This window comes from Bactrocera tryoni, chromosome 1 (assembly GCF_016617805.1).
Source record: "Bactrocera tryoni isolate S06 chromosome 1, CSIRO_BtryS06_freeze2, whole genome shotgun sequence".
In the NCBI taxonomy this organism is placed as follows: Eukaryota; Metazoa; Arthropoda; class Insecta; order Diptera; family Tephritidae; genus Bactrocera; species Bactrocera tryoni.
In genome coordinates, this window is record NC_052499.1 from 40,727,015 (window position 1) to 40,840,988 (window position 113,974).

Genomic DNA, 113,974 nt, shown 5'->3' on the forward strand with positions numbered 1-113,974 from the left:
TTACGGGTAACTTCATATCAACGGAAATGATATTTAGCTCCGGTTTTGACAGCAGCTCTGGTCAATATCAATATAAGCAATCTTTCCTTGATCAAAGTACATCACGAAATGCTGATTCATGTCTTTTGGCCACAACAGTGATTCCCTTGAGACCCTTGAGTAGCGCGGGATCCCCGATTTGGAATAATTATTTTCCGCAGTCCACAAGATTTTGTCGGCCTTTAAAATTAGAATACATGAGTGAAACTAAGGAAGTGATAACAAGAGAAGCTGATGACTTAAATAAACAAATTCAAGAACTTGAAAACTTACCTGTTGAAATCGAAGCTGGTAAGATAATCGAAATAACGTTCAGAGTGTTTTTAACTGTTATAGATGGAAAAGTTTTGAATGTTTTAACCGATATAAAATCAAATCAAAAATGTCCAATATGCCATGGAACCCAAACTGACTTTGTTAAAGTCACAGATTATAACAGCGTAAAATTCCATCCTATCGATGGAAATCTAAAATACGGAATTAGTCCACTGCACTCCTGGATTAGATTTTTTGAGTTCGTACTACATTTAGGATACAAGATGGAAGTAAAGAAATGGCAAATTAGATCGGAAGAAGATAAAGATGCAATTAAGACAAGAAAAGAGTATATCCGGAATGAGTTGTGGAAAGATCTAAGTCTTCATGTTGATGTTCCGAAAGCAGGTGGTTGTGGTTTCACAAATGACGGCAACACATCGCGAAGAGCATTTACGGAATATGATAAATTTTCGAAAATTTTAGGAGTAGTCACTGAATTAATATTTCGAATGAGAATAATATTAATATGTTTATCTTTTCAATTTTCCCTAAATTTGGATAAATTTGAAGAGTATTGCTTTCAAACTGGTCAATTTTATCAAAGCAAGTACCCCTGGTTGCCAATGACTCCCACAGTACATAAAGTTATAGTTCACTCAAAGCAAATAATGCAGAATACACCACTTCCTGTTGGTTACATCGGAGAGGATGCAGCTGAGCCACGAAACAAAATATATAAAAGCGACAGACTGCACCATGCACGTAAGACTAGCCGCATTGATAATCTTTTCGATGTATTTCATAGAGCTCTTGACACATCGGATCCATTAATTTCATCTCTTCGCTTAAATACACGTGTGCGCCAAAGGAAGCGTTTAACGCTGCCACTAGAAGTAAAGGAATTATTGTATTGTGAGGATATCGGTGAAACATGTGCGACTGAGAATTTAGAAAATATGGATGACGACGAGGGCGACGAGGACGATTATCCAGAAGAACTTGAACAGGAAAATACATTTTTGGATAATGAATTGTATTTAAATTAAAGAGTTTAATAAAATTTTAATATTTTCGTAAATACGTGTGTAAATTATATTTTCAATTTCTAGAAACAACATGTTTACTCGTAAGTATCGTATATTTTCTCATTTAGAACTAAAAAAAATAAAAACTCAGAAAGAAAAGAAACACAAATTTTATGTAAACATTTTTTTTTAATTTTAATTCTTAATGTTGATAATTAAAAAAAAAATTAATTATTTTATACAAAAACACTTAAATTATACTGCATTTTCAAATTCCAGTTAAAAATTCCGTTATTTTAAGTTTTAATAGTTTTGGCCAAGAAAAGTAATGTTTCCGACCATAGTGCACTGTTGGAGAGCTACACTATCATAAGATATATCAAATTTCCAGAAGAGTCAGGGATCCATTCTAAAACTCCAATAATGTAACCCAAAATGTGAAAAGTATCAAAAAGTTTTCTTAAATCGCGTGCGCTGCGAATGCTATTGATTATAGAAAAAATAATATACCACACATTTGCAGATCATATAATTATCTAGAAAAACATCCCAACAGCATATGTCTAACTATTATTGTTTTGTCGCAATAAGTGTTTTTACAAGAAGCGTTCAAAGTAAACAGGACTTTTCAAATCTAGCGCCCCCTGGTGGCGCCATCTATATGTCGACTAGTGTGTTAAAATCTATTCATGGAAATGGGATTGAACATCTCCAAAACATCGATTTATCGCATTTTGACCGAACATTTGGGCTTACGAAAGGTGTGTGCACGGTTGCACAAATTGACTGACGACCAAAACTTGCTCTCATCGATCGACGCTTGATCGATTTGACCAAAAATCACATTTTAACCATTAACCACCCCACCACTCCCTGTATTCACCTGATATGGCACCGTGCGACTTCTTCTTTTTCGGAAAAATGCATTTTCCCATGAAAGGAAAGCATTATGCAGACGTAGAGGCCATTCAGAAGCCTTGCACCGGCATACTGGCGGCCATACCGGCCAACGAGCTAAAGCACTCGTTCGACATGTTTTTTGACCATGCAAAAAGCTGTATTGAAGCAGAAGGAGACTATTTTGAATAAAATTAATTGATTTTGCCGTAAAAAAAAATTGTACTGTTTGTATAATAATCAAAATATATATAAATGCCATCGCCATAAAAGGTACTTTATTTATAGGGTGCGTGAAAAGCCGAATATAAATAAGGCCAATAAATTGTTGCACTGTGCAATGCAGAAGTCAATTTCCGCATACCCTAAATTACAAATTTTATTATTATAACTATGATCATTTGAAATATTTGTTAAGCAATTTCTAAAATTAACCATAGAATGTTAAATCTCTGAAAGTCGCTATCTCCGTGAATTTAGAGATTTGAAAATTCTACCACATTCACATTTCATAAACTAACAAAGGAAGAATAACAATAATTCCTACACAGTTTTATATTATTTCTGCTGCAGATGTGCATATTTATATACAAGTATATAGTATGTGTAATACTGTGTGCCACGGCGTATACGTACTAAATCAATCGATACAAAAAAAATAGTAAAGCACATACAGGTACGAGCACGTCAGGAGAGAAGGAAGCGACTTTGAAGACAATGGAGATTTTGTGAAAATGTATTGCTATTATTCTTATATTTTGACATATGTACATATGTTAGATTGATCGTCTTAACGTACTCTTAAATAAAAGGTTACCCGCCTATAAGCGAGAACAATGGGATATAATGTGAATATACGAAAATCCTATAAAGCCTTCTTATTTTATTTTCTTTTCAACATAAAATTTAGGCTTATAAGAGGCACTTAGTAGGAAGTTAGTAGACATCATGACTGTGCCAAATAAAATATCTAAAAGAGTAAGTGACACTGATTTGGGCGAGAAAAAATTATTGAGAAATGCCAACAAGTATGCGTTATAAATAACTTCACTTAGGAACTGAGTGCAAATGCAAGGTAAAGAAAATAAAACTCAGCAATGACACAGAGCTTTTTACAACGTATAGAAGTTTAAAAATAATAAATTTTTCAGTGACAAATGATTTTAAAGAAACATTTTTTACCCAATGAAAATAGATATGTATATAAAAGTTGTTGCTATATTATATTGTAATACGTGGTGGTAGTAGGTCGTCAGGGAAACTTGGGTTATAGGCATATACGTAAATATGTACATACATATATAGGTAGAGTGGCTATCTGATGACACACATAAGCCTCTAAGGGACCAATTGTGCCACCGTGACTAATATTACTTCACACGATTGTCTTCTCTCTGAACCACCCTGTACTTCTGATAATGTTTATCAATACAAAAAGATTTACATTCGTCAAGCAATCCCCGTACGATAATTGCACAGAAGATGTACTGTATTCTGCTCCTCTTCTACCTCTGTCATATTCTACAATTCATTATATGGTGTTCCTAGTCGGTTGACATGTCTGCCAATTAGACATTGATCTGTTAGCCTCTCTAGAGTTTTTTTGTAATCCTTTTGATTTTTAATAATGGATATGAGCGGCATGTCAGGGATTGGCCGAGACTCAATTACATTTTTAAAATGTTTGTCGACTAACTATCTACAAGAAAGTAGAGGCATATAAATTCTCTCCTTTCCAGAGTATAATTATAGTTGTTGGTAGTGCCTGCTCTGGCTAGCTCATCTGCTTCACAGTTGCCAAAGATCCACTATGCACCTGATTATTGTGGAATAGGTTATTAGATAAACTAAGAGATCAATGAGTTTTTCACTATCTTTGACGAAATTTCAGGAAACAAAGCCGCACATATACATAAATATATTCCTTCTTGTGAGCACTCCTGATCTGAATAATAAAACTTTCCTTCAGATCTCCGCTTGAAAAAACTGCAGTAGTCTGGTAGACGGAGAGTGATTTTAGTATATAAACTATCTAAAAAGATCCCACCTCTCACTCAATCATTTAACAACTACCCACCCGTATAGATTGGTATCCCTACATTCCTGTCAACCTTGCGCCTTTCCCAATTTTTGACGGAAAGGGAAGGCAATATTGCGAACCAAAAAGTTCAATGTTTTTTTCGTAAATCCGTGGTTTTGAGTAGAAACTGGAGTATCTTATCTTGGCAGCAAATGTAAAATGGCGTTTACTGCCGGACTTGGTGTTTTTCTAAGAGCTCCACTGATGCATATACTAGCTGATCTTTGAGTTGCCGCGTATTCCTTCTCTATTATTGATCATCATACTAATAGACCTTAGGTCATAATCGACCTAACAACTATTATGTAGAACCAATGAGTTACCCTAGGCTTTAATACCAATTTGGCGCCCACCATCCTTTTGCGCATGTAAAATGCTGTAGCTGATTTTTACTTTACGATTGGTTTCCATGAAAGTCTCTTGTGTTTTATTATTAGCCCATAATGGCGGCGCAATTTCTTGAATCTATTGTTTCCTAGCGAACAATACTAGCTCTGTCTTGCTAGTATTAACGTTCAGTCCGCACGATACGGCTCATCTAATAATATCATTTAATACGAGTATTACCTGCAAAAGATTAGCGAGAATATTTGACAATTTACTTTTAACAAAACTCGCCACCTTATCTGCGTAGGCCACAACATGTATCCCTTCTTTTCAAGATCTAACAACAATTTATTCTTTGCGGAAATAATACGCCTCCTTGAGGTGGACCTCTTTGGATAGATGTGCACATCGTTGAAATTATTGATCTTCACATGAGCATCTGTTCAAATAATGTGATGAAGGGTTCAGATATGCCCAACTCTTTAAGAGCGTTTTCTATATTTTGGACAGCCATAAGAATGTATTAATTTACCTCCCAAGATTTTTCAATCTCTGCTATCACTGAGCTTAGTGCTGTTTCTGTGAATTTTCCGTTGGAAAACGTATGCAGCGAAATTGCTAGTTTTCTGGGTCTAAAATTTCTGCACTGGTTGCAGTACAATTGTGGTCTGGACCTTGAGAGTATCCAATGTTATGCACCGATTGTGCTGTTATTTTCCTAAGTCGAGAAGCATCCGCGGTGTTATCGATATCACTACACAAATATTTCCAAAAATTTCTTTTTGCTTTTTTACCTCTTTTTCGAATAATTTTGAGATATTCTTACAATTATCCTAATTCTCTGGTTATCTCCGAGGTACAGTATTGACTCGGATCTCGATCCTGTTGCAGCGAACAAAGGCACACACCTCTATGCAGCAAAACCTCACGGCAACAAACACAAGTAATTTTCGACGTCGAGAACTGCAATCACAACAGAAAGCCGAACGATTTTCTACTTGACTTGCACTCCTGCTCTCTGAGAGCATTCATCAGCAACTCGGTATAAGGGAACTGTAGGACGGCATTTCAAGCTCCTTACATACAGTTCCAAATGAAACCATTGGTTTTCGATAAAGGTAAAAGAACAGCCAGTTCGATGAGGAGTGCCGTGTTACAATAACTGTCTACATCGCACCGTTACAATCAACCACAAGATGAGTGGGACGGAATAGGTACAGAGAGCTGAAGAAGGAAGCGAGAGGGATTTGCTGATAAAAAAGAGACAGGCCGAAATGCATGAGTACGAAAAGCTTGACAAGCTGACAAGTAACTCTTCTAGAGTCGATTTTAAATCCACCTTCGACAGCACAAAAGAACTGCCTGTATACCGCTATTTCTCAACATGGTATCCCCGCAAATCTAAAACGGCAATGTAAACTGACATTGGGCAATACCAAAAGCTCCTTCAGGATCGGGAAGGACCTTTCTAATTAATCTTCTATAAGAGTGTACAGCTGCTGGCGTACGCCGATGATATTGATATCATTGGCCTTAATACCCGCGCCGTTAGTTCTGCTTTCTCTAGACTGGATAAGGAAGCAAAGCGAATGGATCTGGCAGTGAACAAGTGCAAGACGAAATATCTCCTGTCATCAAACAAACAATCGTCGCACTCGCGACTTGGCTCCACATCACTGTTGACAGTCATAACTACGAAATCGTAGACACTCGTAATTTCGCTAATTATTAATATGGAATTATTTTGATTATTAAATAATTGTAAATGAGGAATACAAGGTCTGTCGCAAAAGAAACAGAACTTTTTAAATATAACTGTTTCTGGTGGCGCCACCTATTGGTGAGTATATGAAATAAAAAGTTTGATCTCTTGTTGACATTTCGTAAAAAATTTAAGACAATTGGATAACTACAATCAATGTTATCGATCAAAAAGTGAATGCAGCTTTTGGTCATCGGTCGTAAAATGCAAAGAACAAATATTAAATTTTGTTTTAAACTTGGGAAAATGACGAAAAAAGTTTATGGTGATCAGTGCCTATCCCGTAGTAATGTGCGTGAGTGGTTTAAGCGATTTCAAGAAGGTCGTGAGGACCTCTGTGACGATCAGAAGTCGGTCGTCTTCAGAAGTCAAAAATAAAGACAATTCTGATTTGTTTTTACGATTCCGAGGGTATTGTACACTGAGAGTTCGTCACACCTGGCCAAACCATTAATGCTGTGTTTTACCTTGGTGTTATGAAGCGTCTTTTTTCACGCATTCGTCGTGCTCGACCACAATACCGTGAGGCATTTGCACGATAATGCGCCGTGTCATCGGTCGACGCTTGTCACTGATTTTTTGACAAAAAACTCCATATTAACCATTAATCACTCACCCTACTCACCTGATCTGGCACCCTGTGATTTTTACCTATTTGGAAAACTTCATTTGCCCATGAAAGGACACTGGTTTCAGGACATTTCAGCTACCCAAAAGGCGACGACCTCAAGAGCATTCCGAAAAATGACCTTCAACACTCATTTGAAATGCTAATTGACCGGGCTAAATGCTATATCGAAGCACAAGGAAACTGTTTTGAATAAAAAGATATAACTTTTGAAAAATATTAATTTTTTGTTATTTTTTTTAACAGTCCTGTTTCTTTCTGTGAATTAAAAATCGTGCTGGAATTATTTTCTGAAAAATTATACAAAATAATACAAAACTTAGTTTCGAAAATACTTGTTCTCCAACGTTACAATAGTTTATTATGCACTTATTGAAATGTCATTCTCGGAGGAGAAAAGTGGCAATGCGAATTATGCTTTTATTTTCATAAAAGTCTACAAACTACAAAAACAGCCTTACCAATACAAATGACCACATACATTAGTGACTAACTCATTCTCAAGTGCAAGGGCTAGCATAAGCTAATGTTTAAAAGGCAATTACGAGCATGATGTGCGTTTTCTAGAACAGGTATCTCTAAAATTTGTTTTGCTTCTTATGGTTGCATTTTGTATTTCATCGGAGAGACATGACGTATGAGTAACACTCTGCATAAACCATGTGAATTCACCACACCGCCCGCCACGACCTTTATGTTGATTGATCGTTATTGAATCGTCATCAATTCTGCATACATACGAGTAAATAGTAAAGTAAATACATTTTACATTGTAATCACGGACTTATTTCCAGTGGCAAGTCCCTTGAGGAAATGTTACTACCCAGTTAAATAATTGTTTCTAGTATAACGTACACAAAAATTAATATCTACCCCTTAAGTAAACTGTGCTGCTTTCTTAAATACACTATAAATTACTAAAGACAGTCAATCAATTTCAATTTTCCGTTTTAAGAAAAAATTTATTGTTTCATGTAAAAAATCAGTATTTCGATGCAATGAAGTATAGTAGAAAAATCCGGTTATTGGTGCTAGTAAGGGTTGCGAATTTTTTTATTCAACCATCTGTGTTTTTTTAATTCTTAATTATATGCTTGAGACAGATTTTTTTTAATTCTTATCTTCAAATCGCGTATTAGCGATTTCAAATAAAACAACTTATGTAATTCAAGTGTTTATTCGGATATTTTTAAATGCCTTATTTGTAACCTTACGGGTAGCTTTACAAATATTATTTTACTATTGACTTCACATTGACATCAATTTGTTAAAGTTATTCTTCTTAAAAAGAATATAAAATTTTGAATAACTGTAATAATTTGTATAAAACAAAAAATAGTATACAATAGTTCCCTCCTGAAGAGTCATTTGTCAACGCTTTAAACCAAATTTTGTGCTCATCTCCATTTCTACCGACTATTATTATTTATTTATTTCTTTTTTTTTTGTCTTGTACTGTTCGGCCCTTCTTTATTAAACACTTTCCCATCTGTCTATGTTAGCATTCTAGAAATACAACGATTCCGCCAGCTTCGACAAATATAATTACTTTACAGTTTCTTAAAAGATTTTATATTTTTTACCGTAGCTTCAAGCACATTACATATTAACGTTTCATGTATCACCTAAAACTAATCGATATACTTGTAAATATAGGGTAATATGGGATAACTTGAGTAAAAATTAAGATACCTTGTTCAACCGACACGTATCAATTGGCACAAAAGTAAAGACAAGTTCGGAGATAGACGTAATCGGACTATTGTCTCGCCCACAAAAGCAAATTAAAGTAAAACCTTTAAAGTGTCATAAATAAGCCGTAAATTAAGATACATAATAAAATTTCAATACACTGAGTCACATAAATGCGCATCTGTGGTTTGAACATTTTATAAAAGTTGGCGTTGTCGCCCCTCCCTAATAAGTTTAATGTTCAAATCTTCAGAACAAATAAAGCTAAATACAGCACTTGAAATTGCACCGGAATTTTTTAAACTCTTCTTACGATAGTGTGAACTTTTCAGTATACAAATCAAGAATCAAAATATATCAGGATATAATTTTGCACTAATAGTGTCTTTGAAGTGTGCCACCTCATGACCAGAAATTGCTCAAATCGAACCAAAACTGTTGGATCCCCTGAGTACTGAATATGTTCAGCCAGTGCTTTTAGTTCACTTTATACTGGAAACACCGGTTAATGGGACACATACTTGATATTTGGAGAGAATCCTTTTCAGTGCGTGGGTTTGTTAAAAATGGTTTGAATCAGGTCAATAACATATACCTAATATAATGTTGTCGGGTGACTTTATACAGCATATATCGCCCAATATGTGAGTTATCTTAATAAAATAAGGAGAGCTTATTTTTCTAGCAACGGTGCCTCTTTGTGCTTACAATGAACTAAATAGGGAGAACACATTCCCTAGACCAACACTAATAAACCTTATGCACCTGAAGGCATTTATCTGGCTTCAATCCTTGGAAGTTGCAAGAGCATAAAATGTTCAGTTACTCTCGAGCGTACTCCTTATTTATTATCATGAAAACAAACAACAAATAAATGTTAAGGCATTCTGGTGCAAGTGTTTCAATTGCGCTGCATAAGCAGCGCTACTTTGCTTCTTGACCCAGTTTTCAACTTTAAATAAATTCCACTTAAGTGGTTTGCGAGCTTATAATTACATTTTGGTGTGCAACATTATTTTAATAACAAGTATCAACAATCTGCTTATTTGTTTAGGCAAGAATTTTAAAGCAAAAATAGATAATTTCCAGTGAATTCAATATTCGAAACAAAATGTTGAACGGCATCATAGTTTCCATACGCACTCCTTTGGAGTTGAATTTGAAACACGTTTTTGCGTTATCGTGGCAGGTTGGTACTGGTTTTTGCATTTGGAAAATTTCAATCGTTGTAAGTCTGTCGATTGCAACAAGAGAGATTTGTGGAGCAGCAACTTTAACAAATTTAGTCAATCTAACAATTTGGCTACCTTACGCCCCTTACAGTCCTTGCGATATTCCATTTATGATGCAGTTTGCGCTAGTTTGTCCGCTACATCACACACCCATTTGCAATTTGCATTACTATTTTTGTAAAAAAAAAATAAATCTAGATATCAGGAATTTTTCGCCAACAGTATATATCTATCTACTATGTTTTTGTTTGTAATTTATTGACATCGTATATCAAGATTTATATAAATATGCCCTCCTCTTGCTACAACATTTTACCACAAATTCAAACTTTGAATGTTTTTGGAAACAAATATCCAACAACCGCAATAAATTCTGAGTATGCGGAACAGCTAAATAGTTAATATATGCAGATTCGATGTAACAAAATACAAATCGCTTTCGGGCAATTTAAACACATTTGTACAAAATATTAGCATGTATTTTCACATATACGGTACATTGCAACCTTGATAAGATTAAATTTAACGAAAGTAACTGATTAGCAAAAATTGTATACCGAAATCGTTCTCTTTTTCCACAAAATGTTACATTATTTTATACTTTTCATTATCCATTTTAAATTTCTGTTAATTGTTTTCAAAAAGAGCAGTGACATTATTGACCAATTTGGTAATTTTAACAAATGTGTTATTACAGTTATATACGATAAGTCTAAAAGCACAATTAAAAATTATACTAGTTTTTAGAAGTATTGAAGTAAAGGGGTGTGGGGTCAAATCACTCCCAAAAGTCAGGATAGTTTGTGTTAATTAATATGTTGGTATCGTAATATCCTTTGGCTACACCCAAGTAAGTCCAACTATCTATTTCTTCTAAATCTATAAATCCTACAAAGTATAATAGTTTTGTTCATCTAACGGTTGTTTGAATCACCTAAAAGTAATAGATATTGGTTTATATATAAATATATGTAGAGTCGAAATCCGTGGACTGTCTATCCGTGCGTCTATCAGCCGGGCAAGCTTTAATTTGAGTAAAAATTAAAGTACCTTGATGCAACTTGGTGCAGATGTTTCTTGGCATTGTGGAAATAGATGAAATCGAATGTTAATTCCACCCAAGAGGGCGATAAATCAATAAATAAATCCGTCAGAAACATTAAGATCTACACCTGAGATCGGTAAGAAAAGATGTGGACCAAACTCTTATAGCTGACTTTTTACCGAAAATATCGGTCAATTTATAGGATATATGATTGAAATTCGGAAAGAATGCTCATTATAGTGCGTCTGTATGTCAAATATGGGTTGAGTCGGGTCAATACTTCCCCATATACATAATATAAGCATTTTTGAACTTCCGGGTAACTTTATACCGCATACATATATCAGCCGACATGTGAGTTATCTCAATGAAAATGAGAGAACGTATTTTAGTGATAACGGTGTGTCTTTGTGCTTGAAGTGGACAAAATTGGGCAACAATTTTATTATATACATATATATTTCGAAATGATTAGTGGTTATATGTGAGGTACCTTAATAAAAGCCAGGATACATTTTTAGTATGTTTCATTTTAATAGTATATGGTATTAGCGAAAATAGATAAAATCGGGTAAATATAATAATTTTCGTTTTTGTAACAAAGCTTTCGTCGAATATGTTGGTCAGTGTATGGTATCAGTTAAACATAGTATATATATTTTTAAAATTGCTTGTATTTCGATCATCTGGTTGACGTTTAACACCTTAAAGTATTTTCCAGGCATTGATTGCATCAAGTTGAAAGGGTATAAAATGTTCGGTTGAACCCGAACTTAGCCCTTCTATACTTGTTAAACTTGTGGTCAACTTTACTCCATATATATTGTTGATGGTAAGTATTGGCATTAATAAAACTCAGAGAGCTTCCAATAAATAAAATGGGGTCAATACTAACCGCTTAACAAAATTGACCGAGCGCCTAATATGTACAAGTAGGTTGCCTTTTATATTTCGGGATTTGACAGCAATAGTGTTGCAATCTGGCAAATCACAACTTTATCATAAAGCTTGACACTTTTAAAGTTATTCATATTCAGAATATTTTGACATACGAATGCTATTTGTATTGTTTATAGTAACTTAAAATATTCATCTCGGCCAAGAAATGTAATGAAATATTTTTTGCAACGATGTCGATGAACTCAGCAGTGATGCTCCATCAAAGACCAGTGTTTATTGATCGTATGGTGAACTCAATTTCAAATTACTGCTAGACGAACTTCGGGATGGTTGTCCAAAATCAGTTGTTCTTGCAAATACTATTGATACTGTGCGCAAACTTATATTGAAAGGTCGTCATATGCCTATCGTGAGATTGAGACAACTATGGGTATGTATGTTAGTCCCCCCGTATTATACATCCAATATTGCATAATATTTACCTGTAAAAGAAGTGTTCACGTTGGATCTAACACTATTTCAATAGTTGAAAAAAATACTCGTGTCGATTGGTCGAGATAAATGTTATCAAAATACGGCGCAAAATGAGTGATATTTTTGAGAGACTAAGTGAACAAGCTTCCTTAAAATAATTAAATTATGAAAGTAATTGGCTTAAACCTTGGACCAATCCTCAATAAGGCAAATTCCGACACTCTGGTTGACTTTTTGCTCATCAACTAAATAAATTGAATTGTGCCTTTTCGATTGAGTTTGTGTCAGATATGTCTTACTCAAGGGGGATTTTAATAAAACTTTCGCTGACGGGAATAAAGTAGAGTTACGAAATAAATTTGGTCTAATATCTGTAATAAAAGTTAATAAGATAAAATTGTGTTTGTAGTCGAGTCACGATTTCGTTAAACAAGGTATGTAGAATTTGTTCGCAACATTTTTAAAATAAAATTGCACTGTGTGCACTTTGGAGTTAGTCTCAAAATTTTCAGTTTCATGCCCGAATCAAGACAAGTCTACGTTTTTTCAAAAAAAATGTTTCGATTGCATTTTTAGGAATATTTTGCGTCTTTTGAGCGTTCACAAAGATAAATAATGATGCCAGCCTGATTTGGGAAATGTATAGCAGTGAGTTTCAAACCGCCAAGAGAGCAACAGTGGTAACGAATTACTGCAATATAAAAATATTGTTTGGTAGACAACCAATTATATCTTAGTTTTTTCTTGTTATTTTTCTCCTAAAGAATCAAACACTTTCCTTTCATCCTCCAATCACTTTCTAGTAATACGCGTATTCCACCAGCTTCGAATAATAAATGTTTTTTACAATTTCTTTGTTATATTCTTACCACAACTTTTCTTATTCAATTTACTTTTGTACCCAAATAAATTCTTAGGAAGTCTTGTTTATGTGTTGTGATTCCACCAACGCATAAGCATAGTTTCTTAACTTCTTGTCCAAGTTTTCTACTTTCATGCAAACTTAAAATAAATTCCACTTAAGTGGTTTGCGAAAACATTCTTATATATTTTCGGTGTGCAAAAATGTTTTCGTAAGCAGATTCTGGTCTGGAAGCTAGTTTAGGAAAGAATTTTGAAAGCAAGAACAGACGATTTAATTTAATAATTGGCATAAGTTGCTTGTCAGCTACCTGGGTAAAAAATAATAAGACTTTGTTCATAAAAAATTCTTAATTTGTTCTTAAAAACCGATGTCACCATGTATCACCGATATGCTGAAAAACTTCGGTTTGATACGGATTGTGGATAAACGTTCATCCACCGTGGTGAATATTAGGACTCAGCGACGGAGTTTCTCTTCCACCACGAATCCCACACCGAACTTGCGCTCCTTTATTTGGCCACTGTAGTAAATACCACAAGGACCTACTCGTCTCAGTTCGTGTTCCGTCCATCGCATTTCTTGGACGGCGGTGATGTCAGCTTTCACCCTAACGAGGACATCAACCAGCTGGGCAGCGGCACCTTCCCAATTAAAGGACCGGCCATTCCAGGTGCATGCCCTTAAATCGAAATCCTTGACGCGTTTGCAGTGGTCATCATCAAATGGGGATTTCTCATCCTATGATGTTGTGTTTTTTTCTTTGAGGAGGGATGATTCGCCTTCTCACTGTAGCTCGCCTTCATACAAATGTTTTTTGACTGACCAGAGGGTAGTTGGTCTAAGACCGGACGTCGTGAGCTGCTAAAGCCATATGTAAAAGAATACTTTCAGTCACTTCCAATTGAATGGCGTTCAGATAACTTTCAGTACTTGCGTGAACTTCTGCACATTGCTCCATCCATCTACAATAACTTTTATAAATCGAAGAAAAATATGAAATTTTAAAATGCACCACTTTAGTAGTAGATTTAACGAAGTTAAATTAAAGATATGTTTGCTAATTCATATCATCTTACTTATTGGCAACGATGTTCACCATATTCACTTAGGAATATTACCTAAATGTCAATTGTATCAGCACATCAATAAAGGCAGCACGTTTGATTAAAGTTGTAGAAGAATATAAGTTACTCAAACTATAAAGCAATCAAACTAGACAATCAACCAGACAATCGGAATCTAAGTAATTTTATATATACATATGCTATATATAACTTATATACTATAAAATCATTATTCATAGTTTATGAGAGTTGTTAACTATTATCGTGCCACATACTAAAACAAGTAAGGCAGGACTAAGTTCGGAAACATTTTATACTGTTGCAATTTGCAGGAATCAAAGCCAGGGAAATACTTTAAGGTGTAAAACCAATCGCATAGAGTAACGACGGCCGAATGTTCGAAAATCCTGGTAACAGTTTTATGGGCGCAAGATCCAGTTTTCCCTAAAATATATGTATTTTAGGCACAAAGATATACTGTTCTGTAATTTCCATTGAAATAACTCTAATACTCGTAATGACTGGTATAACCAGTCATCTCGGGTGTAAAATTAAATGTCTTCGGTGTTTTTAGTCAATGGCTTATTGAGCTTTTAGTAGGCTTTACCGCCGCATGGGCAATGGGCAGTATTATCATCCAATTTCATCTATTTTCACACCGTCGATGGGGGTTCTTGCATTATTTGACCTAGGCGAATTCGGTTGCTGTAGCTTTATTGGCTTAGAAGATAAGTACATTTAAAATATTGGAGAGCGCGACCACGCCCAATTTGTCAAAGTTTTTGGCTCACCGGTGCTTCATGATACTGCAATACACTGCGTCAAATTACAGTTCTGTTTCTTAATTTAGTTCTTAGCTATGGCACTTTTTAGGTTTGCGGTTAATGGAATTTTGCGGCCGTGGAAGTAATCCGATTACGCGCATCTATGAGCTGATGAGTGTACCAAGTTTAATTACGATATTTTAATTTTTGTTCAAGTTACAACTTGCACGGACGGACCGACAGACAGTCAACCGTATTTCAACTTTTCTCGTCATCCTGATCATTTATATATATACATAGATATGTCTATCTCACTTCGATTTACGTACAACCGATAGGTGAACAAAACTATTATGCTCTGTAAAAACAGGTATAGAGTATAAAAAGCTAATTGAAACTAAGGCCAATATTATACGTTAAGGGGGTATTTTGAAAAATTCGATTTTTTTTTTTCATATATTTAATGTTTAGACCCTTAAGAACATATCCTCCAAAGGATTTTTAAAAGTTAAAATTATTTTAAGAGCTACAGTTACTTTAGTGACGCAGTACCTAGCCCGGTTCGGCCGCATCGAATCTTTTTAACGCGTTTTTCTCGAAACTACTTTTTTCCACACGGTACCGGCATTATCTCAAGTTCTATATTACCGATTTACTTGAAATTTTGTGTGAATCCTCTCCATATAATCCTTTATCCTTCCTACCAGCATCGTGTCAAAATTTTTGTTTTTAATATTTTAAAAAAATTCAGGAATTTCAAAAAAAACGTAAAAAATGACTTTTATTTTCAGTCAGTCGCCATTTTTCAAAAAAAACTTTTTTAGGGACTATAACAGGATCCTTACTGATTAAGAATTTCTTTTGATTTTTTTTTTCATACCACCAGGAGAGTCAGGATCAATGTCACCAGGATGCGCCATTTTTTTTATACCCTGAACAGGGTATATTAAGTTTGTCGCGAAGTTTGTAAAACCCAGAAGGAATCGCCGGAGACCCTATAAAGTATACATATAAATGATCAGTATGTCGAGCTGAGTCGATTTAGCCATGTCCGTCTGTCTGTCCGTCTGTATATATACGAACTAGTGCCTCAGTTTTTAAGATATCGTTTTGAAATTTTGCAAATGTCATTTTCTCTTCAAGAAGCTGCTCAATTGTCGGAACGGCCGATATCGGACCATATCGGACCACTATAATATATAGCTGCCATACAAACTGAACGATCGGAATCAAATGCTTGTATGGAAAACTTTCACATTTGACAGGATATATTCACGAAATTTGGTATGTGTTATTTTCAAAGACAACAATGTAATCTCCGGAAAAATTGTTCAGATCGGTTAACTATAGCATATAGCTGCCATACAAACTGAACGATCGGAATTAAGTTCTTGTATGGACAACTTTCACATTTGACAAGATATATTCACGAAATTTGGTATATATGTTTTCCTAAAGCAACATGTAATCTCCGAAGAAATTGATCAGATCGGTTGACTATAGCATATAGCTTCCATACAAACTGAACACATAGTTACTAACAGAAATGCACCTGTGAAGGGTATTTAGCTTCGGGGCAACCGAAGCTAACGTTTTTTCTTGTTTATACCTGTCTCTCTCCCCTCTATAATTATATTAATTTTTAATATTTTTTTGTAAAATTTTTTTTCTGTATTCTTAAGATATCAATAAAAAACACCATAAAAAAACGGATAGTAAAAATATTAATTGCACAATTTATGGCAACACACAAAGAACACTTATTTCATTGAGGTGAGTAATACAAACTTGCTTATTACTGTTTTACATATATGTATTATGTTGTTATTAAATAGCTTTCTGTGTTTCCAAAAGGTTACGAAACATATGTACATAAATGATTGGTTAATAAATATCAACAAAAAGATTTCCCTCGCATCAGTCTTACCATTAATAATAACAATCTTAAAAGAACTACTGCCCACTCGGCGACTATACCATAAAATGCTTGACATGAGAAGCATAGCTATAAATGGAGGATGGAGAAGGAGTTTATTGCCGTGAAATCAATTATGCATTGGTCATCAGAAATACAAATATCCAAAAGGAAAATTGCAATCAAAACACAAGCAAAACGATATTCGACCGGAAACCCTTGATCTCTTCACTGATGGTATTATAAGATTTTAATAAGGTATATCTAGCGGTTACGATTGCATATCGCGTGACTACAAGGTTACCATGGCGTGCATATTTTCAACTCAATCCTTTACTAGAAACTACTTTATGGCTTTGAGGGCCGAATAATTCATAATAATATAATTTAAATAGGATAATTGAATTGAATTGAATAGAATTATGATTTGTTAAACAACATATTTTTAATTTATAAGTAGGTTGCTATATATATTTTTGGCCTAATAATGTAAATAGGCATATTTATCAACGAAAATGTTTTTTTTTTGTTTTTTTTTTTCTTAATTTTTGTTTTTTTGTCGATTGCTGTTTTGTTTCGGGCTCATACGCATAGATCCATGATTCGTCACCTGTGACGATCTTATAAACGTCTTTTGAAGCACCGCGATCGTATTTTTTCAGCATTTCTTTACATCAATCCACACGAGCCTTTTTTTGAGCGATTGTCAAATTGTGCGGGATCCAACGAGAACAAACCTTTTTTACGGCCAGGTGTTCATGCAATATCGAATGTATGCTGGTGGGAGAAATGCATAGGCATGCCTCTATCTGAAGGTATGTTACATGACGGTCTTGCATTATCAGTTCACGTATAGCATCGATGTTTTCTGGCACAACGGCTGTTTTTTGACGACCTTCACGGAATTCGACTTTGAGCGAGCGTCGGCCACGATTGAATTCGTTGTACCAGTTTTTCACAGTGCTATAGGATGGTGCTTCATAGCCATACAAAGAGTTTAGTTCATCGATGCACTCTTGTCACTTGATAATCCACGTCGAAAGTTGTGAAAAATGATCTCACGAAAATGTTCACTAGTTAATTTCATTTTTTGGCCGAGATGAATTTTTTAATTCCCTGTAAATAAAACAATTCACGATTAAATGAAAAACGTTCTGAATGATGTTATGCTAAAAAATGTCAAACTTTCCAGTGGAAATTTCAGATTGCACCTGGCAACACTTAGTGTTGCCCTAGGCCAGAATATATATAGCAGCCCTCGTAACAACGTATGTTATTCAATACACAGGAATGAGCAACTATTAACACTTTCCCTTTGTATAAACTCAATTTTATACGACCGAATAGTATTTTCATAAGTTTTTAGTAGCAAAAATAGAACGTTGTATCCTATAAAATGCTATTTATAGAAAATATTTTATCCTAAATATAGAATAATCATAATTTTATTGTATTTAATGACGAAGAAATGCAATTTCTACCTTCTGAAAAGTAAATACAACAATTTTTCCAGGATATCTGCATGCTACTGTTTAATTATAAGCTTTGTTTTCATTTACCAAAAATTTTACAGGAGTAATATTTAATTTTAGGTACTTGTGAATATTATTTCTCTCGTACTGTTTTCAAATATTCCTCTCCCTACAGATACATACCACTCTACTGGCGAAAAACTGGAACAAAGCGTAATTTTTTCATGCCGAAATATTAAAGCACAAGCCGGTAACAAAGCTTCTCCCAGAATGTCTCGAAAAAAAACACTTTGCAGGGTGTTCAGCTTAACTCGGCTAGAAATTGTCCGAAAATAAAAAACCAAAAAAAAAAATTAGTCAAATTATAACAAACGTATTTTGACTACTTTTTTTTAATTTAAAAATTTTTGACGGCCATTTAAAGTGAAAACCGCTATTTTGCACTAAAAAAAATCCGCAATTTTTAGGATGGACAATACCCTTAAAATGTGTGCAAAGTTTGAAAGGAATAGGTCAACCAGTTTTGAAATGACAGTGAACACGGACTTCGACAAAGTAGTTTTGACAAAACGCGTCTAAATTTATAAACTAAAAACGTGACGAAAAAAAATTACCCTATAAATATGCTCAATAATGTAAAAAAGGTCCGAATACATTCACTCAATCCATATTTAAGAAATGAATTCGAAAAAAAATCATTTTTTTACAATGAAAACCTTACTCCTTTTAAATCATAGTCCATATTAAATTTGCTGTAGTCGTCATCAAAAGGGGATTCTCTCATCCGAGCACGTCAACTCAAGCTCATTTCAAATACATTCCGATTGAATGAAAACACTCCAGCTCTGAGAGTATTCGATGGAGTACCCTCCGGAGGATGCAGAGGAAGAGTAGGACCTCTTCCTAGAAAGACCAGGTGGAAAAAGACCTGACTACACTTAGAATCTGGCGCCAAAGAACTGCCGCGCTGTTGTAAAACCGGGTATAACCGCGGAAGCGGTGTCTACGCAAGTATAGAAAAAGAAGAAAAAATGTATGAAGAAGTGCTAAATAAACTTTTTCTTTGCAAGTTTGATGGCCCTCAAATAGTCCATTCTTAAATAATAGCCTTAATTTTGCCCCTGCGGGTGCAGATTATGAACTAAAACTACACATATGAAACTTTAAAGGAATTCGGGTCTCCTGGAAAATAGATGGAAGAAACTAGTTGTTCCTTGAGGAGGCCAGAGTCTTCAACATGCTCAAAACTAGCCAGCGCAAAGACTGGAGCAAAGTTTGGTCTATATGCAAGGGCTGACAATAACTCTCGCCAAGCCAAGCTCTTGAAAGCAACAATACCAGCGACAGACGAAAATTGTGTCCAGAAAATGGTTACAAAGCAGGGAGGAGAAAGAGATGTCAAAGGTGAGGCAACCAGTTGTACATCTGACAAAGAATGCGAGGTATTCGAAGAAGTGTCGAGCTGCCTACTGAAGAGTGCAGCTGCGATGTTCTTCTTCTTCTTTATTGGCTTAGACACCGCTTACACTATTATAGCCGAGTTAACAACAGCGCGCCAGTCGTTTCTTCTTTCGCTACGTGGCGCCAATTGGATTTCCAAGCGAAGCCAGGTCCTTCTCCACCTGTTCTTTCCAACGGAGTGGAGGTCTTCATCTGCTTCTGCTTCCCCCGGCGGGTATGGCGTCGAATACTTTCAGAGCTGGAGTGTTTTCGTCCATTCGGACAACATGACCTAGCCAGCGTAGCCGCTGTTTTTTAATTCCCTGAACTGTGTCAATGTCGTCATATACCTCATACAGCTCATTGTTGCATCGAATGCGATATTCGCCGTGGCCAACGCGCAAAGGACCATAAATATTTCGTAGATTTTTTCTCTCGAAAACTCGCAACGTTACTCATCAGTTGTTGTTATTGTCCAAGCCTCTGCGCCATATATCAAAACGGGAATAATGAATGACTTATAGAGTTTGGTTTTTGTTCGTCGAGAGAGGACTTTACTTCTCAATTACCTACTCAGTCCGAAGTAGCACCTGCTGGCAATAGTTATGCTGCGTTGGACTTCGAGGCTGACGTTGTTATTGGCGTTGATGCTGATGATGTTCAAAGATAGACGAAATTATCTACAAACTTCGTAGTTATGACTGTCAACAGTGATGTGGGAGCCAAGTCGCGAGTGCGACGACTGTTTGTTTGATGACAGGAGATATTCCGTCTTGCCCCCGTTCACTGCCAGACCCATTTGCTTTGCTTCCTTGTCCAGTCTGGAGAAAGCAGAACTAATAGCGCGGGTGTTGAGGTCGATGATATCATATACAATATACAATACTGCTGCGATCACCAAACAATAAAAAGCTTACGTAGGAGCTCAAGAAGTCCATTTAGTACGCAAAAGTGGTTCTAACCAATATGAAGATTGAGCCACCAGCAGCGGCAGCTAAAAGGCAGAGGTCAGCTGAAGAGGCTAAGCCGTCAGCCAAAAGTCCAAAGACAAAGGGTTAATCACCCGCTAAATCGTTTCCTGATGTGACCCAGAACTACATTATAATTTCTGACTGAAGGGGGAGATGTCGAACGAAAAATTTCTAGATTCAGAACTGCGTTAACAATCCAGGCACTGGAATGTAGCAATAAAGCAATCTGAGTCCTCCAACGTCATGCACAGATTCTGGCTGGTACCAGGTCCAAATCATAATGATTGCATGTGACAAGAGATCGGTCCAACTGTATAAAGCCGCTATAACCAAAGTTGGGGAAATACCACAAAGCTAGTTTGATAGCGGTCGACAAGAAGAATTTTCCATCCAGACCAAGGGTAAGTATATGAATCCTGGCTACACTAACGCAGCCAGTCACATATTGCAGCTCACTGCACATACAACTTTTTGTATTGACTAACTTCATCGGGAGAACAAGGATGTTCAGAGAGAACTTAATAGAGTGAAGGGCTTTAAGTCTCAGTGGCTTCATAATGGACCTCCACATCCGAGAGTAGTTCTGCACAAATTTAAATTGCCCCCTTGGGAAACGCATAATATAAAAACGGAGGAATATTTGTCAATAAATAAGTAACGATACTAATGAACTTGCCCAAAACTGGCCTACCAATTAAAATGGCTAGCAAGAAATGGTCGTTATAACACAATTCCGTACACAACTTGTATTGCTTGGAACAAACATGTCAGATTCACTTATATGGTTGCTTCTTACGTATTACGTATGCGGTGGCATGGCGTATGAGTAACATTATGTTTATTAACTCAGCAACTCCTTTATATAAACTAATCACAATTGTATTAGATATTATTGTATAAAGAAATCGCTAAATGAAATTATTCATTCTAGTGACGCCTTTGTTTAATCCAAACAAATACTCCTCTGATTTACTCCCACAATTTACATAAAGTAATAGAGGAGTAATGCAGAGGAATATCAACCGCCCCAACTTCACTCAACAGGCGAAAGAGAAGACGAAGCACTTCCAAGCAAATGTTTGCCGCGTTTTTAAAACGAAAGTGTGCTAAGTAAAAACCTTTATATTTTTTTTTCTTGAAAGAATTAGAACAATTATGCGAACAATTAAAAAGTGAAAATGAAAAGCTTAAAGAACAAAATAATCGCCCACTTGTACCTAATTATCGTCAATCACAATACGAAACTGATGAAGAAGAGTTAGCTCTGGAAGCAGACTAGATTTTAAAGAAAACTAAAAGGTCTAATAAAAATCGAAGCTTCACCAGAAGTGATCTTAAAAAAAATACTTTTTCATAGAACGGTGAAAACCACACAGCTAAAAATTAAAAACCGAAGTATGAACCGCGGCCTCCACCTATTATGATGTCAAATATCTCTAATTATAAAGAACTAAATAGCTTAAATAAAGATAATACCAAAAATTCATTTCTATTAAAACTATTAAATAACGACATTCATAAACAAGCGTTACATCAAGTGATTACTATAGATCATTGACAAAAATGTTGCCTGCGTCGGGAGCTTCATGATATTTTTTGAAGATAAACAAGCGCGCCCAATAAAGGTTATGATTAAAAATCTCAACCATTCGTGTACCATTAGTGATATTATCGCTGATTTATGAGCGTCGTAAATAAGCTCAAGAGGAAAACACGATCACCTTTAAGCCTGTTTTTAGCTACTTTTGATTCTAATGAAAATATCAAGAAAATATATGAAATAAAGAACAATCTTCACACCGTTGTTCTCATCGAGCCTATTAGGAATTCTAAACTTATTCCACAATGTAAAAATTGCTAAGCATTTGGACACACCAAGAACTTCTGTGGCAAAATGTCAAACTGCGCTAAATGCGGTGGTAAGCACAAAATCATCGAGTGCTGTAACTGTGGCGAAAGCCATCCGGCAAACTACAGAGGATGCATTGTTGCCAAGGGGCTTCAAAGCATTCGCAACAAAGCCTTGAAAAAAACAAGTTTCCATAAATTTGCCTAGTATATCAAATAATCCCCCCAATCATATACAGACGAGTAAGCTCACTTTTTCTGAAGTACTGAAAAGCAACTCAAACGTGGTGAACGAAAAAAAACACAAAGATGACTGAAGACCTACTAACTCAAATCCTTGAGATGTTAAATAAACAAGAAAAATTCAATATCGATCTGGGCAGCTGTTTAGATAACCTCGAAAAAAATAAAGCGAAATCTAAGCCATGAATGATGCTCTCCAAGTTATGACATGGAATGCAAATGGACTATTAAAGCACCAAGAAAATCTTCATCCGCTCTAGTAATTCTACAAAAGGAGGCACTGCTGTTATTGTTACAAACAGCATTAAACCTTATGAGGATAGAAAAATCAGTACGCACAATATTCAAACCATAACTAATACTAACTTGTCAATTACTGCAATATATTGCCCGCCGAGATACAAAATCATCGTTGAAGAATATAAAGAACTTATCAATATGCACCCACACAAATTTATTATGGGAGGCGACTTTAACGCTAAACATGTTAACTGGGGATCGCGCCTAACGACAGCTAAAGGGCGAGACTTATTCCAGGCAGCTCAAGAAACCGGGTGTGAGTTTGTATCGACCGGAACACCAACTTACTGGCCAACGGACACCAACAAAATAACAGATGTATAAGACTTCTACATAACCAAGAAGATATCTCAAAATTTCATAGGAATAGAAGGAGGGTTAGATCTAAGCTCTGATCACTCCCCATTATATATAACTCTAAGTGAAACAGTCGGTAAAAGAGATCTTAGTCTGAAGCTACTATAAAGCTAAAATAAAGTGTCCGAAAATCACAACAATTGAACAACTAGAGTTAGAAGTTCACACATTTACGAAAGGAATTCAACAAGCAGCTTGGGATAATACTCCGGAGATAAAGCGGAACACCTAGCTGAAGCTTTTCCTCCAAACGAGGATAGTGAAATCGGGTTCCTCAGTAGTATTCAACAGGATCATGCTAGAATCCCAGCAATCACCATTTCTGAACTTAAAAATAAAACTAAAAAGCTTAAAGTTAAGAAAGCAGCTGGCTTCGATTTAATTACAGCTAAAGTTTTAATGCAGGCACCATACAAATGTTTACGAAAGTTCACCTGTCTTTTGAATACAGCAATCCGTCTGATAAATTTTCAAAACCTTTGGAAAGTTGCCGAAGTTGTTATGGTTCCTAAGCCAGGAAAGGATCCTCACATAGTCTCGTTATATAGACCAACTTCACTACTTGTACAAATCTAAAAACTTTTTTAAAAAATAATTTATCTAAGACTAAAATCTATAATCGGCGAAAAGCAGTTAATCCCATCGCATCAGTTCGATTTTAGAAACAAGCATTCAACAATAGAACAAATTGACAGAATAACATCAGAAATAGAAGAATCTCTGGAGGAGGGAAATTTATTTCATTTCATCTTATAATATATGTACTCACAGCACTCACAGTATCTAACGAATAGGTGTTAAAAGTACAAGCTATATTCCTTTATCTTCAGTTAACAATTATTTAAAAAGGAGCTTTGATATGTAACTACCTATCAAGCTTAAGTTAAGTTAAATTTAAGTACAGCACCGGAGAGTAATGTGAGTCTTATTAAGCAAATATTTATATATCAGTAAATATCATTTATATCTATAAAGAAGAGAGTGAAAATAAAAAAAAAAATGTAACTCGTAGTTAGAAAACTCTACTCGTCCTTCTTTCTTTCTAATTAATAAATGAGCAGCTAACAAAATTTTTCAATAACATTACCGAAATACCTCCTTATTTAATGTAATAATGCCCTTACGATGAGAAAGCGCGCAATATCGTCCTAATAGCAAAACGCAATTTCTATGAAATATAAATAACAATTGTTTGCCTCGGGCAATGAAGCTTACCACTAAAATATTAGCGACAGTAGGGAGAGATATTACGTAAAAAATGTTCAAAAGGATACAATTAGCAATAATTTCAATCATTATAAAACATACTGGGAAGTCTTCTAAGAATAATATGCTAATATAATTTCTTACTCTACCTGGAGCTTATATTTCAATCAATTACATAATTATTTATTGTTAAAAGTGTTTATTAAAAATTCACATTTTAGTATTTCTCTTATACACATATGTTAGCACATTTTTGTGTTCAAATCTTTTCATAAAAATGCGAGCTTAAAATATAGGAGACTTAAGCCCGGAGTTTTAAGGGGTTACATACGTCCAGCAGCACCAAAAATGCTAAAAGAAAAACTGTTTTCATAAAGGATGACAATAGAAATAAATATAAAGAAATTTTATACAGTGTTTATTGGTACTTAAAGTTTATAAAAAAATGTATTTTAATTTTTCTTTACAAAAATTAGTACATAAAATATCACGTGACCCAAAGTACAATGAATAAAAAGTTGCTCCTCGGTCTGCATCATTTATCCTTGAAATGTTGATGGATTTGTAAAAATAAAAAAAAATTCTTGTAAAATGAAGTTGTAGTTATAGTCTGTTGAGCCGAATTTTTTAATTTCGAAAAATTTTTCAATTTACGGAATTTAGAAAAAAGTATGCGTTTTACGTTATAAATAAACTATTTAATTATGTTTATAAAATTTTTTAATAAAAATATCAAAAATCCGGCTGGACTGACTATAGAGAAAACATTTTCGAATATTTAAAAAAAAATCGCATCAAAAAATGTTAAAAACTGTATGAGTTATCATGCAGACCGTTTAAAGACGGCGCACTAAGCCTAGCTAGCCTAGAGCGCACAAGTTCTCAAAGCTGTATCTCCGAGACTATTTTTCGGATCAACTTGAAAATTTAGGACAATATTCTAGAGGTGTTGTAGAATTTAATAAGACAATAAAAAAAATCGATTTTTTGAAACCCGTAAACCTCTGTAACCCCTTAAGTTCAGTGATGAAACAAGTACTTTAAGATGTGTTTAAGAGGCTTAACCAGTGTGACACTTTCAAAAAATTTTTTTTTTTTGCTTTTTCGATAGTTTATATATTCAAAAATATCCTGCGAAATCGGCAAGGTCGTACCTTGAATAGTTTTTGAATGGCAGCGTTCTAAACAGCGTCCGCTCAGAGGTGCAAGCATATATAAGTGAAATTTTAAACGCGTTCTTCTCGAAACGATATTTTTCAAAATTGCTGACATCACAACTCAACGAGAAATTGACCGATCGAATAGTTGAATACATTTGCTATACAATGGACTACGATCTTTTTGATTGGTTGAAAACTGTCAATTTGGCATTAAAAAAAATTGCCATTTTTTTCGTAAAAAAAACGATTTTTTTTTTTTTTCAAAATTACACCATTTTCTTAATTTTAGATATTTTTCAAAGATCGTAGTTCATTGTATAGACAATATATTTAAGTTTAATAAATTTTTTTAAATTTTTTTAATTATTTTATTTCAGCTACTCATTCGACCGGAATCATGCCAGCAGAATCATGCCAGCAGTTGAGGCACTTTTTTTTGACACTTCCGCAGACAGCACATAACTCCGTTATTTTTCAATATTTTTGTAAAAAAAAACAAAATTTTAATGTAGCTAAAAATATACTTTATTACATCCATAGAACGTCGAAACATTCAATCTAGTACTTTCTTTTAAAAAATTCACGAAAATTTTCGAAATCAATGTTTTGCAATATATCAATTTGTAAGACACTTATCTGAATACCACAGAAGTTTCAGCATCATCATTGTCCTATGTAACTGGAAAAGCACCGTTAGATCAACTTTTGTGTTAATTGGGTCTTTTGCCTCACGTATGCAGTTTCAACTAAAGAGTACTACTTTTAGTTGCTTCGATATAGCTGAAATATATCGTTAATTTTCTGCTGTATTCTGCGTCTCTTGGCGTTGTGTCTCTTTATCTGAAACAAATGATTATTTTTTTGTCCTTTTTGTATGAGGTTGCATCGAAAGCCTGAACCGCAAGTCAGTGTGGAACTTTAATCTGAATTAAACAGTCATGTACCCTTCCCCTCTATACCACCGTCATTATCGGGAGGATGTGTGGGCAATGCTCATACGTTTGCGATAGTCTGAATGCATTCTGTTACAAGTTGCATTTATTTGACCCCACCTCTGTTGGTCTCTAATTCTGTCCCGTGCAATGTTTAGTATGCACTTGTTTGGTCCGCGTTCTAATAGTTCGTTTGGTTTTGAAGTTCTCTTCTTTGCTGCCGCACTCAGGCTTTTTGGGTTTCTATGTTTTTGGCAACTTTTTCGCATACCCCATTACACTTATCTTTTGATTCAATTATTTGGTATACCAGATTTTCAGGTATTGGGTCCATACAGAATACACCCTTGAATTATCGCTTTTCTTGCTCGTATTGAGGACAATGGAATTTTTTACGTTCTCATCACCGCAAATACCGCTTATGATGACATATCATTTTCATGTTTGAAAAGTTTTAAATATACTTTCAAACAGGCATGCCCTGTAATAATTTGAGTAATAAAAATCGCCACTTTCAATGTGTCACTTTCAATACGAGTACAATATTTGTGATTATCACACTGTTATTCGATGTTTGAGCTCAAATTTTCCTACATTTCTCTGTTAATCTTGAAAATCAAGCACTTTATTTGAGTAGGACGTTCTTTAAAGCAGAGTTTCTACATTATGAATGACGATTTGACTGTACAATTTTAATAACTTTTACAAAAACTATTTTTTGCTCCATCTGAAGATTTGTAATTTTTCGAGTGGTGACTCTTTCGTAGTTAGTATAGCGTTTTTAGCCATTCTTTACAAAGTAGTTAGAAGACTTTTCTCTGTCTGTCTAGTTTGAAATTAGTTTCCTAATGCGCCAATATCATCAAATGGTATGCTTTTGGTTATGCTTATAGTAGATAAATATCTCACACACTTCTTAACGAATCGATTTGTTTTTGCAGTCGTTGTTGATGGCTATCCCGGATTTACCCATTAATTTCTCTGTTTAGAATACTTACAATAAATCTATTTTTCATCGCCAGTGACAATTAGTTGCAAAACTGATTTTCTTTTCTGCTTTTGAAGCAAAATTTCTCAGGATTGTTTCGGTTTTCGCTTTTCATCGCTTTTAAATGGTCTAAAATTTTTTGTTGTGCAACATTTAACATGGCTCCCATTTGCTTTTAAATCAAAGTGTCAGCTTCATCCAATATACTCCTTCTTCTTTACTAGCGTAGACACTGCTTACGCAGTTATAGCCGAGCTACCAACAGCGCGGCAGTCGTTTCTTCTTTTCGCTACGTGGCGTCAATTAAAGATTCCAAGCGAAGCTAGGTCCTTCTCCATCTGGTCCATCCAACGGAGTGGCGGTCTTCCTCTTCCTTTGGTTCCCCCGGAGAGTACTACGTCGAATACTTTCAGAGCTGAAGTATCTTGGTCCATTCGGACAACATGACCTAGCCAGCGTAGCCACAATCTTTTAATTCACTGAACTATGGCAATGTTGTCGTATTCTCATACAGCTCATTGTTCAATCGGATGCAGTCTTCGCCGTAACCAATGCGCAAAGGACCATAAATCTTCCGCAAAACCTTCGAAAACTCGTTACATCGACTCATCAGATGTTGTCATCGTCCATGCCTCTGCCCAATATAGCAGTGACTTATAGTATACAGTTTAGTTTTTGTTTGTCGAGAGGGGACTTTACTTCTGTTCAGTGCGAAGTAGCACCTATTGGCAAGAGTTATTATGCGTTGGATTTCGAGGCTGACATTGTTGCTGCTGTTAATGCTGGTTCCAAGATAGGCGAAATTATCTACAACTTGGAATTTTGACTGTCAACAGTGACATGAGTGCCAAGTCGTAAGTTCGACAACTGTTTGTTTGATGGCAGGAGATATTTCGTCTTGCCCCCGTTCACTGCCAGACCCATTTGCTTTGCTTCCTTGTCCAGTCTGGAGAAAGCAGAACTACCGGCGCGGTTGTTAAGGCCAATGATATCAATATCATCGGCATACGCCAGCAGCTGTACACTCCTATAGAAGATTGTATCATCGCTATTCAACTCTGCAGCTCGAATTATTTTCTCCAGCAGCAGATTGAAGAAGTCGCACGATAGGGATTGGAAACCTTGTTTGGTATCGAACGGCTCGGAGAGATCCTTCCTGGTCCAGACGGAGCTTTCGGTATTGCTCAACGTCAGTTTACACAGCCATAAAGGCAGCTCCATTTCGTGCTGTCGAAAGCAGCTTTTAAATCGACGAAGAGGCCGTGTGTGTCGATTGATTTGGCGTATGGTGAATATCTGGTCGGTTGTTGATTTTCCAAGTCTAAAGCAACACTGATAAGGTCCAATCAGTTTGTTGATGGTCGGCTTTAATCTTTCACACAGTACGCTCGATAGAACCTTATACGCGATATTTAGGAGACTTATTCCACGGTAGTTGGCGCAGATTGTGGGATCTCCCTTTTTGTGGATTGAGCATAGCACACTTAAATTCCAATCGTTGGGCATGCTTTCGTCCGACCATATTTTACAAAGAAGCTGATGCATGCTCCTTATCAGTCAATCAGTCTTGGCTGCAACAAGGTAGTGGTTCGAGTCGATGTTAGGACCTCGGAGCATTTATCACAATATGATCGATCTGGCTGGAGGCTTTTCAATGCAGCCAGTTAATTTGATGAAGGGAAATCAGCGATATGTTGAAGAACTTCGCTTTAATACGGATTGCTAGACGTTCATCCACCAGGCCAGGACTCGGCAACGGACTCTTGCTCCCACCAATATACTACTATGAGCAAAAAATAGTAAGGCATTGTTGATAATTTTAAAACTCCTTATTTATTCTTCTACGTCGTGCCCCTCAAAGTAATCCGCCTTGGCCCTAATACACTTCAGCCAACGTTTTTCTCAATCCTTGGAACAGTATAAAAGTCAATTTTCGGAATAGCCTTCAATGCGCGTAGCGATTCACATTTAATGTCTTCATTTGACCCAAAGCGGATTCCCCGGAGCGGTCTTTTGAGTTAGCTGAATAGCTGGAAATCACATAGAACTAAATCCGGTGAATACGGTGCTTGCGAAACGTTACTGGTTCAAAATTTGTCGAAAAACTTACGAAGAATCAATGCGGAATCAACTCGGAGTGCACCACACCTCGATAATCAAAGAAAACGCTCAACATAACATTGATTTTTGACCTGCTTTGACGTGGTTTTTTCAGCTTCGGCTAACCTTTGCCACGATATCGCGTCAGCATAGATCCAGAACTCATCGCCTGTAATAATACGTTTCATGACACCCTGGTAGTCGGAAAGCACTGTTTCACAGACTTTAACGCGACGCTGTGCTTTCACTTTTCTTAGGCCCAAATTATCTTTCTAAATGGTGCCCAATTATTATTCCGATATTCCAACGACACCAGAAAAATCTCTGACTTTTAATCGTCGATTCTCAAACACCAATTCCTTTATTTTATTCAGTTGATGAGGCAATACTTTCCCAAACTCCCATATACTACATATAACGATTTTTGTTATATACAAAAAAATTACTTCGAAATACTTATGTATACCTGAGCAATGTAAAAACAAGTAAGGAAGGGCTAAGTTCGGATGTCACCGAACATTTTATACTCTCGCTTGATAAAGTGATAATCGTGATTTCATTATCCGTCTTTTACATATTTTTCAAATACCGTATTTGTGTAAAGTTTTATTCCGCTATCATCATTGGTTCCTAATGTATATACTCGTATTATACAGAAAAGGCATCAGATGGAATTCAAAATAGCGTTATATTGGAAGAAGGCATGGTTGTGAACCGATTTCACCCATATTTCGTACATGTCATCAGGGTGTTAGGAAAATATTATTTACCGAATTTCATTGAAATCGGTGGAGTAGTTCCTGAGATATGGTTTTTGGTCCATAAGTGGGCGGCGCCACGCCCATTTTCAATTTTTAAAAAAAGCCTGGGTGCAGCTTCTTTCTGCAATTTCTTCCGTAAAATTTAGTGTTTCTGACGTTTTTTGTTAGTCGGTTAACGCACTTTTAGTGATTTTCAACATAACCTTTGTATGGGAGGTGGGCGTGGTTATTATCCGATTTCTTCCTTTTTTTGAACTGTATATGGAAATGCCTGAAGGAAACGACTCTATAGAGTTTGGTTGACATAGCTATAGTAGTTTCCGAGATATGTACGAAAAACTCTGTAGGGGGCGGGGCCACGCCCACTTTTCTAAAAAAATTACGTCCAAATATGCCCCTCTCTAATCCAATCCTTTGTGCCAAATTTCACTGTAATTTCTTTATTTATGGCTTAGTTATGACACTTTATAGGTTTTCGGTTTTCGGTTTTCGCCATTTTGTGGGCGTGGCAGTAGACCGACTTTTCCATCTTCGAACTTAACCTTCTTATGGAGCCAAGAAATACGTGTACCAAGTTTCATCATGATATCTCAATTTTTACTCAAGTTACAGCTTGCACGGACGGACGGACGAACAGACGGACGAACAGACAGACATCCGGATTTCAACTCTACTCGTCACCTTGATCACTTTGGTATATATAACCCTATATCTGACTCTTTTAATTTTAGGACTTACAAACAACCGTTAAGTGAATAAAACTATAATACTCTCCTTAGCAACTTTGTTGCGAGAGTATAAAAATGTCATGTTGCCAGAGGGCTGAGGAAAATTTACCTGCTTTATGGAAATTTCAACAAGATAACGATCAAAAGTCCAGCACAAACTATAACGCTATAAAACATCTCTTGGGTGATGTTAAAAAGCCGTAAGTACCAAAAATATTCCAAATATGGATGTTCTTGTTGATGAAATTAGGACAACATGGCAGGCAACACTGTCAGAATCTTATAACGCCAATTCGCAATTAATGTGAACCATGTTAAACTAAAGGGGTTAAGCAACAAAATACTAATTGAAAGGAAACAAATTTTTGTAATATCATTATTTTTTGCTGATAAAATATTTTCGTTTCTAATTAGTTGTCGCTCTCAAATCGCTGATTGTATATGTTTTTGTTTAAATTTCCATAACGGAAGGGAATTTTAAGCAAAATTTTTACTATAAAAGTTTAAGTTTAACATAAGTTTCAATAAAATGAGTGAAACACATAAAAAATACGAGATTTTTTGGAAAATAACATCATTTACTTGAAAATAAGTGGCGTTTCTAATTAGTTGTCAACAGCTGTATATGCGTTTTATTTCTGCTACTTTTTCAAATCAATATGATACAAATTACAAGTTAAAAAAGAAACAAAAATTTCTTTGGTACTACGAGTATGATCTACGAGAGTAAGATACCAAGTATTGTTTTAATTCATCTCTCAACTCAACAATCATCCTCTTTTCACAACGTCACCGTCCTCCTGGTCAAGATCTTCGGGCGGGCTTAGCCATCGTGCATTTTTAGGAAATAATGCAGTATTACAGTGGCTTTTACTATCTTCTCGCCAGAAGGAGGCTCACGTTTAAACGGTCAAAACGGAATAATTGGCGATTATAAAGAAGATCTGATTTTTGTTTACTATACTTGCCCAACGCATTGGTTGTGGCATACCTTTAAGTTACGTTCGCCGCTTCATTCGCATACTTATCCGTCTTTGAAGTACAAATAGCCATTCTGACGCGGCCTTTACATTTTTACCTAACTTACGTTAATACTAACTTCTACTATTCCGGTTAAAGCAGGCTGCAATAAGTGAGCAATTCAGCATGTACACCTACATACATATACTATGCGATATATTGTATAGTACACAATGGAGATATAAATGCGGAAATTACATAAAACCACCTGTTGCAGAATATTGTTTACGAAACTACAAACACAACATAGACAAAGCATACAGCGCTGACATAGCTCCTGAGAGCAAAGAGAGAATGAGATTATTGTGTTAAGAGAATCGATAAAACAATGAGTTTTACGAATGAGCTGAAATTGAGTACTTTATTCTGAGTACAACATTGGGTGAGTAGATGTACATTCCACAGCTGCTCCCAACTGAAAATTGGTTTGGCGCAGAAAGAGAAATGAGTAAATTTGATTTAGTGAATATGTGGGTACTAACGGAAAGAGAAACACAATGGAAAGAAATTCTAATGTGATACTCACATACAGACGAAGTAATAAGAGCAACCAAAGCGAACCTAGAAATCCATGAATAAAACAACCAAAAGTATTTTATTTTTAATTTTTTTCGACAAACATTTGTTAGAGACTTTGGAAAATGCAAATACTGATAACCAATCAAATGTACTTACAATATTTTACGGCGATTTTTGTTCCTTTGAGCCCGACACAACCGGTTCGAAAAAACAAAAATAGTTATATGAAAATTTACTTACTACAAAGAAAAGGAAACACTTCCTCATAACAACAGCTTGAGGCCCCCATGCCTTATGGCCTTCGTTGAATATTTTACGTTGACTTGCTGATTAGGTGATCATTTGAAATATTATTTTTTCTTACCGAAGTTGAACTGAACAATCTTTGTCTCATCAGTGCTTCGGATCTTGTGTCAAACTTGCAGAGGTTCGTCTACAAACTTTCTAGTGGCCGGTTTAAGAGCACACTTTTCAGTGAAGGTACTTATCTTGGACTATGTGAATTTTGATTAGCAGAGATCTACCTTATTATTACCTTAAAATTGACATTTGCATTTGCAATTCATTTATTATATGCCTGGAAGTCGTAAATGAACACCTTTTAAAAATTCTTGTGAAGAGCTCATCCTGCTTATTGAAAGCTTGTTGGTGTCTTCTCCTCTTTTCAACTTCCAGTGACGAATTTTTGCAGAATGTGATAAGAATTTTACGTACCAAATTTGATTGAAATCGGTCAGACCCATGGTCCAATTTTGATACCGGCTCCATTAAAGCTTTGTCATACCTACTCCCAATTAAAACTCACTGTCTCTGGCGTCTTCAGTTATGGATTTATCGCACTTTTAGTAGTTTTAACCGTACCCTTATAAAGGGGTGGGAGGTTACGGTCCGGCTTCATTAATTTTCACACTGTCAGTAGTTGTATTCACAGAATATATCTTGAGCGAATTTGTTAATTTTGGCTTGAACAGTTGAGAACATTCCATCTACGAACTCCGCCTTACCTTTTAGCCAAGAAACATTTGTATCAAGTTTAATCAAGATATCTTAATTTTTACTCAAGTTACAGTTTGTACGGACGGACATACAAGCAGTCACCCGGATTTCAGCGCTGCTTGCCATCCTGATCTATATACATATATACACGTTATATAGGAAGTGGGCGCGATTATCATGAGATTTTATCCATTTTCACACTGTCGGTATGGTTCTTATAAGATTTATCTAGGGCAAAATTGGTTATCAATTTTTTAGCTTTACTAACACTTGGTTCAATATTCCTTATAAGGGTATAAAAAGAAGTCAAAGAGTCGAAAAGTAATTACATTTTTATTAAAAATTAACTCAGAGAAACACTTACTTATTAGTAAGACATAAATATATTTCAAATTATACAGAACCTACAAATCGTGTCAAGAGGATTCTGAGGGTGTAATGGTCTTTGCTGGCTTCTTTTAAAAATATATGAGTATCGAAGATAGAAGAAAACCACCTCCCTCATTTACATCCAGTATGAATGTGAGGAATATAAAACTAAAGAAAATGGTCACTTAAGAATGACTGAAGAATGTGACTAGGATTATTTGAATAGCCAATTCGCATTAGCAAAAATTTGCTGGATAATCTTATAACAGTTTGACCAATATTTCCCATAAAAAGGAATAAAATTGTGGATATGTTCTGAAAACTGCGTCGAATTCATTTCCGAAAGCGAAAATTAGTCTTCAAAAGAACCCCAACCCAAAAGTGGTTGTCTTATTAAAAACTATCTTCATCAATATTTATTAAAAATAAAAGTAATCAACGAAAACTTTCTAAATTCAAAATTTGCTTTGAATTTCCTTTTTATAATATTTTCATGATATTCAAAATCATTTAAACATCGACGACACCGTATGCATTAATTTATAAATACTCAATTTTTATTCAACTGTTTGCATTGCGAGAAAGCTCAAGAGGATAAAGGTTAGTGAATGTGTTTATGATGCCTATAGAAAAGAGTAATAGAAAATTCTGGCCACTCAGCAAACCACTTTCATTTTCCTACACCAATACCAGCGCATTTTCATAAATTTGCTACTTTTTTAAAGTACTTTTTCTACTACGATTTGCATTTAGTAGCAGATTTAGTACGTTGACTCCAACGCCGGCAGAAGCAATATTTTCACATTCGCCACGGTGTGCCAAAGTCAGAAGCGATTCGATGGCGACGATTCAGTACGTCGGGATAACTTTAGCGCAGCGGTTGTGAAGAAGGTAGGCGGAGGAAAAGCAATCCGTTAGTTAAAGGAATTCTCAAATGCGGTAGACTAAAGTATTATTTTGAAGGGAGTGAAGAGCTTGTGCTTCTGCCAAGAGAAATAACATAATTATTTAAGGCATGTGTTGAAAATAAAAAAAATTATTTTTTTCACACCTGTGAATGATAAAATTTTAAAGAATAATAAAAATTATCGTTAAACAACAATTATTTAAAAAGCGAAAATTTATAGCAGTGTTAAATATAAACCAAAAATAATTTGAAGAAAGTAAGTTTGTGTATTTTTGGTGAAGAATTAATTTGTTTATCGACGCCGGAAATTGAAGCTGCTAATATTGAAGAAGTGAATTGTTGTTTATAAGCTGATGGTTTTGCTACTTTTTGAGCAGAAGTGTTTATATTTAAACAAGTATTTGCAAGTTGGAAGTATTAAAACACATATAAAAAATATATTTAGATAATCAATATAAATGTTAAAAATTTAAAAAAATTAAACAAAAAAAAAACAAAAAGGTAAAATAAATAAAGATTCAGTGTTGTGAGTGCAAATAAACCGAAGTAATAACAAAATATTGAAAAATTGTTATGCAAAAATGAAAATAACTTACAGCCAATGTATTGAGCAGTTCACCTGTGACCCGAATTCGAATCGTAATTTCATAAAACCTAAAAATATTTAAATAATTTAAGAAATAAAAATAATAAATATAAAATTGTTCTTCAACTACTTAAATCGGAATCAAAACTAATAAAAAAGCTCAGCACTCAGTGTAAAAATTTCCGTCTTCACGGCAGCGTACGATTGCCAAGGTTAAGTGCTGTGAAGTGGAGCTCTCAGAGGCTTAAGGAAAATATGCAGCAGTGTCGGTATGTTTCTCACTACACAAATGCTATAAAGTGTTGTTGTGTTTGATTAAAAAAAGAATTAATATCTTCGAGGTGTTAATAAGGTTGCGTGTGAAAGCTGCTGTAATTTACTGTTAGTGAATTCATAATTTATGCACAAAACCAAGGAGTGCGAAAAGTTGAACTTTTTATTGACGTCAAGTAACAATCTGCAATCAGCCAATGTAATAAAGTGAACAAATCTCATGCTTAACCCCTTTCATACATAATTTGCATAATAATGTCTGCGGAATGTTTTTTATCGCGACTTCAAAAGCTGTTTGTAAAAGTTTTGCCTTCTGGAGTGTTGGCTGTTTTTCGCACATACTAGAATATAGAATAACAGTAAATAAAACACCTAAAAAGTGAGTGCATTAAAAGAGCGAAAATATTGTATTGTTTTTTTTTATTTGAAATATATTAATACTTGTACGTCATAGGTGCGTTAAAAGCTGAGAAATTTTGAAAAAGAAATTTAGAAAAATTAATAAAATTTAAGAAAACCATTAATTATTTCAGAACACATATCTCACAACAGTATTTTATGTGTGACTAGCCGAAGAGTTATTACTTTTGAAAACTGTATTGAAATTTACCGTCAACTTTGAAATATAAATAATTACTATTTAAATCCAATGATTTATTGAGTAATCGAAAAAAATAATAAAAAAAATTGTTTTACATTTTATTTAGTAATTTGCACACTGAGTGGAAGTTCATAAAAAAATAATAATAATATCAATTTTTGATTTATCTGCCATTCTTGTATACAAGTATAATAAAACTGAGTCACAGGAAAAAGTTTGTGTTAGCAAAAAATTAAAAAAGTTTATACTGAATTTTTCTGGGAATAGTAATTAAATAGTTTAAGATTTCCGGTTATTACACTTTGATTTTCAGTAATAAAAAAAATTTAACATCAGCCGTAGCAACAGATAGAAAAATATTTTTAACCAAACAACGACCGAACGTAATAAATTTTTTTCCAAGAAATTTAATTATTCAAGGAAAGCATGAAAACTGCAAATGTGTTTGAATTTAAAGCAACACCTCGAGTTTCAGTGATAGAAGATCCGTGTCAATCAGAGACAGCAGTTATTAGGAAAAGTGTCAAAGTGCTTCTGTAGTAAGGTGTGAAAAGTCTTATGAGAATATTATTTTAAGATTAATTCGCAACCACTGGCGCTTTGTGTTTCAAAAAGAACAAATGAACAAAGAAGGAAAACCATAGGCTGGAAATAATAATTCATGGTTTCTTACTCTTCACAAACTTTAAGAGCAAAATGATTAGCGTTTACATGGCATAACTGATTTTTATAAAGGTGTCTCCCAAGTTATACAATAGTTTACAGAACTGTAAATAAGTATCGAACTATAACTATTCAAACCCTCAGATACCAGAAATATGGACACCACAACCTATGGCTGGCTTTAATGTATCGGTCAATGTGTGAGATACATAATTGAAACTAGTAGAGAACTCTTTCCCGATAATAGTGTGTCTGAATGTTAAAAATGCTTCCACCAACGGCCACTGGATAAACCTTCAAAGCTGGAGTGTTCTCTTCCATCCGCACAACATGCCCTAGCCCGCGCCATCGCTGTCTCTTAATTCGCTGAACTGTGTCATTATCGCCGTATATCTCGTACATCTCATCGTTAAATCGACTGCGGTACTTGCCATTGCCTATGCTAAGGCCAACTCATCAGATGATTTCGTTGTCCATGCCTCCGCACTATATAGCAGGACGGGAATGATGAAGGACTTGTAGAGTTTGGTCATATAATCGAGTCAATACTATATCTATATATTTTCAAACTTCCGGTTTCCCTTACACATTATATGTAGTCAATATCATTCCGATCTTCTGGCTGACGGTTTGCACATAAACTCAATATATTTAATTTAGCCACTTCGGTTAAATTTAGGTCAGATATATTATATTTGGCCATGATTTTAAGATCATTTTTCGTTACCTGTTTCAATATATGTATGTAGAGTTTCCTTGCTGCTGCTGAAATTAAGAATATGATGGATTTAAGGTATGGTAAGTAGGTAACAAACGCCACGTTCTAAAAGTTACTTAAATTTGTTTTTTTTTTCAAAATCTTTTTCCTACATTCATTAACCAAAAAATGTAGTGAATGTGTGCACAAATTTTAAAGTGATCAATTCAACCAAAGAAAACACCGTTTCGAAAAAAGGCGTGACGTGTTAACAGAGGCGCTCGTATCTCCGAAAATATTGCCTAATGAAATTCAAATTATATAAATATACCAATATTTGAAGAAACAATCGGTTGTTTGTAAATTCTTACTAAACACAATAGAGAATCATAATGAACACAAATTATCTAAAAATTAAATACTGCACAATCAAAAATAATTACCGACAACATTGCCAGACGTTTGTGGTCTTACACAAACATTCTTCCAGTATTTTATACAAATAAATAAAGAAAGATTTATGAGAAGAGAAGTGTTTATTTGCTAGAGATTAATTAAAAAACAATTAATAATAAACAGAGAACTGAAATCTCAACGGTTTTGGAAAATATTCAAGCAAAAAATGTGTGAAATCACGGCTGCACGAATTCAATATAAAATAAATATTTGTTTTGCATAATTTGAAAATATTTCCAAATCGATTGATGTAAGCGAAAGCATTTCAATATACTATATGCCGGTATGGCTTTCTGTAGCTTGTTTACCTGCTGATAACGCCAGCGCTACACACTGAAGATAAGGAGATTATGTTTCAAAGGCATTTTTCGAAATTATGAAGAAGTTTTTAATCAAATACTCATCTTTCCTAAAGTTAGTTTAATATTTGCCTTCCAAAAAATACAATTTATAAAAATATTCTACATATAAGGCTTGATTTGATCATGTTTCGGGTCCCATTTAACATTTCATTTTAATACATCATTCTATGTTCTCTTCTACTTGGTGTGTACAAGTGTGCTTAGTCAATAAGCTCTGCGGCAGCTTTTCTGTTGACCGGATGCCGACAACTTAAGTATTTCAAGTATACTTGGATGTCTGCTAATGTGTTTGCCACTCTGCCTCTGTTTATTTGTGTACTGAGCTTTTCTATTGCAATAAGGAAACTCATAAATCTACTTAATATCACTTTCATAACTCAAACAATAGCCGATATATCTTTTACTTTTTGGGCGCATTTATTGTGAGCTTTCTTTTCGCTTATCCGCATTAACGCAGAAATTACATTCCTGTACTATTATATTATGACAACCAGGTTTGTATTTAGTATAGTTTATAAAGGAACTGTGAAAGTGTAACGTATTTGAAGTGTTCAAAAAGAGGAAGTATTTACTATATTTCATTTAAATCCTCTAACTAAAACGCAATATATCCTCTGCTCCACATAGATCAATATTTTCGCATATATAAACATACTGTAGCAAATAATAAAAATGTAGTTGTACTTGTTATACATTCGTCATAGGTACGTATATGAAATTTTCGTTGATAATCTGCGCTAATGTACCGTTAATAGGAGTCACTTTCTATATAATTTGTTTTCTGTCTCCTCAAAACCGTTTAATTTGACTGATGTTTTGTATTAGTTTTTGTGATAGTTCGGTTTCGTTAATGCGCTGTGATTTATTCATAAGTCTTCAGATTCGAAAAACAGATGTTCAGATAAGATATGTTCGAAGTAGCTTATCAATAAAAACGTGGTTCTTTTTTGGGACAGACAAGTTTATCCTGTAAAAATGAAGTTAAGTGCAAAATAGCAGACAAGATACGAAATAATATGAATGTACGAGGTTTTTGAAGTAAGAAAAAAACATAATTTTATAAATAAATAAAATTAGCATGAATCCCTTCTCAAGGCCAACAGACTGTTTCCGTACTTGACGTGAACATTAGTACGGAACATGAGTACGAACTTGAACAGTCTATAACGACAAACAATATGAAAGGTGACAACCGATACTGTCACTTCGTGGTGACGCTGTCAAAAGTTCGCTTTGACATGTTTGTCAAATAGGAAGTCATTTTCTATCACCAGTTGACACATCAACAAATTGATTGAACAAATGTCGGTCTGCAACTCAATTAAACGAGCACACATATAAGTGTGAGTTGCTTTTAATGTATGTGTATATTGCTTACGCTTTTTATATAATCGTGAACAATATGGTTGATGCAAACCAACACTATAATGTATACATCCATTGACCAAATGCTCACTTGTGAATAATCAACATGATAATTATAATAACTTCAGTATCGCTAATTTTTAAATAAATTATTGTTATTTATTGCAGCAACTTGACTTCAATTAATTTCCTGTCGTAAATAACAATTCCTTCTTGCTGTCCGCTTCCTAGAAAGTACACGACATGTAATTGCTACAAGTTTATTGCCACGGATTTATAATGGCAGATAGCTTTCTTGCCACCACAGACCACACCACGATTGTTGCTTATTTTGAGAATGCCAATGTTTGGCGTACTTTTTTTTAATTTTTTTTTTTTTGCGTATTCTTTTTATCAAGCTTTTTCTGACTTCGCGGAATATCTTCATTTTCATTTTCTTCCACTTTAATCACCGTCATAATAGCTTACATAAACATAAGACTATGGAAAGTAGATTTCATTTTCTATAGTTTTTGTTTTGAGGCAGAACCCTTTTTATGCTTCACGAATTCCATTTAATTTATTTGCGTACACGTTCGGCGAATTGTTTCCGCTCAAACGGCTCGTGGCAAATATTTGTCAAATCCGAAGGATTATTTCAAAGGCATTCAATACACTAGAATATATGTATGTACATATGAACTGCAGAGTATTATACTTTTACTTTTTCTAATTGACTACTAAAAAGTCCAAAACTTTAGTTAAAATTAGTGAACTCCGGTTTGGCTATCACTTCTTTGGCTATTTCGATTCGTTGATCTCTCTAATTCTATGAAATATCGACACGAAAGCGAAACCCAAGTTGAAGGTATGTAAGATTATCTCCACAAAAGTTCTTCACTACCCGCCATGATAAAAAACTCCATAAATCATTCAGGAATGTTGAAAGACTCAGAATTACCTGAAGGTTGTTCCAAAGATTGTTCATATCGATATAAATATTCACTCCATTCACGAAATTTAGAACAGGCGAGTCGAAATATAGTATTTGAAATGTCGAACAACATAGAAAACTCCAACGGCTGACTAACTCAGTTACAACAACGCATATTCGATTTTATTTTGTTACTTTTGATATAAAAGATTTACTGAATTTACCTTAGTTGCGGCTTCGACCTCAATCAGTCTTTTTCCCAAGCCTTCAGTCATATTTTTATTTATTACCCGTTGCTTTGTTCAGTGACATACAAGTAGTCCAAGATAGTTAGTACAGAAAAAAAAAACATCTCAAATACGAATCTTCTAGAAAAAACACTTATTCGCATAAATAAAAGCACACAATGTCCGCCCTCAAATACGAACATATATACACCATTTTATAGGCTCTTTCTTCGCTTATCAAATGTCCGCCCTACATGCTCTTCTGGGCTGTCGCTGAATTTTCAAGTGCAATGTTGACAAGCCGTTGAATTGGTTGATGGTACAGCAACGAGTAATTTGAAAGCATAACAAAGTGATATGGAACTGGATACGGAGTAGGTGGCAATTTCATGCCACTTCTCACTATTTGCCCATGGATCTATTAAATCTTCATCACTCATATATACCCATAGCCTTGGATTAAAAATATAGCTGGCAACTTCAACTTATTATAATTTGGAATCACCAAACCGATAATGTTTGTGTCAAGCTAAATTTTCTAGTGGGCGAGTTGTGCTTAAATATTTCAATAGACAAAAGTAAATAAAGTAGATTGTCGAACAATGGTCTACAATACTCAATTGAGCTTGATTCAATTTGTCTCGTATCCGCCAAAGACGTCAACTCAGCATATACTTTTGCTTTTGCTGGTCCAAATTATTGTCATAGTTTTGTCCCTATTTCAGAAATCAATTAAGTAATGCCTATATTGGGGTACGATTGTACTAAATGTATATATGCATATATAGTATACATATGTTCCCTTGTATGTAAAATATATGTAATACTCAGAAATGCATAAACTTGGTTTCATAACCTTAAGGAATGGTTTTGTGTAAATATTTTACTATAAAGTAGAGAAGAAGAAACAGTTTGGAAATATTTCAAATCACTGAAGACTAAAATATTAAACTCAAATTAATGTGAACAAAAAGTAAAATACTAAACCAAAACCAAGCAAGATAATTTAACAAGGGACCAAATAACATGCTAACTAACCAAGTAAAATTACACAATTCTTCTTTCTGCTGTTACGAAAAGCAATAACGGATGTTACTCAGACTCTATTATCATTGAGTGATGTCCAAGTGAGCTTGAAAATTGATGTAATTGCTGTATTAATAATAGGTTGGCTGTCATAATTGTTACACTGATACATAATATGTATAATATTCGAGTTTCATAGGTCATTTTAAGCTGTATATAAAATATATTTAATAATAGTTTTGTTCTCCTAAGGGTTGTTTGTAACACCTAACACTAATTTAGATATACATTATATGGAGTTATATATTTATGCATGATCAGGGTGACGAGACACGTTGAATTCCAAATGACTGATTCTGTGTCCGCCTGACCTTGCAAGTGATAACTTGAGTAAACATTGAGATATCGTGATTTAACGTTGTTCACATGCTCCTTGGTACCCTAAGGGGGTTAGTATTTCCGAATGGTACAATCGGACGGTTGTCACGCCCACACAATGTCGCTTTTATAGAATCTTAGCTCAGCTCCAAAACAGTTCCGTAACGGGGGGATTTAGTTTCGAACAGTAATCATAGGAAATCGTTAATGCTCTAGTTAATGATTGTACATAGTTTATTGCTCATAATTGCGCAAAAGCAATGTTTACGTACGGAGAGCTACTAATAAAGACATAACTTCTCTGAATTATATATATTTTAAGATAAATGATTCTACATTAATATAATACAAGACAAAAATCAATGAAAAATAAATTTCACAAAATAATAATAATCATTCTCCTCGAGTTTGTTCTTACTTCGAGGTAAAATTTTTATTTTCGTCTTAGTAGAAAATGATCTCCCGACGCTAGTTGTGTTTACCGGAAGTGTGGCTAGAACTGTAAGAAATAGTTTCATAGCGTGAAAATACGTTCCGTCACAACACTCCAACGGTTTCAAAACTTCAGTTGAACAGTCGACAGCCGATATTTTTGCACACCATAGACTGTATTCAGCCTTCATCGCGGACGATGACATCTTATCTTAGAAGAATGGTGCTACCTTGTCCACCTTATCCGATTTACTTTATTCAGCAAATCCTGGAAGAAGTAGTTGAAAATTTGATAGTGCAGACTCATTTTCGAGAAATATTTCTGTCAAATTCGATACTAAAACGTAAATGCATGGAAAAAAATTGCGATTCTGACGTAAGCTTCACTAGATGACGTTTGCGATTGGAATGGTTTTTCTGTCCGGAAACAATTCTTGAAGTTTGAAGATCAGTGCCGAAAAGTTTTTCGGCATATCGCGTTGCGGATCAAAAATTTACACGAAAAAATCATCAGCAGTTTTTCGAATTCGCTAAAGAGAGAATATTATCTCTTTTTTGCGAGTAATAAATTATTCGGTGAAACTTCTAATTGTGTTGTGCTAAATTTTCTAGTGGGTATTGTTATTCCTAAATATTTCAATGGCAAAAAGTGGGTAAAGTGAATTATCAGACAATGGTCTACAATAGTCAATTGAGCTTGATTAAATTTCTCTCGTCTCCATTATAGCACTGTCAGCTCGGCATTTACCTTTTCTGGTTTCAAATTTTTAACAGAATTATGTCCCTAATGAGTGTTCAATTTAGTAATACTTACATTGTGAGATGTATATAATATATATTTTACATTTCACTGTAAGCCCATATCTCAGGATCTTTTCGGACAATTTCAACCAAATTTGGTACTTAGCATTATCCCGATATTTCTAGTTTTCATATAATAATCTTCGTTATTTTAGCAGACTTTATGTTACATACAATATGTCGGCCAGAGTGTGTGTTGTCCCGATAGGGGGTAGTCTTGTCTTAAACCTCGTTTGGTATCGAACGGCTCGGATTTCCGATCCTGACGGAGCTTTTGGTGTTGCTCAACGTCAGTTTAAACAGCCGTATTAGCTTTGCGGTAATACCAAGTTCAGACAAAGCAGCATAGAGACAGTTCCTTTTCGTGCTGTCGAAGATTGTGGATTGGGTAGAAGACAATTAAATTCCAATCGCTGGGCATAATTTTGTCCGACTTTATTCTATAAAGAAGCTGATATATGCTTTCCCCCAATAATTTCAATATGCTTCGATCATTAGCCACTAGATCACCACCTTGTAACCTACTAGAATATGCTCCGGTCTTGAAACCGTCTTTTAGTCACCGCATCTTTTCGTCATTTTCGATCATTACCACTATCAGCCAGTTTCTCAAGGTCTTCAAACTTATACAATTTGCCTCTTCCTTGTTTTTTTCTGCATATATATCTTACTTCCCTCTTCAACTCCCGGTATCTATCCCACTCCTCGTGCCGTGGTCGGTCGCAACATTGCGAGGTAAATGTTCGCTTTCTCTCCACTACCACACGACAGTCCTCATGGTACCAGCTTTTCTTTCAACCTTTACAATGCGCCTACAGTTTGAATTGCCGTTCAAAAATTCTCTTATACCGAGTTGCTGATTAATGCTATCAGGAAGCAGGAGAACAAGTCGAGTAGAAAACCATTTCCCTTTCGGTAGTGATATTAGCTTCTCAACGTCGTACCTTCCCTGAGTTTGTTAATGGGCACGTATAGAAGCGAGCGCGTATCTTCGCTACAACAAGAGTTTGCCAACACCTGAAGAATTTCCTTGGCTTTGGAAGAATCCAAGTTGTAAGATTATGAAACATTCGGTTACTCCCGAACACTTCCTTACTTGTTATATTTTTTAACTTGAAACTATTACTAGATGTTTTTCGTTTTCAGGCTGCCAATGCCTAGTTTTTCTGTCGTTATTTACTTAGATATATTGCGTCCAGTGCCACAAGAATTATGATTTTTTAACCTTTATATACTTTATGTTCTCTTTGGTACATATGCTTTTTTATGGGCCCGCCCATTTTTGGAGTAACTGATGATCTTCATAATAACCTGAGAACCACGTCCAGAGTGTTCGACCGAAATTATTCTCTCAATAAATGGCATAATTTTATGCGTCACAATTTTAACCGGAAAGTGGGAAAGTCTATAAAGTTAATTTTCCATGCTAATAGCTGAAGTATTTTCATGTTACGAACACTCACATTCATATGCGGAGAAACCAGGATAAACCTGAGTTGTGTTAGTGCACACTTCCAACTTATACATATATAGTGATGGCTGAAATATATCCGTTATTACCAATTGTTGTGTAAAGTCATGTGACACTTTACACTTATGCAAACTAACTGCTCCTAAGCCACTAATCCTCTTAGAGTTGTCACCACTTGAAAGGATAAACTAGGAGATAGTAATTGACAGCGGTTGTTGTCACATTTAATGATATTTGCTCATCTTTATGTATGCTCTACACATATTGTATAAACATACACAAGCACGTAAAGCACTGCTATATAATGTCCGTATTAAACAGTGAGTCATCAGTAATACAAAGTCGTTCAATACAATTATTTACATGTCACTATATTTAATTAAAACATGAACCCTTAATTATTAGCTTTCGCGAGTGAATCGAAGGCATCAGCTCCAATTTAATCCTCTCGGATAAATAAACGCAAATACTTAGACAGTGAATATATCTTAACGGGTAAGTTTTAATGTTGTTTGAGAACCATAATAGGCGTCTTTCTCTGAATTTCATGGTAATTTTTGCGTTATGAATTCTTTTTATGTACAACTATAATCTCCCACTTTAATTACAACAAACTACATATCAGTTTAAATTTTACAAATTAGGAAATAGCAACAACAAGTCAGTAAATAAATGTTTAATTGAGTTGTCAGGCCTCATGTTTTTTTATTGTCTTGCCGTTTAGAAACTTGTAATACGTTTAGTGTGATTCTCAACGACATGAAATACAATATTCGTTTTCCAATGATGTACTTTACAAATTAAAAATGGGTAAATTATTTCGATTTAAACTCAACTGATTCGCGTTTAAGAATATTAAAGAAATTTAGAAAGCGTCTCACCTTTATAACAGTTTGTCCTTGGATTTACAATTGCTAAATACAGACCGGTAAAAACCCTAGCCTCCATATATGATTGCTAATATACGAATTTCAAACTTCGGTTTGAATTTATGGCATATATATGTATCTGTCAATAAATAAGAGATCTCAGCAATATAAAGTGAACGTAAAATATGGGATATACCACAGCTTGGTTATTAAAATATGAGAAATTGGTCCACGGATTAACTCAAATTCCATATACTATATTTAATAATGTTCGTTACTAGATCATACTATATGCCGCATAAGTAGGACGGATCATAAAATAGCTAGGCAATCAGTCTAGATCTTTCCCTAGCCCCAATATATGCAACATAATAGTTTCTATGCACTTTGACTTTAGATCAATAACATTTCGCACACCCAATATTTAGTTAAAAGACCAAGTAAGTCTACGACCACAAAGTTCATAAGATGCCAAATGCGATTGTAAACCATTTGATTGCTTTGGATAATGTCTCTCGAACTCTTACGCACCTTTTTCTATTATACATATACAACATCTGAAAGTATCGCCGCCTTCCAGCAAGAGTATAAAATGTTTGGCTACACCCGAACTTAGTCCTTCCTTACTTTTCATAATTATTGTGTTATCAGTCGATAAATTAGATTAGACGGAAACTGTGTATTTTTTAATCAAAACTATTTATCAGCAATTCACTTTTTGTTTAACCATTGCCGGAGAGCAAAACGAAAACACAAAGTTAAGATGTTTCAAGCACAATTGAAAACGAATCGCAAATATGCGTCAAGTTGGAACTAGTATTAAGATACTAATACTCTTGACTTCAACACAAAAAATCCTACAAGAAAAATCCTAGTTTGTAAACTTTTACTCACATTTTCGGTTTTTGCAAACCAAAATTAGTAAGAAACAGCGTCTAACATTACAGTCGTCAATTGACTGCAAAGGAGTGTAATCAAAAGGGAAAATAGACACGAAGGCGCATCGTACTTATTTGAACTATACTGTACTTTCAGCCATACCATACACTTTAAACGATATTCGGCAGCTTTTCATTTGAAGAAAAGTAAAAGAAGGTCATTAGTAAAAGAGATACCTGAGTCTTCACGTTTGTTCATTCTCCACTTTTTAATTATACTCTATTTGCGCAAAGTTTAACTGAAAATAAAGGTAAATTGCAAATCTCAATCTCAATGCAGGTGTTTTGCTCTAGCACTGACATATAACAGCACGAGCCCACCTTGACGAAATAAAAGTTGATCTAAATGCATCTAAGATCTGCCATTTAAGGGTAACAGTATTATTTACGTGAAATAGCCATATACAATTTTGAATCCACCGTTTTTTGCACAAAGTTAAAATATCCAATTCTGCAAGCGTGCTCTGGTAGTAATTATAATTATAAAACAATTGAACACGAGAAAGCAAATATTATTCCATAAACACACAACCTTTACTTAATGAGAATATGTTTGAAGTGTGCATACTCGTGAACGCTCGAATCGCACACTCTCGGTGGAATTGAACAGGCCGCCAACACAAAGCATAATGCGTAAACAATGCAGTCGCGATAGACTTCCAAATGCAATCAAAAAGTTTTGAACAAAACAAGTCTTTGCCAATATCAATCGATGAAAGAATTTTGCAAAAGTTGGGGAGAATGGAGTTGCATTGGTGGGATGTAGTCGGCAAAGACTATGAAACTATAGTTGGACACCAGACAATCGTAAATGATAAGCATTTATCTAGCAGAACAAACTGGCTCTAATGGAATATTTATATCAACGGAACTGATATACGACAAGACAAGGCAATGCTGAGACAAGCTCTACATATCAGCAGATACACTGCGTACACCAAAACGGTAGACCCATATATCTCACAGAAGTGTCACAGTAGCGGTTCTGATGGGACTAGAAAGAAAATGAAAGAATCTGTTATATAGAAGATTTAAATAAAAAGTTGAGTTGGTATTTGTTGTAAAGACACCCATGTAAATCTTTCTAAACATAGTATGTCGGCTGGTCCACATATGTATTACCTTCATAAATCATGCGATTTTCAGGAGTTTTATTTGAACTCGAAGGTATTACTAGACATATATGTATAAATAGACATTACCATATTTGACATCGTTCATTGCGTAGTCTTACTTCGTGGTATAACTTGAAATATTGCGCACACTGCACTTGGTAATTGGAATACTTTTCTTTTGTGATACTTTTGTTTGTAATACCCCTGTACCTTGAAAGCTTTTATTAGGTGTAAATCGTGACTCTGCAAATAGAAGCCTTGCTAATATTTTTGTCATACTGGAAATTTGAGCCGATATTTTCCACTCTAAAATCGGCGTTGTAGATCGGCTGATAAACAGTTCTCAAAAACTGATAAACAGTTCGTGTAAATACATGACTGAATCGACTCAGCTTCTCATTCCGATTATTAGTAAGTGAGCATTTCTAAAAGTCCCAAAATTAATGCAAGATTTAAAATTACCGCTATTTACTATATCCCACAAGATATATTCCGATACGATCTTGGTGGTTTCGCCTCGGGCCTACGACGAGTTATAATGTAAACCAAAAGTTTCCTTCAATAAATTAAATATCCTCACTCTATGGTATATAGCGCAGTCTTGGTGAAACCAAGGGTCGTCCACAAAAACGTTCTCAAACTCAATCCCAAAAAAAAATTATAATTCATGGCCATAATGACCCGCTTTATTTTTGAAGAAATATGGAGCAATGATTCCCTTTTACCATACATCACGTCAAACAGTGACTTTTTAAAAACGTAACGACGTTTCAAAGATGACTTAGTTACTGTTTGTTGCTTTACTTTTGCTTTATTTACGTTTTCGAACACATCGGGCGGTAAAACAATGGTTTTGAACTCAACCATTTAAACTGGACATGTGAATGGTTCCTCTTTGACTTACGTTTGGTGTCGTTTTGTTGCGACATCATTCACAGAGTGACATGATAGCCCGTCAAGTTGAAACCACTAACCGTCAAAACATTTTTCAAGCAAATGAAGTACACAAACTTTTTCTTTTAATCGTAATGTTTTCTTATGTCTTTGGTCATGCTATGGTTCTGTGCTTTACAGAATTCAACACTCTTCTTGGAATTCTGTTATTGAACGATCCTTGCTAGCCAAATATGCAACAAAGCTGTACTACTGTTTTCAAAATATGGCGTGACATTTCAATTCTTTGCTAGAGTTGTTCTAAATTGAGCTTGCCAAGATATATCTAACCAACTCAGTCGGATATTAATGTCAAAGCTATGCAAACACATGTGCAATATTATTAATCATTTGTTAATTGTTGGTAAATAAATTATTAAATTTTAGTGTCGTTAAGTAATTTACTAATTGCTTTGTGCAGTGAGGCGTTACTACAACGAAAACTATATTTTATAAATGCACAAATAAATAGCTGATTATAATGCGGCTTGATTGCCTTGACGACGGCTGATTCATTGCTTCCATTGTCTATAATTAGTTTTTCAACCACTTTAGCGGGTGTTAAATGGTATTTGAGTCTTTTGACTTTGAGAGTTTACTGAAAAGTAATTTAATAAAACTTAATTGCACTGGTTTGTCGGTGGTTCTTAATAAATAAATAGTATATAATAATTCTGAACAATTATTATCCTGTTAAAAATTATAAATATGGAAACTAATTTTAGATAAATTTTCTTTCCACAACCGCTGATAAATTCTCAGAGCCAAATTGTATGAAACTATATTCAAATAATTAGTAAGAATGTGTTTCGCGCGCTTCGCTCAACTTATGATCAACATAATCGGCCTACTGAGCAGTGGGGTAGCGTGCCTTGTCGGGGCCCCGTATAAAATTTTTTTTGGAGGCCCTTATATGAAGTAAAAATTATTATTCATATTTCAATCAAGGCTTAAAAATTATAAGACCATGGTTATGTTATTCTAACGTTTTAAACAAAAGTTCACAAAAGAAAAAAAATATTGTGAAAAGAAATATTTATTTATCACATATGTAATTTACCCATTTTACAAATAAAAATCGAATTTTAAATATTCACTCTCCTTGCCTTTTTTCGGCAAACTGATTTATTAAATCATTTATGGCTGTTGATGATTTTAGTTTTTCTAAAGTTTCTGCCTCTATGGACAATAGGGAGATGTCTGACAGCCGTTCTTGTCCCATCGAAGTTCTTAAGTAATTTTTTATTAGTTTTAATTTTGAAAAACTTCTTTCAGCCGTTGCGGTTGTGACTGGAAGGGTCAAGAATAAAACGCATGCTGTGATTACCTCGGGAAAACTGGATGCAAGACTATTGAATTTTACTAGCAATAATTCAAGGAGTTCTTTAATGGAATACATTTTTTTAATTTCAGAATTTAAGCATGTTTTTAGAGCCTTTAATTGGACACAAAGATTAAGTGAGATGTCTTTATTGTATTTAACAGACAGTTTTCCGGAAGCGTTTAATATCTCTTCGCTTGAAGAAGATAGGAGTTTCTCCGGTTGTAATATTTCGAATATACTACTCAGGTTGCAAAGGTTCTCAAATCTTTCTTTAGTTTGAGAAATTAATATATCTAAACAGCAATAGTATACATTGACCTTGAAATGGGATTCCGGGTCGGAAATTCTCTCATCTTGTGATAACTCATAAAAAAAACGCTTCGTTATCTTTCGCCTACTGTTTTGTAACAGTTGTTACCCCCCACTCTTTTGCTAAATCTTTGGATTAATTTAGCAAACTATTAAATTAATTCTGATTTCTTAATTGGCACAGTCAATTTATTACTTAATAAAATACTAGATTTCTGTAAGTCATTATTTTCATGCTGTAGAGCTTTAGAAACAGGATTAATAATTTCAAATAGTGAAGAAAAAAATGTAACGAGCACTAAGAAATCAAAACTCTCTAAAATATTAATTATACTTTTACATTCTTCACGTTCACCTTTTTTGTTTGAAATTAAATTTAGTTGGTACAAAGTTTTCATGATTCCTAGAAGATCATCTGGTAGGACATACCTTTTTAAGGGTAATCAAATATTTTTCAGAAGAATCGTCACTTAGCATAGCCCAGCGTTTTATACTATTGCCAAAAAAAAGTATATATTTTTTCTAAATTATCGAAAAAAGTCGATACTTCACGAACATGTCTCGCAGCATCGTTCAAAACCAAGTTTAAAGCGTGCGCAGCACAATGAACATAATCGGCATTTGGAGCATGCTCTTTTATTTGGGTTTGTAATCCTCCATACACACCCGACATAACATTTGCTCCATCGTATCCCTGTCCTTTACATTTAGTCGAATCAATTCCATATTCTTTAGTCAAATTTAAAATGACAGTTTTCAGACCTGCTGAGGACTCACAGATTTTTATTTCTTTAGGCACATTATCATCATTTTTTGTAACCGAGATATATCGAAAAATTACAGATAGTTGGTCAATTTTTGACAAGTCTTGTTTTGTATCCAGAATTATTGTCAGAAATGGAGCTTTTTTAATTTCTGATATAATATTGTTCCTAACGGTGGTACCAAGCAAACTAATAATTTCGTTTTGAATCGTAAGGCTTAAATATTTTATTTCACCTTCCGGTTTTAGTAGACGTTCTTTTAAAGTTGCATCATAGTTAGATAGCAGACGTAAAATTGCCATAAAATTGCCAGAATCAGAATCATGCCCCCTCAAAGGTAGATGACAAGATACTAAAGTAATTATAACATTAATTATACGATGCAGTACATCTCTCCAGAATGTAATTTTACTATCGATTTCACTTTTCAATAGAGTATCGATGGTATTTCCTTGCAACCAATTATTATAAGAGAGTGAGGCACTAATATGCTGCTGTGACTTTTCATGGTCAAGAATAGTTTGTGTGAAATTGCTTCTAACCGAAACACCGTTAACCCAAGCAGAGGAGTACGATTTGTTTTGACGATCTGCTAATAACCAACAGAAGTGACAACGTCTGATAGTGTTTAACGTGGGATCCTGCTGTCGACAGCTTAACTGCACGGTGCTCAAAAGCACAACGGATCAATACAACGCGTCGATCAGCGCCCTGAAAACTGGGTAACGATTTTCAGTACCAATCGGCAGTGTGGCATGGACACACTAACCACCTTGGTAGGGCTCGAGGCCCATCTAAAACCTCTGCCGTCCTTTGGGTCCGGCACCCGGTTGCAATGCAATCCCACATTCGACTGACAAAGTCAGTTCTTAACCCGATTTGGGTTTTAACCACAGCCACCACGAATCTCCACAAAGGGCCAAACCCAATGAGCAGACTTGAGCGAACTCCAGGGGCTACTGCTCCCCGTGGTACCAGGTTAAAGTCTTTGGTATTGACCTTGTAGCCGAAGCTACGACCAGTTGAGCTTCCATACAGCTCTGGACTGGTGGCCAGGATCTTAGTCGCCTCTTACGACAGGCATGCTTTACCGCGGGTATATTCGGTTTCCCCTCGAACCCAGAGGGGTCCCCCCGTACCCGCAGGGGGAACCAACAGAAGTGACAGTACGGTTTGTTTAAAACGTTAGAATAACATAACCATGGTCTTATAATTTTTACGCCTGCCTGATTGAAATATAAATAATAATAAGCCGAAAAAGGCCGGTTATTTTCTGAAACTTTTGGAAATGGTCCTTGTGATTTAAATGGACCCAATTTAAAAATTATTTTTCGTTCGCGTTCAGTTAAATTGTCACCAAAATTTCCTCTATCTTATGAAATTATATTACAATCTGCAGATATATCAGAATCGTTGACTTGGGGTTCCTCGATTTCTGGATGGACATCCGATAAAGTATGTGCTTGGCTTTCTTCTATTTCCGGATGGATATGTGACGAAGAACATGCTTCAGAAGAATCTAAAAATAAACGAGTAATTGTTAACAAATAAATACGAATGCTTTGATACTAAGCTAAAAAGAGTTATATATAAATAAATAAATAACGCTACTAAGGGTCACAGTTAGAGAGTGTTCAGTTCAGACGCACACAAACTCTATGCGGATTGTGCTCGTACCTATTAGTAGATACAAAATCACCTGCAGCCCGTCCGTGCATTACTATACACCTGCGTGCTATTTAAACGCAGCGCGTAGTGTAGTGGCCATGGCCATACAAAACGAGAACCCGAAAGCGAGTCTGCACATCTGAAGTTCTCAACACGCAATTAACGATACGATACGGCCTGATAGGCAAACAAAAAAACAAATCGATCCTATAGATAAGTTAGAATTTTCTTTTTGTTTTTAATCAAGGGACGGGACCCTAAAAACAGTATAATTGTGAAAATCGAGGGGGGAGACAACTTTTTGTGACGGACAAATGGACAGACCGAAATTAAAAGATTTCCTTGTTTATCACTACGGGCCTCTAATAAATGGGTTGGGTAGTACTTACCTTTCCAATCTAAATCAGTCACAGTATCTTGTCTCTGAAAAAATAAATAAATTTTGGGCACTTTTGTGATAACCTCGTCCCTTTTCTGTTTAAGTTTTCTTTTCTCAGCGCCGCTGGGATAATCTCTTTTCCTTTCACTCATTTCTTTTACAAATCGCTACTAATACTGCTAAACCAGAAGAACAATATTGTTTGTAATGAATTACAATGTAATGCACATTTATATAAAGCGCGTAAATAAACAGTGCACTGCACTCCGTGGTTTAACATCCAATGCAAAGCACAACAACGTACACGTGCATCGCGATATCGATGAAGGACTCCCGGGGATTCTCCGCTGAGTGAAGTCAGTAAAACGGGGAAGTCCCGCAGCCCGCCATAACGATGTAGAGTGTTGCCAACTTTTGAACGCACGCTTAAGGCGGTAAAAAAAAGGAATTGCTTTATAGTATTTTGTCATTTGTAAAATAAAATAAATTAGAAAATTTTTATTCTTTTTCCTTACACACTTTGGGGGCCCCCGTGGCCCGGGGGGGGGCGTATAATTGATACGGCAAATACGGCGGTAGCTACGCCCCTGCTACTGAGTGTAGTATTCGCAACACCATCACCCATCTTGAGACCCAGGATTCACTACTGGATAATATTCGACCGAATAGACCACGTCCAGTATGCAGTGAAGAAAATATACAAGTATATCTAAAAAAATCGAATTAAAATTGTTTATTTGTAGACTTTCTACAAAATTAAAAACTCTTATCTTAACAGCGAGTTTCTATCTTATTTAATTCAGCAATTATTATCATTAATTTCAAAGGAATATATAATAGGATTAAATTAGAAATTACTCAATTCCCCGAATTCTTTGTCTCGCTTATGTAGAATCGCAAAATTTATGACAGATGACGCTATACTATTTATAGTGTGTTTATTTAAGTTGTGTATTAGTAGATTTGCACACAAGTTTGAGGCAAAACAGCTAAACCTTTTTTGTTTAGACATTCATATTTTTATTGCCTTTCCATTGCACGCACAAAAATGTATATATGTATGTGTTTACAAATATACAAATATAGCGTTCCAAGCGTCTCTATAATTACTTTTATTTACAATTGTACTTTATGCCGACACCTGGAAGTTGCTTCCAATTTCGTTTCGTACAATGCTTACAATGTAATTATTGTAGCAAATATGTATGCATATATGTATATGGTGTATGTGTGTGTAGTACTGAGGAGCTTGTAGAAATGTATGTACAGTAGAAACTCGATTAACCGGACTAATTGTTGTCGATAGGCATTCGGATTACCGAAAATCCGAATAATCGAATGTATGAAGAAAAACAAATAGTTATCAACGAAAATCAATGTTTATTAAGAAATGAACACTTACTTATGTATGTATGTACATATTTTCTTAGATTACATTACATACATAATACTAAACTGCAGCATTAATCATGAAATAAAATATTTAGGTACGTATGTACGAACAATTTGTTTACAGTATGTATGTATTTAGTAATTTGCATTTGGTAATCATGAAATAAGTAGGTAGGTAATAAGTTTAATTTGGTTTAAAATATTTGGTAATTGTTATGTGACTTTTTTTCTTCATTGCTGCTATACAAGTATCACGAATTCGTTTCAGTTGTAGTAAACTCACAGTATCACTCTTTGTTTGTTTTTCAAACCACTTGAGACCTGTTTCCAGGGCATGAAATGCTACATCATGAGATGGTCCTGTATCATTTTCCACGTCTATTGTTTCATCTTCTTGCATTTCCTGATGTTCATTTATCTGCAAAATGTTTTCTACGATTTCGTCATCAGACATAATCTGAAAGCCTTGATCATTACTGTCACAAGTGACCCACTCTTTCATATCATCATCATCACAATCCTGACATATTTGTAGCTTTGACATTACCTCATTCATATCCTGCAAAATAGAATCATCCGTATTGGTTATTGAATTATCACGATTATGTACTCTATTCCAAGCCTTGCTTAAAGTCTTCCTTTCAATCAAATCCCATGCATCTACAACCATGTAACAACACTCCTTTAAATTCATGTCCTTAAAAAATGATAAAACGACTTCTACATTATCTTTTTCAACAGATAACAACCTACGTAGAAGTTGTTTTCTATAAAGTCGTTTCAATGTTTCAATAACACTTTGGTCCATTGGTTGTAGCAAAGATGTCACATTAGGAGGCAAAATATTTTCCCTCTCTAACAATTCAGCTGAAGGATGGGTTGGAGCATTATCCAGTAAAAGTAGCACATTTCCTTGTTTGCCAATTTCGTTTTGTCTTCTTTTTACTTTAGGGATAAAAGTGTTGCCATACCAGTCAATAAATATTTCAGAGTTCATACATGCGCTTTGTTGATTTTTATAAATTAAGGGTACCCTGATATTTTTAAAACATCTGGGTTTCTTTGATTTTCCTATGAGGAGCAAAGGTATTTTGTGGGTCCCGGCAGCATTAGCGCAAACTAATATTGTTACTCGCTCTTTGCATGTTTTATATCCTGGAGCTGAATTCTCTCGCCTAGAAGCTAAAGATTTTAAAGGTAACGACTTTCAGCTTAATCCGGTTTCATCAGCATTATAAACAAAATCCAAGTCATAGCTATTTCCATTCAAATTCTTCTTAAAATTATCTTTAAAAGAGTTTGCTGCATCTACATTAGCTGACATTTTTTCACCTTGCATTTCCAATTCACGAATTCCATAACGTGATTTAAATCAGTAGAACCATCCATTACTTGCCACAAATGATTCATCGCCGCCTAATTTTTTATTTAACTGTAATGCTTTTTCACAGAGCAAAGGTCCAGATATCGGTTGCCCAGTTGATCGTTTTTGTAAAAACCAACAATACAGAGCTTCTTCTAAAAGTTCATGTTTCGGTCTCTTCATCATTTTCCGATTTGTACTCCCGTCTTCACTATCTAATTTGCAGGTGTAGAACAAAATTGAATCGGTATTCTTCTTAATATCACTTATCGCCGATGTATGTACATACCTACACCATACTTTTCAGCTAACTTACGGCCGGCTTCTCCTTTTTTTAGTGAATCATTGATATTTTTTTTGTCTTTAGGCGATATAAATTGGTCGCGGTTGGTAGTCCGGATAATCGCGAATCCGTATAACTGAGGGCCGGATAAACGAGTTTCTACTGTACATACATATAAGTATACAAGGAGACTCGGTTAAAAGTAGAATAATTGACAATATTTATTTAAAAAAAATCCAAAGAATTGTGATTAAATGATGTCATTTCTCAGGTTATAAAATACATTGGGATAAAAAAGCGCCTTGAAATTGTAATTAAATTCCGCGAATAAATGAAAAATTAAAAAAATATTTTTTTCTAATTTGGTAGGACTGTCCTTAATTACTATGCCAAATATCGGCGTGGTATCTCAACCAGTTTGTTTACAGCAGCTTTTTACGTCGGTACACCTCAGTAGTGCGTTGCGATTTTTACAATCGATAAAAATATCAAAGAAAGAATATATCTCAGCTTTTGTATTTCCAAACCAAATTTCGTGTGCGGAAGCGGTGCGAGTGTTGAAAAAGTTTGTGTTCGACTCGTCCCGATATGGCTGAATTTTTTCAAAAAGTGTACCATAAACAGGTTGGTTTGAACATGCTTGATCGTGCAAATTCCGATCCCATATTCATGGAGACCATCATATTCTGTAAAAAAGCAGCCATATGCACTCGAGTACACATATTTGATGACGGGTCCTTGAAAAGTCATATATAGTCCGATTTCCGCAATTTTCGAACGAAAGGTGAATTACTTTGAGGGCATTATTTTTGAAATTTTTATTCTGATAATTTCTTAGATGTTTGATTATCACACAATAAAGTGTATGGAATTTAGAATTGTATTCTATGGGAAGTAGATCCATTTTACGGTGTATAATAGGAATGTTGGGTAACCTTACGCACTAAATTTTGTTGAAATCGGTCAAGCAGTTACTAAGATATGTACATATATGATTTCACCTAAATGTGGTGCCGAAATTTAATAATTGTGTTGCGTTTATTCAGCGAGTTATACCACTTTTAGTAGTCTTTAACATAACCTTTATATGGAGAATGGGCGTGATTATTATTTGATTTTACCCATTTTCCCAGTATATGAAAAAGTGCTAAACGGACTTGTCAGCAAAACTAGTTTTTGCAACTTATCGGTTTGGAAGATATGTACAAATATCACTTATGCGCGTTTCTAAAAAAAATTGGCCCGCAGGTTTCTCTCATTACTGCGATCCTAGGTACCAATAACAGTTTTGTATCTTATTTTAGTGCTTAGTTATGGCACTTTATATGCTTTCACTTACGGTAATTTTTATTCATGACAATGAACCGAAAACACCTGTGCGAATTTTGATCCTAATATCTCAATTTTTACTAAATCTATAGCTTGCATGAACCGACAAATGACCGTACGGACAGACAGATAATAACTCGAATTCAAACTCATCTCTTCATTCAGATCATTTTTATATACCATATTAAAACTCCATATCTGTCTCGATTAGTTTAAAGTGATTCATACAATCTTTAGGTGAAGAAAACTATTATAATCTGCAGCAAGATGTTGCAAGAGTATTAAAATCAATGTTTGCCTATATGTCCTTTAAGCAATCGTAAACTATGCATTTGATCATGTGGCTCATTCTTCTCCGAACATAAAGCCACAACGACTTTGCAAAGGAACCAGATTTTTAGTGACGAACAATGTCATCGAGGCAATGATTTCAACTATGCCATTCGCATTCAAACGTTTGCTCCCGATATTACACGCTTTTGCAATTACTATCAGCAAAGCACAAGGACAATCGTTGTATGTGAGTGGATTAAATTTAGAGAATTCATGCTAATCTCATGGGCAACTTTACAGTATGTGGTCTGTTCACTCGTTGGAAAGCATTCTGATTTATTCGTATACGCCCCAGATACAAAAACAAGAAATACACCTCCTTTCAATGTCACTATTTTTCGAAATTAACGAAATCAATTATTCTAAATGAATTCAATATTTGTATAATGTCTGTCTTTAAAATTTATTTTAGTTGATGGCGTAGCAACACGGATAGGGTACAGCTAGTATTCATATAAAAAGAAGTAAAAATGATAACTTCGGTTACACCGAAGCTATAATAGCCCTCATACTCACAAAAGATTCCTTACAAGAACTAGATTTTGCTCGGTCAGATTATAGCTATTTGACACAGTCAGATCACTGTCGGGACAATTTATTCGGAGGTTGTACCGTAGTTTTGAACAATATTGCATTTCAAATTTCATTAATAGATTTTGTTAAAAATGCGAATCTCATGACCTAAGAGGGAAAAGTACACCATTCAAATTTCAACTAGTGAAAAATTAAACATTTTTAATTGTCTCAAATAAAAAGTTAAACAAAAACTTAAACTTAAATCTTTAAAGCTATGCAATGGATTTTGATGCGTCATTTTAATGGATGGAGTGATTGAAGAGGAAGGTTTATATGTATAAAGAGATCCATTAAATAATGGAGAAATACTGTTATTTTTGAGTTTTCTAATGTGATGTCGTAAATAATTAAATTTTTTCCCGCTTACTTTTCAAACACAGGCCTGAACCCTACGAGATTTATTAAAATATGTAATCTACTAAATATTGTACAATGTGAAAAGTTCTACAGAAAACACAATGACATTTACTTTTTACGACAAATTATGGCTAATTTTCGAAGCGATTTTAACCAATACAGCATTAATCATTAACCAGTTAAATACCTTAAATACATTGTTGATTTAATATAGATCTATATGGCCCTTTACAGCATCTGATTTAAATGAATATATTCGAAGATATTACATATTTAAAAATTGCGGGATGTAGTGTGTGCGGCGGTACCGTCCGGCCGGGACGACGGGAGCGTACCGTAAATAGCGCATCGGAGGCCGTGGTTCTCCCTATAGCACTTTGTATTTAGCAGCTATCGGACACGTTTATTATCGAAGCTTTCTAGCGGGGAATATTTAAACGGAAACGATGAAATATATGCGTACTATTTCAAACTGATCCTTCTTCTTCTTCTTTACTTACTTTACTGTTAACAACAGCGCGCCAGTCGTCTCTTCTTTTCACTACTTGGCGCCAATTGGATAGTCCAAGCGAAGCCAGGTCCTTCTCCACTTGGTCCTTCCAACGTAGTAGAGGTCTTCCTCTGCTTCCCTCGGCGGGTACTGCGTCGAATACTTTCAGAGCTGGAGTGTCTGCGTCCATTAGGACAACATGTCCTAGCCAGCGCAGCCGCTGTCTTTTAATTTGCTGAACTATGTCAATGTCGAAAGCTCTCGAAAGCTCACAACGTCGACTCATCAGTTGTTGTCATCGGCCTGGACCATATAGCAGGACGGGAATTATGAGTGACTTATAGAGTTTGAACTGATCCTACAATTGCTAAATATTTAGAATAGTAGAATAGAACTTTAACCAGATACACAGTGCATTGGTTTGTAACTGGCTCAGTAATCAGTCGATGAATATTATACCACGTGCATCCCAAAAGACTGATGTCATAACCTTGCCAGCCGACTTTTTCGTCCTTCCACGCTTGAAGACCGATTCAACATGTGCACTAAAATGTCTGGCGATTGGACTCTAGTGTGAAATGATAATGCCGTAATTCCATTGTCACACACACCGACAGCAAATCTCTTTTCAACGATTGATTTCCCAAATTCAACAAAGCAATGCTTCAATAACTCTCGAAATGCTTTATGATCCATTTTTTTTTGTAAACTAACACAAGTTACTTAACAAAAATACAAAATCTCATTAACCAATAGTTATAATCTAACTACTTAATAGAAATCATATAGATGGTAGTAGTAGTATTATCTATGGGTCGTGGACGGGTCCTCTAGTATTATAGCATTTGAATTTTTTCTTAGAAGATCATGAAACGTGGTTCGTTTTAGTCTGCGCTTGCTACTTCTAGTCTCTCCTAGTTGTCATGAATTCAAAACCTTGCGGCATGTTTCGATGCCGTTTCGCGAATAACTCCCGAACCATATTTATGTGAAGATGACGATGTAGATCTGAATTGCACATGTACCACGAGACATTTAATCATTACACCGCTTCGATGTATAACGGATCAGCGCATCGCCATAGTTGGATTCCGTATGTCCAAATCGGTTTTAACGTTTGATTGTAAACTAGGATTATATTTAATGTTGTTAAGGGCGATTTCTTACCAGTTTCTTTGCATCCAGCGTCATACCAAGATATTTCGCCGTGGTGGAGTACGGTATTACATCTATCCAAATATGTAAAGGGATATACATATGTATAGTATGTAGCACTTTAGTTAGTGTAGTTTATATTTAAAGTAATGTACCATTTTTTGTACCTATTCTACAATGTGATTGATTGAAGATTGCATTCTGTTCTACGCTTCATTTTTGCCGTTCGTAATGATGCAGGTATCATCTGCAAATGTGACAGTTTGGCGACATAGTCATGTGGCTCGTAAACAAACTGTATAAGAATAGTCCCAGGACACTTTCTTGGGGTACTCCTGCTTCTATTGGCTGTAATGTAGTATATGATTGTCCCTGCTATATTCTGAAGTAACAGTTGCTCAGGTAAAAGGCAACTAGGCAACTAACTGTGGAAAGAGAAGTCTTAATTTATGAAGTAAGCCATCGTGCCATGCTCTATCGAACGCCTGGGATACGTCAAGAAAAACATCTGTGCAAACGTACTTCGATCGCATTTTCTATTATGCTTTTTATACTCTCGCAACAAGGTTGCTAAGGAGAGTATTATAACGGTTGTTTGTAAGTCCTAAATCTAAAAGAGTCAGATATAGAGTTATATACACCAAAGTGATCAGGGTGACGAGTAGAGTTGAAATCCGGATGTCTGTCTGTCCGTCCGTCCGTCCGTGCAAGCTGTAACTTGAGTAAAAATTGAGATATCATGATAAAACTTGGTACACGTATTTCTTGGCTCCATAAGAAGGTTAAGTTCGAAGATGGGCAAAATCGGCACACTGCCACGCCCACAAAATGGCGAAAACCGAAAACCTATAAAGTGTCATAACTAAGCCATAAATAAAGATATTAAAGTGAAATTTGGCACAAAGGTTCGCATTAGAGAGGGGCATATTTGGACGTAATTTTTTTGGAAAAGTGGGCGTGACCCCGCCACCTACTAAGTTTTTTGTACATATCTCGGAAACTACTATAGCTATGCCAATCAAACTCTATAGCGTCGTTTCCTTCAGGCATTTCCAGGCTTTTTTTATAAATTGAAAACGGGCGTGACGTCGCCCACTTATGGACAAAAAACCATATCTCAGGAACTACTAGACCGATTTCAATAAAATTCGGTATATAATATTTTCTTAACACCCTGATGACATGTACGAAATATGGGTGAAATTGGTTCACAACCACGCCTTCTTGCAATATAACGCTATTTTGAATTCCATCTGATGCCTTCTCTGTATAATATATACATTAGGAACCAATGATGATAGCGGAATAAAACTTTACACAAATACGGTATTTGAAAAATATGTAAATGACGGATAATGAAATCTCGATTATCACTTTATCATGCGAGAGTATAAAATGTTCGGTGACACCCGAACTTAGCCCTTCCTTACTTGTTATTTGATGAACTTGATCGAGTGTGGAATGTTGAGATCTAAATAAAAAATGACATAAACCCCTTTTTAAGTAGCTTGGACAAAATAGGCAACAGTGAGATTGGACGAGGCCTCACATGCGCTTTTCCCAGGTTTTAATACCATTATAATTACAGATACCTTCCGTGACAATAGGACGTATCTGAGATTTAAGCAAGCATTTATTTCAATTTAACCTTTGCTAATGCTTTTCGCTTTAGACTCTTAAATATAGTACATCAGCAGTCACCAAGTCGAAGTCAAGAGCGTTTTTTGGTTTAAATCTAAATATTTAATGATATTTTTCACTTATTTGTTGCTGGTGTTATTGCGATGCTTCCAGCTGCGGTAAAGTACCATGGAACACAAAAGGTTAGTTTCTTTGAAAAAACTTCCGCTTTTTATACGTCGGTTTTGGCCCTGTATCCGTTTGGCTTTATGAAGAATGTTGGCTTCCTAATATTTTTTACAGCTACAAAGGGAATATTCTGTATATTTGTTTGGAGTTAATTTTCCAATAGAATTAGAAATATTTTGATTTGTTAATTTATTTATTTTGGTGCTGAGAAGCTTAGCTAAATTGTTTAGTTCTGTTTTATGTTAAGTAAATCGCGTGATTTGCCATTTTTTGCGTAGTTTTCTCTTTTTCTTTTAAATCCAATCCATATTCCATGGTAATGAAGGCCTTGTATATTTGTCAAGTGTTGAAAAAGTCGTTCAGATCAGGTAATTTTCTTATGTCGGAAAGGCAGCTAGTCGGCTTGCCAGTAGACATGAAGTCGAATCCAGTGGCCATAGCTGCTTTAAGGAGCTCTCCCTCATTCGGTGACGTAACTCTTGAACACCAGATAATTGTAAATAATTTTATTGGCTTTAGTAGTCTAGACCAAAGGGTGGACCTACTTCAAAGATGTGTTAACTAATTATATGTGTTTCACATGCTTTAAAAAACAAGCGCGAAAAAGGTGGTAATCTAAAAGATTTGGTAACATCTTGCAAGAGTACACGCAATTAGTTAAGAAATGAACAAATTACCTGTACAGCTTTATAGCCACAAAATATGTATAATAGATATCTATGTATATATTGTATATATGTATAAATAGATTATTCCTGTCACATGCTAAACTTTGCAATCTTTTCATTTTATGCTTTCAGCGCAAAACTTAAAAGTCAACAGACGCCCAAAGAGCATAAAAGATTTTAAATAATTCCATAAGCCGCGTACAAATTTTACAAGTATGAGCGCGAGTGTGTTGAGGTAAAAGGTGATGCACACAAAAATAGCTAATACCAAGACATAAATACACCAGAAACCAGAAAGGTACAACGCAACAACAACAAATATAAAGCAAAGCAAAGTGTGATTGTGTAAATCATGTCCAACGGAAAGGCGACAAAATAAAATCTAAAAGGAAAATTCATCATAATACACGCGCCCACTTAAAAAGCAGAAAGCCAAATGTTAAACAAATAAACAGGGATTCACGTATACGTACATATGCGGGAATTTCTACGGCACTAAAATGCTTGACTCACACACGCCACCAACGACGACAGTGAGTGATTTTGAGAGCATAGAGCCCTACAAGGTCGACACTTCTAATGAATTCGGGAGCAGTGGTGGTGGGGGCGGTAGAGGAGAGTTAGACGTCATCATCGCTAGTGAAACTAGTCGAGCTGCTTTCGGCGGTTTGGCGGAAAACCTACAAGATAATTATTCCCAACTTATCGGTACAACATCGGCCATTGATTGGTGCAATCAATCACTGCTACTCTATGGCATAAATAACTGTAGTATGAATATTTACAGTGGAATTAACGATACAATGGTGTAAGTAGAAAATACACCAAAATCAGGTTATAATTATTTCAGTTTCGAAAATCATAGACAAAATTAGAATTTTTAACCGTTGAATTATTCATGATCAGATTGTAACCAAAAGTTTCATTACTCTAACTCTTTTGTTAATAGATGATATTTGAAGTTTTTATCACGCAGAGTATGAAAATATAAGTACCGTAAAGGGCTTCCAAATACAAAAAAAAACATATTATTGTACCTAAAACGAAAGATCTAAAGATCTTGCATCAATTTGAATTTGTCAGCTAAAACTTTGTCATAGATACAATCCATCATTCCATTTTAAGTGATTTTCCGAGGTTTCAGTTTGCTTCTTCCTCAACTTTAAAAACGTTTTATTAACCATTTAATTATTTTCCATACATATTCCTTCAATTGTGGTTAGAGCGTAGGACCATAATAAAAGTGTTGAAACTTCTCTGATTATTTAGGATAAATTACACATGTCACACAGTAAGAGAGTCTTTCAAGTCGGCATCGACTATACGTCGCAAAGAAGTTTTCGGCCGTCTACAATTGCGATAGATATTTCGTTGTTTTTTCAGTAGTAGAGTATAGTAAGATCCACCAACAGATAAAATTAATCGTAAACACGAGTTTGAAAAAGACCATACAAGAAAATCGCACCGGATAAGAAAACTGTTTTTACGCCGAGAATTAAAAATACTAAGTTTGGTGTTTAAAAGCGCTTTGTTTATGCGGTTGACAATGTCTTCAGCGGAACCTCTTCTTCTTCTTTTTCTTCTTCTTCTTCTTGTTCTTTACTGACGTAGACACCGACCGGTTATATCCGAGTTAACATCAGCGCGCCAGTTGTTTCTTATTTTCACTATTTGGCGCCAATTGAAGGTACGAAGTACATCCAGGACATTTTCCACCTGATCTCTCCAACGCAAAACCATTCTCTCGAACACTCCTAACATCGACTCATCAGATGATGTCATTGTCCATGCCTCCGCACCATAAAGCAGGACGGGGATAATGAAGCAATCTCCAGTAGCGATAATAATTACTCGTCTAAAGGTCCACTTGTCCGTATAACAGCTATTACATTTTCTAAGTGGCTCCTTTGTTAAGCCTTGTATTCACGGTTACATCAACCAACCAGACAAATATAGTTTAATTGTTAAAGTACCAGATATTTAAGGTGCTTCACCTCGTCTTACACTGTGCTCATCTGTTCGGTCTCCGCAATGTTTTTAAAAGTATGGCAAATCAAATTGCATATGCAAATTGCTTGACGGCTAAAGAAGCATAAGCAGAAAACCAAAATGACAGCTGAATAGGAATGTTTGATTGCAGCTTCGAGAAATTAGTAGTAGCTCTGAATTATTCAAAAATAAATGCTATTATTGCCTATTTTGTCTTTCATGCAACTTCTGTCACCAATTCAATTTTCAATGCTAGTCAAGAATTGTCAATGATGGAACAATGCAAATTTTTAGCACAATTCTGCAGTAAGAAAATTAGAAATTGCTGGTGTTAAAGTGAAATTTAAGGTAAAACTGCGTTTAAAGCATTACATAAAACAAGGGGTGCTGAAGTGAAGTAAAATGCAAACATATTTCTTTTTGAAACACCACTCGCATGCTGCACGAAGGTACCTATGTATACATATGTTACTGCTTCTGCACGTTAAAATTAGCTCAAGTGTACTATACTCTCGTTCTCAGACTTGTTTGTGACATGTGGTGACGAGGTGGCTGGTCTTGATTCCCGTAGCGACACATTAAACACGCCCTGCTACTCTTAATTGCAACATTTGCTCAAAGCTGTGGGGCATATAAGCCTAGAGCTCTTATGACAATATTTATTACACTCTTATCGCCAAAAAGTCTAAACTTTAAATTACCTTTATATTCTGATATGCAGATGAACTTAATTTCAATAAATAATAACAGCATACAACTCTGCATAAACGTAGCTGCGTGTACATGAGTATGATAGACGTGTAATTAAACCTGAGTTGCATAAATTTTAAGAGAGTCTGCAATAATTTCGCTTGCTGATTAATTTTAAGTTATGACCTTATAGATGTTAACCGTCATTTTATCAGCAGACCAAGCTGTTGCAATTGCGCTGCAAAGAATAGCGGTAAAGCAATTCGTGGAAGCAACATTCAGTAGTGCAGTAATATGTGTACCCGGTTGTATATATTTGCAACAACTAGGCGTAATTACCTAAAACGTTCAGGTATAACCGAACATTTCATACTCTTGCAACTTCCAAGGGTTAAAGCCGGGATAATACCTTCGGGTGCATCCGTTTTGTTAATGGGGTAAATATATAATATAAGCAAAAATATGCACCGTTATAAGAAAAACACGCTCTATCAATTAAATTAAGATAACTCAAATATTGACCGACATATGCAGTATAAAGTCACCCGGAAGTTCGAAAATCTTTATGGTAGGTATATAGGGGCTATTGAAAGTATTGATCCGATGCAACCCATTTGTAGATCACAAACATACTATTATCAGGAAAGGATTATATCTGAATTTCAGTTTATATCTCACACATTGGCCGATATTTTCGGTAAAAAGTCAACTATAAGCAATGGGTCCACATATTCAGCACCTAGGTCCTAGGGACTTGAACAGTTTTGGTTCGATTAGGACAATTCTTGGTCATAAGGTCACTTACTCTAAAGGTATTATTCGTGCAAAGAGCTATCTCGTTATTTGTTGATTTGTATTCTAGAAAGTGAAATGTAAACTGTGTTTTACGGGAAGTGGGCGTGCTTAGAGCCCGATTTTGCTCATTTTCCCACTACAACAGAAGAACATTATTTCCTGAAATTAATTAAAATAGGTTGAGCGGGTACCGATATACCCATGTTATTTCACCTTAAGGAGATAGGTGCCACGCTCATGTCCAATTTTGACCCCGGCCCTCTCATACCATCTCGTTGGTAATATTTATTCGTTTAGGTATAGATTCAAACATGTGTTGAAGATAATTTTTATTAATTTCTTCATTCACAACAGCCTCTATAATTTTTTCCATTTATTTTGGACTTTGTGGACCCTTTTCACTTATCCTTTTGCCCATATAATGCTAGCAGTTCTTAACTGGATTGAGATCTATGTAGACTGTTTCCTCGTCACGTAAGAGACTTATGCCGGGTTTCACTTTACATACTTAAATTATGCTTAAGATAAAACAAGAAAATTGTTTTACAGTTCATACTTAAGTTATGCTAAGTACTGAAAATAGGGGACTTAAGCAGTGCTTAAGGGGGGAGCCTGCTTTAGAAGCTTCACAAAATCGATTTTTTTGTTTTTTGCTTAAATCTCTTTAGAAATAATCTAAGAATATGTCCCTAAACTTATAGATGGGAATTCGAAATATTTTCGAAGCTAGAAGGGAAATAGTGACCGAGCGTCTAGCAGATATGTAAATGAGCGCTTGGGCAGAAAGCGAAAACTTTGACGCGCAATTTCTCGGTTTTTCATTTTTACGATTATTCTTAATTGGCGGGCAGGATAGAAAAAACTAAACGTCGTATGGAACTGGCGCAAAATTTATTATCTTTGGCATTAAATTATCTTCTATTTAAACTAAAAAAAAACTAAGAAAAGTCAAGTTAAAATTTTTTTTGTCAAAAACAATTTATTTTTCAATTTATAAAAAAATTGCAAAATTTTACAATTTTTTTTTTAATTTTCTTAGTTTAACTAGGAGATAAATTGTTAAAAAATACGAATCTCTTTGAATTTTTGGTTTCCGACAGAAATTGCGACTTGCATCCTGCCCGCCGTCCGACAAATGCACATGCGAGATGCATCGGGCAATTGCTTCCCAAAGGCAGAATATCAAATATTTCGTATCAAAAAAATTTATCAATGATGTTGAAACATGTAACTATAAACCCCAAAAATTTCGCTTTAATCAATTATATCATTTCTTCCCAAAAAAAACTTCTCAAAAAATCGATTTTTTTTAGCCTCTAAAGCAAACTCGCCTCTTAAGTAACAGCTGATTTTTGTTTTGAATTGTTTTGAATTTTCAGTTATTTGTCAAAAGAAGAATAATAAGAAATAAAAAATTATTTTTTGTAAAAAAATATGGAATCGGTTCGGGATTTCCACCGTTTCCAATAGGGGCTCCCATTCGCTAGCGGTGAAATTCGGTGTTCTTTTGTGGTTTTCATCCATTTTCAATATAACTTTCCTCGCAAATTTATGTATCGTCTGTTATAATTTAAATATTTCAAACATATTTGTATGGATGACATTTGTAAAACATATGTTTTTCATATCGTTGCCATATATCATAACAAAATTGTATGGAAATTACACATTAACTGTGAAACGCAAACGACTACTCAGTCTGCAACAATGCTTAGCGAAGATTTTATTTGGGCACAACTTAAGTATGGACTGTGAAACCGGGCATCAGTCCCATAAAAATATTTTTGGTTTGTATCCTGGAAGTGTTTGTAATGAATAATTAAAAATACTTTTTCAATATTTGTGTGCTTTAATTACCGTTTTGGCTCTATAACAAGGAGCTGAATCTTCCTAAAAATAAACCTTTTGAGTGTCTTCGAACAGCTGTTCAATAGTTGACAAAACGCCTTCTTTCACAACTGCAATGTATTTTTCGCAGTACACAGATCCTTTAAGATTAATAAGCTGCCTAGCACCAAACTTGTTTATAGCCTCACACATCATTAAATAGGGCGAATCCTTTACGGTGCTTAAAACACAGCTTTCCCTTTTCCGATTTAAAGACTTAAAATTGTTTAATTTTTATTAATATTGCGTACCCTTCAATCACTTATGTTAATTAACGAGCTATTTGGCGTTTGGATAATTTATTTTTATATGAAGCTATGATTTCTGCTTTCTTCTATATTGACAACACCATGTTCAACTTTGCTTATTTTTACAACTGACTCAAAAGAAAATACCACAAGTAAAGAACTCTGACGGTTTCAGAAATAACAGTAAATGAATGTAGTTACATAACAAAATAGTAAAACAAGACAAATAGTGTACGAATAGCGACAGTTTAAAAATTTAATATTGGAAAATTTTCGACAGCGTGGTTTTTTTCTCCGAGTGTATATATAACCCTATATTTAACTCGATTATACAATTATATATTTAACGGATACAAACAACCGTTAGGTGAACTAAACTAGTATAAATACTTTGTAGCAATAGGTTGCAAGAGTATAAAAAGCCACTCGCAGGTCAGAAACTAGAGGCAAATAGGAAGGTCATCACTATCATGGTGATTTAGCTGAAAGGCCTGCGAACAACGTATTTTTAGATAGGTAAAAGAAGTTGGAGAGCATCTGGGTCAAGTGTATAATTTTTTCAAACCTTTCGCTTTAGTTTTGTAGAGTAATTACTAATATTTATACATAAAAGCCTCGAAAAAGTTCTACAAACAAACATATGCTGAATTTTATATTTACTATTACAATTTGTATTTGCTGATGAGAAAAAAGCATTCGTCTACTTAAGTTACTCTGTAGCAATATGTTGCAAGAGTATAATAAATATTTTGAAATTTCGAAATAAACACTTTGAAATATGAAAGTTTACGAAGGGTAAACAAAATAATTGGTGTTCGATATTTACTGTAAACGACAGTACCGTAAACAGAATGACAGAGGCACTAAAATGCAAAACACTTTGCTGCAGGAGTGAGGGTGGTGAAGATAAACACTAGTACCAATAATATTAAAAATATTGTTGAAAACCGTGAATACAAATTTGGGTGTGTTTATTTACTAAAGCTTCGTTTTGACGCACAAAACCGAATGGCAAGCCCTATTCCTGCAAATATAGTAATTATGGTTGTACGCCACATTTTTCGCCACAATTATTTTATATTTAGAAAGTATTCGAGTATGATTGATCGTCGTTTGTGCACGGGTTTGGCGCATTATTATGGCAATACATACTTTCATTTCAGTTATGATAATACCAAAGATGTATATGTTGAATTTAGAAACCGAAAAGATGTATTTCTTCTACATTTTACACCGAAAAGTATCCACTTTTCCTAAAATTTAAGAAAAAAAGAAAAAACGTTAACGTCGGCTGCACCGAAGCTAATATACCATTCACAGGTGCATTTCTTTTAGTAACTTTGTGTTCAGTTTGTATGGAAGCTATATGCTATGGTAATCCGATCTGAACAAATTTTTCGGAGATTATATTATTACCTTAAGCAGTAACCCATGTCAAATTTCGTGAAGATACCACGTCAAGTGCGAAAGTTTTCCATACAAGCACTAGATTCCGATCGTTCGGCTATATGCTATAGTGAGCAGATCTGAACAATTTCTTCCGATATTACTACATTATTTCTATAAACAATAACTCCTACCAAATTTCTGTAGATGTGTATGTATGCAAGCGTTTGATTCTGATCATTCACTTTGTATGGCAGCTATATGCTATAGTTAACCGATCTGAATAATTTCTTTGAAGATTAAATTGTTGCCTTAGAAAATAATCCATACCAAATTTCGTGAATATATCTTGTCAAATTCAAAAGTTTTCCATACCAGCACTAGATTCCGATAGTTCAGTTTGTATGGCTGCTATATGCTATAGTAAGCCGATCTAAACAATTTCTTCGTATATTACATTATTATCTTAGAAAAAAACCTGTGTCAACTTTTGTGAAGATATCTCGTCAAAAGTGAAAGTTTTCCATACAAGAACTTGATTCCGATCGGTCATTTTGTATGGCAGCTATATGTTATTTTGGTCCGATATCGGCAGTTTCGACAAATGAGCAGCTTCTTGGAGAGAAAATGACGTTTACAAAATTTCAAAACGATATCTTAAAAACTGAGGGACTATTTCGTGTATACACAGATGGCCAGACAGACGGTCAGGGAGACAGACGGACATGACTAAATCGAGTCAACATACTGATCATTTATATATATACTTTATAGGGTCTCCGACGCTTCCTTCTGGGTGTTACAAACTTGGCAAACTTAATACACCCTGTTCAGGGTATAAAAATCATTTAAAAGTCAATAATTTTTTCGATCGAGAGTTATCGCCGCCCATCAAGATCTTCACTAAATCGATTTTACTAATTAGCACCCAAAACCCTATTAGTTAGAACCTTTTTATTATATCATTCCACATTTAGCTATAATTTATAAAACAAATTTATTTTCACATAATTGATAGCGCTTCAAATGACGTATCTTCCGCTTTCACACGCAAAAAATCATTTAATCGATTTCGAAGAGAAATATTAATTGCCATTAAATCACAACGGTGCAATTATTTTTACACGTTGCGTGTCTGCCAGACTGTCTGGTTTACGGTACGCCATATGTTTTCCTAGACATTTTCACCAATATTTTTGCATTTTTGTGTTTTCATTTTTGTGATTGCTTTGTTTTTCTTATACTCAAATAGCGAAACAATTTCATGGAATTTACAAACGTAATAGCTTTTGAGTTGCTTAGGAATATCTTTCCTTTTGAATATTAAATTCTCACGGAGTAATGTATGAGATAATTTTACATTCGATACAAAAAAAGATGATGAAAATATATTCATTGATTGTGCATTATTAGCAAAAACTCAAAACAAAAAATGCAGATCGATTTTGATGGTTTTTTTCTTTTGAGATATGCATAGAAACTAAAATGTTCCGTTTCTCAAAGCTCATTTTAATTTATTATTCAGATAATTTCACAAAAACTTACGAGGTACATTCAACTTGCATACATTTCTAAGCACATATGTATGTAGGTATATCTAATTTGTATAGATTTAATTATTCATGAATAGCCACGGCGTATACGTAACAATAACAATGAAACAAACACAGTGTGTTCTTAATCTGTAGGTACTGAATAAATATTTTTCATTTTTTGGTTCTCAAATTTAATGTATTTTGTCCATGATACGGTCACATGGCTACTATTAATTTGTATATTTTCATAGGTATGTGACAATCCCTGGCTATGGAGATTGAAGGTCAGGGATCGTTGTTAACGTAACAATAATAAGTATGCATAAACACAGGGTGTTCATTACAGGTCACATTTAGTGTTAGTAAAACAAAAAAATATCAAACAGTTTTGTGATTACTTAACACAATTCTGATTGAGCGTGAAAGATTGGCAGCAGGAAAAAGAGATGCGGCAAGTTTTACAAATTGTTTTCGAGAAAGGCGAAAGCGCAAATCAAGAGGCTGAGAAATGTATATATGTACTGTTTAAGGTACTGATACTGCCACAGTCAAATATGCGAAGTTTCTGTTTCATATTGGTGTCAAAGATACGGCACATTGAAAGGCTAACTGTCGGAAATATTGGTAAATTAATAGAAATCAACAAGTCTGACCGTCATGAAAGCACAGTTTCGATTGCACAGGAACTTAACATTGCACAGAAAACTTTCTGGAAGTATTAAGGTACAGCTAGATACAAAAACGTACCCGTTGTATGGGTGCCACACGAGTTAACAAAAATAAACTGAATGAACCGAAATTCAATCTAAAAATGGCCCAGCCACGACTGGCAGTCAGAAAGGTTTTGCTACGCGTTTGATGGGATTGACCGAGAATCATATATTATTTATTTATATATTTATTTATTTATTTAACAAATTAACGCCAATCGGCAATATACAACAGTTAATTTTATAAGAAAAAGAAAAAAGAGAAAAAATATAATAATAAGGGCAATTGTATTACAGTGATCAAATTAATGGTATGGAAGGAGTTTGTCCTTTATATTATTGATGAATGAACTGAGGGAGCCTCCATACATATCGATGTTCTGATGAAGTGAACTTACATGGTTAGCGATCCTGTTGTGAGGTCCGTGGAAGAAGAAGAAGTTTTTCTGTGTCTTTGTTGTTTTAAGTTTCCGTGATTGTCTCAGCGAGAATGCCGTAGGAGCAAACTCAAAACTACCAAGAATGCCCCAGAGAATTAGGTTGTTAGCAACCATAAAGTAATTGACTAGGTCAGCGACTTGACGACGTGTAGCTAGGCTGTTGATTTTATAGCGTGAACGAATATCATCAGTGGAGAGTACCTGCGACCTCAAGGTTGTATGAAAGAATAGAGACTTACAGAATTTATTGTGGACCTTCTCCAATCTGTTGATTGAGACATAAGTGTGAGGAGACCAGACGACAGTGCCGTACTCAAGTATGGGTAGATCCAGTTGGCGATGATCAAGGTGTAGGGGTTGCGAAACTCTTTGCCTGTTCTCGGGATTAATCCAAGAACCTTGAAAGTCTGGAGTGTGATCTTGTCTATATGCCTCGAGTAAGTGAGTTTGTTGCCTATGATGATGCTCAGGTCTTTAATGTCGAGAACTTCTGGTTGTGACCGTTTAGTTTATAACTGGTGGCAATATTGCTGTGAGAGCGCGAGTACGAGACTACCGCGCGAGTAAGATTTTGATTATAACTTGCTTCTCTACTACTAAACTCTTAATTAAAACAATTTTACCATCCAAAGACAGAAATCGTCAAGAAGCGGCCAGCTTTAACTAATAGAAGAGGAATTGTGTTCAACCAGAACAACGTCAAGCCATACAAAGATCTATAGCACATCGCCAGAAGTTGCAGGAGTTTTACAGCGACATTCTTATGCATCTGTACCGTACTTCTACAACTTTGCTTCCGCCGTTTTCCAATAGATGTCTCTAGGGTCAAGCACTGGTCGATTAAATCGTTTTATATCGATCTTGGACATTTGCGTCAACATTAACCCAACAAAATATTTGTAGAGATCTGTTTGCAGCCCAAACTTATTCTCAACTGAAAATGTCACTTTTTGGGCCGAATTCTCGACATTTGCGGGAAATTTTGCTGATAATACTATTACTCTACTACTACCATCTATATAATTTCTATCAGGTATTAAAAAATATAGAATTTTAGTAAAGCAACTTGTGTTAGTTTACAAAAAAATTGATCATAAAGTATTTCGTGTGTTAATTAAGCATTGCTTTTTGAACGAATAAGGGAAAACACTTTTGGACCGTTTTTATACAATAAAGCTTTAAATTTGCAAAAAAAAAAACGGCGGAAGCAATGTATAACTGTATGTTATTCTGGAGCAAATGGAATATGGTTAATTTTAATATGCCAACGTCTAATTGTTAATTTTTTATTCGCCAATCTTCAATTTTTCTTCTAACCAGCTCGATTTTGCCTTCTCTCTATTGCAGCGACGAGGACATATCATTCATCCTACCATGGTGGCGCCAAGTGCTGTGGTCTATTTTATTCGGTGGTATGGTTTTGGTGGCTACAGGCGGAAATTTAATTGTCGTTTGGGTTGTTATGACGACGAAAAGAATGCGAACCGTTACTAATTATTTCATAGGTGAGTTCAGGTAGATATAAATAATTAATACAAATAAAAAATTCCATAACAATTGACATAACAATATAACATATGCGAAAATGAATTTTTATCTGATTTTGAGTTTATGTATGAATATACATATATTATATGCTTACTTATATAAGAAATATCCATAAGGACGTATGTATGAATTTCGTAAAGGCTTGTAGCATAAACCGTAAATTCATTCTCAAACTGATTTGAAATCGATCGCCAATTTACTTTCATTACGCAGGTACTTGGTACCATTTCAGCTGCAGGCAATGCAGTAAAGCACTTTTCAAACGAGTGTAAAACTTTAACGGGCTTCGTAAATTTATCTTTCATTCTTTAATATTGTTGTATGTATAACAAAACTTAAGTACACGTGCACTTCATTATTACGCTATCCGTCGAACCGAAGAAGCAAAACCTAAATCCCGCAAGTAATTCGCATCTGCTTGGCTTCGTGTTAAACGAAAGATGGTATAATTCTGCCGGCAAAATATGCTTCACTAGAGACTGTGTTTCTCAAGTGCGTAAAAAAGTTTCATTTCCAGCGAATATTTACACGCTTTCCATTAGATAAGTCGACACTTCTACACATATTCTTAGTCCTACCATAAGTTCTGTTACAAGCTCAGGCCGTTATAAAGATTAAAATATAATATATTTTCAAATAATGAAAATTTTATTCGAAATGGTCATCTTTTTCCTTCACACAAGCCCCCAAATGATTCGGCCATTGGTCTATAGCACAGTTGCTATTGGTATTGACGACGAAAAATTCTGTGGAGTATTCGACAGGTCCCTTTTTTCAACTCTGACTACAAACTGTAGTTCAATAGATTCAAATCTGGACATCCAGTCGGTCAATCATCTGCAGCTATGAAACCAATGCTCTCCATCAAAGAGAGTAATGCTGCCTTACGACCACTACTACTTTTGCCTAAAACTGTGGTCTTTTTCACAGAAATGAAGTGATGTAACGCCTTTACAGGAAACTAGTACAGCCGTTGGGTTGTGACCACGTTTTGCGCTTTAAATAACATTTTTTTCGTCTTTGTTTGTTTAGATGACAAGTTAACCAACGGTAGGCTTCCATGTGGAGATCATCCTCATAAGTTTCTGTTTTCTGAGGCGAATTTAGTTCGAACCATGCAAGAATGACCACTTCACTTTCTGTTATCAGCTTCCGACGTTTAGGAAAATTATCAATAGCCCGGTAAATAAACATACTCAAAAATTTAAGTATTTGAGAAGCTTATGAATTTCACTTGCCTTTCTTCCACAATTCAATGCAATCATCTAAAAACAATTTTCTTTAGCTCTCCTCTCCATTGTTAATACACAAGAGCAAACATTAAACTGATTATTTATATGAGTAGGCATTAAATACAAATTATAATAAAAAACAAGTAAGGAAGGGCTAAGTTCGGGTGTCACCGAACATTTTATACTCTCGCATTTACATATTTTTCAAATACCGTATTTGTGTAAAGTTTTATTCCGCTATCATCATTGGTTTCTAATGTATATATTATATAGAGAAGGCATGAGATGGAATTCAAAATAGCGTTATATTGGAAGAAGGCGTGGTTAGTGAACCGATTTCACCCATATTTCGATACATGTCATCAGGGTGTTAAGAAAATATTATATACCGAATTTCATTGAAATCGGACCTAGTAGTCTCCTGAGATATGGTTTTTGGTCCATAAGTGGGCGACGCAACGCCCATTTTCAACTTTTAAAAAAAGCTTGAGTGCAGCTTCCTTCTGTCATTTCTTCCGTAAAATTTAGTGTTTCTAACGTTTTTTGTTAGTCGGTTAACGCACTTTTAGTGATTTTCAACATAACCTTTGTATGGGAGGTGGGCGTGGTTATTATCCGATTTCTTCCATTTTTAAACTGTATATTGAAATGCTTGAAGGAATCGACTCTATAGAGTTTGGTTGATATAGCTATAGTAGTTTCCGAGATATGTACAAAAAACTTAGTAGGGGGCGGGGCCACGCCCACTTTTCCAAAAAATTACGTCCAAACATGCCCCTCCCTAGTGTGATCGTTTGTGCCAAATTTCATTTTAATAACTTTATTTATGGCTTAGTTATGACACTTTATAGGTTTTCGGTTTCCGCCATTTTGTGGGCGTGGCAGTTGGCTGATTTTGCCCATCTTCGAACTTAGCCTTCTTATGGAGCCAATAAATACGTGCACCAAGTTTCATCACGATATCTCAATTTTTGCTCAAGTTACAGCTTGCACGGACGGACGGACAGACGGACGGACGGACAGACAGACATCCGGATTTCAACTCTACTCGTCACCCTGATTACTTTGGTATATATAACCCTATATCTGACTCTTTTAGTTTTAGGACTTACAAACAACCGTTATGTGAACAAAACTATAATACTCTCCTTAGCAACTTTGTTGCGAGAGTATAATAACGACACTTTTTCTACGAATTCCAACTCGCAGCATGAACTCTAAATTTTGAACGGAATTCATGCCAAGACGAAGTATAGCACGTACATAGCTCTTATTCAGAGATACAGTGTCAACCGGAAGGAACATAGATCCACGCATTCGTTGGGGAAAGGTATAAAGAGAGATATCTCGGCTATTTAGTGATTTCTGAGATATGAAGTTTCATCTAAAAATGGGCAATGGCAGGACTTTTCTTTCATTTTTGCTTAGAGAATTATCGGACTTACGGTACAAGTACTCTCGAATACAAATCTATATTGCAGCTTGGTATGGTTAGGATCCAATTTCACTTGTTTCAATTGAAATAAATCAGACTTTAGCATAAAAATTAAAAACATTAAAAACTTTCGAAACATTTAAATTTTAGCACTTAACCTTTGAAAGCCATTTGTCTGCAATTGCATGTCTTTTGCATTTTTACCGCGCTTTTAGTGTAAAATTTGCGAGAATTTTTCACTACCACGTACATTTTGTGTGCAGAAATCACCGTCAATTGAGTTTGAAGGTGTGTAGTCATGTAAATTTATCCATCGCAAAAATTGATAATCCTCTCTCGCGTGTGTGCAATAGAATGCCAACAGCTATATAGAGCGTTGTAAAAATGCGAACGGAAACACCGTCAAACACGCGAGAGTTAGATAAATGTAAATAGATATAAAAACTTACGTGTAATCGAAAATGTACTTATGTATATGCTATATGTGGTTGCTCATCGCCATAATATTATTTACAAAAAAGTTACGCCGCAAAGTGCACCGAAATATTGGTTGACGCTCTCTGACGAATTACTCGAAAATTCCTTAATGACGATCCTCTTTTGAGGCACTCCAATTAACTCAATAATCCGTTGCTCTTTCACACTCTCTCCACAGTGAATCTTTCCATTGCGGATGCCATGGTATCCAGTCTCAATGTGACTTTCAATTATATTTACATGCTGGACAACGATTGGCCTTTCGGTGAACTATATTGCAAAATATCGCAATTTATAGCAACGCTAAGCATAAGCGCCTCGGTGTTTACACTAATGGCGATATCCATCGACAGGTGAGTTGATAAACCACAGTGAAGGACTGCAGCAATAACGCCAAAGTCTGACGTAAATAATATTAAATATTTCACCTTTGAACACATATACATATAAACATGCAAGGTAAACCCACGGTGCGCAAACAATTTGCCACTAAAAGCCCTCACTTTAACTAGCTATGACTCCCTTTCTCGTATCCTCTAACGTTCACCTGCTTTCAGGTATGTTGCCATTATGAAGCCGTTGAAACCACGCATGAGTAAGCGGTGCAATCTGGGCATTGCCGCCTTCATTTGGATAGCCTCAATTGCGATTTCATGCCCCATGTTGTTCTTCTTTACAACCGGCGAAGTCGAACTAAAGGATGGTACCCGAATTGTATGCTACGCCGAGTGGCCTGATGGTCCCACGAATCATTCGCAACAGGAAAATGTGTAAGTATGAGTTGCGCTATTAAAACAAATGGAATATGTAGTATATGCAAAGGTATTGACGTAAATGTTTGAACACGTGTTCTTGATGCTCAATTTGCTACTAAAAATGAAATGAATTTCGCATACTTACTTACTTGTGGTTATTTAAATTTTTAGCTCTTTACTCAAGTTTGATATGTGTATTGCAAAGGGTGATTCATTTCGAGGTCTCTTACTTTTTTAAAGAAAAAGCACACCAACTTCAAATTTTATGGGGAATATTTATTATTACTCGAAAGAATATTATTCGGCATTTTTTTTTTTTGAAGACTGTCTCTTTCAAATGTTGGTCACAGCAACGTCTCAGATGGTCCATCCTTTGAGTCCAAGTTTTGATAACTCGTTTGAGCTTTTCGACTGGTAAATGACACGCCGATGATTCCACAGGCCCACAAACCACATTGTTTTTCTGGATGAAATGGCAGATCTTGAATCTCTTCAGGTAGCTCTTCGTCCCAAATGCACAAATTTTTCTATTTTACATAACCATTAAGCTAGAAATCTGTCTCATCGCGGAACAAAATTTGAACGGAAAACGTTGGATCTTCTAGGAACTTTTCAAGAGCCCATGGAGCGAAACGGTGTCACTTGGGACGGTCGAGTTTCAGTTCTAGCACAAATTGTATTTTGCACGATTTTAGACGAATTTCCTTATTGGAAATAAGTAAATCCTTTATTGCTTTATTTGACACATAATTAAATCAGTCCAGTACAGACCGGGAGAGATGTTACCAATTCTTAGCCATACTTAAATTTAAACCCTTAAAGTGACTTTTCCAAAAATTACACGTTGAACCAAAATATTAATTTTAGATAGTTCGTTAACTCTTTAATTCAAAAAGAAATCTAATATCGAATTGATTATCTATCCACTTATATTTCAAAAGCAAGAAAATCCAACCGCAGACAGTGTTTCTCCAAAATAGATATAAACATTATCACAAACTCTTCTGTGGTGCCGTACCTGAACGGATGCCTTGAAAGAGAGCACGCTCCGAGATTTTAATATAAATAACACAATATTCCCTCTATAAGAAATGGGTTTTCTAAATACTTGCTTTAATCAGTCAGAATACATACTTCCAATTTCTTTAAAACAAATGCTATTTTATTGCCCACCAGTAGCATTTCAACTTGCTTAAAAAATATCTTTTGTACAACAATATTTGCGTTCAATTTCCCTCTTGCGAGTGCAAATAACTCAGCAATTTTTTAAATGCCCAACCAATTATATTTTTCATTAGCTCTGTACTTAATTTTACATTTCGGCAAAATCACAAATCCCAAAGCAATAAGTCGGACGCTTATGATAAATACGAAATTTATTTGTAAACAAAATTACCCAAATACAAATGTAAGGGTCGCCATAAATTTTGGAAAGAATATACTAAATCCTCGCTCAATTTCTTTTGTCCTTTTACTTTCGTTTACAGTTACAATATCGTTTTCATGATTCTCACGTACATACTGCCCATCATTTCGATGACGGTCACTTATTCACGAGTCGGCATTGAACTTTGGGGCTCCAAGACGATCGGAGAGTATACGCCCAGACAGGTGGAGAATGTTCGAAGTAAGCGAAGGGTGAGTACAATTCACTTACCATGAAAAATATTACTATCACTGCGTATCATTTCAAATAAAAGCAAAATTTTTGGCAACCTTGTCCACAGTCTTGGAGGTTTTTCTTTTCCTCCCGAATTGTTGCTCTTGCAACATGTTGCTACAGAGTACATATAATGGTTTGGTCACCTAACGGTGGTGTGTATTACTTAAAACTAATCGATTTAGATATAGAGTTATATATATATATGAATGATGAAAATAACGAAACGAGTTGAGTTCCGGGTGACTATCTGTCCATTTGTCCGTACAAGCGATAAATTGAATAATATGAAATATACTACATATCGTCACCTAAAATACAAAATAACGTAACATCACTTTTCATAACTATCATTATAATAAAAACCACTCCTATTGAAACAATATTTGAGTTTTGGTTATGAAATGGTTATATATTGGTTATTATATCTGACAGCGATTTCCAATATTTTTTGATGACATGTTGTTTTGCATTTTATGTGACGATATCTTCCTTGTCACTCATGGAAAGTCGGTATATCAAATCGGACTGCTCTCACGCCCACAAAACGCTATTAAACAAAACCTTATAAAAATGTCAGCATAAAATTAGGATACAAAAATTATTTTTAAAGTAAGCGTGGTTCCGTCCTTTACAATTTTTTCAGCACTTCTTTATTCAATATGAATATGGGTTGAATCAGACCAAGTCTTCTCCCTATATAACGGTTATGTCGAAAACCACATAAAGGGCGATAACTCACTGAATAAATGCGTCATAAGTATTAAATTGCACAACCAGAATGACAACAACGCCTTAGGGGAAATTCTACATCTCTGTATCTATATGTGATGTCCTATCATAACCACGCCTACTTCTCATACAAAAAAGGTATTTCATCTTACGCCCAAAATTGTCGTAGTCGGCCCATAATTTTTCAAGGACCCACACACCAAATATGTGAACCTCAGTGCACATGGCTGAATTTTTACTGAACATGTCGACCAATCTGAGGTCTAGTACTGAGATTCATAAATAATATTTTTGTAATGACTTGCTCTTGTGGCAAAAATTAATGAAATCGGGTCAAAATGTTTCCTAGTCCTCGTATACCTTATTTGACGAGGTGATGAGAACACTGTAAGTTCTTGTTCGTTGAACAAAGAGCACTAAAATTAATCTCTGGTGGACATTTGCATTTTGCCGTATTCCACTGCGTATTCAAAAGTGGTCACATTCTTCGAATATATATTATATTTGCCGGTATTCATACATATAACTAACTAATTATCCACAAAACCTGTAGATACCTTCATTTACCATATTCATTTGAAATTTACATTGAGTTCATATTACTATCTGCTTTCACGGAATTTGGTTATCTTTCTAACATTTATAATTTCTTGTTAATTCTTGTCCCTGCAGGTGGTGAAAATGATGATGGTTGTGGTGCTGATATTTGCCGTTTGTTGGTTGCCCTTTCACATCTATTTCATAGTCACATCATGTTATCCGGCGCTGACACAGACTCCTTTCATTCAGGAGGTCTATTTAGGCATCTATTGGCTGGCCATGAGTAACTCCATGTATAATCCGATTATCTACTGCTGGATGAACTCAAGGTATGTATGTATATTCAAGTTTACAAATGCCAGTCATGCAGTCAACACGTTTTCAATTCAAGGGGGTATGTGACATACACATAAAAACGTTTTCATTCGCTTAGCAGGGCAGGATAGATGTGAAATCATTTTTTTAATAAACGCCAAACAAAGTCAAATTTATGCAATTTTCACAAACCTTTCGTATAGAAGAAGAAGTGTATAAGTCTTATCCCTATATGAATGTGAAAATTTACTAGAACCTTTTAATTTATTTAGAAATAACATGCTAGCTCATTTAGTTGAGATTTTTTTGAACTGAGCCAAGCTTCTGAAGCCTAATCTAAACCATATTTTATGCTGAAGAAAGGAGTTAAGACTTGTTTCAACAATAGAAGAAAGATTGATATAAGGAAATTCTTATGATTTTGTATTTTTACTTTCTGGTCGAACAACTCTATTCCATCGATTTTTTATCTTTCTGCTGCCTTTCAGGTAGTAACACTACCTAACACACATAAGATAAAATAGCTTAATTTTTAACAATACTCAGAGCTCAATTTGCAGAATTTATAACAGAATAGAACACATATTATCTTGCTTACAAAGACACTATTGTTTAACTCCATTATAGTTATATACATACGCTTAGAGCTATTAATCTATGCGGTCATACCAGTTTATGCAATTATTCTTTTGCTGATAGTATCCGCACAGGCAATGTTTTTGTTGGACAGAACAAAGTTATTGAAGAATTATTTCACACAGTGTCATACATTTACTTTCTTACTTCGCCAAATTGTGCGTATATACAATATACAAACGGACGCCCTGTTCTTTAACAAAATGATTTGTTTACAAATATAGGCAATGAAGTTTCACTTTTAGCCATAACAAATGTTTACGACCATTAACGCCTAACCAGAGGTCATCTGGTGGGGGTGGTGACGCGGACTATGGAATTCAGGTAGCTGCGGAAGTGCACGTTCATTAGAGACATAAATCGCCTAGAACTCTTTGCAAAAATCTTCTGAGTAAAAAAATATATAATTTTACAAAATTATTATACTAATTCAAAAATTTTCGCTCTACAAAAACGATTTTAATGATTTAAAAAAAAAAGTTCCTTTAAAGGTAAAACGCAATCAAAGTTCACATAGTAGTCGTATGAGCAACACACTATCAATAAATGATTAATTAATAAATAAATGTATAAGTCGCACTATGTATATGTATGTATGGTTTTTTTTTTTCATAAAAAAGTTCCTTTAAAGCTAACATGCAGTACAAATTAGGCATCAAATGTTTATTCATATAGTGCACCATGTTCTATGAGCAACACACTGAGAATAAATGACTTGAATGCTCAGAAGATTTGATGCATAAATCGGATTCTTTTTTTAAAAAAAATTTTTTATGAAAAAATCAATCAGACCTGTTTTGTAAGGCAGACATTTTTATAATAGAATATGAGAAAATAAATATGATTTCGAACGGTTTGTTTATTGAAAATAAAGGGCTTTTTTATATTAAATCCTTATTTGAAGGGCATAAACTAAAATTTCAGGGAAAACGAAAAACTTTTGAAATAGCGGTTACCCTAATGCACATATACATATACACATGCATGAATATAGATAGATTCTTACTTTGTAAGCTTACTAGCAGTAAATATGTAATGATGTGATCAATCCTTTGTTCTAATTCGTTATTTACACCACAAAACTTCTCTTTCTTGCTACAGCACTTATTTGTAACTCTACTTATGGACTTAAGACTGAAAAAAAAATCTTACTTATTGTTCACAATCGAACTTTGGAAATTGATTTACTTATTTAATTCTCTATAAGAATTATGTTTAAAATTTCTGCACAAAATTTAGAGGACACTGTCTCTTCTCTATCTGTGCCTTAATAAATATTTTTCTTTGCTTACAGCTAAGTTCTTGTTGTGTAAAGTTTTGAAGCACTACGTTTTGTAGAAGGCGCTCGTAGGCATAAACGCTCTTTAATTAAATAGCTAACTACTTAATGGAACAGTTAGAGAACTGAACTTTCGCAATAAAGTCGCCTAAGCCCTAGCTACATAAGCGCAAATACATGCGGTTGGAACACTGGTATTCACAGTTTTATTCCAAAGTTTTTATTAGAGTGGTTCCGAATACCGCAGCGTTTTCAGTGAAATCTTCAAATAACGGGTCTTTCAATAAGAGCGCAACAATTTTTAATTAAAACAAAAGCGGTTTGGGATATTAGTGAAATTCTTTATTCCTGTGAAAGTACAGTCGATGTTATTGTGTATGCAACTCGATTTCTTTTCCAAGGCCACTACAGGCACGCTTGCACAAATCCAGACGCTGGACCCAATTTTCGACGGTTTTCAAGCATAAATCTGCCGATATTGTTGCAATTTCACATTCGATATTCGTTCAACGATAGCGACGATCTTGTTGGCACAGACCATAGACTTGACGTAACCCCACTGGGAATAGTTCGTTCGTTTCGTAAGATAACACGTTCACCAAACTTGGGTTTCAATAAATCGCTTGTGACACTTTTGGTGTGGCTTGTGACGCCGTCTTATTGGAATCACATATTGTCCAAGTTCATATCGTTCAATTCGGGACAAAAATATTTGGTTATCATTGAGCGGCAGTGTTTCCCATTCACAGTAACGTGCCCAATGACGCCGGCGGGCCATAAACCGCACCAAATCGTAATTTTTTCGGAATGCAATGGTGACTCGTGGAGTAAGTGTGAATTGCTGCCTGACCAATAACGCATATTTTGCTTATTGACGAAGCCGTTCAGGCTTCATCGCTGAGGATGATTTTTCGATGAAAATCCGGACCATTTTCAAGCCCAATTCATGAACATACGACGATTCTGGTGGTCCAGCGGCTTCAGTATTGCGTCCATTTGATCTTGAAAGGATGTAGGCCTAGATCTTTTCGCATAATTCGCCACAACGACGTCACAGAGATGCCCAGATGAGAACGACATATGAAAGACTGATTTGGGTCTTCCTCAATTGATACGCTGGCGGCAGCAATATTCTTGATACTACGGGCACTACTGTGTCTCACATTTTGTACCGTGCCTGTGGATTCAAATTTTTCCGCTAGACGCTCAATTGTTCATCTGACAGGACGATTATGACGACTATAAATTGGACGTAGTGCTTTTAAACTTGAGGCCACTGACTCCGATTTCGGTAGTAAATTTTAATTATTTCGACTCGTTGTTGGATCGTATATATTTCCATAATGAAATTGCGAACCTCACTAAAGAGAAATAATAAAAGAGCGGGAAAAAATATGGCTATCGGTTGCTGTCCCTATCGGTCTACCTTTGTAGCCTCCTTATTGAAAATACCGTTATGAAAATTAGACAACACTGAGTGATTAATAAAACACAGCGTTCCATAGTGCGTAATTCAAACAACTGGTTGATAAAAACTTTTCAGATGTCTTTTTGTATAACAGTGAAGCCACAGATAGCTGAAGATAAACTGTTTGGAATGCTCGACTTTGTGAGGAATAAACGTCGAAGGCTGTGTATATAACAAAATTGGATAAGTTAAGTGTTTTTAAATTTCAGGCAATTTTATAATAAAAAAATATTGTTATAGGACTGTGGTGACTTTTTTTTAAACACTATACATTTTTTGAATATATAAGCATGCAGAGTAGTTAGAGGTTTGAGTAAAACACAACGGAGGAAGACTCGCGTGAACTAAATTCTATAAGCATTATATCCACGGAGAGAGGAAAATTATTGCATTAGTATTGTATTTTGAGTGATAATCGAAACCATTACCATTAGTGTAATTGGGCACAGCATCGTGTTTCAACCCAGCACCAGTATTCTGGTTGTGGTAATGATATTTATGTGCAGCCACAAATTAGGCGAAACTTATTTAAAGGAATTACATGCCGAGCTGATGGAATGAATCACAGATGGAGTAAAGGACTCACTTACACCGATTTAGACAATGGTTTATTTATTGTAGTTTGACGAAATCCGTTGTTGCGCACACAGTAGCCGCAACGCAGCATCTGAAATTAATGGCGGAGCTGTCAGAAGCAAAATGTTGCAACGACATACTACTATGAGCAAAAACATAGTAAGACTTTTCTCATAATTTTCAAATTCTTCCTCCTCAAAGTAGTCCCCCTTGCCCCCCAACGCACATGTCCCAACGTTTTTTTAATCCTCGAAACAGTTCTTAAAGTCAATTTCCGAAATAGTCTTCAATGCGCTTAGCAATTCAAGTTTAATGTATTATATTGACTTTAAACGGTTACCCCAGTTCGGTCGTTTGAGTTTGCTGTCCAGCCAGAAGTAACACGGAGCTAAATCTTGCGAATATGGTAGTTGTGGATTGAAAATTTGACAAAAAACTCACGAAGTATCATTGCAAGAAGTGGCGATGCATTATCATGGCGCAAAAACCAAGAGTTTTCGGCCCATAATCCGGCCACTTTTTACGAATAGCTGTCAGTAAAATCTTTAACTGTTAATCGTCGATTCTCAAGCACCAATTTCTTTATTTTGTTAACGTATTGATCATCATTTGATGTTGATGGCCGTCCTGAAGGTGGTTCGTCGGTAACGCATTCTCAACACTCTTTGAATAATTGGTACCAATCAAAAACACTTGCTCGTGACAAGCAATTATCACCGAATTTACACCAGATATTTGATTCCGCACACAAAATTGAACGGAACTTCTCTGTTGAATAATTTCACTCATCGCAAAAGTCGCCCAATACACTTTATGTACTTCCAAAAGACAAACGTATACTAAACACTAATGATTATTTTGATGTGATGTGATTTGGCAGAGATGTCACTGATACCAACTTCAAAAAAAATTTCAATGAATCGGTTTTCGCCCTATATTTAAATTAAAAGGTCTTACTATTTTTTGCCCACATTAGTATAAGTGACAGCGCAGTCAGGGATTTATATAGTACACCAAACACTCGTCACTTGACACACTCCTGATTGAATGGGCTTAACTTCACATATCAAACAATTTTGATTTTTTTCAATAGATTCCGTTACGGCTTCAAGCGATTTTTCCGTTGGTGCCCATTCGTTAAGGTCGACGAATCTCTGAATCGGCGTGACAATATGACTTCCCGGTATTCCTGCTCGGGTTCACCGGATCATAATCGCATCAAAAGGAATGGTAAGTGTTGTACTACATATTCCAGAGTAATTGTAACAGTACTTAATTATATTTGCAAGCTTGTAAGCTTAGAAGTTAATCGAAATTTCGCAATCACTTTTTCATTCGAATCTTCTTCCACAAAACAATCTCACTTAATTCATGTCACGTCACTTTTGTCTAATGTTTTTTGTCGTCTGTCCATCATGTGGCTTCATCTAAACTCACCTCCCAGTTAGACATTTCCCAGTCAATTCATCCTTTTGTGTGTCTCTTGCAGATACTCAGCGCTCATTTTTGTATACCTGTCCGGGCTCGCCAAAAAACCGTCGAGTAGCTTCACATTATGGTAAGTAAATGAATTACGGTACTTTATAAACTTTAGGTGAGTAATGGGCAGAAACTGCGTACGCATAGCAACAGTCTTTATTTTACTCACTTTACTGGCGTACACACCGCTTATGCGGTTATTGTCGAGTTACCAAAAGTGCGGCAAGCGTTTCTTCTTTTCGCCATTTGGCGCCAATTCGAGATACCAAGTGAAATCATGTCCTTCTCCACCTGGTCCTTCCAACGGAGTGGAAATCTTGCTCTTATTCGTTTATACTGCGTCGAATACTTTCAAAGCTGTTGTAATCTCATCCATCTGGGCATCGTCACCTAGCCAGCATAGCCACTGCCGCTTGATTCGCTGAACTAAGTATGTAGCCGTATATCTCATAGAACTCATCCTTCTATCGACTGCGGTATTTGCCGCTTTCAATGCGAAAAGAACTATAAATCATATAACAGTGTTTAGCTGATTAAAAGTCTAGAACCGTCCTCAATTATTTTGTGGACCTTACGTTTACGTCTGCGGTATTCAACATTGCTTTCTTTTCGCTCCCCTAATTATTATTTTAATGAGAGCAAATCAAAAAAGTTCAGTAATTAAATTGTTGACTGTCATTAACATCAGTTGTAGTAAACTTTTATACCCGCGCCAATTAGTCTAGAGAGCATTACCTCAAAATGTTTATTGTTGTTGTTGTATTCATTAGCGAAATGCTCTCCTAATTTGTTGTTTGACAGAGAATTGTTACCAAAACCAGTTGGTACTAGGAAATGGACATTTTATGTTAATTTACTGAAGCACTTATCAAAAACAAGAGCAATAAATTGTAGTGATCACACAAGTGCCAAATTAAACTTATTTCGCATTAATTTAAAAACCTAGCATCATCTGTCATTTATGTTAATTGCCCTTCAACTTAGCCATCCCCACATGAAGTAACTTTTTCGTTCTTATCTCCTGCCAAAAATGCACCAATCAGCTTCAGGATCCAATAAAATACAAACAAAGTTTTATCGCTTGAACTCCTAGTAATACCGTAATTCCTCCGCAATCCACGGGCTGCTGTTGACAGCCAACAACATGTCACCATTGGATTTATAACACCAACTGAGGCTGTCTAATGTTGAGCCACTGCCCATTCTTGTCATGTGCATGCAACTTCGAGTGACTGCCAACACAGGGCGGTTGTTAATCTTTTTTGTTTTACGATGAAAGCCTCTGGCTAGCCAGTTGAATAACAAATGACTACACAGTTGGCAGCAGTGTTACACCATTATCTAACCCTGCAGGAAAAATTTTGAACTTTGGTTTTATCTTCCCGCAACATACATATGTATGTATATAGAGTTTTCGTTTAAGAGTGAAATGCTTTCTTTTCAAAAAGCAACTCACTGATGCAGGAATAAGTTCTATGAACCCATTTTTCGAGTACTTTTCCCACTAAATGAAGTCGTATGTCATGAATAGCACGTGCAATATTGACTCCTAAATATTGATGAGAGCCTGGTTTACTGCTAAAGACCAATAATTTCAAATAACCTCACAAATAGAAGTCTAATGGTGTTAAATCACAACTTCTTAGAGGCCATTCAATGTTACAATTTCTTGAAATATTCGATTCTCCAAACTTTTCTCACAATAATTCGATTGTTGCACGTAGCCCCGTATTGTTGGAATCAGATTCGAAAACCCGGTATATAAAGTATAATAGATCTCTTACTGTAACATTAAAACTAAGAGAGATAAAAGATATATACGCGGTCCGATAGCTAAAAGCGGTTTCATTTCGGATCAATACAATTGACCCAGTGGCGCTCTATCTTCTCAAACCCTTAAGACAAATACGATTTCTAGGAGAGTCCAAAGTAGGACTCCGGTGACGATAACCGCCTCGTTTACCTCATACTCTTAATGAATAAGACCAACTTTGCTGACGTTAGAAATGGGAATCGATGAGTTGTCAATACAAAAGAATATGTTTTTCTTTCTAAAAAATGGCGGTCGTTACCTTTCTGTCTGAAAAAGTAGGGGTCTCGACTGCTGCTTTGGCACTGTTCGTAAAAGGATCTCACGGTTGTACTAGTTGTCCGGAGTGAACAAATGTGCCAATTATTATTATTCTTCTTTATCAGCGTTGGCACCGCTTACGCGGTTATAGCCAAGCTTACAACAGCTTACAGAATACTCTCAGAACTGGCGTGTTTTCACCCATTTGGACGACATGACTTAGTCAGCGTAGCCGCTTTTTCATAATTCGCTGAACTTTGTCAATTTCGTCGTATATCTTCTCGTCGTTCCATCGAAGCGATATTCGCCGTTGCCAATACCCAAATACCTTAAATCTTCCGCAGAACCTTTCTTTTATATTTATATGTAGTAATCGTTCATGCCTCTACAGCATAAAGCAGGACGTGGATGATGAGGAACATGTATAGTTTGGTCGTTGTTCGTCGAGAGAAGACTTTACTTCTCAATTGCCTACTCTGTCCGAAGTAGCACCTTGGCTAGAGATATTCTGCGTTGGATTTCGAGGCTGGCATTGTTGTTTATGATAATACTGGTTCCAAGATAGGCGAAATTATCTGCGACTTGGAAGTACCGGTTATAACGCAGATCATAATCCACTCCGCTTTTTTGAGACGTCCACTATCTCAGCCAACTTCAATCGGGGTAGCTGTTTTCGGGACACCTAGATGCGGCTCATCACAAACTGACGTGGTTTATAATAAATAGAATTGAAAAGTTACGCTTGTAGTCGGAACGTTTCAAACTCGTGTTCTTTTTGTAAGAGAACGAAGTTTAAACAGAGCGAACAGAGGAATAGCGAGTAAAAAACGGCATGAAGTTCTTATGGTTACTTAGGAATTTATTCAAATGCCGAAATATCGTTTCGTGCTTCCACGTAAGATCCAGCTATTCCCAGAACTCTTTAATATTAAAATCCACCAAAACAATTTTAAAAGTCGCTTCAATATTGTGATTACAGCTAACTCTGCATTAGCGCATGGATCTATACATATATCTTCACGCTCCATCCCCCATTTTTATTGACGTCTTGGGGAGTTTCACGAATACGGAGGCACCTTGATGACGCGCTTTCGGTTTAAAGTGTGCACCTTTTCTTGCACCGCACTAAATGTTAGCCAATTTTAAAATTCAAATTAGCTTAAGCCTCTTCCACAGTCTCTCCACGTTCAAAGACCTTTTTATGTACATACGAGTTTAGATATTTACATAGTGCTTATTTGGTTTTTACTACATTTCCTTGCATCAATTACTGTATGCCATTTGCTACTTGCTATTTTCAGGTATGTTACGTAATTCCACAATAGTATCCCATCGAGATCCGTTGCGACACTCTGCGCCAATTGGCACCAACAACACCGGCGCATATCACCAACGCTTCACCATTAGTCACTGCGGCAATAGTCACGAGCTTACATCGCTGACGTCGTTAAGCGGCGCACCGGGTGCGGGACAATATGGCATCGTAATGAAAGCTGAGCCCATCAAAGTGGCGCTGCGAAATGGCAGCGCACAACAAGTGTCATTGCCATTGTGGCCAGCGACAGCTGAAACAACCGACACCGAATCAGCTGCAACAACACCGCCACTGCTGCCTCCGCCATCCACAATTGGCGTTGGGGAAGTTGTAGGTGTTGAAGGTTGTTGTGTTGGTGATGCTAGTGGTGGTGTGTGCCATGTGGATGAGACAAACGTGCGTGCCGCATCTTGACAGTGTGAAGGCACACGCAACAACAACAACAGTGGTAGTGTCAAAGTAGTTGCGGAGCGTGACAAGTACAGCAATGGTTTAGCAGACGGTTTGGAATATAAAAATGTCAACGGTAGTACAAAAGCTTATGCTATTAGCAACAGCAGCAGTAACAACAATAACAGCAAGCATCGTGCGATAGATGCCACAGAAAGTGGCAACACAATAGGTGCCCCAATAGCAAAGACAACAAAAGCCACAACAACTACACTGCTGTCGACCAACACGCCACGTGGCATTTTCGCCTCGTCTACGACGGATGATAAAACATGGCTGTAAATTAGCTGTATAAGAGATGGTTTAGAGAAACACATGCTTGGCAGACGCAGCCCAGTAGGTGACCGGAATAAAAAGCAACAACGCTGGATTGTCTCATGCCTCGTATGTGAATGGTCGTAATGAAAGTTGACACTGGAAAGTGTGTTACGTCCAACACCAGGTAGACGATATGAAGAAGATGTGCTGCGCAGCTCTGGTGTTATCGTCGCTGATAACCATTGACATATCTAATTTTAGAAAACTTAGTTTAAAATTTAAAATAATAAGAAAGAGAGGAAAAGAGCGGCCTGTGCTGCTACAAATTTAAACAGCTATTCCATTCATAGGTGATATTTCTTGAAACCAAATGGGCCACTCTCGACCTAAATGCGGACAATGTGATTCTTTAGAGGCATTATAACCTCAAAATAGTTACAATGAAAGATTAAACCCAAACTCACGTACGACCTTAAGAAAGCTAAGCAAACGAATAGAATTGTAATATATTAATATATTATGGTTTAAATGCGAATTTCTTAGCTTACTTAAATCCATAATTAGACCACTGAAGATATATGTAAGCTGCTGAATGTAATAATTACAGAAAAAATTAAAGTTTATTAAAATACTTGTTATGTAAATATATAAAAGCTCGAACTCGTATAATTGTATATTGTTCACACAAAAAAAAAAAAAACAAAAAAAAACAAAAGATAAACAGTATGGAAAAAACAATGTCAGCACAAAGACTAAGTCATAACAGCCTCAAAGTGCTTATGTATATATGTAGATAAGAAAATATTAGAATACAATTGGCTAAAAAAGTTTATAAATTTAAGCTCAGTGTTTGACTATTAAGCTTTGCAATCATATATGTAAAAAAACTCACCATACCTTATATTTGAAGTAAAGGGATTCACGAAAGTTTATTGAGTAAACAATATAAATAAGTACAGACGTGTTCGAAAAACTAAGAGCAACCAAAGTTAACAGAAATCCATGAATAAAATTTTTCAAAAGTATTTAATTTTTTATTTTTTCGGCAAACATTTGTGCATGACTAGAGTGCACATTAAAATTTTTATGACGCTTCTTATTGTTATAAGCCCGAAACAGTCTGTTCGAAAAATAATATTAATAGCAGTACAAAAATGTACTTACTGTAGATTAAAGTATACTACTGTCTTTATATTTGATACTAAGTTGTTCCTTCACGATTTGTAATTACTTTTGTATGTCTGCAGTACAAGGAATCTAAACGAGCGCGCCATCTAGAGAGGAGTATTTTTCGCAAGCATTTTTTGCTAATTTTCCATAATTTTTACAAATATTTTGGTTTGCCGTGTCCATCCTCATAAAGTCATCACATCTTCAAGCCTCCATGTCCTATGATCATTTTTGTATATTTTACGTTGACTTGCTGATTACGAGATCATTTTTCCTTACCATAGTTAAAATGAACAATCTTTGGCTCAACACTGCTGGAATATTGTGCCAAAGTGAAAGAAGTTCCACCGCAAACTTTCTATCAAATTCAAGAAGCCGGTTTATGTGCACGCTTTTCAGTAAAAGTCCTCATCTTGGACTAAAATTTCATCTAACGTCGAAAGTATAAAGACATTTTTGTTTTTATATATAATATATATATATATATATATATATATATATAAGACATTCTGTTGCTTATGCCGTTATTTTAACTTTCATTCAAACATATTTTAAGTACCGCTACCCACAATTAAAAAGACCATACCGTCTTCTTTCAATTAATGACTAATATCAGTTTATTTTGCAATGGTTCCTTTAGTCGGTTGATGAGTTTAGTTCTGTAACTGAACGTTTTTAGATCTCGATACTAATCAGACTGTTACCTCTCGTTCCTCGGCGCTAAATGGAAATACGTCATAAAATATAAACTGTGCTCTCGTGAATAGCCGGTCAAAATATTAATAATAGTACCTTGCAAAGAGATCAATTGAATTGCTTAGCATGCATATTCTAATTATTGCTTCTCCGAGTTAGGTAGATTAAAATTCGAGACATAATTGGAAGGTAAGAAAACGGACTTAGTGTGACACCCCACACGTACACGGTGAAGTTTCAATAATATCTGAAAGTCCATATAAAAAAAACTATAGCAAGCACGTTATAATAACATATTGTATAATCTATATTCATATCTTTTTGGAGACAGTTTATTTTTTACGAGGAAAGTTTTCAGTTTTCGACCAATAGAAACAATAAACAGGCGATAATTCTCCTTAAAAATATTCCATCGGCTATATTCCTCAATCCAACATTATATTGATTATTTATTTTATATAAATATGTTTTTAACCGCAATTTAGGACCAGAAAGGGTTTTTCGTTCATAACAAAACTAAAACTCAATCTATTAAAAATTGCGTCAATCGAAGAGGCTTATGCTCTTATTGTTTACTAGTATTATCACCGTTGGAAAATAGTTATAAATCATTGCCTCTGAGTAAGTCGTATTTTCTAGTACAAAACAGTAAACTTAGAAATTGTTTCATTCAAAGTTTTATATTGCAAAATATTTAATCTAAGCTGGTTATCATAATTAATGCCATTCTGCCACTTTATTGAACTTTTGTTAATACCCACGTAACTGAGAGAAATAAAATAAAATACTCGCGAAAAAGTAAGAACATAACTATTTTATTTTTAGCTAATATATTTAATTATTTTTTCATATATTTAATTACAATAAATAAAATAAGTATGTTAACTAAATGGTTGAATTGCAATCTGCAGTAAATTCAATTTTATGTAAGGTTGTATCAAATCACTAAACGTTACAAGCTGTTCCAGTGGATGGAATTTTGTGCACATCAAAGTAGTATATACCATAGAAATAAAATTTGTATTTATAACTGTTAAAAAGGATGAAAAATATAAGTTAAGGCTAGTGTATAAATTTCAAAAAAAAATATTTGTTACCATTAATTGTTGAACACACTGTACTATTTACGCGCTTCTGCACGCCACTTTGTACATACAAATTTGCAGCTATGTGATTAGCTACCTACACCTAAAAGGAAAATTGTGATTATTGTTATTCATAAGGAGAAATATGCGATTTTAAACAGGGAAAATTAGATATGTTTACAGATATAATAAATATATATGTATGTATTTGACTATTGATTACATGGGAGTGTATATTTGTATAGTTACACAGATGCATTTGAAGCAAACTACAAGGTGCGTTCCAAAGTAAAGAGGACTTTTTGCATCTAGCGCCCCCTGGTGTCGCCACTATATGTTGACTGGTGCGTTAGAATCTGTTATCTTTATCGATTGTCCAGTGACACTTCCTTCATTGAAAGTGAAGTTATTGCGTTTTAAGTGTCGGTATGTTTGTGTTATCGGTGCGAAAATGAGCTTCGCACAAAGAGCCAACATTAAATTTTGTTTTAAAATTGGTAAAACTTTTACCGAAATGTTTCAATTTATGAAACGAGTTTATGGCGATAATTGCCTATTCCTTAGCAGAATGCACAAGTGGTTTCAACGTTCAAAGTCGTCGTGAGGACATAAATGATCATCGGAATATCCATCGAAATTCCATCGAAACTGTGCGCGAATTCATCAAAAACCAGCCGAAATCATTATTGAAATTCATGGAATGGGAAAAATGCATTTGCCCATGAAAGAAAAGCGTTAAGTAGTCGTAGAGGCCATTCAAAAGGCTTGCGCCGGCATACTGGTGGTCATACCGGCCAGCGAGCTAAAACACTCGCTCAACATGCTTTTGGACCGTGCAAAAAGCTGTATTGAAGCAGACGGAGACTACTTTGAATAAAATAAATTAATTGTGCCGCAAAAAAACCATTTGTTCTGTTTTTTTTTTTAAAGTCCTGTTTACTTTGGAACGCACCTTGTATAAGAATAAGCTATTAAATTGAAATATTTTTAGGTATATGTATGTACATATACTATGTTTACGTATTTCTACATAAAACCACAAAGTTTATTGTTAAAATTGTACGATAATTATTGATGTTGCACTGAACACACTGAAGAGTTTAATAACTATTTAATTATTAAGTTGCAACTTTTAATACATATAATCTTGTACTCTTGTAAAAGAATTCCTTCCAAAGAATTCCTGTAAAATATCTTTCTATCAAAGCTATCGAATTTACATTATAAATAAATTATTTTGATAAAAGTAACTCAAGTTGATTTAAAATATAAATTAAATATCCTAAGCTCCACTATTTTATTTTATAAATTGTCTGTAATTAAATTTATTTGAGAAAAGAAATACACGAACGCTTAACTGTAAATTTGTCTGTGAATTCAATTCTTTTTATGCTAAATATGATATTTTATAATACGATTTCTCTCTTTAAGAACACAGAGACAAAGAGATGCAATTAGCAACAAACAAAAATTCGAAAAATCAATTCGTATCTCCAAGCTGAGTAAATTGATTCAACTTCTGTATGAATTAATTGATAAAGGGTGTTTTTTTGACTAAATTTATGTGAGTAGACAAGCAATTTCACAAGGCACTATAAAAAATAGTCAAGCGGTACTTAATCACTGATTTTGGAGCCACTCTACAGTCCCACGACGGGAGATAATGCATTCACCAAAAGATTCCTTCAATAAATGGATTGTTACATTGGCTGTATAGCATGTGGCTATATACCATGATAGTAAGGCCTATTGTCGAAGCGGTTTCTTGAGTATCGAAGGCAAGACAGCCTTCGGTAAGCCTTCAACTATCGGAGCTGCAAAGACTCGCCTGCGTCTGCGCTGCAGGGGCAATGCGCACCTGTCCAACGGCAGCACTTGAAGTCATGCTGAAGCTCTCACCACTACAACTATTGATCAAACAGGTAGCGAAACATACCATGTTGCTCATGACAGCTGATGGTTTTGGCAAAGGGAAGATATTGTCGTCTCAACAAATGAAAACCTTAAGGGTGGACACACCCCTTTACAAAGAAGCTTAAAGTTACTCAAGGCAGTAAGGCGGAGTAGAGTGATTCCACGCTCGACCGACTACTGAGGGACAGCACTATCCAGTGCTACACTGACGGCTCGAAACACTGGAAAGCATTGGAGCGGTCATTGCGAGATCGCATACCCAACTATCCGCACCAATGTCATGTTTTGCGATATCTTTCAAGCAGAAGTCTTTGCTATAATTCAATTAGCAGAAATTAATCTCTATCGCAACCAGCGTATCGCTATACTCAAGCGACACTAAAAGCGATCTCAGCTTTTAAGGTCAAATCGCTATTAGTAGAAGAGTACATAGGAAGGCTGAACCGCCTATCAGTTTGCAACCGTGTACACCTGATCCGGGTGCCGGGGCATAAAGGTAGCCGGCAATGAGCTAGCCGATGAACTAGTCCCAGGACGATGGGGTCAGAACCATGAATTGCGGAAGGGCCCCACACAATAAAGGAGTTTCTCCCCACAGAGGAGAGAGTGGAAAGAAGACGGCACTGGCAGCAGACAATAGCAATGCGTCACGCCAAGCTACTATTTGGAGGAAACAACCTGGGAAGGTTTAGATCAACCTCCCCCGAGACAAATACCGTCTCCTTGTCGCCTCTATACAGGGCATTGCAAGCGCAGGAAACTTTTGTCCAACATGTGTCCTAGAATTATTCAGAGCGCTAAATATGTGATATAGAAGAGGATACGATAGACCATAAGCCGCTGCAAAACCACAATTATTTTCTATGTATGGCAAGTAGCGCCATGTTGTTGAAACCAAAGATCGTCCACATCAATATCCTCCAATTCATACACGAAAAGTCATTAACGATGGCTCGATAGTGATCCCCTGTGACTGTAACATTATGGCCGACTTAATATTTGAAGGAATATGGACCAATGATTCCCTCTGCTCATAGAGTACACCAAACAATGACTTTTTGGCGATGTAACGACGTCTAAGCAATGGTGATTTTATTTATTAGCGTACCCATTCAACCAATAGCGTGCTTCATTGCTGAGCAAATTTTTCTTAAGAAAATCAGGATCGGTGGCCATCTCGTTTTGGTCCCATTCACCGAACGTTTAAAGATTTCAAATTTGGCACGAATTAAATTTTGTACAACACAAATCTTCCGAAAAATGTGTGATCAGAGTTCCAATTTTTGCGCGAGATTGCGGATGAACAAATTCTGGTATTCTTTGATACTACGTCCATAACACAATAGCGTCTTCGGTGTGCCCTGTGCGGCATCTCTGAGAACGTGATGCGAAATTGATCAATGGTTCCCAGAATTCCTGACTAATTCTCCACACACATAACAAAAACTATCGAGTCGTTAGAACATTTTTGTGGCATGTTTACGTAAACGTATAAAAAATGTAAGTTAGTCGAATGCGATAGTTATACAGCCGTATAAATGAAGTTATTTACAAAAAGACTCGTATGAGATAAACCAGATCGCTGGCAATCACATTATAGTTCACATTATCTGCCTAAAATCCGACTAGACAACTCTGGACACAATAACCCAATCCCAACAGCAAAAACCGTAGGATTCGATGGGAGTGTGCATCGTCTACGGCAGGGAGCCACAGCGAGAACAGCGAAGGTAGGTTAAGCTATAGTTGTAAGTGGAATTTAAATTTAGTTCTGAAGGAGACTCAATTAAGTTCAGTCAATATTAAAATAATTTATATGAGGTCAGAATGAATATGTTACAAGGCATAAAACAAAATTATTGTAATAGTTTGTCAAAAAAGTCTTGCGGTATTTTCGCTAGTTGGCGCTGAAAGCGCGTAGTTCTAGTTTTATTCGCCGCATCGGGTCATGCTATATCTTTTTGGTAAGCTCATTTTACGCGCTAACACGTGTTTGATTGATTGTCGTTTCTTTTAAGTCGTTCGTGAGTTATAGCGTCGCAAACATGGAGCAAAATAAAGAGAAAATACGGCATATTTTACAGTACTACTACGATAAAGGCAAAAATGCATCTCAAGCCGGCAATAAAATTTGTGAAGTTTATGGACCCGATACAGTTTCCATTTCCACCGCACAACGATGGTTTCAACGTTTTCGTTCGGGTGTGGAGGTGGTTGAAGATGCGCCACGCTCCGGAAGGCCTGTCGTCGAAAATTGCGATAAAATCGGTGAATGGTCGAAAGAGACCGGCATAGTAGCAGCCATAGCATCGGTCAAGAGCTGGGCATGAGTCATCAAAAATTCATTTCAATTTCAATAAAAATAAAAAAAAAATCAATAAAAATACCGCAAGACTTTTTTGACAATCCATTATATTAGATTATTATACATCTTCTTCTTAATTGGCGTAGACACCGCTTACGCGATTATAGCCGAGTTAACAACAGCGCGCCAGTCGTTTCTTCTTTTCGCTACGTGGCGCCAATTGCATATTCCAAGCGAAGCCAGGTCCTTCTCCACTTGGTCCTTCCAACGAAGTGGATGTCTTCCTCTTCCTCTGCTTACCCCTGCGGGTACAGCGTCGAATACTTTCAGAGCTGGAGTGTTTTCGTCCATCCGGACAACATGACCTAGCCAGCGTAGCCGATGTCTTTTAATTCGCTGAACTATGTCGTATATCTCGTACAGCTTATCGTTCCATCGAATGCGGTATTCGCCGTGGCTAACGCGCAAGGGACCATAAATCTTTCGCAGAACTTTTCTCTCGAAAACTCGTAACGTCGACTCATCCGTGGTTGACATCGTCCAAGACTCTGCACCATACAGCAGGACGGGAATTATGAGTGACTTATAGAGTTTGGTTTTTGTTTGTCGAGAAAGGACTTTGCTTCTCAATTGCCTACTCAGTCCGAAGTAGCACCAGTTGGCAAGAGTTATTCTCCGTTGGATTTCTAGGCTGACATTGTTGGTGGTGTTTACGCTGGTTCCAAGGTAGACGAAATTATCTACAACTTCAAAGTTATGACTGTCAACAGTGACGTGAGTGCCAAGTCGCGAGCGCGACGACTGTTTGTTTGGTGACAGGAGATATTTCGTCTTGCCCTCGTTCACTGCCAGACCCATTTTCTGTGCTTCCTTGTCCAGCCTGGAGAAAGCAGAACTAACGGCGCGGGTGTTGGGGCCGATGATATCAATATCCATCCTCCTCATACATAGACTCGGACAAAAAAGCAACCGGAAGTTGTAATTAAATTCCATGAGTAAATGATATTTAACAAGTAAGGAAGAGCTAAGTTCGGGTGTCGCCGAACATTTTATACTCTCGCATGATAAAGTGATAATAGAGATTTCATTATACGTCATTTACATATTTTTCAAATACCGTATTTTTGTAAACTTTTATTCCGCTATCATCATTGGTTCCTAATGTATATATTATACAGAGAAGGCATCAGATGGAATTCAAAATAGCGTTATATTGGAAGAAGGCGTGGTTGTGAACCGATTTCACCTATATTTCGTACATGTCATCAGGGTGTTAAGAAAATATTATATACCGAATTTCATTGAAATCGGTAGAGTAGTTCCTGAGGTATGATTTTTGGTCCATAAGTGGGCGAGGCCACGCCCATTTTCAATTTTTAAAAAAAGCCTGGGTGCAGCTTCCTTCTGCAATTTCTTCCGTAAAATTTAGTGTTTCTGACGTTTTTTGTTAGTCGGTTAACGCACTTTTAGTGATTTTGAACATAACCTTTGTATGGGAGGTGGGCGTGGTTATTATCCGCTTTCTTCCATTTTTGAATTGTATATGGAAATACCTAAAGAAAACGACTCTGTAGACTTTGGTTGACATAGCTATAGTAGTTTCCGAGATATGTACAAACAACTTAGTAGGGGGGGAGCCACGCCCACTTTTCCAAAAAAATTGCGTCCAAATATGTCCCTCCCTAATGCGATCCTTTGTGCCAAATTTCACTTTAATATCTTTATTTATGGCTTAGTTATGACACTTTATAAGTTTGCGGTTTCCGCCATTTTGTGGGCGTGGCAGTAGGCCGATTTTGCCCATCTTCGAACTTAACCTTCTTATGGAGCCAAGGAATACGTGTACTAAGTTTCATCATGATATCTCAATTTTTACTCAAGTTACAGCTTGCACGGACGGACAGACACACATCCGGATTTCAACTCTACTCGTCACCCTGATCACTTTGGTATATACTATAACCCTATATCTGAGTCTTTTAGTTTTAGGACTTACAAACAACCGTTATGTGAACAAAACTAGAATACTCACCTTAGCAACATTGTTGCGAGAGTATACAAATTTACATATTTTGCTAAATAAATAGGATTATCCTTAATTTATGCCAAATATAAGCGCAATCTGTTGAGCAGTTTGTTTACAACAGCTGCTTAAGTGGGTATACCTCAGTACTGCGTTGCAATTTTTACAATCGATAAAAATATCAAAGAAAGAATTTGTCTCAAATTTTGTATTTTTAAGCAAATGTCGTTAGCGGAATCATTGCAAATGTTGAAAAAGGCTAACGGTAATTTAAAAACCTCACCCTACGTGTGGTACAAAGCCTAAAAGAGGTTGAGAGATCGTTAAAGACATGCCTCGTTCTGGATGACCTCCGACCTCTTCAACTGATGAAAACATTAGAAAAGTTAAAGATATAAAGCTTTAAGTGTTAGGGAGATAGCAAGTGCGCTCGACATCTCTGGCGAGTCAGTTCGAATGTTTTTGATGAATATTTTGGGTGTGAAACGCTTGCTTGGCCGACTCGTCCCGATAAAGCTAAATTTCTTTCCAAACGAGTACGATTGTAACTGAATTTAAGCCAAAAACGCCAAAAATCGTTGGAATAAGTGTATTACATCTGGTCGGGATTACTTTGACAAAATAAATATTGAGGAATAATATAATATTTTGCATTTTATTTACAATTTTGGGTACTTTTTTGTCACAAGCATCAAAAATAGTGTTCACCAGTATTATAACCGTTTTACTAACAGATTTTATGGCAATATATCGGTTAATGTGTGAGTTATTTTCATGTACCCAATATAAAAAATATTCATTTGAATATATTATATTATATATTTTTAATATCAATGTGTAATCACTTAGAAATATTTAAAATCTGCAATAAAAACAAATTTCGTGATATTAATAGTAGTATGCTTGAACAACTCAGCGCCAGATTCACTGGAAATCACAGAACAAAAAAGTTATCTGAATCAGAAATTGACAATTTGAAACGATTTCATGTGTATACGTTTTATTTTTAAAATGTCACATTCACTGCCGTTTGTTGGCAGCGACATGTTTCCTCTTGACGCCATCCAAATGGTTATGTGTATCTGTGTGCTTATTGTATGTGTATGTTGTGGGAAATACGCAACTATTTAGGTGTAAATTTGTATACTGATTTGTAAATAAATCTGTACAATTTCCCACACTTCTGTTGCGCTTTCATTTTCCTTGACGTTCCACATATACATACATACGCAGACGTACCATAGACATGTCCACCTACACAAATTCGGTTACTATTACGACTCACAGCTGTCGCATGGAAATTCTTCTAAAAGTTGGTTGGCTCTTTGGTTGCAATCTACAAATATGCCTTTTCACTTTGCGGTATTTTTTAACGAGATTTATAGGAGAATTCTATTACAGGCATTTCCTTTTCAAACTCATTTACTTTTCATGCTCTTTGCTTGTGCTTTTCATTTAACATTTTGAAAGAAACTTTCAGCTCACTTCGCTGTCATTCATCTTCACAACCGAACACTTACACTGCCATTCAATATGTTTTCTTTCAATTCGCTTTCGCTAGCTTTGCATGAAATGATTTCCTCTACGCAGTAAACTTCCAAGCTTTAATTGCATCTTCAGTAATGCTATGGGAATGCCAATGTAAACACATGTAAGTATGGGTGAGTATGATACAACCCTAAAGCAGCGACGGGAGTAAAGCACTCAGCTTTACTAGTTTAAAAACAACTTCGAGCAGAAAGAAATGAACCATTCGGAAATTTATGCAAAATTATAGACGAAGTGCATTACATAGATTAATCTATCGGTTCGATATATACATATGTAGGTACAAAAAAGTCAATTTCGGAAACTTTGTCAGCGAAGCTTAAACTTCTTTAACCCGTATGAATATTACGTTTTCCGAAAGTCTGCCGAGTCGAACTTGTAAGCGAAGTTTGGAAACAAAAAGAAGTCGGACGAATTCAAATTTGGACGGATGGGGGTAGCATTTCATAACTGGTTTGACCGTGGTAACGCCGGAGATGGGAGTCAGTGCTTGATTATGATATAAGAGCCATATTATCACTTTCAAAAGTGTCACTTTTTCTGCAGTTCGGCATCTAATCGGTAATAATTTGACAAAGTAGAGCCCTGCGACCGTTTTGCCCTTCTTCAGGTAGTCAATGTAAATCTTACCATGTGAATCCCAGAAAAAAGGGCTAGCACCGTCACTTTCAAGCATACCGTCACTTTCTTCGGAACAGATGAACTATTTCGACTATTTTTTGGTATCTGGTGTGTACCAGTGGTCCGACTTCGCAGTAATATCGCAGTTGAACTTGTTTACCGGAGTGAGCGCATCGAGCGGTGAGAATATGTATCAAAGTCATATACTGTCCTTAAGAAAACATCTGTTTATCAAAAGTATTTACCTTTCTTTATTATAAGACAAACGCTGACTTGAAAATAGATATACCGATGCTTAATGACTTCCGTCAATCCAATAATGTATACAGATGTAAGCAAAAATTAAGTTATCCAGTTGAGTGCAGTACCAGTAATGGTTATAATGTAGACATTTGAAATTTTATTTCTGTTCAATTTTGCCAGCCCAATGAGCCGAGATAACAATAGCGTGCCAATAGTTTATTCTTTTCGCAATTTGACGCTTATTTAAGATACCAAATGCAGCCAAGTCCTTCTCCACCTGATCTCTCCAATGGAGCGGAGTCGCCAAACTATGCCAATATCGTCGTACATTTCGTACAGCTCATCGTTCCATCGAATGCGATATTCGCCGTAGGCAGTAAGCAGAACCTTTCTCTCGGAAACTCGTAACGCAGATTCATCAGATCATCGTTTGCGATTAAGAGATTCGAAATCAAAGCATAAATTGGTTTCTTATTTAAAACAAAACCAGCAAGCATGATAAAATTGAAAACAAAATAAAATATGTCGTGTTTGCTTTTATGAACCGCTTTTCCTACTGCGTCATACGCCACCATTCGAAAAGTAGCAACTGCTAACGGATGCCATGTTGTATACTTAACTTTCACTAGCTCTTGTTTTCGCCATCTACAAACCTTTTAGCTGTCGCTCATAACAGGTAAGCCGCAGGCAGGAGATAATCTGCTTTTTAACTGGCGGATTTCCTCCTTACTTTGACATATTTTTTTAGTTATAAGTTCTATAAAAGTATTAAATATGAAAAATTGTCACACGCAGTGAAATGCGTTCTAAATATTTAAAGGAATATTTGTAAAAGCAACAGCAGATGCGACATGCAGATGGAAGTACACAAATTGAAGTCAAGCACTCTGACATACTTATGTATGTATATATTATTTTACTTCTTCAACCCTATTTCCCTCAAGAACTAAGTAAATAAATAGTTCTTAGAATTTAATGTAAGAAAAACAGCGGCTGTTTAATTGGTCAAGTTCTCACGATATTAAAAGGTGCGTATAGAGACTTCTCAGTGAGGATGTATGGAAAATTTCCAATGACACTTATTATGAAATGTGAAAAGAAAATAAGAAATAAACAGGATGGAGACTTTGTGCTAATTTATTTCCGCATCTGTCTGTCTGTGCAAACCTTAACTTGAGTGAAAATGTCTACAACTTAATGTAACTTGTACACATGTATTTTCTTGGGTCTCTGATGAGGTTCGTATTTTTTTGTTGTTTGAAAATGCATTTCTATTAATTCCAACAATTATTTCTTATAAATTAAAAAAAAAAAATCTTAAATAGTATTATATTTTGTTATTTCTATTGTGAAATTTGGTCAAATCGGTTAATAATTGTTTACCCTCGTCCCACATAACGGTTATACTGAGAATAGAGTCAAGAATAGAAATAAAACTTCATACTTTTTCCTTTTATGATATTTTGTGCTTAATTTTCTCCTCCAACCTTCGAATACCGACTATAATAATAATCTCAGTCTATCTGGTCTATTAGGTCGCAAAGAAATATTCTGATGGAAGTAGTAAACTTAACACCATTTGCTAATAAAAATGATACATATCGAGCATAAAAAGTCAAGTCCCCGGCCTACCATAGTAAAACACATTTTATTGGCAAAATTCGTTTTTTTTTTATTCAACATAGTTCCCTGCAAGGGTGATATATGTATAATTATAGCAACCCTCCAACTTTTTGATACCATTTTTACTCTTGCATCCTTTTGCTATAGAGTATTATAGTTTTGTTCACCTCACCCATTGTAACCTATTGCCCCGCCCACAAATCGCCATTAACCGAAAACTTATAAAGTGCCATAACTAAGCACTAAGTTGAGATATAAATTTTTGTCACAGTGGATCGCAGTAGCAAAGGGCACCTGTGGCCTCGCTCCTTCTAATAAATTTAATGTATATATCTCCTAAACCACTAAAGCTACAACAACCAAATTCCCCCAGCACAATAAAAAAACTACTAAAAGCGCCAGACACGTAAAAATTTTCCGCCAGGATGATATGACAAGTCTTTATAGGGGCCGGGGTAAAAATTAGACTATGGGCGTGGCACCGGCCACTTTTTGGTGAAATCCCATATCTCGGGAACGATTTCGACCAAATTTGGTACGTAGTATTTTTTCATATTCCTATGTGACTTTGTGAAAATGTATGAGTGACATTGGACAATAACCACGCCTACTTCCCATAACAATTTTAGTTTCTCCGTGATTCTTTGACTTTGCACGAATAATGCCATTGATGTATGTCACCTTATGACCAAAAATTGTTCAAATCCAGCAAAAGTTGTTCAAGCCCCTAGGTACCGAATATTAGGACCCCAGTACCTATAGTTGACTAATATCAGGATTCTCGAACAGCCGGCTGACTTTACTCTATATGATTGGTTTTTTAGCATGTAACATATTAATGGTATGTGTTGGGAAAAATAGATAAAATCTGGTCGATACTACCCCAACTGCCGTAAACTACATATAATGGTTTTCGTTTTACTAACAAACCTTATGCATCTGTCAGCATAGGAGTTATTATAGTACATGTACATAAAATTGCTTGGATTTCGATCCTTAGGTTGACGTATTACACCATAAAAGTTTAATAAGTTGGATAAGTATTTCCCTAGCTTTGATTCTTGTAAGTTGCAAGAGTATAAAATACTCGGTTGCACCCGAACTTAGCCCACCCTAACTTGTTGTAGTACCATTTGTCCTTTGCTTCAAAATATCAGTTTCAGCGATCACCTCTTCATTCGAGGAAAATTTCTTTCCCAGCGAGCGTTTTTTGAGATAAGAGAACAGGAAATAGCCGCTAGGGGACAGATCTGAAGAATACGGTAGATACGGAAGTAATTCGAAGCCTAATTCATGGATTATTGGCATAGTTTTCACTAAATTGTTACATGGTGCATTGTCTTGGTGAAATAGCACTCTCTGTTTCTTCAAATGCGGCCGTTTTTCGACAATATGGTACTTCAAACGGTCCAATAACGGTAAATAATAGGCTTTGTTCATGGTCTTTCCTTTGTAGTCAATAAAAACTATTCCATGCGCATCCCAAAAATACAGACTCCATAACACTTGTGCAGTTCACTCGTATGACGGTCCATTCATGATTAATCGAACAAAACGCGCACAGACCTTTCCTTTTCGGTTCCACGGACTTTTTCCACCGATTCAGCGCTATTACTAATTTCTAGACAACTTAGCATTTCATCGTCATTTCCATTCTCAGTTCAATTTTTAAGTCATATAAACCACGTATAAGCTTGTATACAACTCATACTCGCATAATCATCACCATAAACTTTTTTCATCAATTCGTATATCTCAGAAATTTTTTTTCAAAGTTTAACACAAAATTTTATATTAAAATAAAGATAAAGATGTAGGAGAAAAATATACAAATTTAAATAAATCACATTACTATTGTAAAGGCGAAAGCTTGTGAGTGCGTATGTTTGTTACTTTATGTAGCGCACCATCGTAAATAGTAGTAGGTTTTATATTTGGTCTCACTAATTTGAAGACCACGTTGACCCGACCTTTTCCGAATAACACTTTAGCTTAACGAATCGGTAAGTTTTGGCGGTATGTCATTACAGAGGGTTTCTAAAATTTTACTTTCGCTGTTTCTTGTGAGAGACTGGCTCAATGTTGTAGATTTTTTATCGGGATTTGAGCCACAAATATTGGGCCATACAACACGATGTTACAGTTATCGTTATAAGTACCTACATAATTATACTTTTAGCTGCACCAGCTGTCTCTTCATATGTATATATGCATATGTACGTACATGGTACATATGTATATACACTCATTACCTTGCTTCGTGTCGGTTGCAACATCATAAAGCCCACTGCGATACCTTGATTCAATAATCTGATCTACTTAACATAATATGATAATGAGCGCAGCCAGCTGCTGGCTAGCTTTAAAGGCATTTCGCCATGCCTCAACATTATGAAACATTACGTGTGCGGCCATTGGTGATTAAGGTAAGGCATATGTAAGAAAGTAGGTATGTACATATGTTTACATATATAGTACATATGTATATAGTAATGCCTGCCTATAACATTGAATATCAATTTAATTCGCAATTTGTGCAATGAATTGGCAACTGAACGGCAGGAAGTTTGCAACGTTTTCCTGTTACCTGCACACGAACACACCTACGCACTTGCAGTAACTTTGAACGCATTCTGCAATTCCAATTACGGCATACGGCACATGCACCACAAACTAAGAGCAGCCGAGTGCAGCGAACGCTTTGCTCCCTGGTGACTACGAATGTTTCTGATTGCAAAGTGTGCGAGGCGCGTGTAAAGTTGCAACGTGGAAAAAACTCAAAGACATTGTTTGTGGTTGAGCGGCTGTGTGTTAGTGAGCCTGCAGTTTGCAAGCAAGGCAAGGCAATCGTAAAGGCAACAGTAATCAGCAACAACTACGTGCTTTATTATACTTTATTTCTTGCATAACAATGCCCATACCAGACATTCACACATACATATGTATGTACACTTACCGTTAGAACGCCTGCCTTTGTGCTCATTTACCTGACGGCTGCTTGGCCGCATGCAAATGTCAGATGCTGCGCCGTTACTTTGGGTGGGTATGTGGTTGATTAAGACTTCCGTATTTGCTTCCGCTCCACTTCATCGGATGTGTAGGAACGTAGGTGATAAGGAAGAATGTATTTTGTACGTGTTGCGCCTTAACGCTAGGCGATGAGCCAAATGAAAATGAGTGTGGGAGTGAGCAAAAACAAAGTTCATGCGATTCAATTGCTCGAATGCGGATGTACATATGTATGTACTATGTGTATATATAGTAGTAACATACATATAGAGAAATATACGTATGTATGTATATTAGTGCAAATTAGTTAAGTGCTCTTTAAATAGTCCATATATTCCTGTTAAGTTTATTAAGAGTCCAGTGGTGGAAGAGTCGTGATGTACTTTGCGCATAGCTACATATATACAAGTATATCTTTGGATATACATACATATATGTATATTTCGACGCCCTCACATTAGCAACATAGCGTATAAAAGATCTGGATCTTCTCAATCCAATTGAAATAAAATAAATTAACGTTAAATTAGTAAAAGGAATAGCTATTACAACAATATTGTAGGTACAGATGCGCTTCACTACAGGTTATGGTTTCGATTCCCAATTTATGGAAGAAGTCACAAAGAGAAAACACTTTGAAGCCTCTACTTTATGTTTTTGCCCAGTCTTGTTCAGTCTTACCGTTCAATAATACCAAATTGAGTAGAAACCTACAAATGAATGAGTTTAACTGTAATTGGTCAATTAAAATGTCATTGCCCGACCATGAAGACGTTCGAAGAGCAATTATCAGTCTGAAGAACAACAAAGAAGCGGCGAAGTATGATAGGGAGCAAGTATCAGCTTCTTTGTTGAATATGGTCGGACGAAAGCATTCCCGACGATTGGAATTTAAGTGTGCTCTATCTAATCCACAAAAAGGGAGACCCCACAATCTGCACTAGCCACCTTGCCTTTTCAGGCAAGAAAACAAAAAAAATCCCGGGAGGGTCACATCTGCGCTGTAGGGCGGCTGCGAAAGCTTTGGGATGCCGGCCTTGGTTAAATTAGCTTTTGGCAAATTGATGTGAGCCGGGGTGTTGTCCTGATGTAACTTCCCATCTGCTGCGATGTCTTTTCGGACCCGATTGAACCTTAATCTGAGTCTCTTGAGGACTTCCACGTAAAACTTAGCGTTGACGGTTTGTCCAGGAGGCATAAATTCATGGTGGACGATGCCTTTGATGTCAAAAAAGACAATGAGCATTGTTTTCACTTTGGATTTGCTCATTCTTCCCTTTTTGGGGCGAGGTCCTCCAAAAAGGCCTGGTGTCATCGAAACACACCACTTCTTGCTAAGAAGCCTGCTTGATCATATTAAACGTCTTTGTCGCAGATTTACCGAGTTTCACACAGAATTTAATCGCGTACCTCTGCTTAACGAACGCTGCATTTCCGGCTTGCAACACTCACAAAAATATCGCACGAAAATGTTTGTCCTCACTCTCCAGGTGCTCGGAGACAACTGACCAGCCGCTCGTGCATTAGCTAGGAACGCCCTCTACCACTGCCCCGGGAAACGAGTTGTTGAAATGAGCACCAAAGACGGTGAACGCTGCGGACACCCAAAAGAGGTTGTTAATGACGAAAACATCAAAGAAGTCCACAAAATAATTTTAAATGGCCGTAAACTGAAGTTGTTCAAGATTGCAAACACTTTAAAGATATCGAAAGAACGTGTACATCATATCATTCGCGAATATTTTGTATGAAAAAGCTCTGTGCAAAATGGATGCCGTTGATTATTCAGAGCAGTATTAAGAGATGTTCAAGTGTAACAAACCCGAGTTTTTGCATCGAGATTTGGAAGTCCAATAGACCCGCTACAAAGCGTACAACGTTTTTATTTGTATTTTGGGATGCGAATGGAATAATTTTTATTGACTGTTGTTCTTTAACGTTATTGGACAGTTTGAGGAACAAAATCGCCGAAAAACGGCCGCTTTTGAAGAAAAAGAGAGGGCAGTTTCAGCAAGACAATGCACCGTGTCCCAAGTCAGTGAAAATGATGCTAAATTAGGCTTTGAATTGCTTCTGCATCCACCGTATTCTCCAGATCTAGCCCCCTTCTCTAGAGGTAACAGATTGCACGGTTACATTTTCTGCAAATTCCAATGAATGGGAGAAATCGTAAGTAAAAAAGAGAAAAACTATCGACATTCCAAATAAATTTCAATATTAACTTGCTAAAATAGGAGAGACGAATATACAATATTTCAAGAAGGTGAAAAAAGCGCAATTTCAATTACTTCCTTGATAATTTTATATTTTATAATTAAATAATTTCATTTTTTACTAGAGGACCCGTCCACGCTTCACTGTGGCTGATACATAGATAACACAACTACTACCATCTATATGATTTCTATTAGTTGGATTATAGCCATTAGTTAATGAAATATAGCATTTTTGTGAAGCAACTTATGTTAGTTTACAAAAAAATGGATCATATAGCATTTCGTGTGTTAATAAAGCTTTGCTTTCTGGGGAAAATACTTTTGAATATGGGCTCAGTGAAACCCACCGTTGAAAAAATATTTGCTAAGCTGGAACCAGGCGGAATGAGCAGTGAAGACAATGGATGCTCTAAAGAGGCGAAAGCTCTGTGCAAAGTGGGTGCCTCGCAAGTATATAATCCAACAAAAACAACGAATAACTGATTCTGAGAAGTGTTTGAGTGCTCTTTAATCGTAATAAAACAGAATTCTTGCGTCAGTATGTGACAATAGAAACATATCTCCATCAATTCCCACTGGAGTCCAATCGACAGTCATTCTAGTGGACTCCACAGAATGAACCGGCTCTCAAGCGTGGAAAGACGAAAAAGTCGGCTGGAAAGGTTATGACATCAGTCTTTTGGGATGCATGTCAACGAGTGATTATTGAGCCAGTTATAATCCATTGCACTGCGTATTTGGATGCAGTTATTTTCTACTATAACAAATACTTAGCAATTGTATTATTTTTGAAGAAGAATCTATTTAAAATTGTACGCATATATTCAAATGATTTCTAAAAACATGAATTTTGAACAAATACTTATTATTTGAAACATAAATTTTGTATTTATGAGTTATATTAAATTTTGACATAAAGAGATAAAAGGTCACCTATGTATGTCCTTACCCTGGTTCTAGGCTACCTCCCCACCAGCTTTCAGCCAAATCGGTTTAGCCGTTCTTGAGTTATAAATGGTGTAACTAACAATAACTTTCTTTTATATATATAGATTTGTGCCGTTACAAATATAATTAAATATATTCATTTCTACGTCCAAGACATCTCTTCATATGTAGGATGTCTATAATTGTTTAAAATAAAAACTACAAATAGTGTTCCATAATGTATAAAGTGAACATACAACTATGGACAGAGGTTTAGCGCACTTGCATTCATAATTAGAAATATTACTGTTACTTGCAAGAGAGCGATATTTCCATAAATTTGTTATTAGTAGATCAATATTGCATCCCTCGGCTCTTTAAATGCGTGTAAAAAAACCGTTATCATTTCCCCTCAGTAGCCGTTAATTTGTTTTTTGTTAAATTTTGTCAAAAATTCATTGGACAATGATTTAGCGCACTTATAGTTTTTGGTCATTAGTTGTGTTTGATTTAACAAATAACCGCTTTCAGTTGTAAAGTTGTATTTAAAACTTGATTTTATTACAAATTTTAATAAAATGGCAAATGGAAAATACTGTTAATTTGAAAAAAAATTAAAGAATTATTTTGGATCTTTACAGAAACGGTACAAACCAAGTAAAAACTGCTAATATAATGATATATAGTGTACAATGCCGTCAAAAATGTTTAGAGGGACCCCAAACTGTTATCTCAAAACATAATTCGTAAGGCGCCACCTTGCAAAACAAACCATCGCGAGGATTAATTAATTGATAGAAATTGTAAAGCTGATCAGCCTGGAATCAGCAGAATAACTGTTGGCAACATGTGTTGCTTCGGACTGAGTAGGCAATTGAGAGGTAAAGTCCTCTCTCGACGAACAAAAACCAAACTCTATGAGGCACTCATAATTCCCGTCCTGCTATATGGTGCAGTGGCATGGACGATGACAACAACTGATGAGTCGACATTGCGAGTTTTCAAGAGAAAGGTTTTGCGAAACACTTATGGGCGTTTTCGGGTTAGCCACGGCGAATATCGCATCCGATGGAACGATGAGCTGTTTAGATATACGACGACGTTGACATAGTTCAGCGAATAAAAAGACAGCGGCTACGCTGGCTAGGTCATGTTGTCCGAATGAACGAAAACACTCCAGCTCTGAAAGTACCCGCCGGGGGAAGCAGAGGAAGAGGAAGACCTCCACTCCGTTTTAAGGACCAAGTGGAGAAGGACCTGGCTTCGCTTGCAATATCCAATTGGCGCCACGTAGCGAAAAGAAGAAACAACTGGCGCGCTGTTGTTAACTCGGCTATAATCGCGTAAACGGTGTCTACGCCAGTAAAGAAGAAGACTAACCAGGACAAATATAATATCAAAGAATTTCTCACCACCTGTTAATAATTTTTACTTTGCCTTATAGATCTTTTGAAGTACGCTAAATACTTATCCAAGTCAATTTTGACTTTAGAATGTAAATTGAATCAAACATTGCTTATTTATTTATTATAAGAAACTAAGTATTTTGAATTATTTTAGTTTTTAGTGAAGTAATAATCTAACGGGTTTACCTTCTTTAACTGTAACGTTATTAAGTATTGTATTTCACTAAAAGAAAGTGCGCTAAATCTCTGTTCATAGCTGTATTTCTAATATACAAGTACAATATTTGCATTTCTATCCGAACAGAAGAAGCAGGGTGTTAAAAATTGTTTAATGCCATATAAAAATAATTTATAGTCCAAACTAATTGTGCATCTGTGTTCCCTTATACATGCATATATACGAGTATAAGTGGACATATTTCCAATGTACACATACTATATGATGCATGTGTAGTTGTATATATTAGTTTTTAGTTTGATTTTTTTTTGCAAGCATGAATTTTTAAAATTATAGTAATTAAGCGAGATCCGTATAGGGTTATATCTAGTATATAAATGATCAGGGTGACGAGAAAAGTTCAAATCCGGCTGACTGTCTGTCTCTCTGTCTGCCTTTCCGTCCGTCCGTCCGTGCAAGCTGTAACTTGAGCAAAAATTGAGATATCTTGAGGAAACTTGTTATGCAGGTTCCTTAGTACTAAAGAAGTTCGAGTTTGTAGATGGGCGTAATCGGGGCACTGCCACGCCACGCCCATGAAAACCCCGTTCACTCTCCATATAAAGGTACTGTTTAAACCTACTAAAAGCGCGGTAAATCAATAACCAAATGTGCCAGAGACGCAAAAATTTGCCATAGGGGTGGTATGACAAGGTTTTACAGGGACCGGGGTAAAAATTGGACGATGGGCCTGGCATCGCCGCAATAACTACGCTTACTTCCCATATAGCACTATTTAAAATTCCACTAGATTTTTTTTACTTTCCAGTACACAAACCAAGAAGCAATTAGTATAACGAGATTATACTTTGCACGAGTAGTGCCTTTAGTGAATAACACCATCGTATCGGTGAATGTGTGAGATATACTTGTATAATTGAAATTAAGGGATTAGTACGTACATAAGTATATAGATAAATAACATTTCTAAATATCTGAGATATCAGAAACTCAGTAAGTTATTATAAAAATGTTTATATGGAATAAGTAAATTATTTTTTTTCTTGTATAATAATATTTTAATATCCAAATTTTTTTGTAACCTTAGTTTTTAAATATATTTTTAAGTTGCTTATTATGTTTAATGTTTATCTTAATTGTGAATGTTGAAATAATAAAATAAAAAGTGAAGTATTAACAAAATAATTTTTGAAAATTATTTAAAATGGATTTTTAGGAACTAGTTAAAGGTAAACTATGACTTTGATAGAAGTAACAAATGAGTAACAAATAAAATAACAGATCTGCTTGTTACTGCTAACAAGTAAGCAATAAACTCGCTAACATGTTCATATGTTAAATATAACAAACTGCTAACCAAAATAATAGCACAGAACATAACAGAAATTTGGGTAACAAATGCTTTTATTACGTATAACGCATAGGTAACCCATTCGCTAACAAATGTATGTGTTATCTTTAAAACACTGTAGACAGCTTTAATAACCAATGTATATGATTCTGTTAACTAGAACT

At 35.6% G+C, this 113,974-nt stretch overlaps 1 protein-coding gene across 4 annotated transcripts; it reads left to right on the forward strand.

Moving 5' to 3' along the window:
• Positions 1–35,801: 35,801 nt before the first annotated feature.
• On the forward strand, positions 35,802–92,520 carry LOC120782196 (tachykinin-like peptides receptor 99D). Of its 4 annotated transcripts, none has more exons than XM_040114340.1 (10): positions 35,802–36,139; positions 63,722–64,397; positions 74,617–74,774; positions 78,140–78,314; positions 78,519–78,731; positions 80,204–80,354; positions 81,781–81,977; positions 87,016–87,152; positions 87,367–87,480; positions 90,774–92,520. In XM_040114340.1, the coding sequence occupies exons 2-10, from the start codon at positions 64,090–64,092 to the stop codon at positions 91,199–91,201; spliced, it is 1,881 nt and encodes a 626-aa protein (XP_039970274.1). In that variant the 5' UTR covers positions 35,802–36,139; positions 63,722–64,089; the 3' UTR covers positions 91,202–92,520. The 4 variants fall into 4 exon arrangements, with proteins under 4 accessions (XP_039970274.1, XP_039970277.1, XP_039970275.1 ...); XM_040114341.1 differs by lacking the exon at positions 35,802–36,139 and adding an exon at positions 36,447–36,522; XM_040114343.1 differs by lacking the exon at positions 63,722–64,397.
• Positions 92,521–113,974: the final 21,454 nt, after the last annotated feature.

Coding starts and splice junctions, on each gene's coding strand:
- LOC120782196 (XM_040114340.1), top strand. CDS start 64,090: ATGCTTGACTCACACACGCCACCAACGACGACAGTGAGTGATTTTGAG. Junction 87,153..87,366: donor TAATCGCATCAAAAGGAATG/GTAAGTGTTGTA, acceptor CTCACCTCCCAG/TTAGACATTTCCCAGTCAAT. Junction 87,481..90,773: donor TCGAGTAGCTTCACATTATG/GTAAGTAAATGA, acceptor TGCTATTTTCAG/GTATGTTACGTAATTCCACA.